The 140,585-nt window shown below is 45.1% G+C and overlaps 6 protein-coding genes across 22 annotated transcripts in view; 5 read left to right on the top strand and 1 right to left on the bottom strand.

Annotated features, from left to right (window-relative positions):
• The window catches only part of HS6ST1 (heparan sulfate 6-O-sulfotransferase 1), a 168,173-nt gene extending 147,370 nt beyond the window's left edge, over positions 1-20,803 (top strand). The window contains exon 2 of the mRNA XM_042820435.1: positions 14,496-20,803. Within this exon, the coding sequence (XP_042676369.1) occupies positions 14,496-15,204 (709 nt within the window). The 3' untranslated portion in view covers positions 15,205-20,803. The remainder of the gene's footprint in view (positions 1-14,495) is intronic.
• Positions 20,804-34,341: 13,538 nt separating this feature from the next.
• On the bottom strand, positions 34,342-79,343 carry UGGT1 (UDP-glucose glycoprotein glucosyltransferase 1). 4 transcript variants are annotated; one of them, XM_042820661.1, is made up of 41 exons: positions 79,190-79,343; positions 77,919-78,057; positions 75,797-75,879; positions 75,140-75,270; positions 74,214-74,326; positions 67,783-67,957; positions 66,888-66,984; positions 65,472-65,550; positions 65,174-65,274; positions 64,661-64,760; positions 63,428-63,488; positions 61,020-61,111; positions 60,213-60,363; positions 59,901-60,020; positions 59,083-59,168; positions 58,511-58,646; positions 57,647-57,778; positions 56,374-56,538; positions 56,065-56,185; positions 55,316-55,414; positions 54,052-54,075; positions 53,455-53,549; positions 52,705-52,911; positions 51,982-52,113; positions 50,959-51,089; positions 49,537-49,632; positions 49,088-49,190; positions 48,601-48,680; positions 47,655-47,844; positions 46,017-46,175; positions 44,609-44,694; positions 44,179-44,263; positions 43,120-43,208; positions 42,574-42,678; positions 41,924-42,008; positions 40,766-40,948; positions 39,423-39,583; positions 38,831-38,945; positions 38,032-38,148; positions 37,531-37,690; positions 34,342-37,080 (listed from the first exon to the last, which is right to left on the bottom strand). In XM_042820661.1, the coding sequence occupies exons 1-41, from the start codon at positions 79,341-79,343 to the stop codon at positions 37,055-37,057; spliced, it is 4,764 nt and encodes a 1,587-aa protein (XP_042676595.1). In that variant the 3' UTR covers positions 34,342-37,054. The 4 variants fall into 4 exon arrangements, with proteins under 4 accessions (XP_042676595.1, XP_042676593.1, XP_042676592.1 ...); XM_042820659.1 differs by lacking the exon at positions 79,190-79,343 and adding an exon at positions 78,530-78,594; XM_042820658.1 differs by lacking the exon at positions 79,190-79,343 and adding an exon at positions 78,460-78,559.
• A 480-nt stretch (positions 79,344-79,823) lies between these two features.
• On the top strand, positions 79,824-99,429 carry SAP130 (Sin3A associated protein 130). Of its 5 annotated transcripts, none has more exons than XM_042820917.1 (21): positions 79,824-79,883; positions 80,410-80,527; positions 80,654-80,892; positions 81,489-81,647; positions 82,429-82,540; positions 83,827-83,951; positions 84,703-84,827; positions 85,382-85,532; positions 86,101-86,191; positions 86,468-86,572; positions 87,747-87,888; positions 88,124-88,245; positions 90,774-91,076; positions 91,956-92,127; positions 93,376-93,480; positions 94,173-94,534; positions 95,898-96,143; positions 96,394-96,519; positions 97,420-97,523; positions 98,196-98,309; positions 98,545-99,429. In XM_042820917.1, exons 2-21 carry the CDS (start codon positions 80,416-80,418, stop codon positions 98,701-98,703), a joined length of 3,174 nt encoding a protein of 1,057 aa, XP_042676851.1. In that variant the 5' UTR covers positions 79,824-79,883; positions 80,410-80,415; the 3' UTR covers positions 98,704-99,429. The 5 variants fall into 5 exon arrangements, with proteins under 5 accessions (XP_042676851.1, XP_042676853.1, XP_042676852.1 ...); XM_042820919.1 differs by lacking the exon at positions 98,545-99,429 and adding an exon at positions 97,760-97,892 and having other exon boundaries at positions 95,895-96,143; positions 98,196-98,283; XM_042820916.1 differs by lacking the exon at positions 79,824-79,883 and having other exon boundaries at positions 91,959-92,127; positions 95,895-96,143.
• Positions 99,430-100,409: 980 nt separating this feature from the next.
• AMMECR1L (AMMECR1 like) lies at positions 100,410-114,527 on the top strand. 4 transcript variants are annotated; one of them, XM_042820854.1, is made up of 7 exons: positions 100,410-100,483; positions 102,282-102,727; positions 107,335-107,445; positions 107,916-108,030; positions 108,670-108,760; positions 109,758-109,854; positions 111,097-114,527. In XM_042820854.1, exons 2-7 carry the CDS (start codon positions 102,321-102,323, stop codon positions 111,206-111,208), a joined length of 933 nt encoding a protein of 310 aa, XP_042676788.1. In that variant the 5' UTR covers positions 100,410-100,483; positions 102,282-102,320; the 3' UTR covers positions 111,209-114,527. The 4 variants fall into 4 exon arrangements, 3 of the variants coding, with proteins under 3 accessions (XP_042676788.1, XP_042676790.1, XP_042676789.1); XM_042820856.1 differs by lacking the exon at positions 100,410-100,483 and adding an exon at positions 100,602-100,674; XR_006169193.1 differs by lacking the exon at positions 111,097-114,527 and having other exon boundaries at positions 108,670-109,310; positions 109,758-109,844.
• A 4,365-nt stretch (positions 114,528-118,892) lies between these two features.
• POLR2D (RNA polymerase II subunit D) lies at positions 118,893-122,328 on the top strand. Its single transcript, XM_042820778.1, has 4 exons — positions 118,893-118,985; positions 119,895-120,075; positions 120,508-120,603; positions 121,776-122,328. The coding sequence occupies exons 1-4, from the start codon at positions 118,913-118,915 to the stop codon at positions 121,852-121,854; spliced, it is 429 nt and encodes a 142-aa protein (XP_042676712.1). The 5' UTR covers positions 118,893-118,912; the 3' UTR covers positions 121,855-122,328.
• Positions 122,329-123,294: 966 nt separating this feature from the next.
• The window catches only part of WDR33 (WD repeat domain 33), a 62,359-nt gene continuing 45,068 nt past the window's right edge, over positions 123,295-140,585 (top strand). For 6 of the 7 annotated variants that reach the window (XM_042820794.1, XM_042820792.1, XM_042820796.1 and 3 more), the window contains exons 1-4: positions 123,295-123,373; positions 137,929-138,153; positions 139,455-139,523; positions 139,952-140,056. In XM_042820794.1, the coding sequence (XP_042676728.1) occupies positions 137,950-138,153; positions 139,455-139,523; positions 139,952-140,056 (378 nt within the window). In that variant the 5' untranslated portion in view covers positions 123,295-123,373; positions 137,929-137,949. Of the gene's footprint in view, positions 123,374-123,737; positions 123,985-137,928; positions 138,154-139,454; positions 139,524-139,951; positions 140,057-140,585 lie in introns of those variants that run through there. The other variant, XM_042820793.1, reaches the window with a different exon arrangement.

Below are 140,585 nucleotides of genomic sequence, written 5' to 3'. Positions count from 1 at the left end.
AAATTGAGTATTTTTCAACCGGTGCTACTTTCCATGTTCTTCCCTATTCTTTCTTATATTTTCCTCTTGCTTTTGGTCACAGTACAATTTCTCTGACTAATCCCATCACTCACCACTATGCCCTTGTTTGCTGGAAGGATGCCTGATGAGTCACGGAAGAGCATCTTCCTCCAGCCCCTGCAGGAGCTTCACTTCCATATCCTCAGCTGTGAGCTATTGACACACTGGTGCTTGAACAGGGAACGTTTTGAGGCTGTGATTGAATACCTGACTTATTCTTGGCTTTCAGTTTTTTGTCAGTGGAAGTCAGCTGTCTTGCATGACTTATAAAGCAAAACAAAATAGACCTCTCCAGTTATTCATCAGCAAAGGAGAAATAAAGTAGAGTGGAGCAGTGCTGTACCGGCATAGCATGTGCATGTCATCAAGGTTTCTTTGGTGGTGCAGGAAGAAACCGGGCACTTCAGTTACATCTGCAGACGGGGAGGAAATGCTCTTTGTGTGGCACTAACAGATGGAGTCTAAATCTGCTGGTCTTTGGTGGTTTTGAGCAGAACTGCAGCTTCTTGGGAGCAGTGCATCTTCTCAGGAGCTCAGAGGGAGAGCAGGTAGCTCCACATTGCAGAGCTCTGCTGCGTCTTGATAGCAGTGCACCAGAGTAAAACACAGGAAGGGGCCCTGAAAACATCTGTGTGACAGTTCAGGCACACTTGTAGCTGTCTGTCTTAAAGGTCAGCTGTGTCATTTGGTGTTTCTTGCACTTGATTGCTGGGGACTGTGCAAGAACAGGAAAGACCCAAGTTGACTCAAACTGTCAAAATTATTCCCCTTGAGAAGGAAAGCATCTGTATGGAGGGCACTGCCTTGCAGCACGGAGGAGACCAAAACCAGATACAGCATATGAAGATGAAGGCTTCTCTTGGATATGTCAGACCCAGCCAGAAATTCCCATTTCTCTTTAATTAAGCCTCTTCCTGTCCAGTCACTGGGAAGTAGATCCCACGGCAGTAATTGGAAGGGAAAAACTTGGTGCCTCTGCTGTTAATTTAATACCTTCCTGTGGATCATCCTGAGAAAACTGTTGAGCATCTGCCCTGCTGTCGAAGCCACAGAGAGGCTCTGGCTCTTCCAGGCACCTCCTGAAATTCCCCACCCACACCTTGCCCTGCAGCACTGGGCTCTGCCTGGCAGGGTGCGGGTTGGTGAGGGTCTGCCCAGCCCAGCTGCTACCCAGCAGCTGTCAAACACTGTATGAAGAACCCCTCCACGTCTGCTTTTGGAGGAGCGCTGTGCTAGCGAGCTGCAGCGTGCAGTGGTTACAATCTCTTGGTGAAAATAAGAGATGCAAGAAATGAGCAAAATCTAAAGTAAACTGTTTACACAGAGGTGATCATCTGCTGATTGCTGATACACACAGGCAAAATGAATCTCTGTTTGAAAATGGCCTCATTTTGCCCTTGACTGCTTTTTTCTTATAGGTGGAATAACTGGCTCTTTAGCAGAGCAGAAGGCTCCACTACTTGGGTTTCCACGGTGCGTTCTCTCTCCCAAACAATGTTTGCTGCCCCTAGAGCCTAATTATCACCTAAGAGATGTTAACAGCCAGATCATTGAAACTTTCAAAAGGTTTTGATCAAATACAAGCAAGATGTAGTTTGTATTTTGCTGCCCTGTATTCCAGGAGCAGCTGGTCTCCTGAGGTGCTGAAGTGTGGACTAAGTTAATGAATTTAAATATGCTTCTGTTAGATCTTTTAATCATGAATGTAATTGCATCTGGTAGTCTTTTTAATTTTTAAGTATAGAGTATGTGATTGGATTTCTTCTCTTTTTTTTTTTTTTTTTTTTTTTTTCCTATTTTATTCCGAATTTATTGCTGCTGTTCCTCCCTGCGGGGGTTTTCCAGTAGGAAGACCTTGTCTCCCGGGAGTGTGCACTGCAAATCTTTGCTGTACTGATTCTTTCAATATTCATTTTCAATGCTAGCAACCCCCTTCCTTGTCCCTCTCAACAATTGCTCCTGCTTCTGCTTTGTTAGATCTGGCGTAAGGCACACAAGCGTGTAGTAACAGGTACACCAAGCCCAAGCATGGAGTGGGAGGAATTTACCTTTGGTTTCTCTGTGCTTGCACTACATGCCTTTCATGCCAGCTCTGGCACTTGTCTCCAGGCTGACTGGAAGAACAGGATGCACAACAAGCATCAGCCTGGCTTCACAGAGAGAGGAACAGCGACAACTTGAACCCCAGCACCTGTGTCCCACAGTCGGCTGAGAGATGGAGCTTTTCTCTGTTTGAGCTAATTGATGATAAAAAACATCATCGGGCTAAATGGAGCAAACAAAGGAGGCATTGCTGGCAGTTGCTGTGATGCTAAACATTTCCCAGATCTTTTTCTTATGTACACACCCATCTCTTTGAGATGAAAAAATGAAATATGCCAGGCTGAGATTCCACAGGGGATTCAAAGGAATGGATTGCAATGACCCTGCTACCCCCCACCCAGCTCCTGTTGGCAAAGTACTCAGAGGAAAGATGAATTCTCATGTGAGGAGACAGTCGGGGGGCTGGATGGCTCTGGGCTGGAAACATAGCCTCTTAAAACGAGATCCCAGCTCTCATCCTTCCCTGGTTGGCGGTGAGTGAGAGCCTGTCCCTGCGCAGCAGTTTGAAGGAGCAGGTCCCAGCGGGCAGAGTCTTAGCCCTGCATGGGTTAGGGATCTCAGTTGCCACATTCCTGTTTCAGAATTTACCAAACACGAGAAACTTTTTCTCTGTGATGAATTGTTTTGACAGAGAGACTAAGGACATGCCTGCATTCAGAATGGGATTATTTCAGTGGAGCTGTGCTGATAAACGCCTTCTGGAAGAGAACTCACACTGGCAAGCTTTCCTCTGCCTCTGCAACTTACCCTGTTTCCCTGGACAGAATAAGCTGGGCCCACAGCTGTGTAGATAGCCACCCACAACTTGCTGGCGTGGCTCTTTGGCTGACAACGTTCTTCTGTTATTTACTTCTTCCAGCTATGGCTCTGCCAGCAGAACTTTCCTGTAATGAGTGAGGGTGAAATACCCTGTGTTCGTTTTTTGGAGGTGAGGTTTCTTAGTCAAGCCTGAGGGAGAGACTTTAGCAGGAGGCTCAGCAGGTACAGAATGGTAATCTCTCCACGCAAAACCCAGTGCCTCATGGTTATGTATGCAGCCTGACCTGCAGGCCGAGGGCACTTTGCATGCAGTGTTTCAGTAAGCAGTGAGTATGTACATCTGCACTGGAAATATAAACACCTGGGAGGAGAGCTGTGCGTGCAGCAACCTGCCTTGGGAGGATGCTCTCAGCCTGAGCTCATGCTCAGCAGCACTGAGCTGAATCTGTGGCTCTGTCGGCTGGCATTGCTGCCCCTCAAGGGAGGGGGGCACTCAGTCGTTGCTCCCCCACCCACCCAATGACATGAAACTGCACTTTTGTGGCCTTCAGATGTAGTGCTTACAACAGATCCCATAAGAAGGGAAGACAAGTGTTGCCCTGGGGAGGCTCCGTGGATGCTGCCAGCATCACCCGCCATTCTGCAGCAGGCAGCTGCCATCTAGTGGGAGCAGGGCCGCTCCATCCAAGCTTCACTTTCCCTTTGTGCTGGAGTGCTGGGTGCTCCCAGGCTGCAGGAGGTGCAGGAGGACTGCTCCTTCTCACTTGAAGGCAGTGCTTTGGGGAATTGCATCGTGCACATCCAGGCACATCGTTCCATCCATTTGCAGTGAAGCTGCAGGGGAGCTGGGAGCCTTCCAGAGTACTTCCTATGGAAGGGTAGGCAATAATCTTGATCTGTGTTTAAAAAAACCAAACAACCACACGAGGACTTTCGAATCAAAAGCAGCTTTTCAAAGTCATGTTCAGCACATTGCTGCTCTTCTGCTAGCTGTTAGTCCTGCAAGTTGCTGCGGGGCACACAGCCTCACTGATCACCATTGGAGGCTGGAGGAGCTGTGTTTGCCAGGCGTGACATCCCTCCCTTCCAGAGCAGGACACTCACAGTAGCGTAAACCTTAAGCTCTTTCTGATTTGCCAGCTCTTCGGCCTGTACTGATCTGAGGGATCACCCAGCAGAGAAAGCCTTTGGCTGCTGACGTGTTGAAGGCTCCCATGCCCCTGTGAGGAGCCAAGCCACCAGTTTGACTGTGTGATGCCTGCAGGTACAGGCAGGAGGAAGGCAGAGACTCCTGTCACCGCATCCTTGGTCGCTGATGTACCTGGAGCTGGTCACTGTCACCTCAGGGTGCTGGCCTGGCCACATGATGGATGTAGAGCAGTGCTTTCCGGCACTGCCCAGCTAATGGGTTTTGCAGTATTTGTTGGCTTCCTCAGCATGGTGATTCACTTAGGAGAGAAATTGTTGCTGTGACCTAGGCTGTAACTCTGACAGTTCCTGCTGGATATTTGTGTGCCTGCTTTCAATGAACTCTGGCTGCTGAGCCTGCAGGAACGTGCTGGTGCTGTGTGGTGTAAAATATCTGCACCTTGCACTGTGCACGTTAAAGATTTTCCACTTCTTTGGGAAGCAGCGTTAACTGTTAATTGCAAGCCAAGCTCATACTGTGTTGTTTTCAGACTCAAGCAGAAGAAGTTGAAATTAAGACTTAACCTACTGTTTTCAGTTCAGTAAGTTGTGGGAAAAAAAGGTAACGATGACCATGAAGTCCCCAGTTGTGCTTTCAGAAGTGCTGGTGTAGCATAAGGAGCAGCAGCATCTCCCTGCAGTTGCAGGCCCTTCTGCACTGCCTTCAGGAGCAGTGAGAGCACTTCCCAAGCTCTGGCTCTGCAGCGTGGCTGTCATGGGGCTGGCATGGCCCATGTGAGGTCAGCTGCTGTGTGCTGTGTGCCCATTCATGGGTGCTTCACATCTGGCTGTTAATAGTGCCTTGATTTCCTAGGAAATATTTCAGACAGAAGCGCAGGCATCTTGTTACTCCAGGAACAGCGGTGTGCGTGTGTGCGTACACAGACTTGGTGCTGAATAATTGAATGTGGACGTATCCAGGTTGCCAGCGCGCCTTCCAGCTTTAAAGGCAAGGCGCTGTTATAGGAAAATGGGATGTTTTACTGTCTGAAGACAGATTTTTTTTTCCCCAACTAATCCTGGTGTCTGCAGCTGCTGTCTAGATATCACCTCTTAAAAGGCAGGGAATGAACTTCTGAACATCTGTAGCAGCGACACGAAGTGGCGTGGTTTATTGTGGAATTACGGATGATGATGGCTGGATTACTAAATGTAAATCAATCAAAGGCATTCTGATGATATTTTAAACCATGGGAGAGACTCGTGCAGAAAGAGACAGTGATTTATTGCGCCAGCCGGCAACACATCCATCCCCAGTCATTTTTATTTATCATTATTTTGAAAAGATTTCAATCCTTCGTTAAAGTGAATAAAAAATAAATAAATCTGTAATGATGATAGAGTTTCGCTGCAATGCAAATTGACACTTCTGCATTATGATTTCTGGTGCTAGGAATGCAGAGAATAAGGAACTTAAGATATACAAACTACAACATGAATTAGTTCAACACTTGCCTTTGTTTAAAGTAAAAGACGAGAGCCTTTTCCTCTTTATTCTTAACTCTACTCCTTTGCAGGATTCTCGCACTATTTGTAGTTTTAAACCATTGGTACCATTGGATTTTGAATGCTTAGCAAGTCATCCATTTCCAAGGCATTAGCAGCAGACAGGATTTATTTCAATCTGTGCAGTTGATTCTTTGATCCAGGGCTTGCTTAAGTGCATTCCAGTGCAATTAATTAGAAAAACAGCATTAGGCAGTGGCAACTCCTAGTGATCTTAAATGTAAAAGCAACTGATTAGTACCTCTGCTTTTCTGAGGATTATCTGTTTGTTGCTTGACAGCATCTGCTATTCCTGTGCAAAGGAGAGGCAGTTAATTGAGATGAGGGAGCTTTGGTATTGCTTATAAGCCACTGACGTGGCTGTTCACAAGAAAAGCAGCAGTGTGGGGACCTCTCCCTGCACTGGGTTTAGAAGCTGAGCAAATGGAATTAGGGCCGGTCTCCTCTCTGCGCTGCTCGGGGCCCCACGTCGTGTAGCTGACATGGATGCAGTGGCTGTGCCTGCAGCCCTCCACAGCCCACTGGGATCTCTGGAAATGACTCCTTGCAGCTGCTTGCAGGAGTGGTTTCTGCTGCTCTTTGTGTCTTTCTTCTTTGGGATGCGTTGTTTCCTGACATGCTGTGGCCAGCTGAGAGTTACCGTGTTTACTTGGATGTCCAGGGCTTGCCAAGCTGGTTTCCAAATTCTGTGCATCTCCGTCCCTTTTCCTGAGCCTTCCCAACACGAGCCGATGTTTATCAAGTTTGTTTGGGACGAGATGGAGCCCCAGGCACCTGATGGCTGCGGGTTGTTGCAGTGTCCGACACACACCGCATCCCTTCTGGCCAAGGCAGGCCATTGCCGAGGGATTCAGTTCTCATGTGCAAAAGTGATCGGTATCTGCTCCTCTGCTGTTGCTTCCTTAGTCTCCCTGTATGGTGTCTCTATAATTTAATTATCTTCAAGGAGGCAGGCTTCCTATCTGTCAGGCTGTTAGCCTTTTCCTGAATCTTTCCTGAACCTCGCTGCCGGCAGAGCTGGTGTGATTCACAAGAGAAGCTGCCCTATGGTTCAAAAGAAAATGCAAATTCCAGCCTATCTGCTTTGTTTGCAGCTAATCCAGATAACACGCCTTTGCATTTTGCGTCAGTACTTCTGCTTTGTCCTTGCAGTATTTCACCTCGCTTCTGATTTTCTTTTTCCTGTGTGGCCGTATCCTGATCTGTCTTCTGCATCCTGAAGCGTGCAGGGATCAAGGCAGGAAGCTTTCTTCATTAGTTAAGATTGTTTGTCTCCACGTTGACGCTCGGGTGAACCCCTGGCACTCTGTTCTCCCAAGGCAAACGCAGCAAGGAGCTGTGCGGATTTCCTTTCTATATCAGCTCATTCCGGCCCTGAGGAGGACAACACCCAAGTTCAGCCTCCCTGGTAGCCCAGCAGCCAGCACTGCCATTGGTAAGGGAACAGCACTGATCCCCTACAGCTAGAATGGGACCTCCAGTGTTCTGCACTGAAACAATGTACTGGTAGGGAGAACCATCTTATGCTACCTGTCTGGTTCAAGTTGGTTTCCTACACAGAGATGGAAAGTGTAATGCCTCATTATGAATCTCTCATTTCTCTTCACCAGCTGTCAATTTGTTTCTTGCTTGATTTCAGTGCGTCTAACAGGAAGAGACTAAAACAAGGAATGGGTACAGTATCCTTCTAACACATTACTTCATAGTAAACAGGGCTGTAATCTGTTACTAGAATCTGTATTTTGTGTACTGCAAAACCAATAAAAATGAAGGTCTCTGCAGTAGACCCAGTAAGTGAATGGAAGGAAATTTTTCTTATGGAGAATAGCAGAGTTTTCTGGGTTTTTTTCCATCCTGAAATTTCCTACCTTGATGACAGGAGGGGTAATAATAAAAGCAAAAGAATGTGAAGAATAGGCACGGGCTTGCCATCCACATTTCTGCATCTGTCCTCTGCCAGCACTGATGTCATTCCTCTGGCAGTGAAACTTTCCATTGCAGTCAGTCAGCGTTCAGATGTGCTATTGATTAGTCAGTTTACGAAGGTCACTTAGGAATCGCAACAAACCTCCTGAAACTTGGGAAGGTAATAAATCAGTGGCATTTGATTTGTAACTTGCTGTCATTTTTGGTGCCTTGCTTCACTACAAGACAGCAGTCAACGCTTCCGAAGCGCTTGCTGTGAGGAAGGTTATGATGGCAAAAGAAAGCACTTGTTTATAGGCAGTGCAAGTAACATAAGCTTTTAATGGGCCCGGGAGGAGCAGGAGGCTCCAGGGGGCTCAGGAATGCCTTCCTCTCCGCCCCCGGCTGCTCCCCTCACCATGACCCCCATATTTTTTTCCTCAAGCCTTTGGCCAATTTTCATCACATCTGTCATTTTGAAAAATGAACTGGCAGTTTGCTCCTAAGGTTCCTAAGAAGTGATGTATCTTTTTTTAGATTAACTTGTTTGCAAGAGACAGTGCTACAGGAAAGTCTTGTGCTCACGGAACAGCTCAATTTCCTTGAAAAGCAGAGATGTTGTTAAAGCTCAGTCCGTGTCTGTTCTGCACATTGTGTGTGAAATAGTCACAAGGCACCAGGGTGGTAATAAGGCCAGATTTGTTTCCTGGGTAAACACCTGGTAGCAATAGCTATGTAACTAACTTGTATGAATCACAGAATGGCCTGGGTTGCAAAGGAGCACAGTGCTCATCCAGTTCCAACCCCCTGCTGTGTGCAGGTCGCCAACCAGCAGCCCAGGCTGCCCAGAGCCACATCCAGCCTGGCCTTGAATGCCTGCAGGGATGGGGCATCCACAGCCTCCTTGGGCAACCTGTGCCAGTGCCTCACCACCCTCTGGCTGAAAAACTTCCTCCTCATTTCCAACCTAAACCTCCCTGTCTCAGTTTAACACCATTCCCCCTTGTCCTATCACTAACCACCCTCGTAAACAGCCGTTCCCCCTCCTGTTCATACGCTCCCTTCAAGCACTGGAAGGCCACCATGAGGTCACCCCGCAGCCTTCTCTTCTCCAAGCTCAACAAGCCCAGTTCCCTCTACCTTTCCTCACAGCAGAGCTGCTCCAGCCCTCTGCTCATCTCAGTGCCTCCTCTGGACCCGCTCCCAGAGCTCCACGTCCTTCCTGTGCTGGGGGCTCCAGGCCTGGGTGCAGCACTGCAGATGGGGCCTCACAAGAGCCGAGCAGAGGGGCTGAGTGTGGGACAGTGTTATGAAATGCGCAGCATCAAAACTGTGCAGCACAGAGAGCTGAGGCAGAAGGGTCAGCTTCTCTTACCTTTTCCACCACTTCTGCAGGAAAGATGTGCTGAGTCCTGCACATACAGGTCCGTACCTGCACGAGCTTTGCACTCCCTGGCTGTGATGGAAGGCTGTGTCAGCCAGCATCACAAAGCCTCACAACATTAGGAAGTAAACAGGAAAAAGGAGAGGTGTGGCTTTCCATCTGTGCCTAATCACAGGTAAATTACTTTTTAACTCGATGTTAAATCAAACTGGTATTTTTAAGTGTGCCTATAATGAGTACAGCACATTTAATTCCTGCAGGATGACAGAAGCGTGTAATAGATTTTGGCTCCCCCACTATTTCAATCAAAAAAAGTTGGTGTGCATTCTGCAGCGTGGGATGGACTCTCCTAAGCTCTCAGCCATTGTGCTGTAGGTGCCAGAGTTCAGGCTGACTTATTTGTTTTGGGTATTCTTCTGTTTTGCAGGACTTCAAGGGGCTGGAGAGTTGATTGTGTGTGAAATGCAGGAAGAGGCTAAATGAACACCAGATGAGAGGAAATAGACGGAGGAAAATTAGGGCTATTTGCTACCAAAGGAAGTAATCATTGTACATATATTGAATTCCAATCTCTAGCGAGGGTGTGCTGTGTTACACCAGAAATCTGACCGTAGAACTGAGTAAGTTACTCTCGAGCCGCAGGTCGTGGCTGGGAGTGCTTCTTTAGGAGATGCTGTCTGGAGGTGAGAGCTAACTAGTGTCCTCCTCCAGCAGCCTTAGTGAGGGGACAACTGGCACGTGGCACGAAGGCATCTTGCAGAGATGCCTTCCACCCACCATAAGTTGGACATTGCTCCTTTTTTAAAAACAAAACGGAGTGTTTTTTGGTCCTGCAAGCTGGCAGACACCCTGTTCCATCCGCTTCGTTGAGCAAGGACATGGAACAATATATCTTTTTTTTGTTAAAGCATAGCCTGAGGGCACAGTGCTTTGACAGATTGGGGTTGTATGGTTGAAGCAGACCTATGCAGCTTCCTTCCCCTTCCCCCACCAGCATGGGAATGGAAGCACTATCATTATTTCGCTCTTAATCTGATGGAAGGCAGCTACAGGAAGGCCGTGTTAGGATTTTGCTCTTCCTTTGAGGAACAGCGGAAAGCTCAGAACCTGTAGGAATAAAAAAATGAGATGTTTTGGCTGTGTGGAAGAATTTAATCACAGCAAGGAATGGGGAACTGCACAGCTCTTAGCAGATGTCAGAGACCAGCGGTGGGAAGGAAGAAGGGGGTATCACATAGGAGTGTTGGAGAGAATTGATAGAAATGGGCCTAGAGACAATAGTATCATACTTAGAATCTGTCACAATCAGAAGTGTGCTGACTGGTTATAAGCAAAGGAATGTTGTGTTTTTTAGAGGAAGGAAGGTTTCATTTCCCCCTCATTTGCTGAGGAATTAGGGCAAAATACATGGAAGGCTTCAGCTGCTCCCTTGGATCTGCAAGAACACATTATTTTTCATGCACATCTATTCAGTGACTGTGTTTGCAACGTGGCCCTTCAAAAAAACAGTGCTGGCAAAACTGAGGCTGCTTTGTGCTGTGCTGTGAGATGGGAATGAGAGGTCCAGGGTGGGAAATGTGTAGGGCGGCACTGCTGCTGACACTGTGTCATGAAAATAGCCTTCAGTTAACCATTGTCATCTGACCTCAATCCCTGCTGAAGCGGGGGCTTTGCATAATCATTGAAGAGAGGGTCCCCGCTCCAAGAGATGTTATGTTTTGAAGTGCCAAAATAGACAAAGGAAACATTGTCAGCCCTTCACACATGGGAAATGGAGGCATGGAGAGAGAGCTTTGTCTGGGGCACACAGGGGAACTTTGACATAAGGGCTCCTTAAACTCAAGTTTCCTGAATGCATTTGTGTGCTGCAACCACAGGGCTGCTTCTGCTCTCTAATAATAGATTTTTTTTCTCTTCGAAACTTCAGTTCCACGACAGGTTTGTCTATCAAAAACACAACTATATTTTGCTCTATTTAATAAATATTTTAGTGCTTCTTTCTTCTGACAAAGCTGCATAGCTTGCATGCACAGCAGAGTTGCAGTACTGAAGTGGCGAATGCAAAAGCTTTGGGTGGGTTTTCACTTTGGGTGCAGCAAGGAGACTAATGCAAGGAAAGACAGAGATGTGACTTGAGCTTTTCCTTGCCCTTGTGGCAATTACAGCCTACTGGATAGAAAGGGAGCCTGCAAGAGTAGTGGTACTTTCCTGCCCAACTTCACATGGGAAGAAGAAGAAGGAAATATCTTATTAACTACAAGGCCCATTTTCTTTCTCAAGGTTTTTAACTCCAGGAAGGCCAGTGAGACTTGGTGTGGCACGACCAAGCTTGGGCTGTTGGGTTTTTTTTATGAGGCAGCACTGAGTGGAGCCATCTGGGCTGTGAGAAGACTGCACTTCTGCAATGAGCCCTTAGGAACACTGGAGTTAAGTAGCAGTCTGGGGCACCATGCTGAAAGGAAGGGCACCCCCAGCTCTGCGTATTTTATGAGCTCATTTTATCTCTGATGACAAAAGAGAACTTATTAGTCGCGCGGTTCCTCATAAATTTCAAGGCAGTGCTGTCAAGTGGCGCTGCCTGTGTTCTCCACCATGCTGGCAGAAAGTTCTCTCGACTTTCTGGCTCACAGCATTGATAGCAGTGCTGCTCGTGGACGAGATCTAACTTTTCTCTGAACTTAAATGCAATCCCCAGGTTTCTGTTTGAGAATGGAAACCTAATTATCTTGAGGAACTTCTTGGGTGAATACTTCCTTGGACGTTCATCTAAGAACAAAGCAGCTTATCTACCTCTGTAGTTCCTGATGCTCCGGTCTTCTAACAGATGTGCTCTTCACTTCCTTGAGAGCTGTGTGATCCTGCACCTCTGAGACCAGTAACATGGAAAGCTGAATACAGCTTTGGGAGCACAGCTCCCAGTGTGTCAGCGGTGCATCTCAACTTGGGCAGTTAAAACTATTCTTTTGCATTGCAGTCTTTGTTTTTTGGAGTCTTGTAAAAATTATTTTATACACTTTTGGGACAGCTTCTCAAAGAACCTCAGGGTGCCTGGTTCTGCTGCCTATACTCCAGCTGGCAAAGATGCATCTTGTTTCTGTTAGACAGCACAGTGCTTGAAGGGGGGGAGCTGGCTACCTAGCAGATCTGCAAAGGGGCACATCAAATTCAGTATGTAAGCTGTTTTACTGCATTCTCTGCTCTCTGAGATGGATATTAGAGATCACAGTGGCAACTCATCTACTGGTGCATCACATCAACTCAGGTGATAGCTTTTATAGTACAGATGTGAAGAAAAAAATTCTTGCGCATTCATATTTTTACACTCCGTGTCCTGCTGAAGCTGTCTCAGTTTCAGTGGATCCTAAAAGCTTTGCATGATGTTTGTTAAGCTGATGTACTTACAGACTCTTAAAGGGGAGGAGATGGCAAACTGGACTAAGGGTTACAGCAGTGAGTTTAATGCCAGTTCTGCCAATGCCACCCTTCAACTTCATGCGAATCATTTGATATTTCCCTTGTCTACCAGTCCTTTTTTTTTCCTCTATCCACACTTGTATTAAGCTGCAGGTCTGGGCAGGAATTAGTTCCTCTTGTGCCTTTGGATGCCTCACATGTGGGTCCCTGATCTGAGGTGAAACGTGACTGTTTGTGTAAGCCACACAATGATAATTGCCTTCAACCTGCTTGAGGAAAAGATGCAGCCTTTGGATTGCACTGGTGTAAATAAAAAGCCCACTATGGTTCATAATTTAAAAAATGCTGGTAGTGTTTAGCATCAGTGTCTGTCACTTGCACATCTGGCATTCATCATTGCTTCCATTTTCCTTCCACTGTCATATTTTATCCCCATCTGTTGAGCTTTTAGCAGTGTCTGTATAAATGTCTGCTTCACAGTCTGGGTAGCTGGGTTGCTGAATCCTTGCAGACTGCAGTGTAAATGAAGGAAAATGAGGTCAAGTTAAAGGGAGAGTTTCTCTTATGCACTCTGCTCCCCATGTCCCCTCTCCCCATACCCAAACATTGTATTGCACAGCACTGCTAGACAGCGTGATACCCTGGCTATGAAGGGAGGCTCAAAAAATAGCAAGTTTTTTTAGCAGCCCTAGTTATGAAAGCAGAAAACAAAGGAGAAGCTGGAGCCCAAGCTGACACCCGTGCTGTTGTTGGAAAGACCAAGATGCACTGCTTTAGGGCAGCTCTTCAGCAAATTAGTAATAACTTGGAAAAGCCAACATTCCTTAAAATCAGACTTCCCAGGCAATTGATGTATTTTCTTTAAATTACATTATTCTTATTGCAGTAATTTGGGTTGCTTCTAGGAAGAATAACACTGAAGGTGTTAGGAAAACATGGGTGTGCTAATATTAGCCAAAGGCTATTTTTTAAAAAAATCTTGAGTTTCTCATACGACTGTGCAGTGCCCTCATGGCAGCCACCACGTTCAGCTCTCCCGAGCCTTCCTGGCAGAGCAGTGAGCCATAGCAGCTTTACAAAGATGGGAAAAAACTCTGCTGCCGCCCCCAGTGCAAAGCATTTCCAGTAGCCCATAGGTGTGCATTACCCTGCCAAAGCCAGCTGTTCCTGTGTGTGCCATGTCACACAGCCCCACGCACCAGGAGCACATGTGGATTTAATTCCCTGCCAATTTCAGCAACTAGAGAAGGCATTTCCTTGTTCTAGAAACACTCTGGGACACTACGGTCCCAAGCCATTTAATGAAAAAAAGCCAACCCATTTCCCTCTGTCTGGACAGGGCCATTGCAAACTGCCATCGTTAGCAGTCCCATAACTTTAGCCAGGCTTGACGTGAGCCAGAGCCGGGGGCTCTCTCTGCAGGCAGTAGCTGTCATGCTTTCAGCTCTAGGGCTTCATTACGCACAGAGCTACAGGAGTTTCCACCTAGCTTTACACCCTTTACGCCCTTGATAGCCTCATGTATCCAGGTTTGTCTTAAGTTTGAACTGATAACAGCTTAGCTGAAATGAGAACAGACTATTTCTACTGTTGCTGGCTGTCAACTCATGCCTTCTTTTTCCACAAAGCATATCCCATTCCTGTTTCCCTTTATTTTTCACTTATGTTCCTGTGGCGTTATCCTGCTAAGCAGCACAGACTCCTGGCTTTCAGCTCAGCAGCAAGGTCAGCAGCTGCATGAAGTGGAAGTGATAGCCCAGCTCTTAAACAGAGCGGTTCCTGGGCATGTCCTGCAGAGCAGGCCTTGGCTTCTTCAGAGCCTGCGCGCTGGTAGGAAAGGCCAGGAGGCTTCTGAAGTTACGGCTGCTCTCTGGTTGGTGTATGAGTTGAATCCTGGTGATCTGTTCTGACATTGCGGTCTGTTTCTAGAAAGGGTTGCACCGGTGGAAGAGTTCCTGCTTGGCATGACTGAAATGGTGGGCGAGGTGGGTCTGATGTTGCACTGAGCACTTTGTGTGGGAGACTGCAGGAAGAAAATCGTCCAAGGGTACACTGCGGTGGATGCCATGATGCTGATTTACTCTGTCCTTTTTGATGTCTGCTCTAGATCTCGTATTTTCAACCATATTTCCTGTTAGTGGCAGAGAATTTATTTTGTTTTCTCTCCTTCTTGTAGAAAATTTTACTACATCACGCTGCTGAGAGACCCCGTGTCTCGTTACCTCAGCGAATGGCGGCACGTCCAGCGAGGAGCCACCTGGAAGACCTCCTTGCACATGTGTGATGGCAGGACACCGACCCCCGAAGAGCTGCCATCGTGCTACGAGGGCACGGACTGGTCAGGCTGCACGCTGCAGGAGTTCATGGATTGCCCCTATAACTTGGCCAACAACCGCCAGGTGAGGATGTTGGCCGACTTGAGCCTGGTGGGCTGCTACAACATGTCTTTCATCCCGGAGAACAAGCGAGCACAGATCCTGCTGGAGAGCGCAAAAAAGAACCTCAAAGACATGGCCTTCTTCGGCCTGACAGAATTCCAGAGAAAGACTCAGTACCTGTTTGAGAGAACTTTTAACCTGAAATTCATCCGGCCCTTTATGCAGTACAACAGCACCAGGGCAGGAGGGGTGGAGGTGGACAATGACACCATCCGCAGGATCGAGGAGCTCAATGACCTGGACATGCAGCTCTACGACTATGCAAAGGACCTCTTCCAGCAGCGCTACCAGTACAAACGGCAGCTAGAGAGGATGGAGCAGAGGATAAAGAATCGGGAAGAGAGGCTTCTTCACCGGTCCAATGAAGCGCTTCCCAAGGAAGAGACCGAAGAGCAAGGACGCTTGCCCACTGAGGACTACATGAGCCATATTATAGAGAAGTGGTAGCCTAGGCAGACTTTTATACGAATGAATGATACTCTAGGGTTTCCATTTAAAAGATCGTGGAAGTAAAATCACAAAAACGGCAGAAGAATATTTTATTTAAAAGCAAGTCTGTAAAACAGAAGGTAGATTGCTTCCTTAACCATAGGGTCTTTTTACTGTTTCTTACAAGACCAGTGAGATTCTTAAAAAAAAATAAAGAAATGCATAAAAATAAAAAAAGGGTCAACATTATAATGCAGAGGTAAAAAATGCACAGATGCAGTTACCCCCTCTTAAGGCCAGATGCAAAAGAATGTTTCTTATCCTCATAATTCAAACACGAATGGCAGAAGCAGGATTTTTTAAAATCTGTTTTTCCCCGAGCATAATGATATCAGAATTCTTAATTAAAAAAAAAAACAAACAAGGAAATGGAGGTGTTCTTTTGTGGGTGTTTTTAGAGGTGGGATGAGGATTGCATTGCTTGTAAGTAACTGATAACGGTGTCTGAGCTGAGCGTGCGCTGTGCTGGCAGGCTGTGAGCTGAGCACAAGGGCAGTTGCTTCGTTTCAGCTGGCAGCCCTGCCAGGAAGTAGAGCACCGTGAGTACGAAAGAAGCAAAGCATGGGAGGATAAGAAACATGAAAGCAAATTGGCTGTGGCCTAAGATACGTATGTAGCACAGTGGTTTTGATACGCTGCACTTGTATCACACATCTTCACCATAAAATGAATAGGGAACTCCTGCTCAGAGCTCCCAGATTTCACAGGCAGGTCCCAAACCAATGTAAAAGCCAACCAAATTCTGCATAGGCTCAAAGATGCAGCCCCGTGTCATAATGTCACCCTACACACTCATTCCTTCATCTGTATAATGTGTTAACAGCACATGAAAACCCTGTCCTACATGCTGAGACAGGGAGAACAAGTGGAATAGCAGTACTCCCTCGTAAATCTGCAGGACAAGTTCCTGGAAGATCCTGCAAATAATGGGTTATGGCAACAAGATGAGGGGGTGATTTTGTTTTGCTCATGCTATGTGAAATACTTAACTGCAACAAGCATACGGATGTACCCGTATCTGTGTTTTTTAAAGCTATTTTTACTTGCTTTTATCAAGAGATAATGGGCGTCATCCTGCTTCCAGCAAAGTCACTAGAACTGATTTAAGTGGGAACAGGATGGGGCTCTCTTCCAGAGCTGTAAAAATTTCTGACTGTGGCCTGAATTAATGATGAGATAGTGCACATTGTCTTTTGGCAGAGTGCCTGCGCTGCAGCTCTTGCTTTAAATGAACAAGCTGTGTTCAAAAAACTGGAAAGGAGGATCGTGGATGATGTTTTTTTTAGTCTCAGACCACTTTCAAAGCAGAACTCTCTCTTTTAATTCTGGTTTTCAGGGACTCATGTAAGTTTAATCCTCTGATGTGGTGACAGTCCAGCCAGGTTCAGCTTACTGACTTTTCAGTCAGAGAACAATGGCCTCCCTAATTCCTCTTCCCACTCAACAAATTGAAGTATGGCTTATTTTCTTGCTGTTGCAAGCACTTCTTTGTTTGTCTGGAAGCATGGAGATGATGCCATTTCTGCCTGCTTCATGTCTCATCCCGTTATTACTCAACTGGTAAGACCTGAACCAGCTATTGTCTGGGGTAAAATATGACTCAGATGGAACAGGATTTGATTTTCAAAGGCCGTGGTAACTGCAGATCGATTATGGCATTAAAATCACAAGGAGAGGCAGAGACCTGATACACTCAGCGTGTCATTTTTGCAGTCTCTCCCATCACACGAACCCACAGAACTTGCTGCTCCTTTTGTGCTTTGGTTCTCTCTGTGCCCCACACGCAGAGCACACTGTTCCCAGCCGTCTCAAATTCACACTGTGTTTTGCAAAGGAGGTTTACACCTGGCTGCTGGAGATGTTCTTCTCCAGAAGAGGGAAGATGACTAACAAATTGGGAATGGAACCTACAAGCAGCACGCTGGGGTCAGACAGCCCTGTTACAGACCAACCCCAAATCCACTGACATCGAAGGACGTATTGCCTGTCGGTTTAAGATGGGTGCTGGTCAGGTCTGCATCCTGGTGCTGCAGAGTGCTCACATGCTCATCTTAAAGCACTGTCACTGTGTGCTTGGCTGGTACCTGCGTGCTGGTGGAGTCACTGTATTCCAGGTTTCTCACGAAATGGCCCACCCTTCTGGAGATGTGTATTGGCCATCAGCACATGCTCCTGGCTGAAATGTGAGAGGCAAAATAAAGCAGTGTTCCGTTGTTGGCTTGGGGGCAGAAAGTATTTACAAATCTGACTTCCGAGACTGGGAGGAGCTGTGTTTGTTAGTTCCCAGCACTCTCATGTGTTGCTGTAACTAAGGAAAACATTTATGTTTTCAAAATGCCATTTTACAGGCTGTTTACCCAACAGAACCAGCACGCTAGGTATAAAAAGCAGCCATGTCATATGCACAGTTTGCAGCTCTGCCCGGAGGCTTTTTGTTGTGATCTGCCCTGCATTAGGGATCCATCGTGCACAAATGGGTACGGCAGCAAAGCCACACAGCCCCGGTGCTGCGAGCGCTCCAATCGATCTGCACTGATGGCCAGATTCTGCTCTTGTCTGCCAAAAGGTGATGGTCAATGGGACTGCAGATGATCGGGACCGGTACCGTAACCGGGTTCATTTTGCCTGAGTTGTTCCTGTATTATGGGCTCTGAGCAGCCAGCTGGATTTTAATGGTTCTGTCTTCAGCGTTCTGTGGGAGGCAGCCTCTGACCCCGGGAGCGTGTTGGTAGAGCTTGTTCCAGTGTTTGCTTTGTAATATATTACAGTAACAAGCAAAAGGAATGAAACTACAGAGTCTCATTAACGGTTTCACTTCAACCCACAAAAGGAGGGCCGACCTCAGCTCAGCACTGAGGCGGGAGTTTGCAGGTTCCAGTCCTGCACCTGGCAATTCCTCTGCTTCTCCACCTGTGCACTGGGATTAGAACATTTCGCCTTTGCAAAGAGGCATCCCAAAGTAGCAGATGTATAGCACACTGCAAAACAGATTTTAAGTCTGAGTATAGAAATGGAGAGAATGACCCAAAAGCCATCCCCCGCCCCGGCTGCCATGCCAGTCTGCTTAAGGCTGTCTGCCACACTTGGATTTGTTTAAGTGCTGTGTGCCACAGCATAGGCTGCAGGGTGCACCTGGCACTATTTTCTTCCTTTCGTGGGTTTAAGGGAACTTATTTTAACATAATGTGAATGTAGTTTTTGTGATTTCTATGTACTACAGTTCAAAGTGGTACAATTTTATTTTTAGGGCTGATGATTTGATGCTACAATAACATGAAAATTGTGTGTATAGTTTTAAAGTGATCAGAGAGCAATGGCTTGATGGGCCTGACGTAGTGGCCAGGTAGTATACATCCTCATTCAGTGTGTGCCCCTTCCTCCCAAAATGTTTTTCCCGTGACACGACGACACTTTCTGCACTACGTAAAGTGTTTCTCTTGGACCAGCCATGCCCTGTGACCTGCCTCCTGCAGGGGTCAGCAAGCTGGTTCCCCTCCAGTTCAGATTTCTCCTGGTCCTGAGACACTTGGATACACATCTATCCCCGTGGTGCACGTTCCAGGAGCACCCCGAGCGGAACGTTTGCAGGAGCTGGGGGTGTGTGAGGGCTTCCTGAGGGCTTGTCCAGCCAGCAGTATTTGTGTGAGGGAGCGTTTTGTACAGTGAGACAGTGGGTAAGGCTCTGCTGCCTTCCACTGCCCTGCATGCTTGCAAACGAGTGAAGACACAAAGGATTTGCCAGCAGACTCCATTCCTGCTTTGGGAAGGTGGGAAGGACAACACATGCTGCAGCACTAATAAGGAAGAGGTTTTTTTGCTTTTAGACACCTGAACGATGCACACTTCGCTGCTTGGTGGGCGTTGTTGCAGAAGAAACCTCGTGTTGCTCACTTGTCACAGCCCAGCTAGTTGTACTGAAGAAGCTGGCCTCCCACCCACAATTCCCAGGTGGGTGCCTCCCTGCACCACCCCAAGTCACACTTGAGGACTGATGCAGATTGCACGGGCTGCAGACCAAGGCTGTCACTGAGCTCAGAGTCACTGAAATGAAGACCTCCTTGCACGGGATCGGTGCAAACTTCTGCCTTGCTTCAGTTTCTCCTTTCATCCCCAACATCTTTGAGTAAATGGAAAACACTCCAGGTGGGTGGTTTTGCACCCTTCACCCTTCCATGGCTACAAAATGGGGGTGGCAGTGGAAACAGCAGACACCTGTCCCCCTTTCCAAGACTGCTCTACGGGAGCAGGAGGGGCAGTGCAGGGCTGAGGCAGGAGAGAGGCAGAGGGACCACAGGGACACCCTGCTGGGGAGTGAGTGCCACTGAGCTCATGATACCACTGTGCAGACTGCACTGCAGGCAGTGATGGGGGAGTGCAGAGCAGAGCAGGGCCTGGCCTGTGTTTATATCCCAGGGTTACCAGCTTCCCTAGCTTCTCATTCAAGCATTGAGCTACTCAGATCTCTTCCTAGCCTGTGGAATTTTGAGTATCACAAGAACAGCACTACAGCAATTTGCAAGGCAGACTACTCTGCTGGAAGTAGCAGATCACGTTCAGCTCAGAAGTGAGCTCAGGATTCAGTGTTGCAGGGACCAGGCCGGCCCAGCAGCAGGCAGTGAGCAGCACAGCAGCAGGGTTTGTGTCTGCACGGGCTGAGCTGCCTGCTTGTGTTGTCCATCCACTGTTCTGCCAAGATTAACACAGTCCTGATGAGCACATGGGTATAAGGCCCGTGTTGTCCCAGCTGCAGGTGATGGATTTCTCTCGTTTTGAGCCATGCAAGCTGAAAAACAAGCACGATTTGCAAATGAGTATCTTATTCCTCCAAGCCCCGCAGCTCCTCTTGCCCATTTTCCTGTTATGCAGACTGGATTGAGAGAGTTGTACAGTAATGAAGAATTTTATACTCATACGGCTTACTGAGCATGATTAGTTTTGTACATACCAAAATATGATTTAACTTATTGCCCCTTTCCATCTTTTTTTTCTTAAGGAAAAGACAGAAACCCCCACACTCTCTCAATGTGAAATCCCTCTGTTTATGCACAGTCTTCCAGGCAAACCTGCAACAGCCGCCAGCCTTTCCACTGGTTCCTTCTGCTGTCTGATTCTTCATACTTGTGGTTTTGTCACAGGCTTTCCCTGCATCGTCTCCTCTTTCCTCTGTGCTTCGTGATCTGCACAGGGAAGGGAAAGGCAATGCAGGAGCTCTTTTTTTTCCCCCTTCCCCTCTTTGTTGTGTGCTTTACCTCCCAAGGAACTCAGTTTTTATCTTTAGGGAATCGTGTGACTGAGGGTAAAACAAAAAGTGAAACGTGCCCCTTCCCACCTCAATCTTCCATCAGACAGATCTGCAGTGGTGGAGCCATCCCACTGCGCTCAGTCTGTATGCTTTGCTCTTTATTTCAGTGCTTTTTTTTCTCCTCGATCAGGAGCTTAAAAATAAGATAGAATGCAGCAGTTCAACTCGAACCACGTAACACCTACAGCTTTATCTATTTATTTAAAGCATCTTACAAAACAACATCAACAACAAAAGTGTTCAAGTTTGTTTTTTTTTTTTCCTTTTTTTCAAAAAAAAAAAAAAAAAAAAAGATTGGATTCTAAAAAAATTAGTCATCTGATTGTTTTTTTGTCTAGATGAAGAATGAATGTTAGCAGATGAAATAAACCCTAAATCCAAGCCTTGGTGTGTGTGTCGTCCTTGCTGACCTCCATCACGGCGCGGAGCTGCGTGCCGCAGTGCGCTCGGCGTGCTGCTGCAGCAACGGTTGCATCGCACCCATTTCTCTTCCCACCAGCAGGGAGGGTTGGCTGCTCTTCCCACAGCCCTGTGGCAGGAGCTCAGAGCCCACCGTGGGCTGGCTGCCACCTGCCTCGGGCACAGTGCTTCCCAGAGAACCCCACGTGCCACCCACTGCCCCCTCAGCTGCATACAGCCATGCTGCCTCTCAGCCACAAAATGGCGGCGGTGGCACCGCAGCTTCATCCCCTCTGTAGCACTGCCCACCCCAACCCTTTGGCATTGGGCAGAGCACTCTCATTCACACCCAGTCCTTCTACGCCATTTTTATGATGTCTCTTCCTCCTGGGAGCACCAGAAGGAAGGAGGGGCAGCAAGCAAGGGAGGGCACCTCAGTGTGCAAAGAGGGGAAAGTGGCAAAAAAGCACTGAGAGAGGATGAAAGTGAGCATGGAAATTGGTTACTAAGGAGGAACCACTGAGAGGGTTGGGGTTATTTTGGGGGGTAAGGGGGGATTGGTTGGTTGTTCTATTTGTTGCTATCCTGTTTGTTGATTGTAGCAGAAATGCTCAGTCACAGCCTGAAGCAGTGATTGAGCACCTGGTGGGAATGCAGGGCCAACCCAGGGGAGCTCAGGTGCATGCAGTGTACTGAGTGAGCAGAGGGGTGGAGCCAGGATGCACCCCTTCCCAGGCCTCATTTAAGGGCTGACAGTGGAGGTGAGGGTGTCTTGCTGGAGATCCCTGCCTACCTGAGGCCTTCTAAAGGTAAGCAGATTTTTCTCTTTTGTTTCTGTATCTATGGCTGCTGCCTTGGGCTTAGTTCTGATTTGTTGCCACCTCAGATTGTGCTACCCCTCTAGTGCTGCTGTACTTCCCATTGTATTGCAGTGATTCTTTTCAACCGTTGAACCACAGAGCATCCTGAAAAAATCAGAGCACCCAAAAATCAGACCCTGTGTCTGAGAGCAGCATCCCAGCAGTCCTTGAGCTACAGCACTGGAGCTGTGCCCACTGCCCTCTGGGGCAAAGTCTTTCCCTGACCTCCCACCCTCTTTCCCCCCCTTCCTGCCTTACACAGCCCCATGCAGTTCCCTGAGGCTGTTGCCATCACCAGAGAGTGGAGCTCAGCACTGCACCTCCACTCGCCCATTCTGCATTAATTGACCTCCAGGCAGCACAGGTTTTTTTTCCTTCTTAATGATTCACATGTGGGTCACGTCATGCTATACAGGCTCTCAGTCAAAGAGCAGAAAGGTTGGAGGTTCCCCATTAAATGTATGTCCAGCAGCAAGCGCATGCTTATAGATTAACTTTTTTTTTTTTTTTTGTGAGTGAGCAGAGCTTAGCAGAGCACTATGTGTATCATCTCAGCACTTTATGGCAAGTATTGCTGTAAGTAGCAATAACAGTAGGGGTGTAAATAAATTACACACAGATTATTTAAAATTCTGGGCATTCTGCATCTGGAGGCACTCTGTGCTGACCCAGGCCTGTGGGTTTGGGCTCTGCTGCAGGGGGAAGATGAGACATGGTCACACACTGACACAAAAACATCTATCACAGCCCTAACAGTAAAGCGGCATGGGCTTTACTGTAATCATTATTTCATATCCTTCAGATTATAGGAGAAGTCAGTGAAATAGTCATGATTGGAGTGGTATTTAATAGAGCATTGCTGTGTATCTGTTAGAGCAGGCAGAGGTTGCAGGCAAGGAGGTTGCTAGCAAAGCCCTGCATAATGTAGCTGCATTGAGAAGCAAGTGGCTTGGGAAAGAGATATACACATACCTACATGTTCATATTTTCTAAGAACTACCTATAAGCCTAATATTAATAAAACTAGCAGTCTTCATTAATCTCAAGCAGTCTGTGTCCTATCTGGAGTATATTCAGAGGATAGCGTCCAGAGGAGGGCCACGAAGATGATCCAAGGGCTGGAGCACCTCCTGTGAAGGCTGAGGGAGGTAGGGCTGTTCAGCCTGCAGAAGAGAAGGCTGCAGGGGGACCTCATTGCAGCCTTCCAGTGTTTAAAGGGAGCTTATAAACATAAAGGAAATTGATGCTTTACATGGATGGGTAGTGATAGGATAAGGGGAATGGTTTGAAATTAAAAGGAAGGGAGATTTAGGTTAGATGTGAGGGGAAAGTTTTTTGCTGTGAGAGTGGTGAGGCACTGGAAGAGGCTGCCCAGAGAGGCTGTGGATGCTTTGTCCCTGGGGGTGATTAAGGCCAGACTGGATGGGGCCTTGGGCAATGTGATCTGGTGCTTCATCTAACAGCTGGCAGGGGGCTGGAACTTGATGGTCCTTCCAAGCCATCTATGGTTGCATGATATTCAGGAGCTTTGGTGTGGGCTGTGGCTTCTTAGGCATTAGAAATTCTATCCTGCACACGATTTTACTGATTTCTTATTGATTGTGCCGATCTCAAAAGCTGTCTTTCGTCTGCTGAGAGCGCTCCTGTGCCTCTGTCCCACGGAGGGGCTGGCCTCCTCGTGCAGAGAGAGCAGCTGCCCCTGGTTCAAAACGGATGCCCAACCAACAGCAAAAGGAGCTGCATTGCTGTGCTCCCAGAGCTGGGTGTGGGTGAGTGATTGCAGCACTCTGCAAATGTTTAACAAGCTCTATGGCATTTACATAATTATTTTGCTCTCCTCACTAATAATATCGTTCCATCAGGCTGTAGCTATGGAATCCAGATGTTTGTGTTATAAACGAGTAGTAATGATAAATAACAAACATTTGATTCGTGCTGCTTTAGTATGTTCTAGTTCTTCCTGGATTCAGAACGAAAGCTCCTTCCCTGTATTGACTTAAACCAACTGTTACAGTCAGTTGTGCCATGAATAGAAACGAAATTTCATGTGGCCTAATCTGGTTAGCTTGGGCTGGATACCTGATTCTGAAATGAATAGGTGGTAATCGGTCATCAATTTTCTGGCACAGGCGGTGACAACATGTATAAATCACACGGCCCTTGTGAGAGTGAGTGACTTCCCCATGGAGCCCTTTCCTCAGGATTGTGTTATTATTGCCAGACACCGTTTTCAGAACAAGAGCTCAGAGCCAAATCGGTGAGTGCTGAGACGTTCTGCATGCTGTAGCAGCCCCCACCAGTACGTGGTACTGCTGATCTCCTCTTTGTTTCCTGAATCTCAAATGTTTTGATGCTATGCAGGAATTCAGAAGCTGTTGCCAATTAGCCACATCACCCTGTAGGCTGTTAAATTCCACCAAGCCAATGCACAACCAAACCTCTGTGCTGCTGGCACTGTTGATGCACAGACCTGCTGTTTGGTGCTGAGCTCTGGGGCCATTAGGAAGGCTCTGCTGCAGGACTGGTGGGCTTGGGGCCCATCCCCATGCAGGTGGGGAGATGCATGGGCTGCCAGCTCCCCTTCTGAAGTGACTAAAATCACTGACGCTGGGTTACTTTGGGAGTGGGAGCAGAGGCTGTAGGTTTGAGGAGCAATCCCTTGACAGCAGCCTACCTAATATCGGTATGGAATCCTTCAACCCAACCATTTTCATAGGTTTTCCTGCATTTTGTTCTGAGCCCCGCTGTGAGACAAATGAATGTTTTCCTCACTTGGAAGATGCCTGAAAGGAAGTGTGAAATTCAGGAGGCAGAGGGTGAGCGGCCTTCTGGCTCCAAGCATCCATTCTAGGGAGGACTGCAGCCCTTGGGAAGTGGCAGGCAATCCAAGCAAGGGTTCTTTCTGTATCTGTGAGGAAGTTGTATGCGGATTTTCTGAAACATTAGTCTTCATTTTGTGCTTCATCAGTTCTCCACTGCGGTAAAAGCAGCATGTTTCAGTTCATCCTTCACTCTAGGTGCGTATGAGGACTATGCAAGGAGCTTTTGTTCGGACTTTGTCACTTCCTTTTACATCTAAGCAATGCTTGTAGTTCTTTAAGAGCACAAGCTTTGAATTTTCATATGTACATATAAAGACATTCACACTGTGCATCTGCTGAGACAGTGTACTGACAGGAACAACCCCAGTGAGAACAGAAGCTCCGTGTTGCACGCTTACCTGCAGGCTGCACCACGCAGTGCACCTCCCTTGGTCAGCAGTCACTTGCTGGGCTTTTCCCCTCTTGGCTCATTCTTGGTTTGGGGTGGCTGTGTTTGTTCCTCTCTGTAGTATTCAGCAGTTCTGCCTATAGAGTCTGATGCTTTCTGCATTTCCACATATTCATATTTGTATGACTGAAACGCAGCTGCAGTTTTCAAGAAGCTGAAGGGAGAAGACTGGAGAGGACAAGCAGAAGAGGATGAAACGAGCCAGCTGGTGTTCTGCAGACTGTGCCATCACTGGGATCCCAGGCCTCCCCTTCTCTGTGTGCTGGCAGAGGCTGCTGTCACTGGAACCCAGAGCCACGCGCTGCCATTTGTGGACCCTGATGTCAAACAGCATGGAGAGCTCACCATGTGAAAACCAGTGCAAAAAGCACTCGCAGAACTCAGCCTTGAGCAACTTCCTGAAAATGCAACTGCTGCACACTAGCTTTGATAACTGCAGCAAGTTCATTAACTTTTCTTTCCACTGTGGCCTTGTAGGGAAGTGCACAGATTCTTCACGCTCTGAACCATACCCAGAAACAGGCTCCCACCTTCAGGACAGCAAGGCCAGGTGAGTGTGACTTTTTCCTTGCTCCTGCCAAGAAAGCTTCATCTCTCCTCGTGTTTCCTTCTCTTTGTGTGAGGAGGAGGGTGGCAGGAAAGCAGTGCCCTCCAGCCCCTCCGTAGAGGGGCACTGCTCACACATCAGTCCTTTGCTTTAGCTTCTCCTGTGCACTGCCTAAAGGAGATGCAATACAGGAGAGGCTTCAGCAGGGCATTGGGATAGTGGGGAAGAGCAGAGACCTGCAGGTGTCTGTATCTGCTGTGCTCTAGGCGCTCTGCAGCACCATTCACAAGCAGTAATAAGGAGAAACCTGTATCTACAGGTAATTGGAAACCTGCCAGAGCAGGCTGATACACAGACTGCCTGTAGAGATGGCTCCCTGTGATAACAAGGATGGAAAGGTCATCTTGATTAATTGCCTGCCTCTCCTCTGCCTGGATTGTCCTGCTGCAGACACAGTCAGCTTGGCAGCTGTGCCATGGGCTTCCATTTGGATGTGAGTGATGAGCACAAGCCTGGTTACTCTTCCTATTCTGCTTCCCAAAGTGCTCCATGCCATTATGTGGTGGTGTGTGACAATAAAGAATAGAAGGGAAACTTTCTTCCAGTGATGCAGCAGGAGAGATGCCTTTCTCCTCTAAGAACTCAGCTCTGTGTCTCTGCTTCACGCAGCTTCTGGTCTAAAAAGGAAGAGAATAAAAAAACAAAAAAGATCTGTCTTGTTTGGGTGTTCCATACATAACAAGCACTGTGGGTTTTCACATATCTCATTATTTGAAATGCTGTGGTGTTTGCATCCTCGTTCATAAAGTATGTCCTCACTGTGCTGTAAAAACAGGGAACAAAATGAGACCCTGCCTTGGGAAGCTGTAACCTAAATCAGAAGAGAGGAGAATTAGTTTTAGCTCACCCCTGGGCTATGGCATAATCAGTTATCTTTGCATTAGCAGGAAGGTGAGATTAGGAGCTTCTCGCTGTTAGCAGTGTGAGGATCTGCAACCTTGTCTCATTAAGAATAAAGGAAAGCTGGCACGACCGAGATTTACATTTAGTTCCCAAAAACTCTTACTAGCCTCAGAAGATTTTCCTTAGTGTTTTATAAAATGGCTGTAAAAATACAAAATTCCTCAGTAAGGATGCTACTGCTTGCTCAAATTCCCCATTTACCTGTCATGCTTTCCCCAACTGCAGAGCAGGGAAGGAGTGATGCCACTGAGGAAGACTGAAGCCTGCAACTCCACAAGGGTGTGTGAATCACGAGTTCCTCCTTGCAATTAGTCATTTCTCCCACTATAATGGTGTTCTGCCTTTGATTTTTGGGATTTCTTCCTTTTGTCAGATTCCATGTTATCTCCTGGTGGTCTGTTCTTTCTCCACCACCTGATTTTTCTTGTATTAAGATGCACGCCATGAATGTGCTATGACAGCATGCATAGCATTGGGGTACGGTGAGAGTGCAGGAAGACCTGGGGGAGAACAGCCAAGATTTCTGTTGGAAATTGACTGGAGAGCCTTACTTGGAGCATCAGAAGCCATTGCTGGCAGATCCCTGGCTGCAAGGCTTCTGTCTGTAGGGATGCATGCTGTTTGTTGTGATGATGTTGCTGAGGGCTTTCGTAGTTTTGAAGGAGTCTCTCACCCCGAGGTATATTTTGGGGGGCTGGGCAATGCCCAGGTTTTGAGCAGCAAATGAAGAAATAACAGTGAGAGCTCACTATGCCTGTATGGACTGCTCCTGCCATCTTCCTCTAGCAGCTGAAACCATTCCATCTCCTCACCTTTCTGCATGGGGATCCCTCATCAGTACAAGAGTAAGTGCTCCTGTGCTTAGGTGGTTTTTGTGAAAGCAGTGTATCCCAGGCCCATGCCACTGCTTCATGCATGGCTGAAGACTATCCAAAGTAATGGATAATTCAGGACTTCTCCCTCAGAGCTCAGAGTAGGCAGAGACACTTGCTAGATGTTGCCAGATGGAAAACGCAGGGGCTCACGTCCAGTCCTCATATTCTGCCCAAATGGGACATTGCAAATATATTTTAAAAAGGAAGAGAGCTGGGAAATTGCTCATGCTTCCTTGATTTGGAGTGTGCCTGCTGAGAAGGAAAGCGACCAGCTCCATTTGGAGCTCACAGGGATAAGCAGGGAATTTCCCACAGTGTTGTTACAGAGGAGCTGGCTGCTGGCCTGTTGCTGGGTTGTGTGCCTTGTGAGGGCACTGAGTGCTGTGCTTTGAAGCACGATTTAGATTTGTTGGAGATTTCCTCCAAGAATCCACTTGTGATCTTGTGGAAGACCGTGCCTTGGCCTGTTGCTATGGAGGGGACAAGAAGGAAGAGTGAAAAGAAAAGCAAAGGTTCTTGGTTTGTGATGAGTATTTCTTGGGTTTCAGCTTTGAAGGATCTCTGCACAGGTCTAAGAACTCTTCCCAGCCTGACATCTCACACCTAACATGTAACATTCACTGTGTGAACATTATGTCAGGTTCTATGGATGAGGTTTAAGCAGCCTCAAGTGGCTCTTCTTTCTCTTGGTTCGGAGACCTGCTTTCCTAAACAGCCTGAGACAAGTGCTAGTATTTTTTTTAGAAACTAAGGTCTAGATCCAGGATCCATTTAAGCTGGCAGGGATTATTTCCCTCTCTGCAGCACTGCCTCTCTGTTCTTCCTGGAGGGAACAGAACACCTCACCAATGGGACTTCCAGCCCCACAAAAGCAGCTGCTAGATGACTGGGTCAAGGCAGGCTGTTGACCTTCTGGCTTTTCCACAGTTCAAGATATGCCCGAAATCTTAACTCTTATGTTCATCTTTTCCGCTGCTGGAGCCAAACCCCGTGCCAGGTGGTTGAAATTGAAGCATTTGCTGGAAGGTTGGTGTGAGCCACCTTAAAGTGTTGGGCTTGGGCCAATGGGAGGGACTCCACAACCCCTGGCACTCAGGGTAAGGGAGGTTTGTATCCATGTGAGTCCAAGTGAACGTGTGGCCTTGGGCTGACCACACCATGTCTGAGGAGGCAATACAGGGTCATTGTGGAGGGACAAGGGAATTTCTCAGGGAATTTACCATGCATCTTTTTTTTTTTTTCCTCTGAATTTTCCATCCTGTTTTCAGATGCAAATGGAAGCAAAGCTACAACTTGGCTGTTACCTATGGTATAGAAAAGGTCCAGAGCCAGTTTCAGTTTATCACAGGCTGACAACTCTTGTTCTCCAAAGCAACAGTGTCCCACTGTTCTGCATCCTTAACTGCAAGTTACATCCCTTGTAAGTTTGCTTTGTGAACCTCAGATCCTGTGAACGTGCCTGTGGCATGAGGTACAAAGGGAGGTAGAGCAGGCTTTGTGTGTGCTGCAGCTGGACACACACCCCATTTTCAGGAGGTAGACTTGCACACATGTCCTGTACTAACAGCATGCACTCAGGCTGCTCCTACAGAGTGGTGTATCTCAGTGCCTGCAGAGTGAAAGCGACAATTCACAGCCCCTGAAGCCTATTCCTATGGCCCAGCTTGGGCTGGCATCTTTGCTGCAGAAGCTTGTTTAGAGCACAAATCATCCTTCCATTTGCTGCCTGATGAGCTGTGGAGTTCTGCATCAGCTGAGTGGTATGAAATTACGACCTTGGAACCGCTGATCAGGCCGAGCTCTGGTTTTCATTACAAGCTCTTGGATAACAGTGGAAATGGGCACCTCTTCTGGACCTGGACTCAGAAAACTCAATGCAGCACGCCTCTCCTTGCAGGTGAGTGACAGGGAACTCGGTCACAAATTGTTTCTCTGTTGACCTTAGATCAGCAGCAGCACCCTGGATTTCAGCTAAATTACTTTGCTTTTTAACAATCCAAGTAAATACAGATCCGGCACACTCGCGGAACTCTGTCATAATGGTGAAGTTTGAAGCTTGCTGGCAATCTTGTGCTTGATCATATCATTTGCTCCTCTCAATTAACTCCCAGCTCACTGGCAATTAGCTTAGGATCTTTCTCGCTGCATTTCCTGGCAGGGTGTTGATGCAGTTCTGGAATGTGATTATACTTTGCTGTGGTATATTCGAGTGTGTTTTAATAATAGGCAGGAATTGCTCCGTAAATACTACTAATGTGAGCATATCACACAGCCCCAGACTCGTATGTTGGAAATTTTTGTGGAGTGCTCCTTTACAGCTTTAATGGAGCTAACAGTAGTTAATGTGGTAACTCAGGCATTGAGAAGTTCATTTGTATTCTCACTAACATCTGCAGGCTTGCTGCATTTAAATGCTAACTTTTCTTTTAAATGCTCCCTTCTATATTGCATCTCATTTTAGGTAACTTTCAGCAGCTGCAGAAGAGAATGGCTTAGTTCTATCCCATCACCTCCTCCTTGCCCTTTCATAGCAAGTAGACATATTTTAGTTCCTGTGCTCTTCTGTTTGCGGTTGTGTTGGATGTAGTGATGCTGCAGCCTTAGGATCAGCCTGTTCAGTAACTTTCTGCAGCGTGGCAGCTTCTACTTTTTGTTCTTATTGTACTCAGATCTGCTTTTCTTTGGCGCCATACACACCGAGTGTAGATGCATGACCTGTTACCATCATGTTATACAAATGATTGTGGTATTCTGCACATTGGACTTCATATTCTGCACAAATGCTTGAGAGTCCTGAGGTGATCAGGAGTTAATTGCATCGTGTTAAAGGCTACTTTCTAATATAACCTTGGGCTCTGGTTTGTGTCACCTCACCATACCACGTTTCACCATGAAGTTGGATGGCACTGTGAGGAACAAGTCTTTAAACAAATGCCCTTCCTGTGTTCCCAAGAAGCTCTTGTATGGTTAGGGAGCTCCATCCCAAGCACAGGAGATGAATGGAAGTTGGTGGCTTGTATGGTTTGTATGGGCAATAAACTCAATGGTATCGTAATCAATTCAAACAGTTGATAATGTTCTCTCAAGCTCTGGCTCCAGGAGACGGCTTGGTTGACAGCAGATGTGTTCTGTGTGCAACCACCTCACTGAAATGCTGTCACTGGGATTTGTGCCCTGTGGCAGCTGTCACAACTGGGGTTGACAATTGACTGCTTTTGTGTTAGCTGTTTCTCCAGAAATGACTTTAAAACACTTCTTAAAATTGTTGTATAGGTTTGCATTGGATTTGTGTGCACAGATCTTAGCTACCATTCAGAAAAAAGCCCCCAGTGTAATAAATTTATGAATACTCACTGGGCCATATGGCCAAACACAATGCTCTTGGTGCAGCTGAATACATTATTCATGGCTATGCGTTATTAATAGCCTTGTAACTCACCAGTGACAGCAAATCAGAGCCAAAATGAATGAAAAGGGATGTAAATAGTTGAAATAAATAATGTATCTACTTTCAGGCCATGAGTCCATCGCTTAAAAAATACCTTTTCTTTGCCATTTAGCACTGCTTCTTTTCTTTGGTTTAGTTTGCCTCCTGCCGTGAAGTTACTTAGAGAATGTTGTGCAATGGTTTCTAATTGCAGGTTGAATTAATTCTTTCCCTTCCCTTCTTCTGCTTTGGATTTCTGTTACCAGAGTGGCCTAGCTACTGATTTCAGCAAGACTTTAATTATTTACCTCTTGTTCTCCTGTGACACATGGACTGAGAGGTCTGGAGGAAACATGGAGAAGTAGTCTGTGAACCCAGAGAGGCTGCGGATGCCCCATCCCTGGAGGCATTGAAGGCCAGGCTGGATGTGGCTCTGGGCAGCCTGGTCTGCTGGTTGGTGACACCACCTGCACGTAGCAGGGGTTTGGAACCAGATGGCCTTTCAGGTCCTTTTCAACCCAGGCTGTTCTATGATTCTCCACGGGTGTGCTTGGGTGTGTTCTAGCCAGGTTCAGCAGCTGATGTTTTGGAAAAATGCTTTGAATTGGAGGATCCTGTTGTGGTACCTCGCTCCCTCTCCCCTCATCCCAGGCAGCTGGAGATCCAAGCAAAAGGGATTTCAGATCCGAGTTGGAGTGTGGTGGTTTTTCTGGGAATTGCACAAAAGCCTCTAGCTTGAAAACAAAGAAAGTAAGGGGGAAAAAAGCTCAAGGAAATGAAACAGAAGTATTAATTTTCAGAACTGACTTTTGTGACTGCTCCAGGGAAGTGACTGTGACTTTAATTTATTTTAAAAAAATGCTTTAAAAAATTAATTTAATAAAATCTTTAATTTTTGTGGAGCATGGATAAGGCAGGATGTGCGCATTGCTCCTCTGGATGTATCGAAAAGAGCATCCAAAAGAGACAGAGCCTGAACATCTGCACCTTCTCTCTGTATTCTGCTGTGTGGGCACGAAGCTTAATAAGTGAAGGAATGATTTAGATACCTGCTAGATGGCTGCAAGGTGAGGCCCTTACAACAAGGCCTTTCTAATGTCTCGTTCCTCATCACCTGAAATATCTGAGCTGTGCTGAAGACCGTTAGAAATCGACTTCCAGATGTTAAAATATTCACTTTGTGCTTGATGAGCTTCAGATCACTTTGCTGCTTTTTGAATGCATTTCTTACTTTAATCAGCAACACAAAGTGATGGAGGAGGTTTATTATCCCACAGGCTCGGGCTGGCAGAAGGCTTCTCCTGCATTAGCTGTCTGGCAGGGGAAAGCAACAGAGGCAAGAACTTTGGAGATGATGAGGAGACGGATGGCATTTTGTTTCCCAATAGGTTTGTTCTAAGAAATAAGCAGAAAGGTACTGAGGAAAACAGGCAAAAAGATTTGCTTCCAGGAGCACAAACAGAGCGTATTTAGCCATGGTGTGCCACTGAGAGAGCAAGTCCTTTTTGATGGAGCTCAATCACAGCATACTTTTGGATTCTTTACCAAGAAAAAGGGAATGGGGAGGCATTCACAGTGCACTGCACTTCTGGTGCTCACAAATCCTTTCAAAAAGAAAGCAAAGTTATAGCAGTGAACAAAATCAAAGTCTTGAAAACATATCCTTGATTTATAGAGCCTTGGGGGAGTCTTTCGTTGCTTATGCTGCCCAGGAAAAGTGTATTTCTAAGAGGGATGTGAGACAGCAGCTGCCCTCAGAAGTACCAGCTGCTGCCCCTCCATCTGAGCTTGTTTCACCATGGTGGCAGGCAGGAAGATGCTGGGGTTTCTCTATTACTTCCTGCAGGTGGTTTTGCAGAATTTGATCAAAAAGCTTGTGAACATTGTGTGCAAAGATCTGTTTCCAGCCCATTTTATTCCCAAGAATCAATCAATTTCTGTGAGAGGTGCCCTGATTCCAGTGTGGAGCTGAAAAGGGATGGTCGTATCCATTTGAATTAACAGATGGGCTCTGAAGGTGCGCTAGGAAGTTGACGATAAATCAGATGGAAGTGGTTCTATGGGAGTTGGTGATTAATAATTTGTGTGCACTGGTTGGCTTCTGTTTTTTTAAAAATAAATAAATACCACCAGCCAACAACAGATCCAGAAGTGACTTTGTTTGTCTGTTCCTTTTCCTGGAAGCAGTTTGACCTTTTGAGGTAACTACCTTTGAACTTCACTGGAAAGCCCTTGGAACACCATGACAGAAAGTCTGCAGATGTATCTATATTTCACAGAGATGGCATTAAATGTGTGTCTTAATGTGCGTGCAACAAGCTGGTGCAGCTGCAGGGCATCACAGCATGCTCTTCCTGTTTGTGCTATGAAGTAGAGCTTGCCAAGCTCTGCTCTTCTGACTTGGAATTTTTTGGGTTTATTTTTTCGTTGTTGTGGTGGTCTTTTTTTTAGCTAAATGTCACAGTAGGGCCACATGGGACAAATATTTCCCGATTTAAAAATTGCTCTGAATTGCTGGGAACGGGTCGTGGTTCTTTCCAGCAGTGCAATTGCTCCATCTACAGGTCCAAGATCTGCAAGTGAGGTCATTACTGGGCCTGGCCGCATTGCACGGCTCCTCCAGCACCACTACTTTACCTCCATCGGTCTGACCCAACACACGTTTGGCACCTGATGATCTTCTCATGTTTGTTTTTTTTTTTTTCTTCTCAAAGGAAAACCTCAGCCACTGGTATGTAAGAAGAGTCTGAAGAGCAGACTGCAAAAATCAGCAGTCCCATGATGTTAGTTCTCTATGGGCTGTGAAGGAGGAGGCAGTGTTTCCAAGTAGTGGACCCAGGGGTCACTCGTCAGAGTGGATGCTCCTGGGAGAAAGAACAATATATTTCTATACAAAGAAATTTGTACAGACAGATTCAAAACTGCTTTCTCCAACCCAGCTCCCTCTTTGGCACAGAGGGCAGTCTGACTCTGATGTAAAACCATGTGTCTGTACAGTCACATGCATGAAAGTACTGTCAAAATTAAAACGGGGTGGTTGTTAGGGAGGCATATGGCAGCCATTCATTCTCCTTTCACTCATCTCCTTGCATTTGTTCTCTTTTTCTGAACCTGAGCAAGTTCAGACAACCAGCTGCAGGAAACCAAGTACAAATTTCCACTGCGTTCAACATCACTTTCTGTGTAAGACTGTCTACTCTTTAGTGCTGAGAAATAGAGACTGGGTTGGAGCCTTTCCTCAGCTTTCCAGAGGAGTTCTTAAGAGTGGACAATGAATTTGAGCCCCGCTTTGTAGCTGTAAGCACTGTGATTTGAGAAACACCAACTTCAACTTTCCCAATGTAGAATCCTTTGGAAAGTATTGCAATGCTAAGTAAAAAAGGCCACGCTCCAAGAAACTTCATTAAAACATCAGTTATCAGAACCAAAATAACCAACAGGAGAGGCACAGGGAAAGAACAGAAAGGCTTTATTATGAGACATCGTATTGTTGTCACCATACTGGGAAAATTGCTGTGGTCTCAGTTCAGGTAATATTATGCAGAGGTAACTCCCTGTATCCAGGGTCATTGAGTAGCAGTGCCGCAGAGTTGTGGCATATTCTTGGACAGATTTTGATTGCTAAAACCATGACTGGATTGTTGCTTCTCTTTTGTACACCCCCCTTTCATTTCCTTGTTTCACAGCGACTCTATGGCAGAGCATCTCCACAACATTCTTCAGCACTTCTGTGCTATTATTTGTTTCTTAGCCAGGCCAAAAAAAAAAATCTTCCTTTCAAAATAACATATTTTCTCTTTCAGCATCAACTTTTCATCAAAAGGACAAATATGTTACAGAGGAAGATGGGGAACAGCTGCCCTGCCTTGCCACAGAAGTGCCCTTTCTAGTCTGAGGATGCCAAATTACACTGTAACCACATTCATTCCAATTTTCTATTTTTCTTACCATTTTTCTCACTCATTTCTAGGAGCAGGCCTGGTCAGAAGCAGCCCTGTCTCAGTAATCATCTCAGCATAAGATGCTTTTTTACTAGCAAGCACCTGCACAGATCCAAACCACGAGTATTCTCCTCTCAGTGTCATTCTCATGTGCAAACTGTGCCTTCCCACAAACACCTGTAGTACCTCACATTCTGAATGCCTGGCGCTGTGAGGATTTTATTGTGTACTTGAGAATAGGTACAGGACTCTTAGGAGCACTGCAAAAGGTAGGAGATCTCACCATGTGTGTGCTTCTGGTGCTTCTCCCTTCCAAATGATATGGTTTTTTAGTAAGATCTGAACAGAAGAGCGTGGTCTGTGTTAAAGAGAAGGGAAAGAACAACCACCATTCTCCATAGCTTGGTCAATAATTAAAAAGAGAAAAACAAATAGTGGTGTGCATGTTCAAGTGCATACATTAATTAACAATGGAGGAGCATAATTAAAAAAAATAATTCTGTAACTTACACTGAATTAAAAAAAAAATATCCCTATTCTGGCACCCACTGGCAGTGTGTCATGGTGGTGCTGATTCATTTACTCACTTTGTCACCAGTGCCAGCACTGCGAATTAAAGGGAGTGTTGCTGTTCCTTTTTACCACGTTCTCTAAGAATCCTGGCTAGAGACTTGGGCACTGTCCTGTAGAACAGTCTGAATAACAGTTTGAATACAACTGATGTCTTTTAGAATTCCCCCAGGACATTTACATGATGTATAAAACAATATTTCTAGACAAATATCTCAAAGTCAGGATTCTCTTTAGGGGAAGTTCTTACAGCATAGAACATCTGCATAAAAAAACAGGAGGCAGAAACAATCCCAACTTGGATGTCTAAAGAAGCAGTGCACACAGACCTACTTCTCACTTCAGAAATACCAGTTGGGTGCCTGTATTTCAACTCTTCCAAGTCTCTGTGTTCCAGGGAGCAGACAATAATCCTACAGAATGAGGGAAGGAGGGTTTGAGGATTTTTAAGTTCGTATGACTACTGCAGCATCTTTAAAAATTAACACATGGATATGAATTATAAAAAAAAAAAAAGAAAGAAAACAACAAAACCAACCAGCTCAGAGTAACCCAGCTTTGGAGCAAAATGTTTTCCTGGCAGCGGGTTAAAGGAAAACAAATGCAACTCAAATATTGAAAAATTCCAAAATCAAATTTGGGGTAATATGTGAGAAAACAGGATGATGAGAAGACTGAGTGTGAACTAAAGCTCAAGATCGAAGAACTCCAAAGTTTTTTATTCATGTGACAACACCTGTGTTCGACGAAAAATAAAGTACATGAAATGTACGTGATGAAAAGCTTCCAAGCTTCCACAGATTCTTCCACAAACAAACAAAAATACATTCATGAATCAGTGAACCACAGCAGTGGTGAGGCCCTACCGGCTCTGCAGACGGACTTGAGCTCTGAGCAAAGAAGGCAGGAGGGTGCTTTTATTTCCAGTCAGATGGGCTGCGAGGAATGGAACAGTCAGAGCCAATGTTCTGCTCCCCTTGTAGGCATTTGTATTGGGACGGGCATCTTTTACACAGATTGTGGTAGATTTACATGAAGTCAAGCCCTCAAAAGCTGGGTGACAAATGAAGACAGGAAACGGATGAAGTAACGTTGGATTTGATTTAAAAAATTAAAAAATAAATCAAGGGCACAGGGAATCAACCCGAGGAGAACTATTGACTGAAAACTTGCTGATGAAACAGCATCCCAATTGAAAGCACAATTTGGAGCCTTCTGAAATCACCTGGCAAAATTAACTCTGCCAGTGGGGGCTAGGAGCCAACAGCTCACTGGGCTGCATTTTCCAGGCTCTCGAGTTAAGATCTGAGGCTAACACAGGATCTTCATCAGTGGTGCAGGCAGCAACAGCTGAAGGAGCAGGCTGGGGTTTTCCAGTGGATTCTGAAGTTTTGTTTCCAAAATGCTGAATTCCATCATGGGCTCTTTCATCTCCACCACAGGTGCAAAAGAACAGTAATGCTAATTCCAGCAATCCAGATCTTATTTCATATGCAGAAATTAACCCAAAGGCAAGTAATAAAAATGCATACATCATCCCATTCAATTATTCAGCAGTTTTGCAGACATACCGGAAAAAAAAACAACCAAAAAACCTAACTTTCAATATAAAAATTGTCTATGAAACAGTCTAACTTGAATTTTTCTCCATGGATCATAATTCCACATGTGCTGCTGCATCTGTAGAAGAGGAGAGAAGAATAAGTATTCCATTTCCAGCTTCCTCAGTCTGCAGATCAGTTTGAAACTTGACATTTACATCCCAGACTCTTGTTACTTGCAGGATTACCAGTGACTGAAGAACCACTCCTACTCCCTGTGTATAACTGCACTTTGTACAGGCTAAGGCAAGGCCTGTTTCGTGACACTGCATCACAGTGAGGATCTTTAGTGGAACTGAAAAAAGGGTGAAACATTTCTCTGTTCTCTAGGTCTCAGCATCAAGTTAAGTTACACCTGCTTCACTCAGCAAGGTGTTTCTGTCCCACTGAAATATGCAGGTTACTTAAAACATCCTCCATGCAAGCCCTTGCATGGTGCAGGCTTACAGCAAACACAAGTGAGGGTTTATTCCAGTTCAAACAGGTAGGAGGAAAGTCAGAGAATTAGGAAAACAGCCAGAAAAATTACCTTGTGTGTGTTGTCCTGACGTCTGAGCTGGTGTTCCTGTTTCTTTTTCTTTCTGGAAAAGATTATGGAGCTGTTTGATTTCTTGATCATAGTCCTGCCACTCTGGAACAATACGCATTGCTGCCTGCAGCTTGGGCTCTTTGGTCATTGGGTTATTACACTGCAAAGAAAGCATACAAACTGTTCAAACACCTAATGTATAAATAAGCTTCACTTACTGAATGGAGGATGCTTCCCCCTAGTGGAACTGATGGATTGTTGGTGAACACTTAACTACGTGCCAGTAGTTTAGCTAGACTAGAGTGCAAATTCACTTTTCAAGCTCATAATGCTCTAGGTAAGAAAAATATACATAAGAAAAAGGGGGAGAAAAATGAAGCATTGAAAATATTAAAGGAACAACAGAAGGTAAGGCACCTACATCTGGGGTGGGGAAGCGCCTCTGAGTTGGTCACAGCTTCTTACTGAGACATAGGAATGAAGGAGCCATTCTATGCTTACCAGATCAATGGTTTTTGCTCTCTTTTTTGAGGAATCATCACACCACGTTTCACACCAAAGCCACTCCTGCGGCAGCGATTTGATTGGCACCTGGTGGATCATGTTGTTGGGCAAATCCTGCAGTGAAGAATAAGACTGAGTAGCAGTTTCCACCACGCAGGGCAGGTGGTGAACAACTCTCCCACCAGGCAGCACTCAGAAGTTTTATAACTTCTGAAAACAGAGGGTTTTTTTCCCCAGAACAAATGAATAGTTACCTATCAACATTCATTCTAAACAAAGTCCTTTGGAAAAAAAGAAATAAATGGAATAATACAAAGGAAGCTAATCTTTCTTTGTTGAAAATGAGGCTGTTAGTAAAAGGGATTAAAGCTGTACTATGAATCCAGTGTCACACCTGTACTGGATCAGTTTGGAAGACTGTTCTCAAATGAATAAAAGCATTGTGTTACTTTTCCTCATGTGAAAGTACAAGCCTTATTTCCACATATCCAAGTCAGTACACAGCAAAGTGCTTGGGGCCAGACAGCTCAAGAGGCAAGTATTCAGCTGCGTTGTGTATTTGCCTTGGAGTATACCAGAGAAATGAACAGTCTGAAGGCATGTAAGAGGAAGGCATTGTTTCCACCCACCATTTGCAGTTGTCTTGCATGCTTATCCAACTCATTCGAAGGCAGGGAGTTACTGGGACTGCCACTGGAATTGGGCAGTGGCAGAAGTTTGGCCAGGAAAGGAGGGGTCCTAACCTGCTATCGGGTCGCAGTAAATTCGTACATACATACATGCAATAAACACACACCTGATCCAGGTTAGACAGACTGTTAGGATCCTGACTGAGACCCTGGTACTGTCCTCGGAGGCGGTCTCCAGCTGCTATCTTTCTGAACTTCTTCAGATCCACAACATACAGAGCACTGCACGGAGATAACACAATCAGCAGTGACATTTGACTGATGGGTAAATTACCAAAGCCTCAGACTCTGAGACTAAATACATCAAAACAATCTGATGTACTGCCACCAAGAATTATCTAACGCAAGGCAGGAAAGCAGTTCTAACTACATGGAACGCACATAAAATTACTCAACAAATCTATCTTAGCTTTGCTGTCATGTAGTCGCTTCTTCCAACATTGTTATTATCAAATGAAGACGTCTGTTTAGTTAACGCTTCAGTTCTTCGTCTCTAAAAGCTGAATCACACTGAAATTAACTTCAGTGCCCCTAGTGCTTCCAGCTGGACCAGAGGCAATGGAACCTTAAAGCAGTAGGGAGCAAAAAGTGGTTCAAAACAGCCTTGTGTACCTCAGCTAGCTCTCTGCTGACTCTAATTAGTAACAAAAGTTTTCCGCTTCCATTTTGAGGAGACAAAAATAAATAATGCTTCAGTACCTGATGTGGTATTTTCTTCCAGCTAAGTGACTTGCCCAGTATCCCGACTTCCAGAACCTGTAGCCATCCATCTCTCTTCTACTGTCACAGAAGGGAGTATATCCATAAGGAGCACCATCTAGATTGAAATCTCTTAATTCCTTGAGATCTGTGCGCACAATCTGAAGCAAAAGGATGTTTTATTTGTCAAAGCCTGTCGGGCTATTTTGATAAGCTACTCAGGATTTAATACTAACCAAGCAGCTCAAGGGAGAATTACCTCTTACTCTGACATCTGCATTACCACATATATAGTACAAAAACAAGACACCAGAGGTGTTCTGTCTCCCATTGGAGTTGGACCAACTGAACTGGAGCTTCAAGTACTCCAATAGGGGTTTGCTGGGAGCTGAGGTGCCACATTATTGCTTAGAAAGCAGCTGTAATTCTCACTGTAAATGAATTTTGCTATGATCCTTTGTTTCCTTTCCTCTTTAAAGTTTGAGAACCCTTCATGGATGAATGTTTTTAATGTCTCTCTGATGCAGATGCTGCAGCTGCAGTACTACTCTAAAAACTCTGGTTGAAACAAACTGTGTTAATATATCTTTTATAAACAGGAAAAAACCCAACAATACACTAAGAACAGCATAGCTTAGAATTTATCCTAGGTCATACTTATGCTAAAGCTACAATGGTTCTTAACTGACATGGGATCATACTGTCTGTATGCCAGAATGCCTAGGGCATTTTATAGTTATGTATTAATAATCTGTACTTCACAATTTCATGTAGGTTTAAAGGAGAGTTTTTGGCAGTTCTCACTGCACACGCATCCCCTGTGTTCAAAGTGTTTGGGCAGAAAGCACAGACAAAGCCACCCTGACACTGTTTGCTTTGCAGCACGGCACGGCTTCGTGCACGAGGGAACTGCCTTCTGGCTCCTCTGAAAGACATTCAGATCTGGCCAAGCTAAAATCCAGCAGGAGTGGGAGGAGGAAAGTGTCTGGGAACTGAGGAAAACACCGTGTGTGGTAAGCGACCTGCAGACTTGGGGAACAGGGCTGGTACTGCACAAGTGTCAGTATGAGATGGAATCTGTTTGGCAAACTAGCTGGAATCACAGCAGCAAGTCAGCAAGGAGCCAGCCAAAAGTAAGAGACAGGCCAACAAAACCAAGCTTTGTGGGAACATGCTAGAAAGCAAGCACTCACTGAAGCACACTAGAGTTACAGAATCAGCATTCAGTCATGCCTGCAAAGTGCTCAGACTTGCAACTTTGGTAATACAGAAATTGTATTCTAGAACATATTATTCCTAGAGGGGAAAAAAGAAAAAGATCAAGTAATTTCACCCTGAGTTACCTGATCAGCATCCACAAATAAGATTTTATCAACAGCTAACGGGAAGAGCACATCCAGAAAGAGGATCTTGTAGCCCCAGATGATTCGCTGTTTCTCTGTTTGCTGGTGAAGCCAGCGTGGCCATTTGTACTGGACAAGCTCGTACTGGAAGTTGTACTTCTTTGCCATATATGGGATGAACTCCTGCAGGGGGAGGGGGGAAAAAAAAGGAGCTTATCTCATTCTTTGCTCCTCTGCTGGAAAAAGAAAAGCATGTTGCAAGAGACAGACTCCCATCCCATAATAAAACATTAGGAAAGAACTGGGAGAAACGCTTTACTGGAACAGCGTGGCCCACTGTCAAATGAGGCAATGCTCTCATCTGTGAGGCTTCCTCCAACACCAGGACAGCACAGATGTTGCTGAGACCTTGCAGAACACAGCTGCTTGCAAGGACACTGCTGCACCTCCCAGGAGCAGTCACAGCACAGCCCACAGCTCCTGCAGCACCACAGGCACTGCTACTGATTTCCCCCTTGAGCTCATAAGCAGGTGAGTTTCTGTAACACCGCTACCTAGGATTAAGCTAATTTTTGAAACATAGTTTTGTTGTTCATTTACCTCTGCATTCTGTGTTGAATTCTGCCATTTGATTCATGAGGAATCACAGACAACTGATAAACATATCCAGGTGTATTCATCCAGAGCCCAAGGCACTCTGGCACGCACTGCTTATGTACTCTCATCCATCTGAAATACGCTTTTAACATCTCTCCTTAGGGAGCTCTCCCCATACCTAGTTAAAGCCCTTGTTTCCCTGCTAAGTATTTTCCTATGCTCTTTCATCCCTCATGTATCAGACACAAGTCCACAGCCCTGATTTTCATCTTAAACTCTGCACCTTTATCATACAAATCACAAAAAAAAAAAAAAAAAAAAAAAAGTTGAAACCCAAGCATCACTTTCCAATCCCATGCTGTTCTCTTAAATATTTATCTTTGGCACAAGTCCACTCTCAGCCAGACTTCCTTCTGAAAGACATTTTGATACTTTGTGAAAACAGAAGGTATACAGACAGGTAACTGCACACATGGTTAGATAATGGTAGGATGCACAACTGGAAACATTTTTCTTATTTAATTTTCCCACTACAGAAGACGTTTCTAATTAGTAACAAACCTTGAACATAGGTGACAAGTAGTTCTTCAGAAACCAAAACTTTAAGGGAGTCTTGGTGTGTTTCAGCACAGACAACATCATTATGCTATCAAGAGAAAAAGAGAAAACATTTGGAGCAATAGCTACCACATGCTAGAGATCAGCTGCAAACAGATCACAAATTGCCATTTCACATTATTGCATCAACTGTGGGATGTCAGATTGCTGAGCTCAGTGTGTGAAGAAGTGGGCAGCTTCAGTGGGCATACTGCTCAACTCTAGCAAGAATAAAAAGCTGCTGGCTTTCTGAATCTGCTGACAACACAATTTCAGATTCTTTTCCAGAATCAGAGACACTTAACTATGACTTACACATTCTTAACAAAACATTTCTATCCGATTTTTTTGGTAGTGAGAAATTCCTAGGATAGACTGAGTTTGCTAGATAGTGCACTGCTATTCTGAATCCGAATACCACGCAGACAGAAGTTCCTGTTTTCAAGGACTTGTGTGCTGCTGTGGTTATGGTTTGGGTTTTTTGACTGAATGCTTTTTGTTTGGGCTTTGATTTTGTTTGGTTTTAAATATTCTTGCAAATCCTGATCTTTTTACTTGTAAACAGCAGAACACATTCCCTATTTGAAGCTCCAGAATATAAATTCTGAACTGACCGTAGGAATCTTTCGTATAAATGTCCTGAAGCCACAGAGAATATGTTTAATACATCATCTTTATCCTGCTTCACATCTTCATTCTTTTGTCCTCCTGTAAATCCCCTGAAAGGACAAACGTATTCATGAAAGACAAGATAACAAGGCCTAGAAAGAGTGCAACAGACTATGAATTACTACAGTGCTGTTTGGCATCCCTCTCCCTGGTCTCTGCATCACGGTCCACAAAACAGAGCAGTGCAGACACAAACATGGAAGCCTACTGGATTGCAAGTGGAAGGTGCCTGGCTGAGATGCAGCTCCTGGAAACAAGCAATGCTTTCAGACTTCCCTTAGCACACGTGGTAAGGGAACACAAGCAGGACAAAGTGGTAATTCATCTCTCTAGAAACTAAAGGGTCTTATGAAAGCTCCAATGAGTCAAGCCCTAAGTTCAAGCTATTCTAATAGATGGCTATGGACTATCACAGACCATCTGTACCATCAGAAGAACAAACAGCTTTCCAGTTTAGCAGACTTGCAGGTGATTACTGAATTCATTTTTACCATTTGAGAGATTCCCAAAATCCAGATTCGTTCTCACTGGTGCCATCACTCAGTAGATCTTCGTTCATCATGTCTAGTTTTTTCTGAACCTGTGAAAGCATAACACTGCTTGAGAGAGCAGAATTAGATACTGAGCAAACAGCTCTGGAGCACTTTTAGCCTCAGTTTGAATTGTGTCCAATGAGCTGCTCTGTAACCTAAGCTGTATGGAGAAACAGCTCAGCAGGGAACTGACATCAGACACCGAGGGCATGCTAGTCTAAATGGTTAAAAACACTTTGCTCAGAGGTATGTAGGGATCATCCTTGATGAAGGAAACTGGCAAAGAAGCAGCTCAAACAAAGCAGCAACACAGTCCAAAAAAAAAAAAAAAAAAAAAAGCATCAAAACCAAACACAACACCTCAGTACTGCTTTGTGCATTTCTAAGAGGTCTTACTGGACACTGAGACTCCACAGCAGGTAAGCAAGGAAGGCAGGAAAAAACAAACCAACAGGAAAACGTCCCAGAATTACTCTAACATAAGTAAATCCTGCGGGTTACTATGAGCCAGAAGTGGCACAGCCATCATTTATCTGTCATCCTCATTAAATGTTCCAGCTATATGGAAAGGAATCCTGACAGAAGAGTAAATTTATAATTTTCCTTTGTTAAAAATATATATATATATATATATATATGTATTTGCACCTCTTACATCAGAAAACAGAAAAAATACTGGCTCAGTGGATACTCTGAGTGTTTACCACTGGTATAAAGGACTTAACAAGACTGACAGGTTTGTTTCTTATATCACAAGCACACCTGAGCCAGTAAAATGTGAGCGAAACTGTTTCTCATGTGCACACAAAGAGCACAGCAGCTGCACCATTCTCTCCTGTGTGAAAAGAAACAAACCCAAGTCTGTAGATAATTCCCTCCATTACAGATGCTCTAATGTGAACTTTGCCAACTGGCTCTAATTAAGCCTGCAGGAAGACATCATCAGGCCCTCAGTTTCTCCCCCAGTACAGCTCAAGCAGACTGTTTTTAAGAACAGCTCTACATTTTTAAACTCACCTTCACTTTAATAATTTTGCTCTTGAAGTTGTTGAGAACGACAGTAACTTCATCAGCTTCAGGTGGAGAGTCTGTGCCATCGTGGCTGAAAATACACTAAAACACTTCACTACAAAGTAGAAATAAGTTCTTTATGTCTTCTACATGTTTTTCTACACACTATTAAAGCTGAGCATTGCAGGACAGGTTTGAGCTGTGACAAAGTAGTAAGAAATACAGACATGTTCCAGTACATCCTTAAACACAACTGGGTTTGGTAAAGGAATTAATTTCTTTCATCTCACATGCCTTATGCACAGTGCAAAATCCAATCTGCCAACCAATTCACTGCATGTGGGCAAGTGAACTGTTAGATTCACATGTAATGGTGCCAGTATGATTTAGAAGTTTTCCCAAGAAAGAGACCAAAGCATTTCTTGTCCTGTCCCACCTGTAGATCCTGTAGATATCTTCAGATCTGCCCTTCCTGAGCCTTAGAGTCCAAGCACCAGGATTTGCCTTTAACTGGAAGTAACCCTGTAAAGAGAAAAGAATGTCTGTCCATTTCCACAAAACACAAACAAGTTTGTAAGTCATGTATTTTGTCCCACTGATTTGTATTTGGAAATAGTTACTTGTAACCCAGCTGATGAATATAAACACAAGGACCTGAAACCCTCTGAACTGGGAGAAACAAACCCTACATAACACAAAAACTTCCATCTTTTTTCATAAGAACCAAGCATTAAAACATCCACCGTTAGATGACAAAGTCTTCAAGACACCTTGATAGGAACAATCCCAAATTTGCTTCTGCAAAAGCTTGCCTTCGTGAAGGAGTGGGTGCATTTCTAAGCACTGGCTGGTAAGCACCCTGCAGCCTGTGAAAGGTTGCCCACAAAGCATGAGATTATCCATGGTGAAGCTAGAGAGAGGTGTTTCACAGCAGGAAGCAATAACACAGTTCCACAACACAAAATCTCTCCCCTGAAAAATTACAATAGGAGTTTACAATGCTGAATTCCCTAAGAGGAACATCTCTGCTTGGAACAAAGGCTGAGGGAGTTGGGCTTGTTCAGCCCAGAGAACAGAAGGCTCCAGGGAGACTGCAATGCAGCCTTCCAAAACTTAGAGGGAGCTCATAGGAAAACACAAGGCATGCTCCTGATCTCTCAGGTCCCTTCATACCCCTTCATAGTACAGACTGTGAGGAAGAGGATTAGTAGATACAGCACTGTGCACCATGATGCACACACTTCAGCTTATCTGATGAGAAAAAGCCCACTGTCATACACAAAATAAGGCTCACCTTCCCTTTTATACTTATCAATATCACATCACTATAGAATACAACTTGGCTATGAAAAGGCAAGGAGAAATACAAAACTAAGTGAAAGAATTTTAAAATAAACAGAGGAAGCATACATTTTTTCCTTACTTGCTCTATATGTTGTATAATGCATTAAAGATTAAAAAAATAGTTTATTTCAGTTTTTCACTAATATTATCTATAAAGAAGATATCCCAATGGCTAACTTCCCTTGCCATAATTTCAGTCCACAACCTCTCACAGACCGGTGTGGATTAAAGACAGCTGCAGGGAACCATCATGTATTTGGACTAACTCTTTTCCTCAACTACATTAAGAAATTCCTATTCTTCCTTGCTTCCTTTGTTTTCTACAACACTGACCAACTGAGGAACAACGTGGTTCTGATTCATCTGCCAGCAACTGTGGGATGTCAGCAATGTCATGTAGCCACAGCCCCCATACTTGGAGAGACTTAATGCTTTATGTAGGTGGTTGTGCTGACTGCAGAACCACAGTTCTGCACTGCCAAATGGAATCATTTGCTTACCAAGTTGGCCATAACAATGGTATCCACGATGACAGGATTGGTTGAGGTTCCCAGGGTAAACTGGAGGCCCCGAGGTGGCTGCCCAGTGGTGATATCATAGCAGTGTCCTTCCAGAAGCAGATACTCCAACTCATATTCCGCAGCAACAACGTTATCCACCTGTGAGGAGAAGATATTGCTGAACTCACCAGTAGCACAGAAGTGCAATTATTTTAGTGATCCAGTTAATCTACAAGATACAGTAGATATAGTAATTAATAGCACTTACTTTACTTCACCAGAGAAGTTCTTTTGGATGAATACCCACAAAACCTCAAAGATCACGACTCCATTGAGCATGCATTGTTAAGGCTGTTCCTGACCAAAAATCTCTGGCTCCCAACAGGTTGGATGTCAGGTTAAGAAAGGGAAGGACTGTTGCTCTATTTTACAGTTCTTCTCACATTTATTGTGGGTTTAATCAATAGGTTGGTACTCAGGATAGTGCTTTGAGCATGCCTGCAACATCCACTGCCCCTTTCTCAGGCTTTCAACTCATTTAAACAGAGGTGGGTGCTATCCAGAGGCCAGCTAAATAATGGCTTACTGCAAAGGAGGAGTATTTGGTCACATCCTTAAGTAATTCACTTCACACCCTGAAGCCCAGCATTTTCTACTTCTCATCACAAGTGGATTTCTAACTTTCACTATGTGTTTTCAGTGCACATCATTACATGCCAGTGCAGTGCACCTGTAACCACTTTGCAGCCCACTACCTATAGAGCTTCAAACAACCAGTAGAGACCAGATTGTTAACAGCAAGAAGTTAATAATTAGCACTACCTTATCTATCCTACTGAAGATGAAATGAGAATCATCCACTTGTACGTACAAATGCTCCTCCCTTGTTTTTAAAATCATTTCTGTACTAACCTCCAGCTCCTTGGTTTTTCTCAGAATTTTATCTTTCTGTACGTGGGGCAAAAGCCCAGATCAATATTCTAAAGGCCCAACTCATGCCCTGTTTTTTCAGCTCATAAAAGTTTTCAGCTCCTAAAAGTACTGCAGAGCACTTATCTCTGCACCACTTCTACTGTTCTGTTGATACCACAAATCCTTTTGTGGAGCAAGCATTTTCTGCTAACAAAAGCCATGAAATGCTAAAGCCTGCTTGGTCACAAGAAAAGTAAGTGGGATTGACTAGAAATGAGATGCAGACCTTATCTTCCATTACAATATTAGCTGTAGCTCTCATAGGAAATACTTTTAAAAATTCATAAATAAATATATTTAATGCCCAGAGTTTGTTTTTAACTCAGGACATTCTGAAATAACACACACACGCACTTGGAATGGACATACCCACATTCAAAGCAGCACTTCTGCAGGATCTGCTTCCAGCCCACAGCACTGCTCACCCTGTGGCACCCTGCAGGCATCCACGAGTATCTGAGGGCAGCAATCTGCTAGCGAGCTTTGGTTTATTTGCAGCCCTCCTACAGAGTTTCTAGAGGTCTGCAACCGTGACCAGTGTTAAGATCAACTCCTTTGTGTTTATTAGTATTTCGAAATTCTAAAGTTCTTTCCAATTAGAAAAATAACCCCTGGAAAACCAACAACATTTAAATGCAACAACTGTAACGTACTAATTTCATTTACCTCCTCTAAGTAAATATTATCAAGGTCATACGGGGTCCTGACAGATTCCACCATCCAGCTCTCAGGAGTATTTAGGTTCAAAGTGAATAGTGGAGACTGAGGCATATCCAAAAACTTGGCAATTGGTCCAGAAGCAAAGCTGTTATCTGCTGTGAAAGAAATTTCCGGCTCCAAAACGTAGCGATAAAAGCTGAAATTCCAGAAAGAAAAGATTTCAACGTACTTCTGCCAAATTTGGCTAATCCTTCATGCTTTGAACTTGCTGACAGCATCAGTTTTCCCAGAGCTCCAACATCTCCAAGAATCACTGCATGGGATTTTTATTCCCTACTGTGTACAGGAGGCTTTGCCCAAAGCAACATGCTTAGAACAAGCAGAATTTTCACCTCAGAGGACAAAGCAGAGTGTGCACGGATCAGCCATAAGGATCAGTACGTGATACAGTCCTACTCACATACATAAAACCCCACCTGACTTGTAAACCAGCACCACTATCTCACACCACCCACAGATTCATGGATCCTCTGTGGGAACTCATGTCATTGTACTAAAGCTGAAAGCAGTTATTGAGACCTTATGATATTTCAAGGAGTTTAACTTTCTCTCTGGGTTGACTGTGTTTTGTTGTCGTTGCTGTTGTTATTGTTAACATGAGGTACTGTTTTAGTTGGTTGGTTGAGTTTTGGTGTGGATGGAATTTTTTTTGGAGGGATGGAGAAGTGGGAGAATGGGAATTAAGGGCTTGAGAGATGCAGCCCAGCAGAGCTGTGGAACCTGGTGTAAGGGTGGTTTTCTCCACTAGGCTACATTCCAACTTGTGACAAGGCTCCCAGATGGCCGTTGCCAGCCTCACTACAACAAGCATATGCTTCTGCTTCCATACTGCTCTTTGTCAGGTATCAGGTAGGTTGTTGCTGTGTTTATACCCTGTAATGGCATTGCTTACCTTTTTAGAGGCATGTCAGAAAGTTTTGACTGGCAGTTCATAAACACCCTTAGGTTCATGTTTATCAGTTGGTTCAAAACCTACAGTAACAAGAAAGAGACACTCCTTAAAACTTTAACTGGAAAAGGAGACACACACCCTGCTCATTCTCAAGCCTCCCTTTACCACAATCATCTGGTTGTAATTAGATCAGCCACATGCTCCCTCATTTGCAGGCATTCTTTTTGGGATGGAGAGACTTTCTTCCTCAATAATAATGATTGCAAGCTAAGGTGTCAAAGTGGTAAAACTAAAAGCTAGATGCATGATTTTGTTAGTGTGTAGTACACTGTTTGATTTTGCAGAAATGTGTATTTCAGCTGCATCGTTAGAAGGCCAGTGGTCACTACAGAGTCAAGGAAGAAGAGAAACTTTTCAAAATTACAGAATTGGAAAAGAAACACTGTTAAAAATTGTTATAAAGCATATGACAACACTGTATACATACCAAAAGTAACGGAGCAAGTCTTTGAGCATCTCTGGTAACAGGATCAACAATGGCCACGACATCAAAATATGTCTCTCCCTCTTTTGGTCTCAGTTTAACTGCACTAAACAGAAGGAAAAAAAAAGAATTTTAAACTACCAAGTGAATTGAATAAACAAAGGAAAAACACAGTCCATCTCCTCCAAAGTCAAAGTACTTCCTAAACGCTGTGCACATTCCAAAACTGGACAAATAGGGACAAATACAAATATGCATACACATGCATACAGATAAGTAGACAAAGATGTATTCACCATGAAAACCGACCCCATTCTGAAAAGTGTTAGGGATTACTATTACTTCCTATTGCTGCCTGTATTATTTTTTTAATGTTAGTGTGATTTAAACACGTGACAATGTTAGAAAACAAGGAAGAGCACATTGCATAGCAAGCAGCAGCAATCCCGTACCTGTATCGTTCTTCAAAAAATTGGTATTCAATTCTTGCCTCTCCTTTTGGTTGAGCAGAAAGAAGAGCATCCACTTTCATTACCAAGTCACTAGCACTGAAGGAAAAAAGAAAAAAAAAAAAGAGGTTTACAGGTATTCAGAAAAATGCACGCATATGTCATGTTTCTGTCAAATAGCAGCAAAAGAGAAAAGGCTGAACTGAATTGAGAGATGCAAGCTAACAGTCCTACTACCTCCACACACAAAAATTCTCCGTATTTATAATATATTGGCTTGAGAAACAGAAGCATAGAAAGATAACTGGTGCTTCCAAAGCCAGAAATTGTGCCCAGAACACAGTGTCCTTACTGCCCTCACAGAATTCTCTGAAGTAATTCTGAAGATTTAAACAAGTTTAAGGGTTAATCTAGCACTGAGAATTTAAATGGCTTGCAGCCTTATCACTGAGAGGACCAAAGAGTTTGGCTGACACCAAAACTGCTCTCACTTTAGTGCTGCAGGCACTGCATCCCTCAGCCTCACTAACCTCTCTCAGGCCTATAAGAGATTCAGATCAAACCCTTCTTTCACAGCAGCCTTTTAAAACCATGGCTGTTAAGTACTAGTACTAGCAACAGAGAAACTTCCAAGAGAAGGGGGTCCTATCATTAAGCCATCGTTACCCCAGACAACTTCTTCCTCATTATTATTCCCATAGTTTTTCAGTCTGGTATTATGAGAATACCATATCTAACCTTAAAATGTAAAAGCTCTTGAAACTTCAATGAATACTGGTACATACACAATAGCTCTACTGAAAAGCAATACTGTGTCAGAGGACTTTCACAGACAAGCACCACCACAGAAAGATGTAATGCTAACTAGGATGGAAATTATCTTCTTAGTGATAACCTCCATCCCCCAGCTCCCCTCCAGCACCCCATGCCCATGGACTTTGGATCCACAGACACTGGCATCCTTGATCCTGAAGACATCTTTCTTTTGAAGAGCTCCTCTATTGCAAGAATTATCAACAACTATGATTTTCATTATCACATCTCTTCCTCTTCTTTGGTTATTTCTCTTTAAGAAGTTAAAAACACGTTTCTGTAGCACTGGCAGTGAAATGGGTAATTATGTTTGATACTGATAGGCCAGCAGCAGTTAGCTGAACTGCAGGTATACTCAGAAAGCATCTCCTTCCTTCTTTATCTTCTTTTAAACCGGTAACAGTAATCCCACACAAGAATTATGAAACCCTGGCATGTTGGAGGAAGATGATTTTAAAACAGTGTGTCAGCTGAGACTTAGCTACAGGAAAAACTCACTAGAAGTCTGAAGGCTTTAATATTAAGGAGCAATAAGCAAGCTTTCTCCAGGCTGCAGAAAGCCACGTTATCAGGATAGCACCGCTGTTTACCAGCCTCTTCATGTTTACTTACAGATCTTCTTCAAATCCCAGCTGCTGAATCTGTGATTTGATTTTCTGTCCTGATGTCTTTAGGATGATGTTCTCAAGGAGGTGGAAGTCATCCTGATTGAACATCTCGCCATCCTCTAATGGACCAATTATCTTTTATACAGGGGGAAAAAAAAGTGAGTTCAGCATTACTAGGTAAGAGCTGCAGTGAAAAAAATTCAGAGATGTATTAAATAAATGCTACAACTCAATCTTTATGGTATCAGCTGCTCAGGTGAATATTGCTGTCAAAGGCAGCAAAGTTTAACAGATCATTCTATTTACAGTCATGAACAAAATACCCCAGATAAAGCCATAAAACATGTTTAGAATTTTCAATGAATACTTGATTTGCATAAACATAGCATATTAAATTATATATGCAATATGTCCTGAAAGGTTAACAGAATGCCAGGCCAATGGCAGTAGTCCAGCAAATCTCACTGCTGGGGCCTTCAAAAGCCTTGGCTACTGAGAGAAAAAGAATGCCACAACTCATCACTTGCATTTTTTAACCCATTAAAGTATACAGCAGCCATGGAACCTGCCTTCTCCTCCCTGCCCTGAGTGAGCAAGCACGTGACAGAAAAAAACCAAAACTGATTACTGGCAGTGAAATACTGCTGTTAAATAATTTGCCTAAATCTAACTGGCTCTTGTAAAAAGAGCCACTGAAAGAAATTAAGGCACCAATATTCAGTTCAATGTCCAGTGAACTGAAGCAACACAATTAAATTTATCATCCTTTCTGGCTCCTGGACTCAATTCAGTGACAGCAGGAGCTCAACTGCTACCGACAGATCTGAATTTGTATGCAACACCAACAACTAATGGCTCACAGCACCAAGAAAAGGTCACTGCACATCTGAACAAATAACTGGGAAGCAAGCCAGTGACCTGAGGGAGGCCCACATCCCATCCCTAGGTCTGAATGTGTATCTGATCCCTGCTGCTCAAGGCCTGCATCTTTCCCACGAGTGGAATCTCTTTCACCATCTGATCTCACCCTTCCGTTGCTGATCACAGCCCTCTGTCCCTTCTTCAGCTTGAGAACGTCTCTGCAATATATAGCATGGGACAGAATGAAATCCACTTTGGGAGATTCAAAGGCTTCCTTAAAAATATTGGTATCCATACCCTGAAAGAAAAAAAATACTTGTCACTGAAACGTGAAATAAAAATACACCTCTGAACACGTTTTAAAATGTCTTAATAAGAAGATATAATCTTTTTTTTTCTTTCTTTGTTTCCATGTAAGAACAGGTTAAAATCCTGCTAAAATTTACCCCCGGGCTCCTTGTCCTGGTGGTCTTAAACCTGTTCTTGCCAGTCAGTGAAGGGCCCCAGCCCTACTCACTGTTGCTATTCAGACCACTTGTTCCATTCATTTGTTCTGAAGTGATTCCTGCCTAACCTCTTAAACCTAGTTTGAGAAATGTATTTTTCCTTTGCTGTTTAAAGAGCTCATGAGATTGAAGTTCGCCCCAAAATCTCAATAACCAACCCACTCAAATAGATCCCTTAAACTGCATCCCTTTGACTTTTTAATGTTGTGTAGCTTTGACGTGTATGAGGATTCACTTCATTTTCAGATGATATTTTGGGTGAGTCACACCTTGGGAGAACACTCCATTGTTACTTCATCTTTTGTAGTTCCAATATGCTACATTAAGAAATTCATGGTAAGAACAAATACCCTACCTTTGTAAACACAAACAGCCATGCTTACCCCAACTGCAAATTCTAAGATGTCAGCTCCTGCCTCCAGTGCCTTTGCAATTTCTTCTTTTGCCATTTTGGTGATGAAATTCTTGGCATTATTTGATGTCTGTGTCTGCAGAGCTGCCCATATGGCCTTAGCGACAATGGTGTTGCTGCTGTTTGGCTCTTCACTAGGATTATTAATCATGCTGATTCGAACATTATTGCTGGATTTCTGTATTTAACCAAATATGAATTAGGAAAGTTTCAGGTTTTGCTTTAAATGAGAAGAAAAAAAAAATCTGTAATACAATGAACTCACTGTTTAACTTCAAGTTACCTACAGGCACCACTGTGCCAAGAATCTTCTACATAATACTGTCCTGCCTAAGAGAGATTGGAGCACAGCCAGCACTCAGAGAGCTGGCAAAAGAGTGATTTAGCAGTTAGCTATGGATTTGTATGATTCAGTTACCTTCCTGGAACAAATGGGACAGGGCAGAGAACAGTGCTCACTTTAATCTCCAAATAAAAACAGAGAGATTTTCAATTTAGAACCAGGAGCTTAAAAAGAACATCTTTTCTTTACTGTATTAGAGTAAGACCGAGAAGAGAAGGTCAGGGATGTGCCAGCTCTCACAAACAAGATGAAGCTGGAAAATGAAGAACTGATCTCTTCAGGGTCACACAACAGAAAAAAGCACAACTTGTGTTTTTCAAGCCTCTGTCTACTGCTTGATTATTGCTGCTAAGTGGTGCGAGTGAAAATACCACCTACCTGATGTTTAATGGCATCATACAACAACTGTCTTCCTGAAGGTTTATCAAAATCACCAACAATCCAAAAAGTCACCGGTCTAACAAAAGAATCATCTGCAGGAGAAAAAAGGGGGCAGGAATAGTTGAAGGCAAAATTTGAGAGGAAAGCTTCAGTTTTTCTTCATTTGGAGGAAAAACAAGGTCAACATGCAAAGACTCGAAACAAAGTAGAACAATATATGAAAGACCCAGATAAAGCTATGCCAAGCCTGGCAAGAGAAGAACAGTAGTACTGATGTAATATCAGAGTTCATTTACCTCATTCAGTAAGCCCACTTTGTGCATGCACTTGTGTTTCTAAATTGGATTACTTATTTCTTTATACCTAATTTAGAATTTTTTAAAAGAGCCTATAAATAACTTATTGATTCCAACCAGAGCACAGCATACTGCTTCTACATGCTGAAGCTGTTAGTTCACAAAACCAGTTGTGCAGGAAGATAAGGAGTGACAAAGCAAACATGCATTTAGAACCTGCTGGTTCTAAGGCCAAAGTTAGAAAGGAACCAGGAAATTCCCAGAACAATAACAGATGGAAAGCCAAAGCATGATTTACCATAGATCTCCTTGGAAGACATTCCTGGTCAAACAGCAGAAAGGAAAGAGGGAAAGGAAAAAGACATTACTAACTTGATAGTGATTCTAATATGTACCAAGAAGCTGCAGGACTGTGCTGGGCATAACTGAATCACGGAAGCTCGGCTCCAGCAAGCAGCACATTTGTATTAATTCTATCAGAATGAGCTTTGACTTTCCCCCCCCCCATCAAATAGACAGATGCTTTATTTCTATACTTCAGCAGTAGTTATATATTACCAATAGCATGAAGATACCATTCTTAAGACCATTTGCAAGAACTGCCATGCCATTATGACTGAAATGTTAAGAGTTTATCCTCCCCCTTCAAAAACCAGCAAGACAGCACTATGCTGAGCCAGCAGTACCTGCACAAATAAACGTGACACAGATTATATGAGCAGATACCAGTTACTAAGTATCTTAAGTGACAAAAGGGGCAGCGACCCAAAACTGTTACGCTGCAGGACCACAAATACATGTTTAAATGAGGTGCAGGTTTAATTAATAATCTACAAAGGGAAAGTGAGAAACTCTTGCCAAGATTAACACAAACCAAAGGAAAATATAAGAGGGAAGGAGTGGCAGCAGGCAATATCTGGGAAATGTGTGAGAGCCCAGTAAAGGCAACAAACAGGAACAAGAGGAACTGGTTCAAATGACAGCAGCTCATCAATGATTCCTAACAGAGATGAGTACAGGAAAGGCCTGATTAAGTCTGTGCATGCAATTCTTACAATGAGCTGAGTTTGAACACTAACAGGGGACTTCATCTATACTGCAATTAAGCCATCCTATCACTGAAAAAGCAGTGCATGTACCAGAGAGATATGAATAGCACAGACCAGGTTATCAGCTGTCTTATATAAGGAACAATAACATTTTTTAACGAACCCATACAACCTTTCAAAATTTCAAATTAGGATAGAAGGCCAGAACCCCTCTATATTTTTCTAGTCAGTGTAATTGCAGCATCTGAGCTTACACTGCTGCATTTCTGATGGCACCATCCACCTCAGCAAGAGCAGGCTGGGTGGGACTCCCATCCCTAACAGAAGGCAAGGTTTACAGAGCAAAACATTTTTGCTCCATGTAGATGTCAAACCCTATAAAAATGTTAGTTTTTAACACCTGGATTGCAGCATTGCCCACAGGCTTGGACAAGACTCAAGTGCTGTGTACTGTATGTATGCTTGGAAACACACAAGAGTGAAGTGCAGTTCATAATCCATGGTAGATGTTACCTCTCTTTGTCAAGTAGGTCATGCTGTTTGCCACAGCAGCTGTCTTATCTTTGGAATCCAACGTGCTGAATCTAGCAAAGTCATCCACATAAAAGTTATCTGAGAAAGAGAAAAAGTATCTAGATGTCAAAGCAAACAATTTCCATGTAAAATGAATAAAAATTCACCCTTCTTACCAAAACATTATGAATACTTCCCACCATTTTTTCCTCATGATACTGCTTTTTAGACTTGATTTCCATTGTTAATATATAATAAACTGAGGAAGTTAATTGAAATAATTATTCAAGTTAATTTATATAAAGATACATTCTAAAGCCCAGTTACTCTTTTTCAAGCAACTCGAGAAAGCGTTTGCAGTCCTTGCCATTATTCTGCAGTCTTGAGAAGTTCTGCTAAAATACATGTCACAGCAAATCCTAAGTAATTCAGAGATGTCTGTCCTTCTCAGCTTAAAAAGAGGCTAGAAATAAGAAACAAACTGATGCTTTATACATATTACATGAACGTGCTGTCGTTGGCTTTTGCTCTCAGTTTCACAAGCCATATTCCCTTGAGGATTTGTATAAAAACAAAACAAACTCCTGGTGTGATAAATCTGTACCTATTCATGCTGTAAGTAATACATCTGCCAGCACTAGGGCTACAGTGTTACTTGGGGCAATGCTTTGCCACTAGAGCTTTCCATTGGGACAGCAACTCTTTGAATCAGATACTTCAGGTTTAATGCAATGAAAAGCATCCCTTACTCATTGCTGTCAGATCTAGGTACTCTCTGTCTGACATTAAGATCCTCGAGTTAATTCTTGGAACAACATTAGGCTGGTTCATGATATACTCAACCACATCTTGGTCATTAGATAATTCACCCTGAAGGAGAGGAGAAAAAAGAGTAAGGCATTATTTATTATATCACACCTCTGTGCTTTAGACAACTTAAAAAATATAAGAAAATACACAAGTTAATTTGCTTTGTGTATCACATATCTGGGGACTTTTGAGTCAGTTTTCAAAATACTCCTTTCCCTCCAGAGACCCCAGCTGCACTCAGCACCTACCAGGTACACAGCTCGCTGGAAGATGCTCGTGGTTTCCAGGATTTTGTGCATTGTCACCGTTTCCAGGTCATCAGGATCCAGCTGGTCCTTTTGGAAAGGCATCCCATTGAACAACACCACAGGGAGAGGGCCTACACCCGTCTGCTCGTAGTAACTTTTTGCTGCCTAAATCCAGGGACAGAGGTAGCTTTACTGTGTCAGCCCATTACCACAAGGATTCAGAATATTTCTATATAATATCAAAAAACCATCTGTTCTAAAACACACTAAGATGTCCTTTCAGCAGCACATAGAACACTTCCTGCATCTTACACACCCCATATGCCCTCATCTTTCAGCCTCCAAGCAAAAAGAGCTGCCTTATCACACAGAAATGCATTAGTGTTGGGTTGCTGCTTTGTTTTGTTTGGGCTCAATGTGGTGCCTAGCACATTAACTGAGAAGACTTCTATCATTCAAAACTGCCCCTGGTGGGTTCCAGCTCCAGAGAGAGTGCTCTTCCTTCCGCTCTCCTACACACAAAGATGGAATGCTTCTGTGCATACAATTCTATTTATGTAACTCTGTCTGCCTAGTTTTTAACATGTAGGCTGTTTTGCAAGTGTTAGAGTTATTGTAGATGGTATTTTCATTCATCCTTCTAGAAGATTCAAGAAAAACAAATATCTATTCCTTTCCATACAATCCCAAATAGGATCTGTCTCATCTCACAGAAAAGTAACCAAATACTGATTTGCTCTCAGTTTTCCCCATACAGGAAAGAATCAAGCCTAAAAATAACTAAGAAATTCTTTGAGGAAGGTTGCTGAATGCCTTGCTACAGGAAAGCCATCATGAATTCAGGACCATAGCATAATCTCATCCAGCATTCAGACGCTGATAATAGGAAAGAAAATCTACACCAATCCCTCCTAAGCATTAAGCTCCGTGGTTTTCTTAGGAACCATTCCCTCACCTCCATTTTTGAAAGCAGTTTTAAACTACTAAGCTCTCCACACCAGAACGAGAAGAGTATCCATGAGTCACAGGAAAGTTATTTTCATTCCTGTACTACACAGAAGATTTCAGCAATATTAGATCACAACATGTGATGCACACTAGTAAGATAAAGCTCTGTGCTGAACATAAATTCCTACAGCATTATGAGGTCACTTTAACGTGATAATAGACACGTGCTGAGCAAGAAAGTTGCATCAAGAAACTGTATGTAATCATATATTTCAACTGTGTTGAAGCAGAAATGTGACAAATGCTTTAATTGATGAATTCTTACCTTCCTGTTTCGATCATAGGCAGAATCAATTCCCAGAACACTGTTCACTTCCACATAAGGATACTGTTTCTCAAGAACACTAACCACATGCTCCACCTTCAGCTGATCTCCTGTTTTTACTTTGTTATATATCTGGAAGGGGAATATAAATACAAGTTTGCAGACCAAATGAAAAGCACTTCTAGAAAGGTAAACTGACCTGTCACCTGTATTCCAGTAATTACATAAGAAATATACATATACAAAGCTTTAAGAGCAATACTGCAAAATATATTTTCATAGTTATTCACTGAAATAAAAACTCCTAAGTATGAAGTTATAAAGCACTCATAGCTCTGCAAATCATCCTGCTTTGCCTAACAGTCATCACAGTAAGACTGGAAGTAGATACATATGGATTTCTTTAAACATCTTGCACCTCTGATTACAAAATAGTCCTCAGAGAAAAAAAGGCTTATTGAAGACATCTCATAAACAATAGAGTAAATCTCACACGTAAAATAGATAATGATCATTTCCTTCCTGAAGGCAAAAGATTTTGCTTTTGTGACTTAAAATTATATATTTTAAAAAAATAATAATAACAGTCATAGTCTTCAAGTTACCTGCATGACCCAGCTTGTAGGTTTACATAAAGGTGTCAAACCATAAGTGAAAATGGATTAACTAATGCCTAAAATACTTATTTACATGGCAAAACTACGCAGCAGGAACTATTCAAGGGAAAAAATAGATATATTGAGGGGATATACCCATTTAGAACTCATTGGCAGAATAAGGAAAGAGGTAGGAAAACTACACACGAATCTTACATACATAAAAGCACATAAAAAATATTCATTTTCATTTTAAATGAATACTCACAGACATGACTGTCTGGAAAGCATAATTATTGTCCATTTCTTGTGCCACATAATTGTACACTCTAAGAAGGGCAACGCCAGGATCCTGAAGGCCATCAACATCGTCACCGTCATCAACCACAAAGACTAGTCCTATCCTGCAATCAAACAAACCCCATATCTTGAAGCTATCACACTAACAAATAATCAGCTCTTCATACAGTGGTGGAGCACAGTCATCGTAGGCAAAGGCCTTTTCCTAAGCAGATCAAATGAAATGGCTTTGAGCAGAGTGGCCTTATAATATACAGCCTCTAAAGGTGGGTTCATCAGAATCTTGCTTCTCATCTCTTTCACCCATAGTATTTCGTTTTAGGATTCTTCTGGACTATTGGAGTAACTTTTACTCAGCTCTGGTTGGTAGTAGCAAAAGTTATACTCAAAAATTTTTGAAGGAACAAGGTTCAGTAAATGCCCTTCCCAGCCACCAATCCAAGTTACGTGATGTTGGTGCAGTGTCCCAGCACTTGCAATTGCAAAATCACAAAAATACAGCTGATGTAAAATAAATTCTAATAAAAATACAATAATTACCTCAGTGGGATGTGGTTACTGAAGAACATCTCTGCCACATTCAATAATTCTGCCGTGGTCTCATGAGTAGGATCTACTATCAGCACCTGTCCACGAGAAGGCAAGATACTGGGCTTTTTAATTCATTTTTCATTGCAGAATTATCATCAATGCCATTTTATGCATTGCCAGAGAGATGAGAGCCACTAAGTCATAGTTTCTACTACAATCTTGAAGTCCAAAATCATAACCAAAAGTACCTCATCTGAGCTGCTGAAGTGTTACCTTACAGATTTCACAAACTTTATGCTGGACCTGACAACAAGCTGCAGCTAAAGACTGGGCAACCCCCAGACTGAAGGGGCACCCATGAGTAATGCAAGGACTGATGATCATCTTTTGAACTTCTGGTGCAAGAATGCTTTCTAACTAAGACAACTGAAGCTGCTCTTAACCCTGTTAAGGAAATATTAAGAAAGAAATGTGATTTCATTAACCAACTCCAGCTATTATCACAAAGCAGAAATGCACACAAATTCTCACTTGTCAAATGATAAGTTTGTTCCCCCAGTGGAGCAATCCATAGATGTGCAAGCAGCACACACAAGACCAGTCTAACATAGAGAATCATGCTCAGTAATCTCTGAACCTCAGTTGTAGCTCTCACTACTACAAGAAAAACAAAACCTTTGAGAGGAGCACACTATCCCAAGGTATTTAAACAGCAAGGAATCCAGCATTGCCAAAGCTAATGGCCCTGATGTTTATAAGCGTACACACAAGTAACAGAAGAACAACAAACACCAACACATTTAATTCCCAGTCAGATTGCTACTTACCAAGTTATGGAAGTTTTTTCTGATCTGTCTGATCACCCCTGGGAACGTGGGACGCAGCAGTTCCTGCACACTGGAAGGCCAGGAGTTATACCGGCTGTCAACTTCCAGATTGTTGATCCACTAAGAGAAAATACCTGCATTTTAACGACTGCCAGTCATTCTGCTCAAGTCTGAGGTTGTACAATATTTTAAAATCAAAAACTACACAGCATAGCACGAAAAAAAACTAAAACAAACAAAAAATCCTCCTAAGAGCTTAAGAACACACAGCTGAAGGGCACATAAGTTATCCCTTGTATGAAACCCACGCACCGTAATAGCAGGGCTTCTGATGTCCACTGCGTAGTCTGAATCTGATGGCTGGATGTTCAACTTCAGGACGTTGTGCAAGGACAGCCCTTCAATCCCCAAGCTGTGCAGACCTTCCATAACACGAGCTTCATTGCGTAGCACATCAAACAAGCTGGAAGGAAAAGAAAATCTGTAAATTTTAAAGACAACAAATAACTGTTTGTATCCTAAGAGTTAACAGATAAAAGGTATGGACAAGTCTGCCATATCTATGCATTACTTCTTGTTTCTCACTTACTCCTAACTCTCCCAAGGAATCTGAGATAACGTAAACCTATTCAGTTATATTTCTAGGAAACACCACATTAAATAAAGAGAAGTAAGGCATGATATACATGTGTAATTTCAATTGCACACTGCTGAAACAGATCTTGACAAAGATAAAGGTGGCTTTCAGATAAAAGACTTACAGGGACTTCTCTTTTGAGAATCAAATGTTCTACTTCAGAATAAAATCTGAAGGCAGCCCTTGGAAACCAAAGTCTTGTGTGTTCACAGGACAGACCACACAAAGGTGATTTCCCACTCTGACATCCCAGCATACTGCAGTTTTCACAGCAGTTTTTTTGCTTTGTTTTGTTGAGCAAGTATTTGCATAAGGGAAGGAAACACAATTTGCTTTTTGCAGAAGTTAACAATTAAACCTAGTCTAAATACAGACACTGGGAAGGAGGCTCACACTGTCTAAATGATTTCTCTATCCACACACAAGCAGGATGCATGATTCTAAGCAGGATACAATTTTTCTGAAAAAGAAAACATTCCCACCTAAATATGTCCTGAGTGTCCAAATCAATATGCAGCCCATTGATGAAGAGAGCAGAATCCCCCGGCTGTAATCCTAACGTTCCTTTGAAATACTGGAAGAAAGCAGAAGGCCATTAGAAGAATGCTGTGGACAGAACACAAATACTAGAGAGTTCAGTGTGCCAAAACTGGATTTTACCTCCATTACTACTCCAAAATGCATGACATGACTTCTCAACTACAGCCTCTGTTGACTTGATGCATATACCCATGGCAGAGGAAGGCAAGTGAAGCTAGCTAGTGCATAGACACACATGTGGGACTTCTGTTTGTGTGACTCAGTGACTCAGCAGTAGCTTTGGAAAGTCGCTCAGTGGATTTTTAAAATATACCTGATTAAATTATCAGAAATGCTTGAGAGAAGTCATTTAGTGCTATGACGAACAGTGACGGAGAAGCACAGTGTTTAGACATTAAAAAAGCCTGACATCATGGAGATGAGCAAAGTAATGGAAGAATAGCTAAGTACCACGTGAAGTACCAAGAACAGGAAAGCATCTAGTCAGGAGGAATTTAGGTATTTGATTAAATAATGGTGCTCTCAAAGAAGAGCTGAGCACATGCAGTGTTAACTTGTACTTTTTTGTGGATAATTATCTCCTAACCTTTACCTTGCTAAAACCACTGAACTTCGCCACCAGACAATACTCACAGACTGACCATCATGCAAAGAACAGCTTACAGGGTTGGTCTAGCTTGGTTTGGATCTAGCAGCCTAGATGTACTTGGAATGAAACTGCACCCACCAAGTCACAGGCCTATGGACCAGACTGCTCTAGCACAAAACAGAGAAGCCACCAGGCAGCTCTAACTTGCATTTACATTCTAGACTTTGTCCCTCCCAGAACCACACTGGAGAGCAGTGTCAAACCACATCCCTTCTGTTCACATTTTATCACTACTGAACAACAAGGGATTTCTCTTTCGGAGCAGGAATCTCAGGGTATCCTTAATTAGCCTTCAGGTAAGTGTTCATTTAATAATGGACTAGCTAAATGTCATCAATCAGATTTTAAAACAAGGACATAACTGCCTACCTTTCACTTTTCCTACTAATGTCAAGTTAGACCAAAATGCATGAAGAGATCAGCATAAACCACATGCTGAAAGCTATTGTTTGGCTCTGTTTTTATTACAATCTTAAACTTTCATTTTGTATTCTATCCAGATGGCACAACCAGGTGCATTTTAATTGTACTGCACAGAATTCCCATGTGTCTATTGTTTTTTCAGTGCTTTGCTAATGCCAAGGATACAACAGAGCTGCTAAGACATATTTCTCCAACCACTTGAGCTTACTCAAGGGTCACAAACTTGCCAGGGGCCCTGGGCCCTCATCAACTTCATTTATGTATTATTTAATTTCAAAGCACACGAAGGCTGAACAAGCAGATGTTAAATTTTATTTCTTTGCACTCAGAATTGTAGCACTGGAATAATGTCCTCCTCAGTGTGGTTCCTCATAAGCCAAAGCAGAAGGTTTTGTGTTTCTTCAGCTGCTTCACCGTGAGCACTGCTGAGTTCTGATACCTAAGCACTGCCACAAACCAGGGGATGAGAACTAAATTTATTCTGCATCCTTAAAGGCTGTTAAAAGGTGCTTAAAACTCTTCAGGCAACAACCTTCTAACAAGCTACATTCTATGCAGCACAGATACTTTAAAATAATCCCAAAGTGTAACTACCTTTTAACTCTACTTTGACTAAAAAAAAAAACCACAAACACTCTTATTTAATAGTCAGTTGATTTTGAGAAGTTCAAAATAGAACCAAAACCTACAGTCATGGACCTGAAATCAGTGTCAGCCTCTTTGTCACGGCTGACCAGGGCTGTGACATGCAGACTTCACACACCTGCTGTATCACTCAAGCAAGAACAAAGTCAGACACATGAAAGGCCATCCAGCAGGTGCAGTTCCTCCCAAAACAGTGACCACATCTCTGCAGCTCAAGCCAACCAGCCATCACCACACAGAGCTCCAACTTGGCTGGACTGATTTGAACACAGACATCCAAATTTCTACTACTTCGTTTTTGATGCATTGCTCACATTAGAACAGTCTACATGGAAAGCCTAAGAATATCTTAGCTTAATGTTTTCTGCAAATAACTTTCCATTGCTATTAAAGCTCATTTTATAAAGGTAAATAAATGCAGGCAACAGATTGAATGTTCAAATACTGAGCAGTATTTCATATACTGCTTCTACCCTGTACATTTTCATATACCACGACAAAGTTGTGAGTGAAATTACTGGCTCAATATTTTGAGCCAAATGTGAAGTTTTTAATAGAATCATTACTATTAAAGCTTAAGCTTTTATTAAAACATAAGTGAGATAGCACTACATGACTTTCTTGAAGTGTTACCTTTTGATTCTCCTCAATTTCTGTTCTGAGGTCCATGGAAACAACTGTTTTTGTTATGGCTCTGCAGAAATAAAAACATGATGCTGTGAATCATCATTCTGCTTACGTAGTGAATAGATTACTTATCTAACTAACCCATTTTTTGTAACTTAATTATCAATACATTTAGTTCCTTAGTATGAAAAGCTACAATCAGAAGAACTTGCATTTCGTGGTACCATTAAACAGTTGGATGCACATTTTTTCATATATATGCTCTTTAATATATACAAGAAATATATATAGTTTTCATATATCTTATTCTTTAATATATATTTAATTCAAGAGAACATAAAAACATTATCCACGTGCAAACTGCACCAAGAAAGACAAGCTTTTGGCTCTCAGTATCTAGTTTCACATTAACCCATAATAAAAGTGGGCAGCTTCTACAACAGTAGAATCTGACAGCACAAGACATGGGGATTTCACTCCTTGTGGGCTCTTGTTCCTTTCCCTTCACTGGATCTAGTGATTGCACCATCATGGAATGGGCAAATTCAGCTCACATATCTGACCAGAAACCAGATGACAGAAAAAAGCACACCTCAAGAAACTATAAGCAACTAAATCTTTACATCAGGTATTAGAGATGAGACCAGAACTCAACTTCTTTTTACTCTTCAGTGTATCTCCACCTGCTCAAAAAGGAGTAACTCCTACATACTCATCTTCACACCCCAGGTCATTAAACCTATCAAAAGGAATCTATTTCTCTACTGGTTGGGCAGGCCAAATTATGACCGAAATTCTTTGAGTATGCTCATGTAATTGATGAAGCACAAAAAGCAGTGGAATGGCACATCAATGTCTGGCACGAGGCTGAGTGAGCAGTTTGCCAGAGGGGATCTCAAAAGAGTCATTCAGAGAAAAGGTTAAGCCTAAAGCCTCCAAACAGGAACACTATGCAATAAATTCTTGAGGACTTGAAGCAAAAGGGTCAGAAGCGTTTCACAATAACAGCAGAGCTGGTTCTGTTGAATTTACCACCAGTTCACACCAAGTGCCACCAAAGAGAAATGCTGTGAGACCCTCTTTCAGCCATAAGCTGAAGAATGGTGCACAAACATTCCCCAGTGGTTGCTTCCAGCTAAACAGAAACACAGATGTTAATTAACCCAACCACTGTTGCCCATCTCGTGCTGTGCTGAGAAAAAAACAGACAATATCCAAAGCATTCATCATCAGAATCACCTGGCCTTTGTAGGGAAGTTCTGACTCAGATCTTTCATGACCATCAAAGCATCCACAGGAGGAGCAGCCAAAATGCGTGCAGCAGATTGAAAACTTAAATCTGCAAGTGAACCAACAGTAAGATGAAAGAAGCCAATGCACCCATCTTACATTTGACTTGCAACTTTTTTGCTTATTAGTTACACATAAAATTCATTTTCTGTCTTTACATTTCCTTTGCTTTTCTGCATCTAGCAGGTGATACAAGAAGTCAGTTTCAGAGCAAGTGGGTTTAATACACTTCACAATACAGAAAGTAAACCTCACTTCAGTCCCATGAAAGAAACTTTCTGAAAGCCATTTCAGCAGGACTCAGCAAAGAAGCTTTAGAAAGCCCATACTTTCCACTGCAGGAACTTACAGTCAAACTCTCCAACTGAATACAGTTGCTGCTGCTTCATTTGCACAGAGCACAGGGAGATAGGTTTACTTTAAGTTCTGACAGTGCAATATTGAAAGTCTTACACAGCTTACCTTGTAACTGCCACACTTTCAAGGGTGCCATCTCGTTGGTACTTTCCACGAGGTGTTTTCTAAGCTCTTTCAGCTCTTCATTCAAGTCAGGATACAACTGCCTAAAAGGGAACGAGGGTCAAGCAATTCTATAGCTTCCTGTAATTAGGTCTGCCAGTAATTCAAATACACTAATATACAAAAAAGCATGCTGCTAACACGTGTGGATCACCCAGATATTTAAATAGCAACAAAGCAGATCAGCACCTATGCATCAAGTTACTCAATATGACAAAGACAAAATGCAACTGAGCTTTACCTTAATTTCCCAAAAAGAAATCCTTGCACCTCATCAATAGGATCATCTTCATCTATTACTGTAGCATTCACATCAGTGCCTATGGACACACAGAGAAGAAAAACACTGCTGAATTATTCAGAAACAGCTCTCATGTGCTTTGATAAGCTTACCAAAACGCACTGCAGTAACTGAAGAGGAAAGAAAGGACGCTTGTCAACCTGTACCCAACTGTCCTAACTGTACAAATGGACACAGTAACTGCTGAAATAAGATCAGGGTGGATTGTTTACAAAGAAAAGCTTAAGCTGAGTAGAAACCTCAGGGATGTAGGCACTGCAAACTCAGGAGGACCTAGGAGCTCTCAGGACACACAAGCTTTGTAGAGAAAACGACAAACTCCAACCATGAATGCAATCCTGATCATATAATCCTGAGCATAATGACCTAATTGCTGGACACAGACCAGCTCTAATCTGTGTTTCATGCTCAAATCCAATCAAAGTCCTGACCTTTTGAAAGAATGATTGCTTCTGGACAGGCAGAAAGAGCACAGACATGCACGGAAGGCTGCATGCAGAATACATCCAGAATCAGACAGCAGCTGCACGAAAGCCATTCACCTCTAATTTGCAACACAATATCAGTGCAGCTCATTTTGCAGCTCATAGCAATGCAAGCAATTTGTCCATTTTACAAATGAGGAACCAATAGTTTCTTTTGTCAGTACTCCATACCACTGCAAGAGCTCTGATCTGTAAGCAGAATCTGATTGAACTGCAAAACCCTGAAGAACTCCATTTAAAATATGAATCCTATTCTTCACAGCTGTTATCTGTTACTGAAAGAAGTGGAGGGGGGAAAACACCAAAAATCCACAGCCAAAAAAAAAAAAAAATGGTTTTTTTTTTTTTTTTACTTTATTTATGAGTTCAGTTAAAAAAAAATAAAGCAGAGATTTCCATTTATCTCCATATACACATATGTGTGTGTATACTTGTACATGTACACAGTCACACAAATTACCCCACTAAAATAAATTTGGCAGGTGCACAACTGTTCAAGACACAGAGGTCAGTACTCTACAGAAAGAAAAAAAAACAACCAAAAAACAAATGCACAGTGCTTTGTACCTGCAAGCAATCTGCTTACCTGGTGAAAAACTGGCCATATTAATTGTGCTCTTACTAAGATCTAGTCCAGAGTCATGACACCATTGTGCAAACCACAGATAAGCAAGAGAAGTGCCTTACTGAATATATGATTGAATCAACATAGAGAGGAGGAGGTGATGATTTTGGAGATGTCAGATCAGAAAGAAAAGTATCTGCACTTCAGTCAAACAGCCATTTGTTTAAAAAAAAAACCAACAAAAAAAGCCAACAAAACATATATAAAATTGAAGCACCCACATTAGTTATTAAAACAAGAATTCACCTTTCACCTTTGTATCATCCTTGGCCTTATATTCGGTACTTTTAATAGCCAGTTCCACACCATAGCCAGAGAGGTAGACTTTTTCCTTACTGGGATTCTGCAAGGAAAAGCAAACGTTGCAATATTGCTACTTATTGTTTTGATCTAAATTAAAAGCTGCCATTTCCCAAAGCTTCGAAATCCCAAGCTGGTGCTTTACATCTAACTGGTCAGTGATGAACACAGTGAGTGAACTTCCAGTACTGTGTTGTAATAGCACAGCCATGCCAAGACCAATCGTGCAATACAACTTCATTTCTTGCTTCAGTACCTCTCCCACTGATAATAAACAGATAATTGTTAAAAATGAAAGCAGCACATGCAGTGCAGGACTACATTAGGTTTAGTACCATTAAATGATATTCAGAAAAATGTCATCTCTCTCCAATTTCTCTGAGTTGTTAAAATCAGTTCTATGGTTGTGGGTTAAGGGAGGAAGATGGCAAAAGGAGAAGTCACACTAGGAGCAGTAAGTGGTTCTGTAACAAAACTGCCTTTTATTTGAAATGGTATCCTAAGGTTAATCTCTGCTCTTCATACCAAGTGACTCAGTTGGCCAAGCTGTGGAAAGATCCAGTTCTGATTTCCTAGAGCAACATTTTCTAGGTTAAACTCTGTAGTTTCTCTGGAGATCAGCTCTGCATTAGGAAAAACTAAATGAGCCTCTTATTTAAACAGTCAGGAGATAAGAGTCTGTATTGCAACGAAGCAATAAACAGTGAGTATGCCAAATAATGATGAAGCAGCAATGCATTATGCAAGTGTCAATTTGAAGGGAGCTAACTGAGATCACTTTTCCTTTTGGCCTCTCCTGGACAGTTACTCTTTCCTGCTTTACCTGAGCATACATACTTACAGCAATATAGTGTCTGAGGACATAAGTGATTTCTCCTGCCTCAGCCTTTGCAACAAGCAGCTTATGGAACCTGTAGAAATCCTCTGTGCCAATCTCAGCATACAGTATGACAACGGGACTTTCGGGGTTGGATGCTGGGTATGTGTGGTCTCCTTTGAACAAAAAGGGCTTTGGTCTAAGAGCAAACATCGAAGATGATCACAACGTGATTCGTACCATTTCCTTACTCAGTGCAAAGTTCACAATTTCTTTTTCTCATGTTTAAACATCTTTTCTGCCTTCACAGCACACGTATGCAATACCAGGGTTGGCAGCACTAGATGCAGTGCTGATAAGACTTTGTTAAAAATGGACACATGGAAACACAACAAATAGCTAACTGATATTTTGAAGCTCATACAACACCCGGAATGCGAACTGTTGAGTCCCAGCCTGACCCATTGATTGAGCACCTGGGCAGCCCTAGGAGCACAGGTGAAGGCAATTCAGCTGTGATACAGGAAGGGGTGCAACCTGGCTGCACCTCTCTTAGATCTCATTGAAGGGCTGACTGCCATTGGGAAGGATCTCTTTCTGGAGATCCAGCCTTGGTGAAGCTTTCCCTGCAAACCTGAAGTCAAATTTTTGCTGTGGAGACTTGCTTCTGAGCAGGTAAGTCTGTGCGGGCAAGGGATCGGAGTAAGAAAAGGCCAAACAAAAAGCTCTTTTTTAAGGCTTTTTTAGGACTTTTTTTGAGGCTAACATCAGCACTGCGCTTGAGCTAGGAGCTGACAGCTTGTGGGTGGGCTCCTGAGTCACCAGAGGTGGACTGGCACATTAGCGGCACGGTTTAAACACCCACTCACATCTTCACACCTGATAATAAGCCTTAAATAGCTCCTGGGAGTTCCTGGGAGCTCCACAAGTCACATCAGGTGAGAAACCACTGTTTCTGTTCATTGGGAAAGGAGAGGTCCCTCCTTGCTCAGGAGATCAGATTTCCTTGACAGTCTCTGAGACCACCAGCTGAAACATGGTCTCCACTAGACAGTGGGCTCATTCCAAGAAGGCTGTTGCAACCTAGACTGAAACCTTAGTAAGAAATGTTGCTGTTCAGGCCTCTGGCTGCAGGGAGTGCCTGAGCCTACTTCTGCCTGGGGAGCGTTGCAGGGACTTAACCTGTGCGAGGTGTGAGCAGGTGGACGAGCTTCTCAGCCTGGCAGTGGAGCTCGAGGATGAGGTGCAGAGACTTAGGACCATCAGGGAGTGTGAGCAGGAGATCGACTGGTGGAGTGACTCACTGGCCTACCTGAGGGAAGGGCCATGGAAAAAAAAAACCAGACAGTTGGTGGACCCCCTACCCTATCACAGTCAGACAGACCTCACTGATGAGGAAGGTTGGAAAAGAGTCCCGACTTGGTGTCACAAGAGACACCCCCACCTGCCCAGCCCACCTCCACAACTCCCTTTAAGCAACAGGTTCCAGATGCTGGAAGTTGAAGAGGAAGTGACTGGAGGGGTGATGCAGGATCAGCCTAGGAGAGAGCCCAGGGTGAGGTGGTCACCCCGTGCCTTGAGACTGCCTCTGATAGTAAAGAAAGAAGGGTGGTTGTGGTGGGTGACTCCCTTCTCAGAGGAACGGAGGGCCCCATATGCAGACCTGACCCGAGCCGCCCAGAAGTGTGCTGCCTTCCTGGGGCTCGGGTCAGGGGCATAACCAGGCAACTCCCAAAGCTGGTTAGGTCAACTGACTATTTTCTGCTACTCGTAGTTCAGGTGGGCAGTGATAAAATCACTCAGATGAGCCTACACACAATGAAAAAAGATTTCAGGGGTTTAAGGCGTTTAGTCCACGGAGTGGGAGCTCAAGTGATCTTCATGACCACATGAGGGATGGGCATGTCATCCATGACAGTCAGTACAGCTTCATCAGAGGAAGGTGGCCTTCTATGATGGAGTGACGGCATTGGTGGATAAGGGAAAGGCGACCGATGTCATTTACCTGGACTTGAGCAAGGCTTTTGACATGGTCCCCCACCACATCCTCATCTCCAAATTGGAGGGATGTGGATTTGATGGGTGGACCACTTGATGGATAAGAAACTGGTTGAAAGGCCGCAGGCAGACAGTGGTCATCAATGGCTCTATGTCCAGGTGGAGGCCAGTAACGAGCAGCATCTCCCAGGGCTCTGTCTTGGGACCGGTGCTCTTCAACATCTTTATCAATGACAGCGATGTAGGAATCGAGTGCACCCTCAGCAAGTTCGCTGATGACATCAAGCTGAGCGGTGCGGTCAACACAGTAGAAGGAAGGGATGCCATGCAGAGGGACCTCTAGAGGCTAGAAAGGTGGGCAGGGTGAACCTGATGAGGTTGAGGAATCCCAGGCATCTGTACAGGCTGGATGGAGTGGTCCTTGAAAGCAGCCCTGTGGAGAAGGACCTGGGGGTCCTGATGGATGAAAAGCTGAACATGAGCCAACAGTGTGCTCTTGCAGCTCGGAGGGCAAATGGTATCCTGGGGTCCATCAAAAGAGGGGTGGCCAGCAGGGACAGAGAGGTGATTGTCCCCCTCTACTCTGCTCTTGTGAGGCCCCATATGGAATACTGCATCCAAGTGTGGAGCCTGCAGTACAAAAAAGACAGGGAGCTGTTGGAGAGGGTCCAGAGGAGGGCCACTAGGATGATCAGGGGACTGGAGCACCTCCCCTGTGAGGATAGGCTGAGGGAGCTGGACTTGTTCAGCCTGGAGAAAAGAAGGCTGCGGGGTGACCTCATTGCAGCCTTTCAGTACCTAAAGGGAGCCTACAGAGGGGCGGGGAATCAACTCTTTGAAAGGGTTGATACGTGTAGGATGAGGGGAAACGGTTTTAAGTTGAGGGAGGGGAGATTTAGGTCGGACATCAGGGGGAAGTTCTTTAACCAGAGAGTGGTGAAGTACTGGAACAGGCTGCCCAGAGAGGTTGTGGATGCCCCGTCCTTGGAGGTGTTCAAGGCCAGGTTGGATGGGGCCCTGGGCAGCCTGGTTTAGCATTTAACGTGGAGGTTGGTGGCCCTGCATGTGGCAGGGGGATTGGAGATTCATGATCCTTGAGGTCCCTTCCAACCCTGGCCATTCTGTGATTCTGCTCTATACCTTCAGGGCCAATGAGGGACTCCAAGTGTGATAGAAAAGCACAAGTGATGAATAATTGGCTCGGAGGCTGGTGTCAAACCAGAAACTTTGGCTTCTTTGATCATGGGGCAGTTTACTCGGCCCCTGGCCTGCTGTCTGCCTCTGGAACCCACCTATCTGGAAGGGGGTGGCGAATACTAGCGTAGGAACTAGCGGGGCTTATTGAAAGAGCTTTAAACTAGCTATGAAGGGGGAAGGGGACAAAACAGGCCTCTCAACAGATGAGCCTAGGGGAAAGATGCTCGAGCAGGGGATGAGGCAGATGGCTTGTCTGAAATGTGTCTATACCAATGCACGCAGCATGAGCAACAAGCAGGAAGAGTTGGAAATGACTGTGAGTCAGGCCAATTATGATCTTGTTGCCATTTCCGAAACATGGTGGGACCACTGCCACGACTGGAGTGCTGAGATAGATGGCTACAAGCTCTTCAGAAGGGATAGATGAGGAAAGAAGGGTGGTGGTGTGGCCCTTTATATTAAAGACTGTTTTGATATAGAAGAGCTTGGGGTTGGGAATAATAGAGTGGAGTGTCTATGGGTAAGGATCAGGGGGAAGGCCTGTAGAGGCGGCATCTTGGTGGGGGTCTGTTATAGACCGCCTAATCAGGACAGGGAGTTGGATGAGGCATTCTATGAGCAGCTCGCAGAAGTCAACGCTATCGCCAGCACTTGTTCTGATGGGAGACTTGAACTTCCCTGACATATGTTGGAAATACAATATAGCGCAGAGGAAGCAGTCCAGGAGGTTTCTAGACTGTGTGGAAGATTGCCTCCTTACGCAACTGGCAGGAGAGCCAACCAGGGGCTGTGCCCTGCTGCACCTGGTCTTCGCTAACAGAGAAGGACTGGTGGGAGAAGTGAAGGTTGGGGACTGTCTTGGGCAGAGTGACCACAGAATTGTAGAATTCTCCACTCTTGGGGATGTCAAAAGAGTGACCAGCAAAACTACCTTCTTGAACTTCCACAGGGCGGACTTTGACCTGTTCAGGGAGATTGTAGCGTGGGTCCCTTGGGAGTCGCTTCTCAAGGGTAAAGGGGCCCAGGAAGCCTGGATGCTCCTCAAGACCGAAATCTTAAAGGCACAAGAACAGGCTGTGCTGAGTGCCGTAAGGTGAGCCGCAGGGGAAGACGACCGGTGTGGATGAGCCGGGAACTACTGTTGAGACTCAAGGAGAAAAAGAGAGCCTACATCCTCTGGAAGAAGGGACAGGCTGCTCGGGGAGATTACAAAGAAGTAGCTAAGGTATGCAGGGAGGAAGTTAGGAAGGCAAAAGCCCAACTTGAGTCTGGGACACTGCACAGAATATGCCCCCAGCAATTCCGGTGGAGACAGTCAGAGAGCTCCTCCTCCATCTGGACTGTCACAAGTCCATGGGACCAAATGGGCTGCACCCTCGAGTGCTGAGGGAGCTAGCAGGGGTGATTGCTGAGCCCCTCTCGGCCATCTATCAACGCTCCTGGTTAACTGGTGAGGTCCCAGAGGATTGGAGGCTTGCTGATGTGACTCCCATCTTCAAGAAGGGCAGTAAGGAGGATCTGGGGAACTATAGGCCTGTTAGCCTGACCTCGGTACCAGGGAAGGTTATGGAGCAAATCATCTTGGATGAGATTGCACAGCATGTACGCAGTGTCCAGGGGATCAGGCCCAGCCAGCACGGGTTGGTGAAAGGCAGGTCGTGCTTGACCAACCTCATCTCCTTCTATGACTGGGTGATTAGTCTGGTAGATGAGGGAAGGGCTGTTGATGTAGTCTTCCTAGACTTCACCAAAGCCTTTGACACGGTCTCTCACAGGCTTCTTCTAGGGAAACTGGCTCCCTGTGGTCTGAACAGATATACGCTTCTTTGGGTAAGGAACTGGCTACAGGGCCGTGCCCAGCGGCTCGTGGTGAATGGAGTGAAGTCCAGCTGTGACCCGTTTCAAGTGGTGTTCCCCAGGGGTCGGTACTGGGGCCCATCCTGTTTAATATCTTTATTGATGACCTAGATGAGGGCATTGAGTGCACCCTCAGTAAGTTTGCAGATGACACCAAGCTGGGAGGTGGTGTGGATCTATCTGAGGGTAGGGCGGCCCTTCAGAAGGATTCAGACAGGCTGGACCACTGGGCCAAGGTGAATGGGATGAGGTTCAACAAGGCCGAGTGCCGGGTCCTGCACTTTGGCCACAACAACCCCATGCAGCATTACAGGCTTGGGGATGAGTGGCTGGATGAGTGTGAAGAAGAGAAGGACCTGGGGGTGTTGGTTGGTGCTCGGCTGAACGTGAGCCCACAGTGTGCCCAGGTGGCCAAGAGGGCCAACGGCATTCTGGCCTGCATTAGAAATGGTGTGGCCAGCAGGAGCAGGGAGGTGAGCATCCCCTGGTACTCAGCACTGGTGAGGCCGCACCTCGAGTGCTGTGTTCAGTTTTGGGCTCCTCACTACAGGAAAGATGTTGAGGTCCTGGAGCGTGTGCAGAGAAGGGCAACGAAATGGTGAGGGGTCTGGAGCACAAACCTTATGAGGAGCGGCTGAGGGAGCTGGGATTGTTCAGTGTGGAGAAGAGGAGGCTCAGGGGAGACCTCATTGCACTGTACAACCTCCTGAAGGGAGGCTGTGGTGAAGAGGGATTTGGCCTCTTCTCCCAGGCAATGAACAGGACGCAGGGTGATGGCCGCAAGTTGTACCAGAGGAGGTTTAGGTTGGACATGAGGAAGAACTTTTTCTCTCAGAGGGTGGTCAGGCACTGGCATGGCTGCCCAGGGAGGTGGTGGAGTCACCGTCCCTGGCAGTGTTCGAGAGGCGCCTGGATGACGTGCTGTGTGATGTGGTTTAGTGCTGGTGGTGGCAGTGGTGATGAGGAGACGGTTGGACTGGATGATCTTGCAGGTCGATTCCAACCTTGTGATTCCATGATTCAGGGACGAGCCTCCTCTTCCCTTCCTTTACAGCTCCTTTCTATCATGTTGATCCTTAGTCATTACACCTCTGGTGAAATCCCTTTTCCCATCGCTGTAATACCTTTTCTTAAAAGTTATCTGTGTCCTTTAAAATTTCAGTTACTTTCATTTTGTGATTCAGAAGTTTTGTATAAAAATAAAAGGCTACTAGACCAAAGGATCAGTAAAAGCTAATTCCAATCAGAATTAGTACTAAATAATAGACTACCACTTCTACGCAAGAGATGGATACATCAAAACTGAAGAACCAGAAACTACTGACTCATGACAGTCTCCCTGCAGCAGTACAGCTAGAATGTCTTTTAAGATCTAATGTAGCAACTGGAAAAGAAGCAAATACCTTTCTGAAGCAGTCTTTAGAAGTGTTCCAAGAGAGTTGTATTCGCATGTCTTCTCCCCATGCACAGCAAAAAAAAGGGCACAACCCTTCAGTGGAGGCTCATCTGCTGCTATCTGTATTGAAATATTTGCAATAATAGGTTGAATGTTTACCCTGCGAACAAGGGAAACTGAAACAGCACAGCTCTATAGTAATTGGTCTCCTTTCCTATTTATTATATAAATTAAACATGAGGTAAAAGTCACAAGACTGATTAATAGGTCTTAAATTTTTATAGTTATTTTGTCAGCTTATTACTCTCAGCTGATAGCAGTTCCAAGAACAGGAATTGGGACCCACAATTGCGAAGGGTTGGTATTCTTTGTATTATATGCTAGTTGTTATTATATGCTATTATATGTAGTGAATACACTACATGTATTCAACAGAAATGATAAAATGATTCAAGACAAAAAAGGAAGATGCCACCTTCTGCCTGCTTCAAAAAAGCACATCATAATGAATGGCTTGCAACAAACTGCATGTCCACCACGGTTAACAAGGAAGACAGAACACAACAAACTGCCCGTTACAGGTTCTAATCACTACAAATACACACTTGTGGATGTACAACTGAATAATGGGAGCATCACTAGCACCATATGCATCAACAGAGCCGTAACGATGTTCTTCAGAAGTCTCTGCACATTTATGAGTGCAGTGGGTGTGCAAACATTTCAAAATCCCAATTCTTTAGGCTGCTGTAGACAGATGGGCTCCAGTCTGGCACACAGTGAAATCAGCACACGCCTGTGCACCTGAGCTCAGCTGTATGAAGCACCAGTCAGTTTAACAGTCTGTTATCTGTGACACAGATGGCTCCTTCCCAGACGCCTTGCCTTAATGCTTTAGAAAACAGTGGAGGATTTCTCCCGTGCTGTACTGACCTGCTGAAAAGCTTGAACTGTTGCAGAGTAAGAACGCAAGGACAAGGAAAACTTCAACAGATTCTGCTGTAAAGGTGACAAGCTCTGGGAGGCTACCTTCAGAATTTCGTGGTAAGCAGAATAATCACTGCCTGCAAAGCCAGAGTACAAGCAGTTATCCTCCTATATCACATCCCCACTAATTGAGATTTGTATCAACAGAATCCCACTGGTATTAATTGAAAATACGCATACCACCTTTCCTCCTTAATTTTCATTACAAGTGCCACAAATGGATGGGAGTTAACTTCATTAACTTTGTCCATGAGAGAACATGAACACTCATATACATTCCTAAGCATGCAAACAGGAGCAGGGAAACAGTTAAGAGCTTTAATTTAACTTCAGTTCAGAAATAAAAATACCAATAATATTTTATGCTTAATGTCATAACAAAACTTGGAAGCAAAACAGCTGTCTGCCACTGCTTTGGTCAAATGGACATCAAACATCTCGATCAAACATCATCAAACATCACTTCCACAGCAAAAACAATACCAAAGTCAGCCCTCCCTGATTTTTACAATATTGTACAATGGAAGAGGAAAAAAAAAAAGGTTTATTTTTCAACCACAGCCATTTCCAGTGATGATTAAAAAAATCATTACGAGAACTTACCATCATGTTCAGGTGTCCTAATATGCTGACTGGCTTCAACAAAATTCCAGAACTTTTCTTGACTTTCTTCTGACAGAAATTCACTGCAGAAGAGAGGACACAGATAAGTCCATGAGTTCTGTCACCATACTGACACCTTGCAAAGCTCCACAGAAGGTCAGCTCCCACCATACCTTCACCCTCTGCAGAAAGCTGTATATTACTACCAAAAAAAAAAGCAGACCTGGAAAGCTAACAACAAACAAAGCAGTGAATAGCAATGAATACACAAAAGAAGCTGATCAGCATTTTGTTCATCTCTCAAAGACTGAAGTGCACGTTCTGGGACCCCTTCTCCCTCCTCCATTTCTTTTAAGCAGACATTTTTGTTTACTTTATTGCAACAAACTACAGCTGGTTAGAGCTACTGGCTTAAGTGGTGTGGGTTTTTTTTAAGTGAGCAAATAGAGAAGTCACAGACAGCTTCAAACCATGACATTGTAATCCCCCCTGTATTAAGTACATGGTTATAGGGGCACAGAGAGCAAAAATAGCTCCCTTGTACCATTTCATATGCCAAAGGATGACATAACACGAGATGTGAAGCCCACCAGGCACTGCAGCAGCATATGTGCCTGTCCCAAGCCCTTCTGACCTACTGCAATAGGCACTATTGAGATGTTTAGGTACTGAATGGCAGTGCTGGGTATGCCAAGCAGCAGGAACGACTTGGCTCTGCAGTGCTGCATCACTGCGGAGTTCACCTAAGATGAACAGAGTTGCCCAAAGTCTTGGAATGTAACGGTCAGGTTACAAACCAAGCCTTGGCACATAATTACTACTGGATTCCTATTTGCTGGTCTTCTAGGTGAGCTTTCCTACTAAGCTCCCTCTAAAATCCCTCTAAGTTTCCCCCCCCAGAAATGGTTGACATTGTCAGGATCTTCAAATCCCAGCACCAGCACCTGAGCTTTGCACTTTACAGCTTGAGGCCTTTTCAGTCTTGAAACTGAAGGTCTACAGAGAAGGTTACAGAAGAGCAGTCAGTTTCACCCAAGGCACACCTGTCCTACTGCTCAATGTCAAGCCCAGCAAAATGCCCAATGCCTGAATATTTGCACATGAACCAACCGTGCCAACACAGGCAGAATTCCACATATGGCAACACCTCTACACAATACCAAATTCATCACACACACAATTGCACAAGCACCACGAAGTCCTGCTTTGCCCTGACATCATCAGATGCTTACACCATGCAATGAAATGACTGGGACCTGTGAAATGCCAAGCAGACGGGCAGGGGGAGGCCAGCATTTAGCACACAGGCCTGTGTACCATTCCCTTGTAACTGATTACACAACATATCTGTTCAAAACATTGTCTTATAAATAAAATACAGTATAATCTGTGACTTCAGCTTGCCCATATTCACTGACAGCGTGATACAATTATTTCCCTAACTTAAACAACACCTTTAAAAAAGGATACAAATCTTTAATTGGAATAGATCTCTGCAGGTACACCTGCACAACTCACAAGAACAAAGTTAAACTCGAGCTAAACCCATGCAAGGAACAGATACACATCAAAACCAGCAGTCATCACCAGAGTTAAGAATGCAGGCAGAGGGCACCTCCTGCCCAAGCCTGTATGTCAAATGCATCTGACAGGAGAGAAATAGAAGCAACTGCCCCAAAATCTGCAGCTCCCCAGGGATACAGCTGTGTGTGAATGCACTTGGATGGGAGCAAATGGGTTTTTTTCTGACTGATGCTCAAGGCTTAATGTATTAAGAGAGCGCTGCCTCTACAGAGACACAGGATGCAGGAGCAGGGCTGTGTCACCAGAAACAGAAGACCAATACCTCCAGGTCAAACTGGACACTAAGACACCATGCAGGACTGCTTACAACAAAGCTGATACATCACAGAATCTTTAAGAGTTGGAAGGGACCTCTCAAGGCCATCTAGTGCCCTGCAATGAACAGAGACATCCACAACAAGAACAGGTTGCCCAGGGCCTTACCCAGCCTCACCTTGAAAATAGTAACCATGTACTCTTACATATTGCTTTATACTCTGTGTATTCTCAGTATACTCAGTACATTCTGATTTACGATTGAAAATCACAGTGCACTGACCTTGTCTCAAGGAGCAGAGGAGTTGAAGACCACTTTGTAGTTAGAGATGTTGTCACAGCCTTAGAACCTCCTTTTACAAATGAGCAGCTGAACCAGACCCCCAGAACTGCAGTAAGAATTCCCATTTTATAGCGGAAGTCTAAAAAAGATGAAGAAAACAAGTCAGCTTTGTGCTGCCTCTTTTTCTAAGTACAGAATTTCACATATCCAAATATATTACGACATTTTAAAATTGGGTGGCCTGTAATAATTCAGTTAATCATAGTCCCACCTGCATTTACAAAATTAAAAACACTATGGGGCCAGGAAAAGAGAAAAATTATTTTAAAATCCGACTCCTGAACTACAATCCAACCTAAATCAATTCCTGCCTCTTTGATGTTCATGCTTTTAAATAAAAGTGCTTCTCTTCTGGAACACCCACACCACATGTAACTTGCTTTACAGTGTACTACAAACAGGGAGCCTTTGAAAAAGCTACTTTCTGGGGAAGTAAAATCGCATCCTCCATTCACACAGACACCCCCATGGCCACACAAACCGATGTCAAAGGAGTCGGGCGAGGTCAGGGTCCCCAGTCAGCCCCTTATGCTCTGCTGCATACAGCACACCTCTGCTCCAGGGAGTGAGGAAATGCCCATTGCCTGCAGGCACTACACGCCACTGGGATCTGAAGCTGGAACAGGAACAAAGTGACACAACTTACTGTGAGAAATGAGACAACCAACTGCCAGCACCAGCACCCTCACCTCAAAGTGACACAGTGCATAGGCATATACACACACACACACACATCATTTCTTTGCCACTCACACTAATTCCATGGCTGTGTTCTATGACCACTCATCACAAGGCAACTATGGGGGATTTCCTTGCCCACAGCTTCCACAAACCTATGGAAGATGGCAGGTCTCATGGCAGCTTTCTACTACAGCCAGTCAAAATACAGGCCTCTCTCCTGACTGCAGTGCATTTACTGCACAACCCCATACACCCTTACTTTGTAATCCCTATTTTTCTGGATAACGCCGTTCACAGTTCCACAGGGTGCTTCTGAGAATCACAGAAACCGAATACAGAAAGGACCCCAAGGGCCATCGAGCCCAACTCCCGACTCCACAAAGGACCAACTTAATCCCAACTCCGCGTTTGAGGCGCTGTCCAAGCGCTCCTTGCCCAGCCCTAGCGGCATACAGACACACGTCACCCCACCCCAAGTACCGAGACCCCCGGCAATCCCCACCCATCCCCAGGCCTGCCTGCCTGCCTGCCTGCCTGCCAAGGGATCGCGGCCCCGTCCGCCGCGCGGGTCGCCCCGGTAACCTCACCTGCCGCCGGCCGCCACGCACCCTTCCGGCTCGCGCCGCTCCTGCCGCTTCCGGGCACCGCGCTTCCGCTTCCTAGCGAGAGGCACCTCTCCGCCATAGAGTTGTGAAGGGCGGAGCAGAGCGTCACCGCGCCGCCATCTTGGGGCGGGGCGCTCCGCTCCACCCTCCTGCCGCGAGCAGCCCAGCTGGGAGCGGAACTCGGTCGCTCTGGGAGGGGCTTTAGGCAGGGCGCGGGGCGGACTGATGTGCCGGCGGTGTTACCGCGCCGAGTGGAAACAGCTCCCGTTGTGCCGCTCTCACAGCCGCCCCTGAACCCGCGGCCCCCGGGGACAGACATCGCTCGGCCCCGCCCCGCCGCGTTGCCCGGGAAACCCCGCGGGCTCCAGCCAATAGCGCGCCGCGGCCGGGTGCCGCCTCCCCGACATCTCGCGAGATCTTCGCCGCAAAAGCGCGTTCTCGGACTACACCCGCCAGAAGCCCCCACGAGCTGCGGTCACAGCCAATAGTGTGCGGGAACGAAGCGGGGGGCGGGACGAAGCAGAGCCAATCCGCCGTGGGCAGCGGCGGCGGCGGAAGCGCAGCTCGGTTCTGGGCGCCGGCGGCGCGCAGCGAGAGTCGGGGCCTCGCCCCGGGGCAGGTACGGCAGCGGGTGGCGGGCTGTCAGAAGCCGAGGGCAGCGATGGGGCCGGCGGCGGGTGGGGAGCGGCGGTGGAGTTTGCGGCAGGCGCAGCGCTGCGGACGCAGGGCGAAGCGACGGTGGGGCGGGGCGGGGCGGACCCGGGACACCGCATCGGGCTTAGGACGGGCAGAGCGGGGCAGGGCTGTGCCGGGCGGGTAGCGCCGCGCTCCCGAACACATCCGGGCCCCTCCGGGCGGCTCGGCGGGGCGGGGCGGGGCCTGGCGGCAGGGCGGCCCCCATTGGGCAGCGTCCCAACCCCCCCCCCATTGGTTCGGCGCCTCCTGAGGGCGCTGCTGCGGCCGCTCCTGAGTGGCCGCGCGGCACCGCAACCCATTGGCTGCCGCGGAGGGGGCGGGGCGAGGAGGGGGCGGGGCTTCTGGCGCCGCGCCCAATGAGCGGGGCGGAACCCTCGGGGCGCGGGCGGCGTGGGCGGCGTGATGCGCGCGGCGCGACGTAACGGCTGTTCTGTCGGCTCTGTCTGCAGGCGGAGATGAGCTCTCAGCAGTTTCCCCGCTCGGGCGCGCCTCCCGCTGCTTTGGGAGCCAACCCGCCCACCGGACCCGCCGGCGGTACTGCCGGACTCATCGCCCCCGCGGCCACGAGTAAGTGGGATGGGGCGGGGCTGTGTGCAGCCCCGGTGGGGGGAGGGGGAGCGGGAGCGGCGGGGAGCTTCGGCTCCGCTCGGCTCTGCGTCGCTTCGGCTCTCGACGCCTCTCTCCTCTCTGCAGCGAGCGATGAGTCAGTCCGTGACCCCGAGGTGGCCCCCAGGGAGCAGCACCTGGGCCCTGGCGCTCCTGCACCGCCCCGCGAGGAGAAGCAGGAGCCCGTGGTGGTGCGGCCCTACCCGCAGGTGCAGATGTTGGCCCCGCACCACCCGGTGCCTCCCGGAGCACCCGTGACGGTGGCAGCCCCACCTGCACACCTGGCACCGGCTGTGCCCCTCTCCTTCTCAGATGGGCTCATGAAGGTAAGGAGGGGTCGTGGATGAATGCATCTAGATGAGAAAGGCAAGTTGATTACTGATGAGGTTTTTTTCCCCTCAAGAAATTCTAGGGTAGCTGTAGGTGCGTTTCTTCTTTTAACCTGTATTAAAACTTGAAGTGCTGAACACGAGTCAAGGAGTTCCCTGTTTTTATTGTTTGATTTTTGTTTCTGTGCTCTGATGGCTCTGGATGGAGCTGTTCCATGTGCCACGCTGAGGCCTTTGTGGCATCACAGTGTTATCCTGGAGGGGTGGATTTCTTGCACTCCTTAGAGTGACTTCAGGGAAGTCTGAAAATGTTCTCTATGTGAGAGTGGATGAGAACATGAAACAAACTGCCGATGCACAGTGTGTAGAGAAATGCTACAGCCCCAACAGATCCATGCTTTGTGTTAGAAGCTGCCTGATTCCAGCACAAAACACACTCTCTTTGTCCCAGATGAAAATGGAATGGCTTTTCAGGCTCCTGGCCCTACTTACTTTTGGGCAAAGCTAGCTTTCCCCTCCACTTCCGGCATGGTTTCTCCAACCCTGCGTTGCCCCTGGCAGTTGGCAGCACTCCTGACACTTCTTTCTTGCAGCCGCCGCTGAAGCCCACCATGCCCAGCCGGCCCATCGCCCCTGCACCACCCTCGACCCTCTCAGCTCCTACAAAGGTTCCTGGACAAGTCACAGTCACCATGGAGAGCAGCATCCCGCAGGCTCCAACCATCCCCGTGGCCACCATCAGTGGACAGCAGGTCTGTGCTTTCTGCTGCAATCACTGTAAGGTCAGAGCAGTGTAGCACTGGCACAGCAGGTCAAGCTCTTGAAGCAGGGGGGGAGGCAGAGAGCAGGCTTCCCTGTCCAGTGGCCACTCTGTTGGTCAGTTCTGCTTGGAGCAATATGCTTTAGTTACTGCTGGCTCTGTAGAAAGCTCCTGAGTTGGTGTAATCATCCAACTGGCAGTGAGACTGCAATAGGAGAAACATATCCAAAGCTGTTACGTTCTTTAAATAATTAAATTTGAAGCCGGTGTGCCAGGGCACTCGTTGCAAACCCTCTGAAGTCTCAGGGCTTCTGTGTAGTGTCCTTAGGAGGATTTGAGTTTGGATGTGCTGTTAATTTCATGACTACTCATAAAAAGTCTAGCACTGTTAGAAAATGGAATTCATTTGTTACAGTGTTTGTCAGAGTGCTGCTGTTCATTTGACCTGAATGGCAAGGTGCTAGAGATCTGTGCCTTTAAGGTCACTGGTAGCAGAAGGGACATGTCTCAGGTTGGTGTCTGAGTGGCTGCTGAGAGTCTGCTGTGTGCCAAACAGAAAAACAGATCTCTCAAATGTTGACATCCTTCCTGTATGGTGTCAGCTGGCTCTGACTTCTCCCTTCTTTGCTTGCTTGTGATGCTCTTTGTAGCATGTATTTCTGCAAAGTCTTTTCTGTCTTTAGAAGTCTTGAGGTAATGCTGTCAGGATGGCTGTTAATTCTTATCCACAGAGCTCCCTGTTTATTTTTTGATATAAGTCTTTAATTCTGCAGGGCCACCCTAGCAACCTGCACCATATTATGGCTACTAATGTGCAGATGTCAATCATCAGAAGTAGTGCTCCTGGGCCTCCTCTACACATTGGAGCTTCCCACCTTCCTCGAGGTAAGCACTGAGCAGTGTGTGGCTGCCTGTTGTGCTTGCCTGCTGGGGCAACGCACCCTGTCTCTGAAACTCTCCTTACTACTGATATATGTGGTGTAGCGACCTCAATTGTTGTACTTTTGTGCTGTTAGCAGTGAATGTTTTCAAAGAGGGGAAAAAAAAAAAAAAGCCAAAAAACCAAAATCATACTGGTGTAGATTGGCCTGTTGTGCAGAATGTGATGTTCTTGGTAGTAAGCATCTCTCAGTGAACCACAGTGATGTCTGAGCCCTGTAGCTATCTGATAGAGGATCATTCCAGTATGCACTTATAGGTGCTAATATATCATGTGCATTTGCATTTGCCCTTGTGTGAAATGCTGATGCTAACTCCAAGCTCCTGTCTCTCAGGACTTCAGTTGCTGCGGCTTAAAAAACAGCAGGGCAGCCCTTTGCAAGAAGCTCAGTGCAGTGATTTCTGATAAGCTGCACTTTCCAAACGTTTATGAGTTGGGTCTCCAAGTTTCAGTTGGTCTGAATTTCAAAGCACCATTTGCATTTCTGTTGCTGTTGAGATCTGATATTATGCCACTGCTCAAGGGAAACAGAAGTGTTGTGTGCAAAGATCTGACTTCATGCTAGAATAGCTGGAGGGGCTGCAGCATTATTTGCAGCTGAAGTCAATGTATTTTTGGTCGCCTGAGTCCTGTAGGACAACCAGCATAAACCTGGGGTTTTCACTTAGTGTATTTTCTCTCCTATCTCTTTCTCTCAGCTTGCATACCGCTTTCCAACATAGTTTCAGTCAGGAATGTTTATGCAGTCCATCAAATGATTTCAAGGCTATTTGCCTTTCAGAGCAGTTTCACGTGATCAGGAGTCAGCAAACTGTGGACACAAAAAACCCCACAGCTCTCTGCTGCTTCAGTCTTACAAATTGTTGGTGACTTTTTCTCCATTTTTATTTATTGCAGGGATATTCCTGGTATCAGATAACTTGTTTCCCCATTAGCTCAGTGGTCAAGCTGTTTGAATTATTTCTTCTGATTTCTCTAGCTAGGAATAGAAAACTATCGGGTTTATAACATCGGGTTACTGTTGGGAATGAGAAGCATCAGTAAACCCAAGTCACTTAAAAGGGGAAAGGCAGACACATTTTATGAATATAAAGTACTTTTGCTCCTAGCCTTGCTTTTAAACCATTGTTATCTAAACAGAAATACATCCCAGTTAACACGAGGGCCTGTCTCTGCAGTGCTAGTGGAGCCGTTTGTATGCACTATTTAACATGCTTGGTTTGCTTCCCAGGTGCTGCAGCTGCTGCAGTGATGTCCAGTTCAAAAGTAACTACAGTCCTGAGACCAGCATCCCAGCTGCCCAATGCAGCCACTGCTCAGCCAGCAGTTCAGCACATCATTCATCAGCCAATCCAGGCAGGTAGCAGCCAGGCAGCTCTGCAGAACCACCTGCTCCAAGTTCCTCCTGGCATCTCCTTGCAGTCCATAATGTTTGTTGGGCTGAAGCTGTCAGCAGCTCTCTTCTAATTCAGTTTGTTGGGTATCCATGTCTGAGAGCAAGCTGTGAAGTGGTCCTGTTAGTCCCATGCTTACAAGTTGGGAGCAGGGCATACTAATAGTGGAGTTTTAGTCTGAAAGCCCTAGCATGTTGTGCAGATGGGTGTTTATTCTTAACTGTATTGATGTAGAATTTAAAAAAATAATAATAATAAATGTAGCATGCTGCCAAAAAGATCTCAGCTTCTACATTCGTGTTAAAGAAAGACTGTGGGTATCTGCTCTCTGTAAAGGTTCAAGGTTAGGGTAAAGGCTCCAATAACTTCATGCTTCGAGGTCCCAACATAATTACCTTTGCCTTCCTATATGTGTAGTAGTATGGGGTTTCAACCTGTTCTGAAGGAGCCTTTGTTGTTTCTCCTAAAATCCTTCAGAAGCACTGCAGTAATTCCTGTTAACCTTCCTGGTCGTTGGTGCCCTCTGTATGTCCTTTAAAAATCAGAGTAGATTTCTGCAGGAGCTTGCAGATCAAATCAGAAAGATTGAAGACATCATAGAATGCTGAAGCTTAGTGATAAGATCTTAAAAAAGGTGATTCTAGGCAAATAATTCCTACTTATTCTCTAAAGTGCAGAATTTCTTTTCTGAATGCCTGTCTCTGTTCTTGCAGTCTCGTCCACCCGTGACAACTTCAAGCACTATTCCTCCTGCTGTGGTGGCAACTGTCTCAGCCACGAGAGCTCAGTCTCCTGTTATAACCACAACAGCAGCACATGCCACAGAGTCAACCCTCAGGTAAAGATGATTAAGGCAATTTTTTTGCAGTCTGCAGTGCTCTGACTGCACAGAGGCTGTGGGAGGAGGAAACATGTTAGTCATCCTGAGCCGATTGTCCTCTGGATGTGGGATGGTACAGTACAAAAACAGGAGTGCTTGCACACTACGGAAGCTTTCAGTTCTGTGAATAGAAGTTACTATGAAGGTGAACTGTTGCACTGTGTTACAAAAATGGGCACAACAAATCAGTTCTGAACTGCTGCTTCCTGGAAAGCAGTTTCCTTTCTAGGAGCCTGTAGATAGTTCAGCCCATCTTTTTTTCCGAAGACACAGTGAAGAGTGACAAGTGAATGTTGTAAAGCATCCCTGACAAGAAGAGCTTTTATACAGAGCTACTTAGAGCAGACACCTGCTGAGGACAGAACAGTGCAGTTTGAGTTCCTGATGTTGCCTCACCATGTTTTTGATAGCAGTGCTGTTTTGAGAGAGGAAGAAAACAGAGCCAGACGCATCACTTTGTCTTTCAGATTTAGCATCCACAGAATTATCTTCATGATTGTTTTTCTCTCCAGCCGGCCCACCCTGTCTATCCAGCAGCACCCACCTTCTGCAGCCATCAGCATCCAGCGGCCAGCACAGCCCCGCGATGCGGCCACGCGGATCACACTGCCATCCCACCCAGCCATAGGAGCACAGAAGCCACAGCTCCACACCATGGCCCAGGTAGGCTGCTGAGGGGAAACCCTTCTGCTGCTTTCGGGCATCGTTTGAATTCACATTTGGGTGGATAAGATGAAATTTGGGAAAGGAACGTCAGGTTAGAAATTGATGTTCTTTACAGTCCATGCGGCATGAATCCAAGCTGAGTAAATATCAAAAATCCCTTCAGTATCTATCCTTTAAGTACCTAAAGGGAGCCTATAAACAGGAGGGGAGTCAACTCTTTGACAGGGTTGATAACAGCAGGACAAGGGGAAATGGTTTTAAGTTGAGGGAGGGAAGATTGAGGTTGGATGTCAGGGGGAAGTTCTTTACTATGAGAGTGGTGAGGTGCTGGAACAGCTGCCCAGAGAGGCTGTGGATGCCCCGTCCATCCCTGGAGGTGTTCAAGGCCAGGTTGGATGGGGCCCTGGGCAGCCTGGGCTGCTATGAAATGGGGAGGTTGGTGGCCCTGTGTGTGGCGGGGGGTTGGAGCTTTGTGATTCTTGAGGTCCCTTCCAACCCTGTCCGTTCTGTGATTCTTTGAAACATGTGGTAGTATTTTAACTTGAAGCTTTTCTGCTTTTAATAGAAAACCATTTTCAGTACTGGTACTCCAGTGGCAGCAGCAACAGTGGCACCTATTTTAGCAACAAATACCATTGCTTCAGCAACCACAGCTGGTGAGTGTTCATAATGCTATTGTGAGAGGGCTGTGGGTTGTTGAGGTTTTCTTGTTGTTTCTCTACGCTGAAGTTGGAACCTAATTCGATCTGAGGGAACCTTCCTTTCTGCTAAAGATTGCTTTTGGAAGTGTGTAATTAGAATCTAGGAGAGAAGTTGCTGAGCTCACCAAGGGGTTGTCTGGGCTGGGTTTTTTTGCTCTTCATTTGGATGTAGATATACTTCTGTGTGATTGAGCTCTGCACAAATATCTCGTATGCTCCTTTTTTTCTTAGGTTCTGTTTCTCACACCCAAGCGCCTACAAGCACCATTGTCACCATGACAATGCCCTCCCATTCTTCCCATGCTACAGCTGTCACGACCTCAAACATCCCAGTTGGTGAGTGATTTCAGTTCCAGGAGAAATGTGCACTGGGTGCTTTGGTTATACTGTTTATGCTAGCAATTTTTGTGTGCGTTGGCACATCAGGGATGGGAAGCAAATCAATTCAAGCTGGGAGAAATCAGCTAAAGGTCTGCAATGGCACAGCTTATTTCAGTGCCAGGAAGAAATAGATGTTGTAGGAGGAATAAGTAATAAAATGGCTCATTAACTTCCTCAATTGAATTTTCAGACAAACGTAGGCTTTTGGGCATTGCAGAACCTGCACTGTATGCACTAGGAGTTGTCACTGCTCAGTGATAAGGCTTTCTTAGCTGGTTTTTGTACAAGAATCCCAGATTCTTGAGGCATTGGGTGCAGCTCAGTGTGTTCATCTGAAGGTGAAACAGCTGAAGCCTAAAAATGGCGAGCTTATATGCAGACATCCTGGAAGTGCAGTCTGCGTGAGATGTTTCCAACACATCTACTTAAGTTTCCTTTGTTCATCTCCTCTGTTCTGCCCACTTCCTTTTGTTGCTCCCTTGAAACTTTTTAATATCTTTCCTGCTATGAATTTGTCTCTGTGTGTATTTGCCTACCATGTATTTCATTTCCCTTGGTGTCTGTCAAGTTTTGCTTTGAAAATATTGATAAATAAATTATTGACAGCAGGAAGGATTGAGCTGATCATTGGAAGGAAAAAATAAGCAACTTCACTAAAGTTCTGGAGTTACTTCACCTCTTAATAGTTAGAAGTTACAAAAACATTTATGTCTTAGAATTCTGGTACAAGTGGAATGGAGAAAGTGTAAGATGGATTTGTTTAGTTTTCTATGTTTCTTCTTAGCCTGATCTGGTGGTTGGTGACCTGCACATAGCAGGGGGTTGAAACTAGGTGAGCATTGTGGTCCTTTTCAACCCAGGCCTTCCTATGATTCTTCCTGTTGAAGTAATGTATCATCACTGGATAGGAAATGATTGGAGGTTGGGGGCACCTTGGCAGTGGGGTTGGGGGTTTGTGGTTTGGGGTGGGTTTTTTTTGTTTGTTTTTGTGTAGTTTTTTTCAGTGTGGTTTGTTTCTGCTATTTGTTTTGATTTTTGTTTGGGTTGTTTTGTGTTTGGTTTTTTTTTGAGAACTAATTGTGACTTTACAACTTTTTCTCTGACTGATGACACGTTTGTCTTTCTGCAGCTAAAGTGGTTCCTCAGCAGATCACACACACTTCTCCCCGGATTCAGTCTGACTATACAGCAGAGAGGAGTAACCTCATACCCCTCTCCAGTCACCGGGCATCTCCAAATCCAGTAGCAATGGAAACCAGGAATGACAACAGGTGGGGAAATAATATCTCTATGAATAAGAGAGTGCGAGTAGCTTCTGTGTGTTTGCTGCTTGTCTGGTCTCAGGGCACGAGTCTTGAGAGAGTTTTGGTAGTTCTGAATTAATCACAAGAGCTAATGAATGCGATAGCTTATGACAGATGACAAAAATTGGGCAGCTGCCCGAAGACAGGAGTTGGAGGTAAGCAGATGAAGCGCTGTGACGCTTGTTGTTCTTGCTGCCTGCAGGCAGTCGGTGCCTGTCCAGTTCCAGTACTTCCTACCGACCTACCCGCCCTCTGCCTACCCGCTGACTGCGCACACCTACACCCCCATCACCAGCTCGGTGTCCACCATCCGCCAGTACCCAGGTGAGGAGCTGTGGGCTGAGCTGGCCGAAGCTTTGCTTGCTTGTTTGTGTACCAGCTTCAGCGTTGGGAGCAGCTGAGAGGCTTGCGTGCTCCTTTCTGGTAACAGAGCACAGGGTCTGTCTTCTGCTTTCCCCTAAGCCTACAAGGAGCACTGAGTGGCTTCAGAGGCCTGCTACACACAGCTGATAACCATTTTGTTGTGAGTTCCAAACCTGATATCCAGAAGTTTGTCTCTTTTAAAGTATCAGATTTCACAAATCAAAAAACGAGGGAATTCCTCCAAAACAGATGAGCTCATTATGCATCTTCATTCTCTGACATTCTGAGAAGCCTGCTTTTGGTATCTTTTCATTTGAATATACACTTTATGAGAGAAGCGTGAGTTGAAAACAGGAAGCAAGTTGCATTGCAAGCTCTTGGTGTTCTGTTTACCAGAATCAGGCAATAACCAGTTTGAATTGTTGCAGTAGTTTGCAGAGAAGCAAAAAACAAAACAAAACAAAACAAAACAAAAAACCAAAAAACCAATCACATATCATGTGAGCAAATGCTGTCATCCCAAACTAAGGTCATTTTCTTGAGACAAAAACTTGGAGCACTTCACCTTGCTGAGTAGCTTAGGATAGATGTGGTGATTTCCACAATCCAAACTCTAAGGAGATGCCTGATTTGGGTTTTCATAGTGTGTCTCCTGGTGGTGTGTTACTCCTGACCAGTACAGTGGCCTTGGAAGGACGTGGAGGTTGCAGAGTCCATTTGCTGACTGGGAAAATATGCGTAGGGAATTGATGTGTTACAGGGGTCTGTTCTTCATTAACAACACTGAAACTTTAATTTCACTGTCAACTTTCAGATCTTGACTGTAAGTCATGGGCTTTGGGGTGATTGGATGAGTTGGGATAGGGACAGAGGGGCTTCCTTCTGTACCTTCCTGCATTTTGAGCAGTGTTACTGGGCACTGACAGCTGTGGTTGAATGGTTCCAGAGCCCTGGATAGAAATGCTTTGTTTGTTTGTCCTGCCCTCGGTTGGTGGGGGGGAGAACAGCAGTGTGCTGCTGGGCAGCAAGGACAGATGTCACAGCAGTCGTTCATGCTGCCACTGGAACATCGTGCGAGTCCACAAAGCAGACCATTAGGAGTTGCAGTATTGGTGGCATATGGGGCCAACGATAGGCTAACACTAATCTTTAAGAAAGATGACCTTTCTTCATTGCCGGAGGTATTTTGCTTGTTACATTGATTTGAAGCGTCAATTAAAGGTGTTAATTAGGGCAGTAACTGGTGATACTTCAAAGCAGAGAACACGGTACAAGGAGGGATGCAAACCTATGCTGAGGGCAGCCGTGGAGGACTTAGCTAAAAGTACAGAGGAAGCTTCTTAAAAGATCACTGATATGAGAGGTGCCCGTGTGTTTTGAGGAAGGATGTTAGCTTTGGCTTTCTGAGAGCCAGTTGTGTTTACACAGCCTCCAAAATGACTTTGTTGGATGGACAGTTCCACCACGAGTGTTTCACCTAGAGTACCCCTGGCAGAAGTGGTAAGCAGAAGCCATTTCCGTGGACCTGGTGCTGTATCTTAGTTTTTAGAGGGTCTGGTCAGCACAAGAACTTGATGGAAATCCTGTGACAAAACCAGCTCATTCAATTGAGAAGGCTCTCAATTGTTAGTGGACAAACTGAGCGTTGCAAGTTAGCACTTCATTCTGTGCACGGCTGCAGAAACGATGTTGCTGTTCTGTGACATTTGGAGCTCTGGAGAGCCACAGGTAGTCCAGCGTGGCTGCTAAATGCTCCCTGTGAGAAGTGCAGCACACCTTGTGGGAGACCTGGAAAGATACAACCACAGTTGCATAGAGCTGTACATTCAAATGAACTGGTTGAACTTTTAACTGTAGGTGCCTTACTGGGAACACCACATAGATTATGTGTTCATTCTAGCTGTGGGACCCAGTCTGTAATTGCCTGTTCTGAGTCAGATAAGATTGCATTCTGGGTTAGAACACTTTGTCCAGCTGTGTGAAGGGGAGCTGTTTTGCTGATGTGGGAAGTGAGTTGTGTTTTAAGGTGCTTACACTTGGGTCTGTCTTCTCCACGTGCTTTTGTACAGCCAAAGATGTTAATTTTATTAATTGATGTAATGAGTTCTGTGGAAGACTGTATTTTGAAAAGAATTCCTTTAGGCTTCTAGTGTATTTAAGCAGGAAAAGTGCCAACTATTGGTGCTTGGAGACTTTGTGTAAAAATAAGCAATGAAAAAAATACTGTAGTGAGCAAAAATAGCACACAGGTTTCTGAGACTGGGTATAGAAACATAACGTTAGCGTGACTTCAAGGCAGACCTCGATCTTCGTTGTTGCAATGTGGGGTGGGGAGAAAAAAAGTTCAAGCAAAGTGGAGACAACGTGGCCTCTCTACTCTCAAACTCATTCCTGCTTCAAACTAACTTTGGGAGTACCTATGGGGTGAGAGGTGGTGGGGCTGAAGTGCCAGGCCAGGCCTGACAAGCTGTCCGTGTTGCTGCCCGCAGTTTCAGCCCAGGCGCCCAACTCTGCCATCACGGCGCAGACGGGTGTGGGGGTGGCATCCACCGTGCACCTCAACCCCATGCAGCTGATGACTGTGGATGCATCCCACGCCCGCCACATCCAGGGCATCCAGCCAGCGCCCATCAGTGCCCAGGGCATCCAGCCAGCGCCCATCGGTGCCCAGGGCATCCAGCCAGCACCAATTGGGACTCAAGGCCTGCACCCAGCTGCACCCATTGGCACGCAGGGGCTGCAGCCGGCGCCCATCAGCGCTCAGCAGCCCCAGGCTGACACCAAGACCTCAGGTGAGTGGTCAGAACCCGTAACTCCTGTGCAGTGCTCTGCCTCAAGGGCTTCCTTTAACTCTGGGTTATGACTTTGTGTGGTGGATCTCGAGCGGTGCCAATGCTCAACACCAAATACACCCCTGTGTGTGTTCTCTTTCACTAAATACTCAGTGAATGCAATTCATTAGTGTTCTTCAGGCACACTGGGTAGAACGTATGGGTAGCATTGGATGGGTTATATGAGCAGGAGAAACTTGACAATGCGTTCAGCAGTTCAGTATGGCCTTGTGGGAAGAGCCATTTACAAGCAGATCCTCACTGAACTGTTGCAGCTGTGCGTTGGGTCACTGCAGCAGTAAAACACAGCAAGGTACCTCCAGTTTAGATTGGTGTGATCAAATCCCAGTGATGGACTGAAGGAAGGGGAAAATAGCAGCCAAGAGCATCCACTCTTTGCAGTGCTGGCAGATACCAGTGTGACTCCCTGCCTTGTTGTTCTGCATGTTTGTTTTCCTAGCAGGGCTTGGCAAGAAGCTCAGAATATGAGCTGCCAGCTCTAAGTTGCCACGTGGCCTCCACCAGCAGACCCGTTGTGTTGGTGACCTCCCTAGCAATTTTTGTGTCTTCCCCTTCTTCTGGTAAAAGTATTTCTGTAGCCAGCAGTTGTTAGACAAGGGGCAGTTACCATCTGCCCTGCAGCAGGCCTAGACAGCAGAGTGCTAGTAGTTAAGGTGTTAGTTATGAAGTAGTCTGAAAGTGCTACAGCTGAATATTGAGCGAGTCAAAGGAGCAGAGGGACAGCATGTGTTCTGCAAACACCTGCTTTGTTGTCAAACCTCCTTCAGTAACTGCTCCTTCTTCTGTTCTCTCTGCTCTGCCAACATCCATCCTTCCCAGCAGTAGTCCTGGCAGATGGAGCCACCATTGTAGCCAACCCTATTAGCAACACCTTCAACACTGCTTCTGCAGCGACTACAGTTGTACAGACCCACAGCCAGAGTGCCAGTGCCCCAGCACAGGGCTCTTCCCCGCGCCCGAGCATCCTCCGCAAGAAGCCAACCACAGATGGGTGAGTAAGGTTGAAGGGGGGACACAGAAATGACACCTCTGTTCAATCTAGCCCAGCTACATGGAAGTACCTTAATGTGAGTAGGAAAAGTCCAGGCAGGTTATGTGGTCAGCAGTGGATGCAAGTGATCTGCAGATCTGTGAAACCCATTTTCTTCTCCTCCAGGACAGATCATAGTTGCTTCTTCCTCTCTGTAATAAGATGTCTCTAGCTTCAAAAGTGACCTTTTAAGGGAAAGTGGGTTTTGTTAATCTAAGCAAGAAAACCTCAAATCCAAAGAGGTCAATTACTAAAATTAGAAATCCGTGCTTTGATTTCAGTGCTTTCCTTGGAAGAGTCTGTGGATGAATAGTAAGGATGGATTAGTACCCTGCTGTGAAAACTGATTAGGAAAAGGGGAGGGAATCACTTAAAATACTTCATGTTCTCTGGCTTAATTTTAAATGCCTGAATAAAAGAGGCAGGAGAAAGCATTAGAATTAACAATCTACTTCCTCCTTACTGAAGACTGAAAATGTTTGGAGCTGATATGTTCTATGAGGCTAAAATTGGTTTTGTTTTTTTTCGTTTGGGTGGAAACCTTTAAGGCAGAGAAGTTGCAAGCAGTAAAAATGAAGCATAAATTAAAGAAGCAGATGTAGATCACTGAAAAATGTTTCCATTTGAGAGGCTGATTATTTGGAAGACAGTCTCTCTTTCAGCCTCACGGGGGACTGAAAAGTCTCTTAAATGTTTTTCTGAATGCAGGACTGAGCTGTCTAACATCCACATGCAGGGTTTGGAGATCCTGGAGCCAGCCTTTGACACAGTCTACTCCAACTAAGTAAAGCAGTTGCCTGTCTTAGTGCTGTGCTGCCTAATTCCAGGTAGTTTGCTCTGTCCTGGGGTTGTGCAGGACATTGGTGTGGCCGGATCTCCCTTCCCCTCCAGCCACCACATCTAGAGCCTGGCGGTCTCAATAAGATGCCCTGACTGGCAAGGTGAAAGTAAGGCTGGTATTTCTTGGAGAAACCCCAAACGTGAGGGAGTCTCAGCCAGAGCAACCAATCTCTTATCTTTAAAGAAAATAAAACTTAGAGGGTTGGTTAAAAACGAGACTTTCCGTAGCAGATCAGTTAGAGTGAGTGCGTGCAGAGACACATTTGACTTCTAACCTGGGTTTGGCAGGAGAGGATTGATTCCTTTACTTTCAGTGGTATTTATCTTTGTGTCAGAGGTGGGAGTTTTAGATCTGCCCTTGTCTTGCAGCCTGGCAGTCCGTAAAAGCTTAATTCCACCTCAGCCACCTGAAGTAGCGAGCACACGTGTTGAGAACACAATGCGGAGCACGTCTGGATCACCGAGGCCTGCTGGGTAAGGCAGAAAACCAACTGCATTGCACTGGCTTCCTTTGGTGTGTCTGATCTGTGGTGTTTGGGCTTTTTTTTGGTTAAAGGTGCTTTATATTTGTCAGTGTGATGATTTTGAATGGACGTGATTCTGTTACGAAGCTGAGGCAGTAGGCCTTTAAAGGATATGGTTATGAGCTTGGGTGAGGATAGTGACAAGAAAATAACCATGCTGTGTTAAAGGCTGCGCTGTGGAACTTTATAATTCTTTGACATTAATGCTAAAGGAAGTTGAATGGATCTTCTACCTGCTTCGGTTGTATCCAATGGCTTTCTAAGTCACTGTTTTAAAACTACAGTTTTAAAACTGTAGCCCACAGTGTGAGCTCTCGCAGAGAGGATGAGGGACAGTACAGCTTTGGTAAACATTCTGCTTGTTTGCATTGTGAAACCGTATCGCTCCTTTTGCGAGTGTTTTGAAGCCATCTGGAGTCTGTCATGAGATTTGCTTGTACATCAGAAGAGAAGAGCACCTTACACAAAGGGGTTAGAAGAGAGCACAGCTGAGATGATACACTCTCCAGCTACTACAGCCAGGTGTTACTGTACAGGAAAAAACTGATCGGAGTCCACTGGGCTCATTTACTTTGTGCTAGAAGGTCGTGACTGAAATGCAGTTGACATCAGCTTGTTTTACTTTCCTTTTCAATGTCACAGTGCCAAGCCAAAACCTGAGATTCACGTGTCCATGGCCACTCCTGTCACAGTGTCTATGGAGGCAGTGTCCAACCAAGGCAGCGAGCAGCCCACCATTGCAGTCCCTCCTTCCTCCCAGCAGCCCCCTTCTGCCATTCCAACCATCATTGCCGCAGCCAGCCCCACCTCGCAGCCTGCAGCAGCTCTGTCCACCATTCCAGGAGCCGTCCCAGCTGCTCCACCGACTTCTACCACAATTGTAGCTGCACCTGCTCCTCCAGCAACCATGAGCGGGGCCCTTTCAGCAGTGCTGGGACCTGTGGTGCCAGAGATAAAAATCAAAGAGGAGGTGGAGCCTATGGACATAATGCGACCGGTATCTGGTAGGTTGTTTTTAAGCACTGAGGTGTTTCTCTCGTTGAAATCCTAATTTCTCCACTGTCTCAATACCAGCAACCTGACAGTGGAATGACATCTCTTCCATGATGGCACAGAACACAAGTCGAGGGGTTCCTTCATGCCTTCTTTTTACAGTCCTCTTCCCTGCCTACTGCTTTTACTGTATAGAACATGGGATTTGGTTTTGGTGGTGTGACTAAGGTATGACATGCTGTGTGAGCAGAGTATGAGGTCTTAATGGCCCAGTAAATAAAATGGAAAGCAAAGGCTTAGGTTAAGCTGCCAGTTGACACAAGTTAGTAACTCCTAGGAGGAAAGGGCTTGCAGTGTCTGAGAGGGTTCCTGTCTCAAGTACTAAGAACTGCAGAATAGCAACTAAGCAAGCATCTCTTGAGTTCTTATTTGCCATCACACAGAATCACAGATCACAGAATCACAGAATCACCCGGGTTGGAAGGGACCTCAAGGATCATGTAGTTCCAACCCCCCCTGCCTAGCAGGGCCACCAAACACACACATTCAGATCAGGTTGCCCAGGACCCCGTCCAACCTGGCCTTGAACACGTCCAAGGAAAAATGTTCACGTTCCTGTGAAAACCACTCGGGGTTGGGACTGCTTTCTTCATTTTCAAACAATCCAGTTGCAAAGAGTCTGTATGAATTGCGTGCTTAGAACACTGTCAGCAGCAGTGCTGGTATAATACAAATCAGTACAGTTAATCTCAGTTGAGATTTCATCCCAGAAATTCTGCTGCGTATCACCTGGCACACTTGCTTCAGTCATGGCTGGTTGAGCTCTTCCCTGCAAATGTGAAGGATTATTATTCCTTCAAGCTCCTGCTGCTATGCCACCATGCTCCAGAAGTGTGTTAATTTGTACAGTAGCCTGCTGACATAGGCTGTTGGCCTGGCAGTACAAGCACACTTGCAAGGCACTGCAGTTGTGCTTTGACTACATCTGACTCTACCTGCATTTCCAAGGGGACTTGCCTGTTTTTGACTGTGATCCATGGTGAAAGATCAATTCAAAGATGTTTACTTACCACGTGGGAGATATTAGCACGGACTCCTTTTCAATAGCATTCAGTTGCTGCAAGCCTTGAAAATGAAGGAACTGAGTGAGATCAGTCTCTTGTCATTTTTTGTTCTGGGGATGTTAGAGTAAAGGCATTGTCCTGGTGATGGGCCCTGGCTTAGTACCTGGCCTCATATACACAGAGGTGAACTGCATCTGTGGTGGAATCCACACTTCTCACAGTGCCCTGAAAGAGATGGTGTTAAAGCATGGTACTGTTACCTCTTTGCTACTGATAGTTGAGGTTCTTCTCCTTTCTCTCCTCCCAGCAGTCCCTCCATTGACTACAAGCACTGTCTCTCCATCTCTGGCATTGCTGGCCAACAACCTTTCGATGCCTCCAAGCGATTTGCCACCTGGTGCCTCCCCAAGGAAAAAACCCCGTAAGCAGCAGCACGTCATCTCCACAGAGGAAGGGGACATGATGGAAACAAACAGCACTGATGATGAGAAATCTACTGCCAAAAGCTTGCTGGTGAAGGCAGAGAAGCGCAAGTCTCCTCCCAAGGAATATATAGGTAATGTCATCTCTGGCATTCCTCTCCTCTCTGAATGCCTGTATTTACTTGTTCTCCTAATGAAGGCAGGCTGTAATTCTCCTGCTTACAAAATAATACAGACTCCAAATACCTGCTCCTCTGTATGGTGACGCTGGGGACTTTGTACAACACAGGGCTCATCCATTTGCTGTCACAATGGCTGCCGTGCTGATCTCCCACTTCCACCTGCTCCAGGTAGTGACGCAGCTCTCTGTGAATCCTTTTGCAGATGAAGAAGGTGTGAGGTATGTCCCTGTGCGTCCGAGGCCGCCCATCACGCTGCTCCGCCACTACCGCAACCCCTGGAAAGCCGCCTACCACCACTTCCAGAGATACAGCGACGTGCGAGTGAAAGGTCGGTGTGCTGCCTGAGCCCGGGCACTCGGCACACGGCTGGTGCCTCAGAAACAGTCTTGGCTGGCTGATGTTGATAAGCAGCCCTACAGGAAGGCTTTGCTCACAGTTTGGAGAACAAGCGTCGGTCATGTGAGCTAATGACTTGGTTAGCTAGGTGGTGCTTCAATCTTTTTCTCTCTCGAGGCTGAGAAGAAAAGGGAAGGATTTTCCCTTTTATAGAATCAGACACAACCGTCTATCTGTCTAATTAGTGTAAAGTCTTACGTTACTGAGAAATGTATTTATGTACAAGGATAGAAACTGCCTAGAGAAATTCTTAAGCAGACTCTATGGTGATATGTTATGGCTTAGCATGCAGGCTTTCGTACTGCCTAACAATCCTGCCAATGTAATCAAAACGTTCCCAATTTAGAGTAGCGAGTCTTACGAGCTAACAGATGGATCTGGTGGGTTTCTATGGAATGTTTTTTCTAGTAAGACAAAAATTGAGATCAGATTCTGTCCTTCGGGCTTTTTGGCTTATGTCGGAATCTATAAGCAGATTGGGTTTTTCAACTGTGTGAAGACGTGAAGGAAGGAGCAGATATGTATGTCAGCAGTGTGAGGTGGACTGCTGGCTGCTTCGTGTACAGTGTTTGAAACAGCACTACATTTTAGAAAAAGGAAAAAAAGTAGTTGAAAACAAAATCTGAAAATACAGATAACCCACTGATGAGTGAGAGCAGCCCTCGGGTAACATGGCAGACGAGTAGTTATTTTCCTGTCCCAGTCAAAGGGTTGCTGACTCTTACTTATTCGGATGTGTGGAAAGCAGGAGCTAGGTTGAAGTTTTTGTTTGAGAACAGAGGTCTGATGGACTCCTGAAACTTGAACATGTGTTTGTGTTTTTTGGTGACAGAAGAGAAGAAAGCTATGCTCCAGGAGATTGCCAATCAGAAGGGTGTATCCTGCCGTGCACAAGGGTGGAAGGTCCATCTCTGTGCGGCACAGCTGCTGCAGCTGGTAGGTGCATGGGACGTGCCAGCTGTCTGTACCACGGGGAACATGGAGCTCTGTAAGGCAGGATGTTTTCACAAGCTCAGTACATGCTCAACCTGACACAGGGATGCCATAAGCTGGTGTGTAGTGCCCAAAGGGAGTGGGACACGCTTTCCCCTTTCTCAGGAATGTGGCGTAAGTGGCTTGGAAACTTAGTGTTGATTTTGATCCAGACATAAGAGCTGATGTATTTTGTACAGATGATCAAAATTGGCAACTCCCTCCTGCTGATGCACAGGTCTGAAGAAGCGTCTGTTTGGGATGGTGCGGCTGATCTGAGGAGGCAGCACTGATCCACATTCCTGGATGCTTCTGTTTCAGGTTGGGGGTGAGGTAGGTGCTCTGCATTCTAGCACCAAACTCCCCAAAACCTCTGCATTCCTGGAATAGTATTGTGAGAGACAGGGGAAACAGTTCTGGTTAGGTTCCATGTTTGTTCAGAAGTGGAGCAATCCTGTAAACAGGATGTTTAGTAAGAACAATAGTGCCACACTCAACATCAGAGGCTCCATCTTCTGAATTACTAACATGAGCAGCTGAGAGGGATTTTTGTCTTCTCTGCGTAGATTTCTTAATGTGGGCAGATGTTTTCTGGCCTGGTGGTGAACCTTCTCATGAAGTGCTGTTGTCTTTTAGACAAACCTGGAGCGTGATGTGTACGAGAGACTGACTGCCTTACAGGAGGGGCTCATACCTAAGAAAAAGGCAGCAACTGATGATGACCTGCATCGAATCAATGAGCTGATACAGGTAGGCTCCTATGGCCTCTAAGCTCAGAAGAATTGTTCTACCTTTAGTAATTGCAGCAGGATATTTTCTGATGAAGTGCTAAGTCTGGCTTAAAAACAAACAAACAAAAAAAAAAACAAACAAACAACAAAAAAAAAAACAACACTTCTGTGTCATCATTGAATGGTGACTTTATAAAAGGTAGTTTGCGTTGACTATTTAGTCTGCTGTTAGTGATGATAGTATTTCATTTCAGGGGAATATGCAGAGGTGTAAACTTGTGATGGATCAAATTAACGAGGCTCGGGACTCGATGCTGAAGGTCTTGGATCACAAGGATCGTGTTCTGAAGCTTCTGAACAAGAATGGAACTGTCAAGAAAGTATCCAAATTAAAGCGAAAGGAGAAGGTCTAAAGCCAGAATAATGACTCTGGAACTGGAGAACATGTACAGAACGGAGTTGAGACCTTTTGTAGTTTGAGTTTATTTTTAAGCAGAGCATCTGAATAAAAAGGATGAGTTTAGAGAGCAGATGGCAACAGATGGACATGTAAAGCCTGGTGACCCGAAGGGATTGTCAGTGATCTGTCATAACGAACAACGCTTTCTCTCAGGCTCATTCCTTTTTCAAGTCTTTGCAGTCTCACTTGTTTAACCCTCCTGATGTGTCAGTGCCTACTAATTGGAACTAGCGATGCAGTGTGGTGGGCAGTGCTCTCCTGTAACACAGAGTAAGGGTGAACGGGGTGAGGTAGGTGTGTGAGCACAGATGGCCATGCTTTAAAGCACTGAACACAACACTGCTTTCCGTTGCCCCGTTCAGTTCTTCTGACCTTCCAGTGTCTGAAGGAGCCTTTTAAAACCAGTGCCACTGCACCGCGATCAGAGCCTTCAGTGGGTCAGAGGTCCCAGCTGTCAATTTTAAAAAGGAAACAAAAAACAAAAGGGGGGGAAGTGCCGGGGGGGTGGGAAATAATTTCCAAGTGGTTTTTGTAGTGTCTGTGTGTGTCTCTGTGGGTGCTCCGAGATGCTTGTTTTGAAGTACCTCCTGCAGCAGGGTGCTTCCTGTAGCTGGTGTAACGTTAATTTTATGTACCACATACATCCCAAATATGAATAAAGGACTTGGAGGTTTTTGTATGTGAGCTGTTCGTGTACCTTTGTGCCAGCGGAACTATTCTACCTTTAAATTCAAAATCGGATTAAGGCTTTGAAAGGAGCCAGCGGGAGGGAATACGCATGCGGGAATGGCCGCTTGTGCCGAAGAGGAAAGTGATCGCATCGCCGCTCCTTTCCTGGGCTCGCAGGAGGCCAACATGGCAGCCCGCTCCCGCTGCGACGGGCGGCTTGGGGAAGGCGGGATTCCCTCCCTCAGCGGGCTGCCCGCCAGTTTCGACCGTTCCCACGCAGCTCGGCGGGCTCCGAGCGGCCCAGCCCCGCCGGGAGCCCACTCAGCGTTTCCCCGCCCGCGGGCTCATGAAGCAGAGCGCACGGCTCCCCGCGCGCAGCCGCGGAATGGGCTTCCCACAGCCCCGCATCCCTCCTCCGCGGTGCCGTCACGCCGGCCGCTAACCAATGGGAGAGCGGTATCCCCGCCACGTGACTGGAGTCTTTTCCCCCCCCCCCCACCGCCCCACGGGGGGGGCGGACGGGCGGGGGGGGGCGTAGGAGCTCCCTCCCGCTGCGGCCCCGCCCTCCGGCGGTCCCTCCCACCCCCGACGCTGTTTGTTCTCGCACGTGCGGCCCGTCACGTGACGCGGAAGGAGGCCGTCCCCGGCGCGGAGCGGAAGTCGGCGTATCTATGGTTATGAGGCGGGCAGAGCGCCCTCTGTTCTCTATGGTTGCTCCGCTGCCGCGGGGCCGACGGGAAGCTGGCGGACTATGTGCATTTTTCCCTCATTACCTCACAGGCGGGGAGGAGGCTGCCGGGAGCGCGGAGGACCTTCCCTCGGCCTCGCTCCAGTCCTCCAGCTCCCCTCGCTGCCGCCGGCCCCGGGAAGCGCGGCTCCCGGCGGGTCCTGCCCGCCCTCACGCCCGCCGGGCCCGCTTCTCTGGGGAGCCTCGCCAGGGCCCATGGCTCCATGAGGCGGCAGCCGGGGCAGGCGGCGGCGGCGGCGGCGGGGCAGCAGCGGCGGCGGCGATTGGGCTGAGGAGGGGAGAGGCGGAGCGCGCCCGGCCCGGGACGGGGCAGGAGGTGGGCAGCCGCCGCCGCCGCCGCTGCCGCGAGGTTGGGGAGGGCCGCCCGGCACCGGGGCCGCGTCCCACAGCGCCCCGCAGCGGCCGGGCTGGAGCCGGGAGCTCCGCAGGCCGGCGTCCGCCGCGCCGTGGGCCCGGCGAGGTCCGGCGGTCCGTCTGTGTGCGGCTCCGTGCCGCCCTCCGGGAGGGGTGAGGCGGGGCCGGGGGGCTGGCTCGGGTCGAGCCCGCTGCCGGGACAGCGCCGGTGCTCGACGAGGAGCGAGCGAGCGAAGGGCGGGCGCGGCGCTTTGCCGTGTGCGGACCGGCTGAGCCGCTCTGCCTTGGCTGCGGCGGCACAACTTTTCTTCTTCCTGTTTGTTGTCTTCGGTCCCCGAGGCAGAGCTCGGAGGAAGCGGGGTGGCTCCTTTAGGTCGCCGTGCCCTATGCGGGTTATCCTTGGAAAAGGTCGGGTCGAGGGTTTTTTAGGCAGAGCGAACATCTGTCGCTCCGCGCGTCCCGTTGCCGCCGTGCCGGGGAGCTGCCGGGTGCAGCCGGCGATGTGGCAGCGGCACAGAAGGGAGCTGCCGGGGCAGGGACTGCTGTGCGTCTGTGTGGGTTTGGGGTTTCCCCTGTAAGGGCTCTGGGTTCGCAAATGAGTTATTTGGAACAGCTGAGAGATGGGCGATGCGGTGCTTGAGGCAGCAGCCTGGTGCTCCAGGAGCTGGATGTGACTTCCAGGTCTTCGTGGTACTCTGTGTGACTTTGACGTCGGCTCTTTTAGCCCTGTTTGATAAATAGGGGTCTGTTTTTCCCTTTGTGCGCCCAGATCTCACAGTGATGGCGGCATTACAGTCAATAAATTCCTCCGCTGGATGTGTGGTCCTTGAGAATCTGCATATGCTTTCCTCCCTCTGTCCCATCCCTTCTCGTGCTGTCTGAGTTGGTGTTCTCTATCAGTTCTGCTTTTTCTATGCACGTATCTGCTTTCTGCACTTACCACTTCCCTCCTTTCAGGCTGTGCTTATCTTCAGCTCTTCCTCTCCTGTGTATCTTGACCTCGTCTGTCTGCTTCTGGGCGCTGCCGATTTCATTACTCCTAGAAAGCTAACGCAGGTGCTGGCTCCTGGGGTCTGGGCAGCAGTCTGTTCTTCACAGAGCAGTTGTTCAGAGCTCGTAGTTTTCCCTGTGCCCTGCTTGGGCTGCTTTGTAGTGAGGGCAGCAGCCCTGGGAGCCCAAACCCTGGGGTGTAGGCCAAAGGAGTTGTCACCCTGCTGCTGAAGGAGGAAGGGAGGTGCAGCCGTGGCTGTGGAGCAGTTTGCCATTGGTGTAGCCATTATCTGGAGGGAATGGGTGATCTGCAAGATTATTGAATGAGATGTATAGTCTCAAGTCTCTCTTTTTTTTTTTTTTTCCTTTTCTTTTTTTTTTTTTTTTCCTTCCCCTTTCACTCTTCCCAGCTTCCCTCCCTTTATGGGAAGGCTGGTTCTGGTGGTGTGGTTGTTTTTTGTTGCGGTGTTTGTTTTTGTGATGAGCTGCCTATTTTCAAAGTGTTTGGCAAACTGTCCCAACAGCTCAGAAGCACAATTTCCTCCTGTCTATTACTCTTGATTCACATGTAGATGTACTTATTCTGCTTGCTTGGATTGGTTTTCCCTCTGTGTTAGAGGCATGGGGCAAGTTGCACATTGGAGGGATTTTCTTCTGCTTTTTGTTGGAAAAGCAAAGCTGACAACTTTGATAGGCAAAGAAGCAGCTGTTGGTTTTCCACTAGAAACTATTTTGTGTAGTGCTTATTTTATTTCCCTCCTCCTTTCCAGGGTTCTGCAAGTGCTTCAGGCAGCAAGTTTTGAAGCAGGATGGGAAAAAGACGCTGTGTTCCTCCCCTTGAGCCCAAGCTGGCAGCTGGCTGTTGTGGGGTAAAGAAGCCCAAGTTGTCTGGGAGCGGAACGCACAGTCATGGGAATCAGGCCACAACTGTACCAGGCTCCAGTTCAGGTCCTCTTCAGAACCACCAGCACACAGATGGGAATAATGGAAGGGAGAACGTATCTGACTTGACTTTGGGCCCAGGAAATTCCCCAATTACTCGAATGAATCCCACTTCAGGAGCTCTGAGCCCGCTTACTCGGCCCAATGGAACTGCCAATAGCACCAAGAACCTGGTGGTGACAGCGGAGATGTGCTGCTACTGCTTCGATGTACTCTACTGTCATCTCTACGGTTTCCCTCAGCCACGACTTCCTCGATTTACCAATGACCCCTAGTGAGTAAATTGTGTGCGGGAGGAAAGTGGAGGAAGCAGCGCTCAGAGCTGTGATGGGGTCGGGGTGCCGGGGGGGGCGGCTGGGTTTCCTCTGGGGAGAGGGAGGAAGGGGACGTTCTGCTCAGCCTACCAGGCGCAGGAAGGATGCCCTGTAGCTGGGTGAGAGAGTAAAGATACTCCGTTGAAGTTGGTGGATTTGAGTGGAGCTCTGGCATGGTGTTCACGTGAGAATAGGACTAGTCTTAGAGGCAAGCTGGGCAGGGATGTGAGGAGTTACGGTGCTGCTTTGGCTCGTGGTCTGACGCACTGCATGAGGCCATCCGTGCTTTTATTGAGGAGTGCAGGTCCACCTCGTGATAACACTGCTGCTGTTGGCTCTCTTTGTTATAAGGCTTCTTGCTCTGCAAGTAATTAACCACACCATGCCTTAATAAAATTCTACTGAAACAACTGAAGCTGAAATTAAACAGTTGACAGAAAGCAACGAAATAAAGTAATTAATTTGAAGAGTGTTCTGCCTCTGATACCAGGCACTGAGGATGAGGGAAGGGACTTTCTTCTGCTGACGGATTGGGAAAGGAGTGAAGTAAGCAGTTGAAGCAAGTTTCTGGCTGATCCCAAAACAGCAGCTGAGCTAGAGAGAATTGGACAAGGACACACACAAGGGTGTGTTCTGTTACCCAAGCTAATGGATTTAGTAGGGAGGGGAAGCGAACATTTTCAAGCTGTGGAACTGAAATCTGACAATTATTGAGATGGTGCTGGCTGGACAATATGGGGAAAAATTGGGAGTTCACTTTCAAGGATGATAGCAAGGTTAAGAAGAAAGGAGATGGGTATGAGAAGAAGCAAGGAGCAGGATTTCTGAAAGTTACATGGCATTTCTCTTTGGTGCAATTTACCTAATGCTTATCTGAAGGTTGAATGTGTGGGTGTGGAAATGTTAATGTCATTAAAATGTTTGGATGAAGAATTATGTGGAAAACATCAATGGCAAATAGAACTTCTGATGCCCCTCAAGGGGCCGCCTCCAGAACAACAGATCAAATAGGAAGGTGTTGCCACCCTTAATTTAAATGAGTGAATTTTAAACTGATGTAAAGGAACAGCAGCTTAAAGAGGTCAAGGACTTTTCCTTGCAGTGAGCATCTCCCCACCTCACTGGCTGTCACCGTGGATGTAGGTTGTGTATCCATGCAGTTATTATCCCAGCAGGATTATCGGTACATGCTCTGAATGCTACTGCAGGCTAAGCTGTTTAATGTTGTAAGAACAAGTGAATGGAGACAGACTCTGGATTGGAGTACAGAATAGCTGCAGGGCATCCCCAGACTGAAATCTGTCTGCTGATGTTTCTCATACCTGAACTAATTGTTGTTTTCTAAAAGGAGCATGATTTGTTCATTTTGTTGCTTGAAATGCAAAGGTGGTGGCATTCTGTTCCGTAATCAGTAAGAGATTATTTTTATATGGCTTCATTTTTTTGGCATTAGATCACTTTTCTGTTGATGAGTTTCACAAGGGGCCTTGTTTCAGAAATGTTGGCTGTTTGAATTGTGAGCCCCCATTTGAGAAGTTAAAATTCACTGAGCGTTCCAGCGCTGATAAATTTGAAGGCCTTTAAATCATCGCTCCAGCAAAACCAAAGATATATCCAGCAGAAGTCTCTCGGGAGAGACAAGAAGCAGAATGCTGATGGAAGGAACAGAGAGCTGCCCAGCTTTCTCCTGAGCTGTTTCTCAGACAGCAGATCTTTCGGAGCTGAACCCCCAAGGCAGTGCTTGTGATGGTTGGGATCCTGAATAAGGAGTGTGATGTCGTAACTGTAACTGTTATGGTCTGAAATCAGCTGGAAATGCTGGTCATCCAGGGAGGGTAGGTGCACACGTGGGTGGTTGTGGTGGTGCTGATGGGTTCCTGTGGGGCACAGCACCTTGTACACACACTAACAGACATTTGCAGATGGGTGTAGAAAAGGTGGCTTGCAAGAATCGGTCAGCTCTGCATTAACTCGGCAAACAAAGAAAATACTGCCTTTGTTATTCAACTTACTGAGAAAATGATGGTTTTGAAATAGTTAATTGCTTCCTTCTTTGACTTCAGGACTTTTGTTTTGTTTTCAGAACAAAACCGTGCGAGTTCCTAGTTGCCATGCAGGAAAAATAACATACATGCATTGTGACGTCTGTACTACAACAGTTCTTTCTGTAATGGGAGCTCCATACTGCTTCCAACATCCCACGTTTTGCTACTTTAACTCCCATTGTAGCTGCCCTGCACTCAGCACAGCCTGCTCAGAGCACAGTGCATGGATAGGGAGCTGTGGCCAGAGGGAAGTGGCTGCCCTGATCTCATGGGGGTATGGCTGCAGAGGATCAGAAAATACTCTTGGGTGACTGTGGGTGAAAGATTATTGAGATTTCTCTGAAGATGTAAAGGAAAGGCACTTTTCTGGAATGGGCTGTAGAACAATTCCTGTCGTCAGTGCCTGTAATTTGCTAAAAGCATTTATTCCTCACATTAAGAAATGTCTTTTATACGGTGAAGAACTAAAACAGTGCAATTTTATCAACTTGTTTGAAACGAGACACGTTGTTTATGCCTCGGTTGTTATGACCACGGTCAAAACCTGTTAAAAATGAGATTTTTTTAAAAATATGATGGCCTCCTGGATGTAATTATCTTGTCCTTCTTGGTAATATCTCTTCTATTATAGTTGTAGAAAGCCGTGTCGCAGCTCAGTGGAAACTTTTTTAAAGTGGAAAGAGGTGAATTGGAAATGTGAACCTGTGATGTGAATCCAAGAAGAGAAGGAATTTACATTTGTATTCTGTCAGCAGTGCTTTTCATCTTCTCCCTTCCTTTTCTTCTGTTTGGGCGAAGTAATTGTTCCAAAAGTTTAATTAGATTAAGCTAAATTCTCACCGAGCTTGTGACAATAATGAGTCTCAGAAATCTCCTCTGTAAGCTCACTGCCTTTTTTTTTTTAACTGTAAGCTTTGTCATGTATTTCCTTAGCTCTGTGTCTGTTTTCTGTTTCAACATATGGTGGTTGGATGAAAATAGAGAGGAATGATATCCTGAAAATACCTTGAAGTGTCGTTGGAAAATGAGAGCAGTAACTCCCCTCCTCGATCACAGAGCCACGAGGTGGCTGATGGTTGCTGGAGAATGTTTCCATTTCCTCTGTGGGCAAAGTACTTCCTAAAGCCTGTTTGCTCTTTAGGGTGGCATTTCTGCTGTTGGTCACAGCTGGTAATTAGATCCTGAATGCTGGGTCTGTGCTGTGATCTGGTTTTGTGGTTCTGTTGTTGCTCCAGGTAACAGCGCTGGACATTGCTTTGTCACTGCGAGTCGTAAAAGGTTCTGATTTTTTTATCTGTTTGCCTGTGTTTGAGAAATCATCCCCTCTCCATGCTGATTTTGCTATCCAAACAGAATCCCTCCGTATTTTTTGTGTCATTTACTGCAAAAATGCGTTGCTTCAAGAGTTTGAGGAAACGTAATGCGTCTGCTTGGATGTAGAATCAGTCCTGTCTTCAGGAGCTCTACCTGAGTTCTGGAACTCTTGGTAATACCTCTTTGATTTCAGAAGAAGCTTTTCTTAACATTGTGCATTTTCCTGTCGTATCATCATGAAGTCCAGTAGGAATCCACACGTTTGGTATCACTGATGACCAACTTTCTCCCTTACGTTTGGGTTCGTTTGAATTCTGGGTGACCACTTCTTGCATTCGATACTCTGTAATATAACAAGTAAGCTCAGTTACCCTGTTTTTACCATTAGATCAGCATCATCAGTTGCCTTGCACGATTTTCCAGCTGTTCCAACATTTTTGTAGAGCTTCAGCCACCATTATCCTTTCTTTCCTGTTTCTCTCTCCAGCTGTCTGCAATTTCACTCCCTTCTGTACAAGTGAACTTTTTGCCCCTGGTATTCACCATCTTTATCTGTTTACGTCTTTGCAGAGCTCTTTTGAATATTGTTGTTAAAAATTCCATGTTTTCTGAGGGTTTTATTGTGGCTGTTGGCTTAATAGATTGAAATGAGCCTGCTGACTTCGAGAATCTACTGTTACGCCTGTAAATCTATGAGTAGATGGGGAAAATGCATTTTGGGGTTGGAACAATGCAGTGGTTTTATTCTTCTCTTGCAAACCTGAATTACTGATGGTCTGTGGAATGCAAACCATTCAAGGTCTTTCATTTTCAGAGGTGCTACAAATGAGTAATCTAATTTTCATCTCCTGTATGAGTTTTGGTTGTCATGTAGGCTACCAGATGCTGGTAAGTGAGGTTGTTCCTCATAGAGCTTAGTGAGTGGGGTCAAATCTTACTCATCAGAAAATTGTGTAGTCTAGAAAGGAAGGTGCTGGTGGAGATAAGGAAGTGTGCTGGAAAGGAGTGCGGAGAAAAGTATTTTGCATTTGGAAATGTCTTTTTCATTTATATTGCTAGGCGGCTGGTTGAGAAGGCATGCCTGATAGGATTTATTGCAGAGAGGATGAGAAAGGAAGCGTGTGCATACATGCTCTTCTGTACCTGTTGTTTCCCCTGAAAGGTCTGTCCCTGGAGAGTGAAGTATTTCTTGTTTCTTGCCTTTCCAGTCCACTCTTTGTGACGTGGAAGACGGGGCGAGACAAGCGGCTTCGTGGCTGTATTGGGACCTTTTCAGCCATGAACCTTCACTCAGGACTCAGGGAATACACATTAACCAGGTAACTATGTTGAAAATCAAATAGACCTGAAAGTAGTTTAACTTGCTGAGGATCTATGAGGATTCAAAGTTAAGTCATTTTATTAGGTTAACATAGTTAATTTTAATACACTTCACGGCAAATTCGACATGAGAATTGTGTGATATTTAGGGGGAGGTAATGCATCAGGATGTAGGGGAACAGATTTGCACCAGGTGAATTCTGGTCAACAGTTTAAAGCTAACGTTGAATCTGTCTTACATACTAGGAGTTTTGATGTGTCATGTGGCCCCTGACTTCTCTCCACTGGCAGTAAGTGGAAGACAGCATCAGGAGGCTTGTAACTAGTCATGAATAGGTGCAAATCACTTTATCTGCAGTGGCAAATTAAAAAAGTAGATTTCACAGAGGTATAATCTACAAGGCACAGCTGAGCATCTGAGGGTTTCACTGAGCGTTCAGATTAGTCAGTATATCTTCTCTTCCCTTAGTGCACTTAAGGACAGCCGATTTCCACCCCTGACCCGCGAGGAGCTGCCCAAACTCTTCTGCTCTGTCTCCCTCCTCACTAACTTTGAGGATGCCAGTGACTACTTGGACTGGGAGGTGAGAACAGGTGCATTTGGAACTCTGCATCACTCGTTCCGTTCGGGTTCGGGTTAGTACATAGTGATGTGTCTCCTTCGTTACAGGGGTGTATGGGGAACCAAACTGGGCATAGAAACGTGGGGCTGGGAAACTAGAAGGGAGGAGGATGATGGGCTGATAGTATGATATTGGTTGGGAGGGGATCTGAATGGCAGTACAAGTGGCAAAGAAAGTATTTTATGGATTTGGTCCAATAGGAAGTAGGTTTAGGTGTGTGCATATATATATATATGTAAAAGCCTGGGAAGTGCTTGGATGCTGTAAACAGAAATCAGGAATAAAAGATAGTTAAAACCTGACATATAAGAAACATGTTTGTGACATTTTATATAGAAGTATGCTTAGCTCAAGGAATATTTTTATGAATAGACTTTGTGGTTGGGCTAGCTTAGATACGAGTCTTTGTTAGATTCTTGTCTTGCTGGACCAGTGTGAGAGATGGCAAACAGCCAGACTTCTGAGAAGACTTTCTTTTGGAGAGGTGGCAGGGAGGCCAGTGGTAGAGAAATGCACAGTGTTGCATGAATGAAAAATCAATCATTAACTGTGGTCATAGTAGCAAACACCTCTTATTTGGCTATTCATTTCCATCTATAGGTTGGGATCCATGGGATCAGAATAGAGTTCATCAATGAGAAAGGTGTCAAACGCACAGCCACGTATTTACCTGAGGTTGCTAAGGAACAAGGTGGGTTTGAGATGACAGCTAAAGATGTCAGTATGCTGTGTCACAGAATTGGGTAACATAGATCTGTGGATTTTGGGTTTGGATTGCAATGGTCTCCTCGTAGTGGTGCCTTGGATCCACCAGGCTTAATCTGGATAACTGACACCTGATACAGCTGCTGTTGGGCTTTCATCTGGCCTTTCTCTCATCCCACATCTGTGCACAGTTTTATCTTAGTGTAAAAAAAATGTTTTAGGGCTTAAGAAATAGAGGATCTCAAAATATGGAACTTCCAGCTTCATTTAGCATTGCATCTTTCCTCTTCTATGTTTCTTCCACCAACTAGGATAACTGCAGACTGCACAGTACCAACAGGAGAGTTCCTTTCCTCCTCATTGTTGCTAAAGTAGCATCCTCCAGATGAGGGCAGGAAACAGGGCCCCTCTGGAGCACACTTCCCACTCAAATATAGTAGTGGTCACCATGGTAACTGCTCAAAATATTGCCTCCTTTCCTCCACCTAGCAGAGTGGAGTGGTCGCATCCTCCTGGCTCTGGGGCAAAAGACTAAGGTAGGAATTTTAACTCTGATCTCTCACATAGCAGTGCACTGTGCTATCACTAGAGCATCAGGCTGATCCCAATTTGTCTGTGTAAAGCTAAGTATTACCTTACTTTAAGTCTTAAGAGCTAAAACTGAGTGGCACGTGATAAAACAGTCTGGCGTCTCTGCAACAGAGGCAAGGCACGGACCTTTGTAAGAAGAGAGGTCATATGGAAAAAATGGGATTACTGTTTTTATAGACCACTGCAGTTCAAATATGAGTTAAAAGGGATTGGCATGTGCAGGTAATGTGCATGCATAAGATCGTGTATGCCCAGTTTGGCACTGGCATTTCTAAAGTTCAGAATTTCCTGTTTAGTTGTTTGCTTCTCTAGCGGCCTTTTAATGCATCTCCTCTTTTCTTCAGACGTCATTTTTATGTTGAAAAGTATCCCTTGTGTTTCTTTTTCATCAGACTGGGATCAGATCCAGACCATAGACTCCTTACTCAGGAAAGGTGGCTTTAAGGCTCCGATTACCAATGACTTTAGGAAAACGATTAAGCTCACCAGGTAAGGTGATGTATTTGTTGCCTTTAAGTTTTATTTCATGGCGTTTTGTGGATGATTCAATTTATTTGGGCCAGGTGTATGTATGTCTTCAGGCTTCTATCGGGAGATAGGTAGAGGCTGAAAGACAAAATCAATTCTACATGTTAGGCAGATGATGCGTATGGAATGAAGTGCAACGTCTTCAGTCTGCAGGATTGAGGTTAGAACTGTGAGAAAGCTCTCGCTACTTTTCAGTGCAGTCATGAGATCAAAGGAAGCAGAACGCTGCAGGTTTATTAAAAGGTTGATTCTTCAGTATTTTCACAACAGACTTCCTTTTCTCAACACACTGATCAGTGGAGGGTGTAGCTGTTTGGAGGTGATAAATGGAGGTGATTTGTCTTCCAGCCAAACCATGCTCACATCTGGCTGATTTTTAGAGTTTGCTTGTTTTCCTACACTCCCAGCTGTTGTTTTCAACTCCCCTTGTTAATAAAAATTTGGACATTCGGGTTTTGTGTGGAAACACAGTAATTTGTCTCGTTCCTCACCTCTGGAGGAAAAGAGGTGGGTAGGTTTCAGGCTCTTTTGTTTTGTCTTTTAATGAGAGGATAGGATGAAGTTTTTCATTAGAAGGTGGTATAGGCAGTAGGAGATGTATCCAGGAGGAAGCGACTCAGTGTAATTCACAGCTGCTCTGAAGTTCTTTCGTGCAGTGTGTTACAAGTGCCTCTGGGTCTCTCAGAAGGGACTTCACGTTTTGTGAATTCTGTTTGTACAACATGGACTGAGTGACACGTACTCTGTAATACATCTCCTTTCACCCAGCTCTGCTTTCACTAGCTTTTCAAGTATGAACGTCAACCAACAAGTAAATAATACTTGAACGCTGCTAGTTTAGTCTCTGAAACTTTGAGTCTTTGCTTCCAGCAAATTCTTCATGCCCCCATTTTTTTTTCTCTGCAGGAAGTAGATAAGAAAGAATACAAGTTGATCATTTGTTTCCTGTATGCCACTTCAGGAGTCCTCTTTGTTATGATTATCTTGAACGGAGCTCAACTTTTGGCACAGTAAAGCTAAATAAAGCTTGTAAAGTTTATCCAGGCTATTGCATAAGGTGACGGAAAGCAAAGTAGCTGTTGAAGCTAGGGGTGTCTCCTCACTGTTGGGGATGATCCAGAAGGTGACATGGGATGAACGTATTTAATCCAGTGCATGCGGCGTGATCTCTTGCCATTTTTTATTCTGATGCTGTGTCCACAGGTACCGCAGTGAGAAGGTGACAATCAGTTACGCGGAATACATGGCCTCTCGTCAGCATTGTTTCCAGAATGGCACTCTTCATGCCCCTCCCCTCTACAATCATTACTCCTGACACACGGCTGCATGACCAGTCCCACCCCCCAGTTGCTGCCAATGGCTACGACATCATCGGGGCAGACGCCTCTTCTTCCTGGTCCAGTTACTTCTATTACTGCACCATTTTATGATGCTAGCTTCCGTTGCCAAGTCTGCCTTCCAGCTGACCTGGGGGGAGGATGAGAGCGTGACAGAACTTCAGGGGCCCAAGCCTTATCTCAGCCTTCCCTCCAAGTGGGGATTTAGTTGGATTGGAGCTCCATGCCTACGAACTGTCGTGAGGTGCAGAAGACCTCTAGGAGTGAAAGCGCCACTTCAGAGCGACCTGTTTGCGTTTGTTACCGACACTCTGGAAGCTTGAGTTGTTCCTTATGGAAGCCCCCCAGATCAAGTAGGAGCATTCCCCTGGCAGCCTGGGCAACGGAGTCCAATAAAACATTTTTTAGGTTCTTTTTAATTTTTTTTAACCTCTGGTATCTGTTGTGCACCAAGAGCTGATTGCTGTCCCCGCGCATCACAGGTGGACGTTACAATACAGAGAGGGTTGAACAGCTGGATAGCACCCCATCCTCACAGACAGAAAGCATTTAAAGATGTGAAAATCCTGTGGGTGGTATTGCGGATGAATCTGTTATTTAAGTAAGCCCTGGAAGGCTCTAATTCTCAGATCCCGCTGTAGATGGATTCCCTAGAACTCCTTTTGGTTTACAGTTCGCTGGGTTTTTTAGGTGGTGCTTTGTAATGTAGCCTGCTATGAAATAGAATGCAGTTTTGCCTGTAGGAGTGCAAATTGTCATGCTGCGTACATGAAGGACAAGGTAACCTGAGTGTACCCTGGACAGTCTTTGCTGTTACTGCCCTGTTTTGTGTCAAGAATTTTTAAGAGAGCCTGACTGGGGATGGGGAGGGGTTGGCAGGGAATAGACTGTAGTCATACAAAGGGAGACAAGTGACTGAAATTTCTTTAGAAAACTGTCTTGGGGACCTTCCTTTTCATAGGACAGCCACTTTCTCTAGTGTGACTATCAATCTTGAGATTTGTCAGTATTCTGATCTATGGTGGGCCTGCTGTATGAAGCTGTGTAGTTTCGCTGGTCATATATTGTACAGCTCTTTCATTACCACATCAAGGCAATGAGTGGGGAAACCCTAAACTGTATGACACTCACGTGCACTTTGTATTTCTTCTCCTGTCATTGACTGCAAGAAATACTCTGTTCTAAGAGGAAGATGTGTTCTCCAGTTGTCTGGCAGTGTTGTTAAGGGACACTGTCAATGAAGTTACTGGAGTTCCAACAATTCGAAAACATTTCTGGAGGGTCAGCAATGATCAGGAAAGAAAATACAAGTGTATAACAGAGTGGTGGCTATTTGGTCACACGTACCTTTAGAGTTTGCTTGTGTGTGGTAATAATGGCTTTTAAAATTGGCTGCTGTTCTGAGCCTGAAATTCACCCCTGGCGAGGCAGGGAAAAGGCTGGTAGGAAGCTCAGGACTGCGTGCTGCTGCTCTTTCTGGTCCTAGAGAAGAAAACAAGCCTGGGTGGTTTTGCTTCACGGTGGTGTCCTGTCCTCCTGCTGCCGGGGGGGAGAGAGACGTGAGGGAAAGGAGGGAGCCCTGTTCTGGATAACTGTGCAATACTGACCCAGCTTTCCTCCTGTACTGGGTCGTTTTTATAAATTGCCGCTTTTCCCTTGCGATGCTGTTGAAGAGCAATTGAAGATGAAGGGATTGTTTTGCCATTTCCTGCAGCTGAGAATAAATCGGTCTTGTTACGAACTCGAGGAGTTTGTAATTACTCTCCCAGGTGCCCTGGAGTGATGAGGGAGGACGGGGTCAGCTCTGGACAATACCATTCACCACCGTTCAGCTGTCAAACAGTACGATACATAGGGCTACACTCATTACTGTTCAAGTGTTCTATGTTAGAATTTAATTTCATAAAGGTTTAAAAAGAGCAAAAAAAATGGTGCTAAAACTTCACCCCTGAGCACGCTCAGTGAGACTGGTCATGCAGGCATATAGTGCCAGGCTTCTCAACTCTTCTTTTCTTTTTCAAGCATTTGCCCTGTTCTGCGTCTTCACCAGTGTACAGTGTTTTCCTGATTTCATTTTATTGGAGTAGGGGATGACGAAGGGGTGGAATGGGGAAGGTCAGCTGTCCTTTTTAAAGAACAGAATTCTCGGGTTGAGTGACATGGTTGAATAAGCTTGAGGTGGGCTGGGTGGTTTGGCACTGGGGAAGCCTTATCCTCTCCCACTTCCATTTCCCTGTTCAGTCTGGATTAAAAAAACAGCAACAAAAAAGCCTCTAAATACGTACTGTGTTCTTGTCTTGCTGCAGTGAGAAGAGAAGCTAGCAAATCAGAACCACTGGTCTGCTGTGTTAGAAACAGGCCCTCTCAGCTTTAGTCCCATAAGGGTCCAGCTATGAAATCAGTTGAAAAGTGTGTCGACTTAGTGAAATTAGCTCAGAAAAATGTATGACAAGGACAGGTGGTCTCGGGAAATAATCCCATTTCTAGATCATTACGTGGCAGCTATGCGTAAGGATGAAAGGAGAGAACTAGAAACAAAATGCACTTTGATTTGCCTCCAGATGGAGGTAACAAAAATCAGTGACTCAACATTTTTTCTGTGGTTACTTTTTGGGGACAGCAGTTTAGAACTACTCCCTGTAAAGCAATTGTCACCTGGTTTGATGTGGATTTAACTCATCCTTAGAAGCAAGTGCCTTTTGGTCTAGAAGGGCTTATTCTCATGACAGCCACAGCTGAGAAATAATCTCACTGCAAGTACGAATTGTCTTTGTTTTACAGCAAATGCAGGAGAATGTCTTTGATCACTGGAGTCTGTCAGTGTTGGAATGTTTCCGCTGTGAGGTTCTTAAACTACTTCTTTTCATGTTTAATAGTCAATCTCAACTGAGATCACTTCAGTCTGGGAAGGTTTTATGGTCAAAATATCACATATCTACAATTTATAAGAAATAAAGACAAATTCTGTAAGAAATCTAAGAGATCGTTTTAACCTTTGCACAGGATAATTTGTTTTCATAGTACATTAACCTACATCTGCAATCTTCACTGACTATTAGTGCTGTTTTCTGTTTGTATTCTGGAAACTACATGTCATTTTGTTTTGAGTTATTTTGGGGTTAATTTATTTCCTTAAAGCAGGAGACCTCTTTTGACCTTCAGTGCAGATGTCAGACCAATTCTTTGTATTACACTTGGTTGCCTCCTACCTATATAATAACTTCTGAGTGTAAATAATTGAACTCTATCCTCTAATGAAGTATTGTAGAGAATAAATCATAATGGGAAAAAAAAAAATGTTGGTATTGTCCTCTTTATACAGTTTCTTGCAGCATTTATGGGATATGATAACATCTTTCTCATCTACAAAGCACTGTGTGTATAAATACCAAGCCTGTTACATGGTCAGAACCAGGGGAGTCGCCAAACTGCTATCATAGCTGTCTGGAAACATAAGGACAGGCTTGCTAGGAGAAGCGAGGAGAAATGGCAGGAAAATTAACCACAAGTACTAGAATTATTCTGCTAATAGCAATACAGCAAAGAGTGCATTCCAAAATAACACTGACTCGATGACAGCTCCATTAGTTGTCCTGAGGGTGGAACACAGAGCCCATGGATGCTGAATTCTGTAGCACGCTAGAAATCATGGATTGTGGTACCCTAAGTGTTCTTTGGGTTTGGTCTTTTAAAATGATTTAAAGAAAAAAGAGATGATATGTACTTTACAGGTCCTGGAGTGATCTTAAATATAAACAAACTTTATTTTGGGAAAAAGGAGAATGTATTTCTAGATTCTTACAAAATATTGAAATGACCCTTTGGGACAGGATAGTACAAACAAAGACATCTGGCTTTTTGCTTACCTCTGGTTTAGATATTTTTCTGTACGTTGACAGGCTGTCACTGCTGACTGACATGGGGCAGATACAGTGTAGTTCAAGGTCCTGTGTTTCACACTGGTGGTTCTCAGGAGCTGCAGCCCTGGTATCAGGGAGGAATGAGTGTAAGAGGAAAAAAGAAATCAATAAACTATGTACCTGAAGAGGGAGAGCAGTTCTGAGTTGAATATGCCCAAGAAGCTTGCTTGCTTTAGGGCAACTCCAAAGTATGCACTTTAGCAATTACGTTTCCTGGGAAGATTTAAGATAATGCAAGAATTTATTTTTTGCAAGTCCCTTATGCTCTGTGAGGAGTGAGTTAAGGAGTCTGCAGCTACAGTGAACTACAAGTGATTTGTACGTCCTGAAGTCAAGCACAAAGCCAGCAACTGCTGCTGTTCGTGCCCCGATAAGCTATCGGTGGTACTTTCTCAGCTGCTTTTTTAAACCAGAGTACACTGATCTATTTTTGTATCATTTTATGGCATATATGTTTTTCCTTACTTAATTTTTCTTCTGGTTTCACAGTGAAGCAGTTGTGAAAGTCTTTGGCCAGTGTCTGCCATCAATGATTCTTGTCTGCACTTTGCTTCCACGGCTGCAGGAACCCTCAGTGAGGTGAGCTCAGGCAGAAGGAAGTGCTGAAATAGTTCCACCCGAGCTCAGCACTGGAATACCAGGATTGCTCTCCAAAAAGCACTTCCTTCTGGTTTTACTTCTGCTTGAAAAAAAAAAAAAAAAGAAGAGACAATTAATGAGGCATTTAGATAAAAACTCTAAAAACAAATGACAGAACGCCTGGGGGAAATCTCTACAAGATATTTCAGCTGAATAACACTTGAGCCTTTTTATTCCTAGCAGAAAACACAAATTTATTTTTGAACTGAGTTCATATGAAGTATTGAATTATGATTGAGAAATGCTGTGTCTCAAAGACAGCAATTAAAGCCAGAGCACATTACTCAATGCCATTCATGTGCACACTGACCCATACGTGTGGTGAGTGTTGCTCTCACACTGAATTACAGACAGCACAACCAGGTCAGAGCATGGTGGGGTATCGTGTATGTATTTAAAAATCGACCTTGTGTCAAAGCCACTTTTGCACCCAGATGGTTATCATTTGGGGGTATGAAGGTAATTTTGTATCACTCTTACGTTCATTCACTGTATTTTTATTAAATGATTTTAAAAGGAATCGATAAATGGAAGTGAGATTATATGAAAACTTTGGATATTTATACTTCAAGAACACATTAAAAAAACATGTCAATCTTGTGCAATAATGGCTATTTTGATAGCAATTTTTCTAAGCGTGGATTTTGCTCATGGATTTTGATGTAGCATGTTAGAAATGTTGCTGACAATGAGAAGAGATTAAGGTCTCAGTGTTCTATCTTACTACCTCCAGTCAAAACCTGCTTTCTAAAAAAAAAAGTCAGTCACTGCCATGCACACAGGGTAAATAATCACTGCCACAAAGCTTCAGAGCTGCTAGGAAGAAAAGGCCTGCTGTGCCGGTGAGTTGGAAGGAAAGACATCACAAAAGACATTGACACTGATAATGGAACGTATTTGTTATTAGGTGTCCCTATAATTTACACACACAGAGATGTTTAGCTAAAGGTGTTTGGGTTTTTTTGTTGTTTTGCTTTGTGTGTGTGAATAGCTGTGTTCATGCAGTCGGTTGTTAGTGGGTCTGTTTTCAAACTGAAGGAAGGAAGAAATTGCTGTAGTGGGTCTATCTAACAAACCACCAGTGTCCCAAACCCTGCAGTGGTCAATACTTTCTGCCCTACGCTATGCAACAATAGGCTCATGTCTAAAACCTGAGACCAAAACCAAACAGCAGTGACAGTGAGCCATTACCCACCACCACAGCCTCCTTCACACTCTTGCATGCACGTGGCTTTCCCTGAATCGTTTCAGTTTTCATGTACTTAAGAAGGCCAGATCACTGGTGGACAACAAAAGTTAAATTTGTAACTGAGACTGCAAGCTGAGACTGTTTGAAGATCATGATGTTTTGAGGAGACAGGTCATGTGAGAAGCCACTGGGATGCCAAACGATTTTAAAAGGCTTCTCTTGTCAATCTGGCATGGATTTCCTTGTTTTCTTGTAAACATAATTGAAATAGCCTCATTCACTACGTGTTCTGAGATATTTCCACGCTATCTTCCTGAATATCTTTCTGTTTGTACCTTAGCTAATTAGTTTTGTTAGCTTCTCTCCAATGCTCATGCAGAGCTAACAACCGTTAAGGAGCTAAGATCTGATCCTGGAGCTCCCTGTTGAGCTCACACTGGCTGTGCCCCTCCCCCAGGGCAGAGGAAGCACTGCAGCTGGCACAGATGTGAGTTCAGGAGGGCAGGAGTGGCATCCCAGTAAATCCTCCAGCCATCTATTTCTGCATTTCTTTAAGAGCACGGGATGACACTGTACAGTCTGCTAAGATGATTACTGTAAGTCTTAAGCTGGTTGAGCACTTTCATGTGCATTCTCTAGGGAAAGTACTACTGCAAACATTACTTTGCTGGCTTTCCTCCAACAGCGTCAGGAAGAACCCAGACATTTCTAGCCTGCCTGAAACTTTTAGGGATCTACTACTCCTGGGTAGCCCAAAGAAGGCAAATCCCCTTCCAGAGTGTGCTGCTATTGCTATCTACGCTCCTTCCCACCAAACTTCCATGTATTTACCACGGTGAGACAGATGTCATGTTGGCATGGGTAGTTTCCTGGAGACATCGTTTGCTGCCTTCATTCTAAGGCAGCAAAACGGAGGTGCATAGAGTTCACAGCGCACTTTGCTGTGCAGCCAGGTTAAGGTGGAGAATCACAGAATCATAGAATCGCAAGGTTGGAAGCGACCTGCAAGATCATTTGGTCCAACCTTCCTCCCATTACTGCTACCACTAGCACTAATCCATATCTTGTAGCTCCTCATCCAGACGCCTCCTGAACACTGCCAGGGACGGCGACTCCACCACCTCCCTGCACAGCCATTCCAGTGCCTGACCACTGTCTGAGAGAAAAAGGTCTTCCTTATGTCTAACCTAAACCTCCTTTGCTACAACTTGTGGCCACTTCCTTGGGTCCTCTTTGTTGCCTGGGAGAAGAGGCCAAACCCCTCCTCAGCACAGCCTCCCTTCAGGAAGTTGTAGAATGCAGTGAGGTCTCCCCTGAGCCTCCTTTTCTCCAGACTGAACAATCCCAGCTCCCTCAGCCGCTACTCGTAAGACTTGTGCTCCAGACCCCTCACCAGTTTCGTTGCACTTCTCTGGACACAGCAGGGCCTTGATGTCCTTCTTGTGGTGAGGGGCCTAAAACTGAACACAGTATTCCAGGTGTGGCCTCGCCAGTGCTGAGTACAGAGAGATGATCACCTCCCTGCTCCTGCTGGCCGCACTATTTCTAACGCAGGCCAGGATGCTGTCGGCCCTCTTGTCCACCTAGGAGGTGGACCTGCAGCTCCCGCTTACTGCCTGTGTGACTGTGTGAGCACAGCAACTCTTCCTCTGGCTTTGTCTGTGTGAAAGAGCAGCGTGCTTTCCCTCAGCGGTCCCCTGGAGGGAGCAGATGCTCTCGTGGATCGCGGTTCATCGCTTTGTGCATTTGTAAGACTGCGGGCCTAAAATCTCCTTCTTCCACAACCGGCTGCCCTCCCACACACGCAGCGTTCACGCCCGCCTGCTCCTGTTAGCGCAGCTCCCCCTGGCGGCCGCCGGGTCTCAATGCACTGCACTTCCGGGTGCCGGGACTTCCCCTTCCGGGCGCCGCGTCTTTCCCTTCCGGGTGAGGCAATGGCGGCGGGTGGCAGCGACCCGAGGACTGCAGATGTGGAGGAGGACGCCTCGCAGCTCGTCTTCCCCAAAGGTGCGCGGAGGGAGCGGCAGGGCCCAATTCTAAGCGGCCGGGTACAGCTGCAGGTTCTTGGCGTTGATGTAGCTTGTAGTTTTTGATCTACGTTTTTTTTACCACATTACAATATCTCCGGCTGCCTGGAGCCTGAGTGAGAACTCAGCACGCTAACGGGCTGAATAATTATTTTGCAGAAAACAAAACAAAACCGGAGCTTTATAAACAAGTGCTGAAGGGCCGCTGGGTTTCTGATAGCGCCCAGTTCCAGCAGTCTGCTGCTATTTTGTGCGCACGAGGACTGTCTTAGCATGTTCAGTTTGCTTTAAGAACACGTTGGAGGTCTTCCAATACTGTGGGTGTCACCAGTGGATGGATGCTGCATGGCTAAATATTTTCTTCTTAAAACAAATCATGCATTGCTGAAGTTCTGACAAAACTATGCGAAGAAAGCATTGCAAAAATATAGGATCATAGAATCGCAAGGTTGGAAACAACCTGCAAGATCATCCAGTCCAACCGCCCTCCCATTACCTTTGCTCCCACGAGCACTAAACCATATTTCCTAGCTCCTCATCCAGACTCCTCTTGAACACTGCCAGGGCCAGGCACCACCACCTCCCTGGGCAGCCGCTCCAGTGCCTGTCCACTGTCTGAGAGAAAAATACGTCAGAAAAGCAGAAATTTGGGTCTGCAAATGTCAAAAGCGTGGTCAAGCAGACAAGTGGGCAGGGTGGTTGCTCAGAATGGTGTAATTTTTATCTGTTTTCAGTGTGGAATTCTGCCCAGTCCTTGGTGAAAGGGCAGTGAACCACACTGTGCTGTTGTTGTTTCCCAAAGCACAGTCACACACACATCACCTATAAGTGGACTTTTTTATCCATGCTTTACTTCTTTCAATGCTGACATTTGCTTGTTCAAACGTAGAATTCGAAACCGCAGAAACCCTGCTGAATTCAGAAGTCCACATGCTTCTGGAGCATCGGAAGCAACAGAACGAGAGCGCGGAAGATGAGCAGGAGCTGTCAGAAGTGTTCATGAAAACTCTGAATTACACAGCGCGCTTCAGCCGCTTCAAAAACCGCGAAACCATCGCCAGTGTTCGTAGGTGGGTGGAATCAATGTGATGTGTAACACCAGTGTTGTTTTATGGAAGTGAGGCTTCATGATGTTTCCCGATTTGGATGGCTGTAGCTCTGAATCTTGTCTTTCTGGAGAGGCAAGAAGTTTGTTCGTTGTGTTTTGAGGAGCGTTGTGCCCCGTCTCATTTGGGCCTGCTGAGCCTTCCTTGTTTAAAAGACAACGTATTTCAGTGAGCAGGAGGGTTTTCTAGGCTATTTGTAGTGTAATTCTGGGGTCTTCCCACAGCTGTGACTTTGTTTTTTACCTAATCAGTTATGTAATAGACATTTCTTCAAAAAACTTGAATGCAGTGTCAAGAAGCGGAGTAAAAGAGAGAGTTGGATGTTATCTGTTTGGTTTGTTGTTCCTCTGCTTATCCATCTTGCTTCTAATTTCACCAAGTTGTCTTTCCTTACAGCTTGCTGCTCCAAAAAAAGCTCCATAAATTTGAATTGGCGTGTTTGGCCAACTTGTGTCCTGAGACTGCTGAGGAAGCCAAAGCTTTGATTCCTAGGTGAGCATTTCTGTGTACCAAAAGGAGTGTTGTGTACTTCCCAGTGATCTAAAGCTAGCTATGAACAGACACCTTCTCCACAATCCAACTCTGTTGATGAGAAAACTTTCCATCTCAGTTTTTCTATACTTACCCATTGCTCTGAAAGTGAAGCAATCTTAAGTATCCCTAATGCACTTCAGATAATATTTACTAGATTAAGAGTGATAGAACTGTAAAGTTGGAAGGGACCTTTGGAGTTGGAAGGGATCTTTAAAGGCCATCTGCTCCAACTCCCCTGCAGTGAACAGGTACATCCACAGCTGGACCAGGTTGCTCGGAGCCTGGCCCAGCCTGGTCTTGAATGTCTCCAGAAGTGGGACTTCCACCACATCTCTGGGCAATGGCTTAAACTGGGGTTCTCAGCCCACCCAGCTGTGTTTGTTGTTGGTTTTTTTTTTTGCTGTTCTTGTTGGCATAAACAACAGAGTGTCCCTATGAACCTCTGGGTGGACAAGTACACATGGGCAGAGAGATCTTCCAGTATCATTTCTTCATTTGTTACCTCATGCCCTGAGATAGAGGAGGAATGAGACACCCATCTGAAGTACAGGTTTTTCTTTGTATGCTAAGGTTTCACAGAATCATAGAATCTTGTAAGTTGTACACACGTTTCTTGAATACCTCCACAAAAAATCCACCACCCCTCCCCTGGGCAGCCTGTTCCAATACCTAACCACCCTTTCTATGAAGAAATTCTGTCTAACCTAAATCTCCATTGGTGCAACTTGAGGCAGTTTCCTCACATTCTTCACAGCAAGTTTGGACTGGCTTATGAGCATGAGGCCAAGGGGTCTGGTTAAGCCTACACCTGGGTTGCCCTTTTGATTGTTCCCTGATTGCTCAGGGCCATGATTTTGCTCAGGGCCATGATTCAGCAGATGGTTGTTAGAGTTAGGGTAGTATGGTTAGGTCGTGGTTGGACTCAATGATCTTTAAGGTCTTTTCCAACCTGAGTGATTCTATGATTCTATGATTACAGTGACTTGAAATCATTCTGCAGAAAGTTCTGGGAAAGATGGAGTTCTGTCACTTACAGGAGGCTCTGCATGGGTGTCTGAAACGAATTCAGAAGGGAGCAGGGAGACTGTTTCTAAATACTTTAATGCACCCTCATTGTTCTTACCTTGCAGCCTGGAGGGCCGATTTGAAGATGAGGAATTACAGCAAATTCTTGACGACATTCAGACCAAACGCAGCTTCCAGTACTAAAGGTGACCCTCAACTCCTCCAAATGAGTGGAAAAATCTGAGAACTTTGTTTCTCTGCCCTCTGTACCAATCCAGCTCCTGGGCTGAGCAGTGGATAAAGGGAGCTCCAGCACTGTCATACACTCCAGCGTACTGGAGTTTTGCAGTCCTCTCGGGTTTGATAAAGGACGCCTGCATTGTGAGGGCACAAGAACTTGAAAAATCTTTTCTTGGTGGCTCAAATATAGGTTTCTTCCAGATTCTTCTCCCCGATTTGGGAATTCCGTACACGTTTCTGCTTTTTAGCAGAAATGTTGACCTGCTTTGTTTTTGTTTGTTTGTTTGTTTTCAAAAAGAGTGGGGACACTTACTCTTGACTCCTGGGCGGAATCAAGTCCCGCTGTCTTTCAAATGGTTTCGTCAGCAAGGTGGACTTTCACAAGCTCAATTATTTTGTATTATTGCTTAGCTTAAATTAAAATATATTTCTAATTAAGGCCCTGTGTTTTGTAAACATTACGTGCATATTCTGATTTACAAAGACCTTCTCAATAAACTGATTGGCCTGGAAGAAGGAAAACACAGGAAGAAGAGCTGGGACAAACACCAGCATGGGTGCCAGGTGACTGTTCTGCTGATGTGTGGAGTTCCTGCAGTACGCAGTGTACACTGTGGAGTTCCATTGATGCAAAAGGGAAAGAAATAGGATTACTCTGTTATTTCAGTTCTTACTGAGCCAGCAAACCAGATTAACCACCACAACTCTTGCTGGATCCAGATAATTATAACTAAGGTAGCACAAAGCCAGGCAGCGGAGTGAGCTTTCCTTTGGCAGATCCCAGCAGCCCCTTTTGGCACTGGAAACGCTCCCCAGGTGCTGCTCCTGCTGTAACTCAGAATACCCTGCAGCATATTTCCGGCATTTCAAGGCACTTTCATCTCTGAAACACGAGTTCTCGTACTTTCATGAGAACTTCTGTTGCTCAGAAGGAGAAACCCCACGCCACCAACGCTTTGGAGCAGAAGGGAGCGGGGGGGACCGAGACTCCACGCTGAGGCTCCGCGGGACGCAGCGCTTCGCCCCTCAGCTCGGCTCCTTCAGGGGGGCGCCCGGGAAGAGATGCGGGCAGCCCTCACGCATGCGCACCCCGCTTCGCGCTTGCAGCAGCGCGGGTCGGCAGTGAGGGTCACCCGACTTCCGGCCGCGCATGCGCACATAGCTTCGCGCGTCTAGGTGCGTGGGTCGGCCGTGGGGGGTCTCCCGACTTCCGGCCGCGCATGCGCAGGCTGCGGAGCGGCGGGAGGCTTGCGGAAGCGGCGCGCGCATTCCTCCTTGCGCCTGCGCAGTGCCCGCGGCCTGCCCGCCGCCGAGCGTCTCGACGTGGGGCGCGTGCGCCGCCCCTGGCGCTGGTGGGGGCAGGAAGATGGCGGCCGGCCGCGGCGGGGGATCGTGAGGCGGCGACGGCTGCTTCCGGGGCCGGGGGGACGAGGCGAGACGAGCGGCGGGGCGCGAGGGCGCGGTGTGAGACGCCGGCTGGACGGTGAGCACGGCCGGGCGCGGAGCGGGGCGGGCGAGGGGAGCGCGGTTCCCTCCGCCATTTTTAGGCCGCGGCCCAGGAGCGGGGCGGGAGGCCGAGCGGGAGGGAACGGCGGGACCCGGCCTCATCTGCCTGCGGGGTTCGGGCTTCGCTGGGCGGCGGGCAGCGCTCCGCTGCTGTGTGCGGCTGCTCGGGGCCCGCCTGGAGCGCGCGTCCGGCTCCGATCGGAATCGAGCTGTTCCTCCTTGGGCCTGCGGGGTGCCGGGCGGGCACCGCTAGGAGGTGGGGCTCTGCGGGGCAGTGCGGGGCAATGCGGGGCTCTGCGGGCCGGCACGGCCACGTGCAGCAGGCGCCCACTTGCCCTGGGAGGTGGGTGCGATAGTGGTGATTTCTTAGTACAAATTAGTAGCGATGATCTCTTAAAGTGTCTTTTTTTTTTTTTTTTCTTTTTCCGCTGGAGGCAACTCGCTAAACTTGGTGAAAGTGGGCATTGTTTCTCCCTTGCTGACTCTTAGCTGTTTCTTTATGATTAGATAACTGTATACCTTGAAATACAGTATTTTGCAGCAGTGGTAACTCATGTGAGCGTTTCTGTCTTACAAAAGCTGCCGTAGGTAAGTAGTTCTGTACCCCTGGCTCTGTGCCTCCTTATGTCTTCAGTTGCAGTTTGTGGGTAGTGGGTGGGAATGCGTTTGTGAGCTTCAGTCCTTCATCCTTCTTGCAGCAGATTTCTATCCTTTTGTACCTGCCTTAACTCAAAACTGTTATTCCTTTGAAAAAGGCATTTCCACATGCCTATTTACCAGAGAGTTTACAGTATGCAGGCAGGAGTGTGTCAGAGTACTTGGGGTTTCTTCCTCCTCAATTTGTCTGCAGAATTGAATTCTGAACGTTTTGTTAAAGTAGATCATCTTTAATGTATCAGTGCATAGTAATAAAATCTCTATTTACACTCAACTTCTTGGCATCTTGTTCAGTTGTGCTGTTGTATTTCTAATGGGTAGCTGTGAAATTCTGGTGGAAAAACACTTTATTTAAACAGCTTCAGCATGGTAAGACCCATTTGGTATGTCTTTGATTTGCTGTTGGCATTTTTGGAGTTCTCTGCCCAGCTGCTCTAGAACTTGAAAGTTGAGCTTGACTTGACCTGCCTCCATGGGACCATTTCAGAAGCTGATGGAATTACCATATTGAGTCAGTTTTGATAAATAAGTACTGAAAAATAGGGGATGTGTGAAAAATGTTTGAGCTACAGAGAATTGATTGATATTATCTAGTTTGTATTTACCATAGGATCACAGGATGGCTTGGGTTGGAAGGGAACTAACTGAAAGCCCAGCCAGTCCCAGCCTCTGCCGTGGTCAGAGACTCCTTTCCATGGCTCAGGCTGCCTGGCCCAGAGCACCTCCAGGGATGGGGCAGCCATACTTCTGTGGGCAGCAGTGCCAGTATCTAAATGTCCTCTAATCTAATGAACGAGTCCAGAGGAGAACCTCAAAGATGATCAGAGGGCTGGAGCAGCTCTCCTATGAGGAAAGGTTCCTATGAGGGAACTGGAGTTGTTCAGCTTGGAGAAGAGAAGGCTGTGGGGAGACCTCATTGTGGCCTTCCAGTGCTTGAAGGGAGCGTATAAGCAGGAGGGGGAACGGCTGTTTGTGAGGGTGGACAGTGATGGGACAAGGGAGAATGGTTTTAAACTGAGACAGGGGAGGTTTAGGTTGGGTATTAAGAGAAAGCCTGTGCTGAGCACGAGACGTAATAATGTGGGCATTGTAATTGAGCTTGAGACAGAGGTAGTTTGCTGTACCAGAAAGAAGCCTTGGTCAGGGCAGGGAGTGAGAGAGCTTCTGGCTTGTTCCCATCCCTCACAGGTGCTTCACTCTTCTGAGTGACTTAAAAAATATACTGGAGAAGACTTTTAGTTGTGTAGGGAGGTGGAAAAGTGCAGTTAAACTTCTTAGCGAGGTAGTTCAGTGTGAAATATTTCACTTCTTGTGGCTGCCAGCTGCAGCATTGTTATCTAGGGAATTTCTGCAGTTTGTTTGTTAAAAGTGGAAAAAAAAATTCCAACCTTGCCCAGATGCTGCTGTAGCTGATACTTTAGGAAACTGATATCTGAATGTTCTGAAAACAAGGTGAAAACTTCAGCTGTACTGCGTCTGTGAGTTTTATATTCTTGATTTGTTGTGTTTTCCTCCATTATATCATTTTGTTATTTGAAAATTTAATGCAGAGTGGAAGTAACAGAAGCACAGTTTTTGCTGATGTAGTTAATGGAAAAAAAATCACTCACAACTGAACTTCAGGTAAACTGAATGATTTTGGAGCTTGATAGTGGGGTGAGGAAATGGGGAAGCCTTCAAAACAATTAAAGCTGTGATATGATTTGAGGTTTCCTCCCTTATAGAGAATCTCTGAAAGTAAGAGCAGAAAAGTAGACACAGCTGCTTGCTGAACACTTGTGGGTTGTATTTTATTGTCTGTTTTGCTTCATTTTTGAGAATTCGTGACCCCAGGACCATGTAAAACTTAAGGCTGTTTGTTCTTAGAATCACAGAGTCGTAGAGTGGCCTGGGTTGCAAAGGAGCACAGTGCTCATCCAGTTCCAACCCCCTGCTGTGTGCAGGTCACCAACCAGCAGCCCAGGCTGCCCAGAGCCACATCCAGCCTGGCCTTGAATGCCTGCAGGGATGGGGCATCCACAGCCTCCTTGGGCAGCCTGGTCCTTGCTTCCTAGTGCTTAAAAACAAGTTGGTGTGTGATGGAATTTCATTTCTGGTTCAACCTGCTCCCACAGCCTGCCTGGGTGAGCCAGGTGTTCTCTTGTGAAACTCAAAATGTGACGTGAAGTGTATATTTACACCATTACTTTTGATAGCAATCTCAGTGTAGACAATGCATCACTGCGGTATGAAGTGCTGGTTAAAATTGTTTCTCAATTTGTGGTAGGGTAATAAAAATTAGAGTTTATAGTGGGAAAAGGCAAGGCCTCAGTGTGTTATGGCAGGGGGAAGCTTGCACTTGTGTGAAGGATGTGATCAGAGAACAGTCATGAGTTCCCGCTCTTCATTGTTTTGCATTGCATTTTTTTTTTTTTTTTAAGTGTTTACTTCAGGTTTCTTTCTGTTGTCTGAAGGGGATTTGGTTTAGTGAAAACGTAAATCCAATTCCCAATAACTCAACACAGAATTTAAAAGTAACCACGAAGCCCAAACAGTCATGCTTTCAAATACTTGAAGCCCAAGTGTAGATGTACGAGTGTAAACCTACTGAGCTTGATCCTATGATTTTTTTTGTATGCTTTCCTTGTGGCTTGCACTAGAGTGATCACAGCTGTGAATGCTCTGAATTATTTTACACATGGAAACAAGCTACTGGTAGTGGTTGTTGTTTTCTGATAGTGCTACTCTGCACCAAAGAATAAAAAGAAATAGGATTCTGTGTAGTGAGAATGGCCAGAGCAGATCCTTCTGTACCAAGCTGCAGACCTGTTTTTTGCTAAAAAATCAACTAAAAATCTTATATTCATAAAGATGTCCTGTTTGTCAGGAAGGGTAAGTGCCACTTCCATAGTATGGGATAGCCTATTCATGAATTGGGTTGAGTAAGATACAAAGAAATGTGGTCAGGAACTGGGGCTGTCCTGCTCTAGGCCTTTATTTCTGTATTATTTCTATCACGATTTCTCTCTTCTGTAGGAAGAAAGGCTTACTGCACAGCATCAGACCTTACTGTCAAATAACCCTGGTAAAACTTGCTGCACTCAAGTGCTTCAGAAAGTTACGTGGGAGTGTTCACACACGTGAATAGAATAGAGAAAGTGTGAGCAATGTTTTTGTATTCCTCAATCATAAATGAAATAATCTCTTCCTCCTTGTGTGTTTGCATGCTGTGACAAATGACCTATCAAACATCTGCAACTTTATTTTTTTCATTTAAACGTGGTGTTTTTTTTCCATCCCGCTCTGGAATCGAAGCACTTCTCATTTTCTGTGCGCTTCTAATTAGTGAGCTCATTTTGATATGAAGAGCAGTGTTTGTTGTGACCTCATTGCTGTTATTTTATTAATTTCTGCTATAATGAAATGCGCTGTTTACCAAGGGAAAAAAGAAAAATCAACTGTTGGATGTTTGTAATCTGTGGAGTTACGAATTTGGTGTAACCTACAACTTTATTTAATTCTAAAATTAAAAGCCAATCAAAGAGGGTGTTCTCATGCCTCTGTTCTCTTGGTTCTGGAGTCCTTGCCCTCTCCAAGCAACTGCATAGGGAGAGCCTTTCTCTGAGCAAAACGAAGGCCTTTTTGGTGACTTCTAATAATCTGTCAGTTCTGTTCTGCTCTGCATCTCACAAACGTTGGTTTTGGAAGGGCTGAGGTGGTGGGGAAGGAAGTGGTGGTGCCAGTCAGCCGCCTCTGCAAGAGCCGCAGCGCTGCGCTCCGTGAACGCTGTGTGCCTTGAGAATTCTTGTCTCAGTTTACACAGCAGCAAAAGTCACTCTTAGGAAAGAGCATCTCGAAATGCTTGAGATCGTGGATGTTGAGTGCCAATTTTAGTTTAAGGTAGTTGGTCATAAAACATGGATTTTGAGCTGCCTGTAGTCGCTCCCCTGCAGCTTTACCTGGAAGCAGCTGCCTGAGGCGAGCAGTAGGGCAGAGTGGTTTCGCAGCTAACAGCAGTGATGTGTTGAAACTGAGGGGTTCTTTTACTGAGGCTGCTCTGTGTGCTTCCACGTGGCCACACAGGTGCTTGAATTAATCCCCGTTTCTTTGGTTTGAATAGTTGAGGTTTCTTTTAAATCGTTTCCTCTATTCAAAAAGAAACATGATATGAAAGCAAATATGAATGTGTTGCTGCTTAAAGGGAGGCCAGAAACTGGATTGCAAGCCGTGCTGTAGTATGTTATGTGTTTGGTGTAATTTTGGCATTCATTATGAGGCTTTGGCATCTCAGCGATTTGAATTCTGCCGTGTGTGAGTGTTCATCCACAACTCTGAATCTGGCAGGAGCTGTGATGTGAAATGCTGCAGCTCCAGCTGATGCAAGGGCTGCACCGGGAGCCCTCAGGTGTGTGCTGTCCTGCCTCTGCCCTGCCATCCTCCTGCTGGATGTGGGCAGCCATATAGCAGCTGCTGTAGCCTGGCAGGGTGCTCCCTCCTGCTTCTGCTCCATTCTCTGCCTGGAACTCCTTACTAAGTTAGCTGCGATGCTGCTCTGCAGTTTGACCAATATTGGCAACAAAGATCTCCTGATGGATTCGTTCTGAGCGAGTGGCCAGCCTGGTCCAGCTGTGTTTGTACTGCTGTAACAGAAGGGTGACACAGGACATTGATGGTTGTGGGCAAGGCTGGACTTCAGTTGGTGTCAGCAGTTTTAGGTTGGGGTCATGTTGTGACAACTTCATCTCAGCAGTCTTTGAGCATCTTCCCACTGTGCTGAGTCTCGCCGAGTTGTGTTTAAATGGTGTGATCAGGTCACATGTTCCATCGTTGTCCCCCTTCCCTCAGGCCAAACCTGCTGACTTTGCAAAAGCCTTTCTTTCTGTTGGGGCATCTTTGTAAGCAAACCTGCACTTCTTTGCAGAGACTTCTTTAACACAAGGAAGATCACAAATGGACCAAATCTGCAAGTAGGACTGCAGGCTGTTTAGGTGTTAATATAGAATACTTATTTTCAAATGTTTGTGTAGTTCCTAAATTATAGAGCTGGGAGTTAAACCCATGCTTGAGTCAGCCATCACACCCTGTTTTGCAATTTCTTCCTACTGGTGGATGTAAATGTTTTTCTCTCAGCAGATCTAGGGCTAATAAATAAGCCTGATCTTTTTCTAAGAATACCTTCTGTGGAGCCTTGAATGCTATCACTGCCAAGCATTCTGTACAGCAGGTTGAAAATATTGGCCTTAGCAGCTGGCTGGAGTGCTGCTTTTGCTGATGCTCTCAAGGTAGGTGACAGGAGGGAGAGAAAGGCCAAGGGATTTCAGGCCTTGGGAGGTGGTGCTTTTAGAACTGCACCTCTGGTGACGGGCCCTGCTGCTGGGCTGTCCCTGTCACAGGGAGCCTGGCTGTTCTGTAACAGGGGAGGTATTACACTGCAACCCTTGCACTTTAGAAATCTATTGAGAACTGCTGTGTGTGGATTTGAATTTTCTTTACTGAGGAATGTGTTGGTAGAGAACAAGTGCACGTGCTTTTCTTGAACACTACGAAATAGTAACATGCAAAGGCTACTTACTAGAGAAGTTGAAATGTGGTTGTGGAGCAGTGTACATCAATTAGATACAGTCTGCAATCATTTGTCTGTATTCACAATGAAAGGCCACAGAATTTATTCCTGGAGGAGATGGCTGTGTAATTTTAGTTAAAAAAGCAAGCATATTTCTAATTCATGTTTGTTAACACTGTTCTGACTTCTGAACTTGGTGTTGAGTAAAAATGAAGCAATGCTCTTCTGTTAGTGATTATCACGTAACCTCATGAACCAGGCCTGGCTCGTCTGGTGCTGAGCTAGCAACACAGAGGGCCTCAGGAAAGTAAGAAATCGATCGCTGTGCAGGGCTGACTTTTCCAGTGCAGCCAGAATCTTAAATTCATCTTTGAAGATTGTGCTCTCGTTTTCTTCCTTTGAGAAACAGTGAGCATGGAAAATGAGTGACCTAAGAGATGTCGATTCTTTATTCTGTATGAAAGTCATACCATCTCAACAATATGGTTTGAGAGAGAACTTCTTCAAAAAGTGGAATGTCTTAAAAATCTGGAATTAGTTACGTAGGGGATCAGCTGTGCAAGCATGTGGCATGTAGTTCTTCCATCAGTACAGAAAGTGTTCCAGTGTTTAATGTCCATTTGTACAGGGGGGTCTCTACTCTGGCTGTGTTTTGAAGCACATTTCAAACAAAACTTTCAGAACTGCTCAAGAAATACGACGCAGACTTTCAAACATGGAATATATAAATTGTAAAATGATTGTCATTTTTGTTGCTACTGCAGGGTTGTTCCTCAGAAGGCAACTTGAGCACAGGTAGCAGCAAGCAGTGCTTACCTCTTGGTTTTCTACAGCAAACTGATGCAAAAGCTGAATTTCCATGTATGCTTGACTTAATCTTCGCCGAAGCAGATATCATGAAATCGTAGAATGGGTTGAAAAGGACCACAATGCTCATCTGCTTTCAACCCCCTGCGATGTGCAGGGTTGCCAGCCAGCAGACCAGGCTGCCCGGAGCCACATCCAGCCTGGCCTTGAATGCCTGCAGGGATGGCTGCCTCACGAGAGCAGAGTAGAGGGGGACAATCACCTCTCTGTCCCTGCTGGCCACCCCTCTTTTTGTGTAATAATTCAGAAGTCTTCTCTTTCACTGTTTCTGTAATTATTTTGTGTGTTTGATTGCTGGGGTTTTCTGAAAGTGTGTGTTTTATATTGTTGGCTTTTTGTTCTTTTTTTTATTTTATTTTTTCAAGTGCTGTGACCCAGCAGTGTCAGCAGTCCTGCAGGGAAGCGTGGGGTTGGAATTGCCGAAGCAGGGCCCTTAAGAGGTTTTTTTAGCAGCACTGTGTGATTTGGTTAAGTTTGAGCTGTAGTGTGTCCCTTCAATGGGTGTGTTGGAAAAATACCTCCTCAGGTGCTGTTACAACGATAGCATGAGGCAAACTGTCACAGGGCATTTATTCTGGAGTGTGGCTGCAGCAGTGCCCAGCATCTTGTCCCGTCCTGACTTCGTGCTCTGTATGTAGCCTGGGTGTGCTGGGCTGCAGCTCTGGTTCACAAAGCTGCCCTGCACAGAGCCTCTGCTCCTGCCTGTAACTTGGCTAGGCTACAGATGGGTGTTTTAACATTCGAGCACATTCCCCAGCCACAATTAAATAAGTCTTTTTAAGCCTTCTTACAGTTCTTCACGTGATCTCAGGTGATAGCGGTGCTCTACTTCCTGCTGCTGCTCCTTCTGGACTTCGGTTTCTTACTCCTGGAAATGTAATAGCTTTTCTTCTCTGTTTATTTAAAAAGAAACTGGTGTGGCAAGCAGTGCTACTTTGTCAGCATTAACACTAAGAGATGGTTCCTTAGGTTTTGTAGTAGGTTTTTGCAACGCTTTTTCTTTGCATTCAACATTGGTTTTCATGTAAAAGCTGTAAGAGTTACAGAGAAGTGTGTCAAGCACTCTGTGGAGAGGCTGTGAAAGGCCAATCCTCCCAGCAAGTTACAGTTTATTCATTTCCAAGTCGTAGTGAAAAGGCTTTGATGTTTTCAACATTGTGAAGGACTCGGACACTCAACTTTAATGCATTAAACGTGCACGTTTCTGTTTCCTATTGCAAACAGTATCAAGCTGGTATTAGATTGCGTAGACTTCATCAAAATCTGGGCAGATAGATTCAGAATCAGATCCCAGTTGCTGTGTGTCCCTGGTTCTGTTTCACCCTGTAAACTGAAGGCCTTTTGGTCCTTCTTCCTTCCACTGATCATAAAGTTCTCCAGGGTGATAGGATTTCTGTGACTTTATTTCCCATTCTCTGCTGTTTGTTTGTCTTTTAAATCAAGGATTTGAGTCTGTTATTAAGTTGTCTCTTGCCAGGAGCAGAGTATGAACAAATGGAAGCGAAATGGCAGATTCTTCCATCTGTTGCATACACTGTAATTTCTCTCAAGAATCCAGCTTCCAGTCCAGTCTTCTGGGAGATGAGAAGGAAAGATAATAACCTGGTGGTTCTGTGATTTAAAAGTCAGATTTTGTTTCCTGACAAGTTGGTAGCTTCAAATTGAGGCCATAGGTATTCAGCATGAGAAAAAACTGGGTGGTACTTTGGTCCGTCGTGGTGCTGTTGTATTGGTGACTCACAGTAGGAAAGCCTGGGTTGTAAGATAAATGCAGCTTTTGTCAGATGCCAAGCAGGAGTCAGGACAAAGGAATTAATTAGTACTTCAGAGAGGAAAAATACTGTCTTTCTTTTAAATAGTGATTAAAATACTGGAAGTACACAGAACTGTCAGAATAGCAGCACGGAAATACAGCAGCACAGCAGATCTCGTGCATCTTGTAGCTGAGCTGTGGCAGCATGGCAAACATCGAAGGTGCTCAGAGCTTGCATTGCGAGAATCCCTTCTGTGGGGTGCAGGGAGGCAGTTGTTGTGGGACTCCTTACTTGTCAAAACAGTTTTCTCTTCTGTGGTCAAGGTGGTGAAGCAAGATGTGTCCCTGAGTCCTGTGAACTGAAGCATTTTGGTTTTTAAAGATGTATTCAAACACTGCTGTGTGTGTATCTGTTTTGAAATGGATCTAAGGGTTTAGTTTGAGCATAAAATGAGCTGTGCTCAATATACTAGATAATGTACTTATCACCAGAAGAACAAAGTTTGAAGAAAGTGTTAATTGTATGTGTAACTTACATGCACCTAAACCGACTCAACTCTTCAAGGATCTCAGGTTGCAAACCCTGGGGAGGTCTTTCAGTCTGTTTCCTTCCTCATAGCCCATTCTCCCTTGGGCTTTCGGATGTCTTCATTTCAAATTGTCTGCATGGTCTCTCTAATATCCTAGGAGGTCACAGGCTTACTGTTTGCATGTAGAACTTGTCAAGTGTGGGGCTGCTTTTGTCACCTGTATTGACACCTGCTGTTCCTCCTGCAGAAAATAAACCTCTGGAGTCAAAACCTGGATCAAAATAATCATGTTTTTCTAGGTCTTGCTCACTGTACAGTGGCTTTTTTGGATTGGTGTGTTTAAAATGTTAGTCTGTCTTTCAGACGTATCATTTGCACGTGTGTGTTTGGGCTGTGTTAGAAGCACAGAGGCTTTAACATCGTGGTGAAATGAGTTGTGAGAGTACAGAGCTGAAATGAAGGGGAAAGAAAACTTAGCAATGTCATAACAAAATGAAACCAAAATATTTCAGGCCTCTCCAAATAGGAAGAGGTGGTTGTGCCCTTTGGGCAGAGTGTTCACTTTGGTGTGACCAGTGATTACTTCATCAACTTCTCTATTTCTTTGCGAAGAGTAGGAGATGTTTTTGTTTTATGTCTCCTGTTGGGATTCAAAAGCCTGCCATATGCCTCCCTCTCATTTAACGTGTTTGGAATCTAAATCCCATTTTAGAAAAGTACTTTTCTCAAATGAGATACAGTGGTGAATGAATGCTAATGTGTATTAGGAGTACCTTTAAAGGTACCTGGAGAACTCTTGGGAAAAAGTTGCTTGATAAGGGTGTTGTATAATGTAGGTGAGTATTTTTGTCTTTAGTTTTGTATTTTAGAGGCCTATGGTAATTGAAGAGTGTATTCTCCAGTGAAAGAAGGGTCATAATGCTCTCAAACATCAGCTAGGCACAGACCTGTAAATTCATATATCAAAGTCATGAGATGATTTGGGTTGGAAAGGTCCTTAAAGCCCTTCAGTTTCCAGCCCCTGCCATGGGCAGGAAATACGGCTCTATACCTCTTTCCAGGCCAGGCTGCACAGGGTCTCATCCAGCCTGGCAGGAATCAGATAGGATAACAGTTTCTATCACTGCATTCCCTGACAAAGAATCTCTTCTCACCATTCCTGAAACCTCGGTACCTAAAGTACCAGAAGGCTGCTACAAGGTCTCCCCAAAACTGCTCTTTCTAAGCCCAGCTCTCAGCCTGTCTCCATAGGAGGAGTGCTCTTACTGAAGCAGTTTTATCTGTCCAAAGTCTATGATCTATAAAAATACTGTTCAAAAAGTCACGGAAAGTGTTGACAGAATTGAGATTCCCGAGAACCTCAAACGCAAACAATTTTCAGACTTAAGGTTGTAAATCTGCTTAAATGTTTTCCCAAGTAAATAGGAAATTGATCAATCCCTTGAACTACTTGGTGTTTCAAATTAGCGTATTCCTTGCTAGATCTGTAAGCTGGCATTCTTTTTTCTCCTTTGTATTTTTCCTGTTTTCACAGTGGAATTTCCTTCTGTACTATGAAAGGAGAATGTTTGGCAGTGTCTTTCCTTCTTCCGTAAAGCTTAATGGCACTGTATTATACTTGGTCTGATTTTTTTGTCTCAAGTGTTCATCTAGATGTGCTTACAGAGTTGTTAATCCAGAAGTGAAATGCAGAGCATGTTTTATCAGAGATGGCTACTTGGCGCTGGGTTTTTGCAGTCAGGAAAACATTACTGAAAGGAAATAAAGCAGTATCTGTACCTTGTGCATGTTACAGTTGTGCTTGTCTCATGGAAGGAAATAGGTGTTGCTGGGGCATTGAGCAACAACCTCGTTATGCTGACTTTGCACTGTTGTTCTTGTCTTGTACTTTCTGCCTGGGAAAGCTGACGTAGCTCTTCTGTTAGTGATGTTTCCATTCAATCTCCTGATCCACATTTCAGACTCCAGTGTGCTGTTGCCATGCAAATAATTACTCTTAATCTTCATTGTATAACAGTGAGAGTGTTTGCTGTAAAACTTGCTAGTGCAGACTTGAAGAAACAGAACGTGGATTCATTCAGGAAATGTTCAGTGCTTGCTTTCCCTTGTCTCTGAGCCATTTCAGCAGGTAGTGTTTCAAGCTGCAGCACGTTGTAGTGGAGAGAGAAGGGCAGCAGAAGCTTTGGTTACCTTCTTCCCAAGAATGCAGGTAGCTTTCTTAGCAGCTGACTCCTCTTCAACTTGGTGTCTGCCAGGACTCCAGGCCCATTTCTGCAGTGCTGCTTCCCAGCTGGATACCCCAGCATGTCCTGGTGTTGGGCATGTTTACCCTCCAGTGCAGGGCTCTGTGCTGCCTATTGGGCTCAGCTCCCTCTGTGCAATCACCCACACTCTGCCCTGCTGTTAAGGAGGGTTGTTAAGGAAGATGTCAAACAACCTGCATCCGGTGTTGGAAAGTTGTGCTCTTGGTGCTGATGCTGTGTACACCTACCTCACAAGAACAGGCTGAGAGAGCTGGAGGTCTTCAGGCTGGAGAACAGAAGGCTCCTGGGGCCTTCCAGTACCTGTGGGGGGCCAAGGAAAGCTGGGAAAGGACTTTTTGTAAGGACAGGTAATGACAGGATGAGGAAAAATAGCTTTAAGCTGAAAGAGGGTAGATTTAGACTAGATATTAGGAAGAAGTTCTTTCCTGTGAGGGTGGTGAGACCCTGGAACAGGTTGCCCAGGGAGGCTGTGGCTCCTCCCTGGGAGCACTCCAGGCCAGGCTGGATGGGGCTGTGAGCAACCTGGGCTATGGGAGGTGTCCCTGCCTACAGCAGGGGTTGGAACCAGGAGATCTGAAAGGTCCTTCCAACCCAAACCATCCTATGATCCTGTGATTCCATATTAAGGAAATAAATGGAGTCTTCCATCTGAACACCTGTTGATGGACTGTGAAGTAAAAACCAAGTGTGATTAGTTTTTAAAATGGGAAATAGAGCGCTGCTACTCTGGATTGCACTTCTAATAACCTTTTTTTCTACGTGGTCGTTCTGAGTAGAGCAGGAACTTCAGATTTCTGAAGTCCAACCGTTTTTGAGCAGATACAATAGAGGTAAAGGAGAGCCTGCTGAGACTCCCGTTTGTCCTGGCAAAAGACAAAGAGTCTGATAACTTAACATTGAACTGGGATATTCATGTGGCTGGACTAGCAGTTCTTGGAGATAAATGTTAGTTTCATCTGATAAAACCTTTCTGTATGCTCACAGTTTGGAGAAAGCAGCTAAAAGCATAACAAGAACATAAAGCCTTTGTTTTCTTCATCCCATATCGTCTCCCTTATTTTGTCCCATATTGTCTTAGTGTGAACTCAGTGAGAAGGGTCTGTAGTTGTGAGGAGGTGTTATTAACACACACATGCCTTTGGAAATGCTTTTAAACTTTCCACTGACCTGGGGCTGTTTACACTGGTGTAAGCTGGTGGGTGTCTGCTTGCAGTAGTTATGGGGGCATCCCATCTAAATTGACTCACGTAACCAACAGCTGATCTACGTGTGAAACTGCAGTTATTTCTTGGAGAATGGATCTGTTTTTCTGAAGGATCAACTTGTTGCTTTGGAGCTTTTCCCCAAAATGGCATTTTTATGTCATGTTTCCTTGTAAATGGCTTATCAAAATGTTCTTGGAAGCCCCAGCGTGTTTATCAGTGTTCTTGCTTCTTGAACTTTATTTCTGCATTACCTACAGGGGAATATGGATACTATATGGACTTGAAAGTGTACTTTTTTCCCTCCTGATTAAAGATACCCTCTAGACTTGAGAGATTACAGCTGCATTTTTTTTCTGCCTGTCTTTTCCTGAGAGTTATAAGAGACTCTGGGATAATGTTAGGGTGCTCATCATGCTCTCTGTTTGAGGAAGTTCTGCCACCTTTTTCTTCAGGTGAGCTTAATATTGTACTCATTGTGTGCTTAGAGATGTTACTTGGTCTGCCTCCAAACAATGTCTGTATCCTCTTATGCTGCCTGATACTGAGCAGCTGCCCTGCACAAATTTGAGGACTGGAAGGGGCTCCCCAGGAAGGTGGTTGAGTCACCATTTCTGGATGTGTTTAAAAACCACTTGGATGTGGTGCTCAGGGCCATGATTGAGCAGAGGGCTGTTAGAGGTAGGGTAGGATGGTTAGGTTGTGGTTGGACTTGATGATCTTTCAGTCTTTTCCAACCTGAGCAGTTCTATCATTCTTGAACACCTCCAGGGACGGTGACATCACCACCTCCCTGTGCAGCCCCTGCCAGTGTCTGACCACTCTTTCACAGATGGTATGGAAGAAATGTTTCCTAATATCCAACCCGAACCTCCCCGGCACAACTTGAGGCTGTTCACAGAGTAAGGAAATACCTTCATGGTTTTAAAAGCAGATTTTAGCTGCTTGTTTTAAATTCTACCCATTCTTTTTTTGATCCTTTCTTAAGTGTGGTCTTACTCAGGGCAAACACTTCAGCCTTTGTGCAGAGGAAGACTTTTCAGCATTGATGTGTTTTCTTTTTGCTTTCATCAGTTTGTTGTGGTTAAAATTCTTGCCCAGCTCCAATTCAGGCAGAGGAGTAGCAGCTGAAAATGGAGGTTGGAGTTCACTGGTTCACAGTGTGAGTGCAAAGTCTGAAGTTCATGCTTATGTTAAAGGCAGTGTGTTGTAGTTCTCGGCTGTGAGGAGCTTACTGTTGATGTCACTGAATGAAGTTACAAAATGAAAACTCAGATTGATTTCCCTTTGTCATCATCCCTTTGGCACTCATATTCGTTTCTTTTCGGTTTTGTTGATCTTAGGAAATGTTAGAAATTGTGTAATTCACTTTTTTTACAGTAATGAAATTGAAAGTGTATCCTAAGGCAAACCATGATCTGTGCTGTATTTACTGTACGTTATGTGAAGGACATTTTTGTTTTCAGATCCTGGAGTAAGGATTTGGAGCAGCCCTTTAAAGCATTTTTCCTTGTTAGCAGCTTAAGCTGGACATCAAATCTGAAGGGGCTCACTGTGGCTGGGCTGTATCAGCGTTACTGAAAGCAAATGTAACTTCATAAAGTGCTGTTTATTGGGAAGAAACGTTATTTATCCTCGTGGACTCCAGTTACTGAGGGTACGAACGCTGCCTTTTTGTCACCATTCTGTAGTAACCAATTATTTCACTCTTTTGCAGCACTTCAGAAAGAAGAGAGCCATGGCCACAGAAATCGGCTCCCCGCCCCGATTCTTCCACATGCCGAGATTCCAGCACCAGGCGCCTCGGCAGCTCTTCTACAAAAGACCTGATTTTGCACAGCAGCAAGCAATGCAACAGCTTACTTTCGATGGGAAACGTATGAGAAAAGCTGTGAACCGAAAGACTATTGATTACAATCCCTCTGTAATTAAATATTTGGAGGTTAGTTGATTTTTGTGTTCTTTGGAAAACTTCCTTCCTTCCTGAAATTCAGGATCCTGATTTCCAGATGTCTGTGGAATAGTCTGGAATACTGAGAGATCCACTGCCAATGTAAAGCTGACTGACAGATGTCTGTAAATTTGACATGGGATGAATTCAAAAGTCTTTGGTGCTCATAATGAAACGGCACATGTACACAACTGAATTTATAGCTAGATTGTAAGCAGCACTGTTAACTTCATCTGTGTTGGAATTCCAAGCTGGGAGTTCATCCGAATGTCTTCCATGATGTTTTGACTTCTTGATAGACGTAAACTCGGTGTGAACAATGTAATTGTCCTTGTTTTGGTTTTGAAATAGGGATTTCTCCTTCTCCTCCAAACCAGGGCACCATAAATTGTATTCTCACTGTACTAAATAACGCTGCACTCTGAGCTGTGGTCTCTGCAAATCCTTTTCTGTGTGCTCAGTGGGCAAATGCAGAATAACTTAAATAGGTTTTGTTGCAGAAATGTTCCAGTGAAAAGTGCTTCTTTAGCTCTCCTTTTGGGGGTGGTATTCATTTCTTCATAAATACAGTTTTTTGATCAAGACGTGCAAATGCTGACTCTTGGCTCAGAAGACAGCAAATCTGCAGAGAAAGGAATCATTGAAACAGCTACATTGCAAAGGCATGATGAACTGAATTCAGTCTGCTGTAGACTGTGTGACTTTGGTTTGTAGATTTGTTTATGAGAATATTCTTTAAATATTCGTGTTTATTGTAGGAATGCCTCCCCTCCACCCCAATTCAAAAGATAGTGGACAAAATTGGCTTAAAATCGGACAAGCAAAAACCCTGTGATGTTTTGAAAGCTGGCATAAGATTGGGATATGGCAAAACTCCACTTCCATCTCCACTTGTACCACAGTTGATTTGATGTGATCCTATGAAAATGAAGATAACAGCTCATATGCAATTCCCTCTTGGCTTAACAAATTCTAGCACGTTAATAGTGTGTGTCAGATGTTTTAACTGCAATTCTAGCTCATGTTTCTAATATGCACACAGATACAAGTTGAAGTCTGCAATATGAAGCTAAAATGTACTTAATTTCTATTTTATATGAACTGCTTTTTACAAGTTGGTCTTTGACATCTCACAAAATGTAAAGCATCCAAGTTGTTTTTATCATTGAGTCGTCTTGGTTTGATGCATTTAAATGTATTGTTATCTTAATGCTCATACCAGCCTGGCTATCAGCATGTTCCTCATTTGCTGTAGTTGTGATATAAACCAGAAGTTTTCCTCTTCTTTCCAGAATAGAGTCTGGCAAAGAGACCAGAGAGATATGCGAGCAATCCAGCCTGATGCAGGATATTATAATGATGTAAGTAAAATCTTTCTACTTCCTGTGGAAGTTTTGTGGATAAAATTGGTCCATAAAATTAGAGGGCCTCTGCCTGTCAGCTGGGATTAGCTTTTCCTCCACAGGGGTCTTAACTACATGAAAGGTCTTTACCCTATGTTAAATGTTGGTATTGACGTCTACGCCCATGAAAAAAAGCTGAAATTGAATAGGCTTTTAAAGATGGAGATAAGAACTTCCATAGTGCAAGGAGCTTAGATCTTCCTCTTGAAGGTGCTGATTCTGCATGTTTGAGATCGTGAGCCACACCAGTTTCTGAATGCAAATGTATTCCCTAACCCTGCAAATGGGAGCTTGGTTTTCTAGACACGAGTGTTCAGAATGCATGCTTTCCTTGCAGTTTCTGATTAGAAGCGTCATTTCTAAACCTTTTGTTTCTTCTTTCTTAGTTGGTCCCTCCTATAGGAATGCTGAACAACCCTATGAATGCTGTAACAACAAAATTTGTTCGGACTTCTACTAATAAAGTAAAATGCCCAGTATTTGTTGTCAGGGTGAGTACAGCGTTGGATTTATGTAGGTGCACTGCCTTATTTTAGAGTATTGACATTTTAAACTGAAGAGAGAAACAGAGGATCATTTGAAACACTTTCAAATAAACCCACCATGTAGAATGTCTGCGCTACTTCTGTGTTTGTTTGTGGAGACTTAGGAAATTAAACAGTTGGGTCTAAGTACAAAGAGCTACTTTTGGAGTTTGGGGTACATTTAATCTTTTTCAAAGATTTGTTGAGGAGGTAATGTATTTTGACTCAGATAAAAGACTGATAAAGGTCAACACTCCTTAGTTCTTGTAGCATCTTTCAACAACTTTTCATTGATTTCAGCTGGGTTGCTTCATATGGCATGTTAGAGTTCTGTTGGTGCCAATAAACTTTCTTCTTTGTGATTAGATTTTGTTGTTGTTGCTTTAACAGTGCTATAACTTTGTTCTGTTGTTAACAAAAGTCAAAAGCCCTCTGGCATGCTTCTGCATTTTTGTCTGTTTTGCACTGGCTATCAAATGGCTTATAAATACCATTG

Source organism: Centrocercus urophasianus, unplaced genomic scaffold (genome assembly GCF_019232065.1).
Source record: "Centrocercus urophasianus isolate 14NV4802_14NV808 unplaced genomic scaffold, USGS_Curo_1.0 seq_19, whole genome shotgun sequence".
NCBI classification, from domain to species: Eukaryota; Metazoa; Chordata; class Aves; order Galliformes; family Phasianidae; genus Centrocercus; species Centrocercus urophasianus.
The sequence above is the reverse complement of the archived record's forward strand: the minus strand, read 5'-3'. Positions and strand labels throughout refer to the sequence as shown.

What these genes read in the sequence shown, in the direction of transcription:
- SAP130 (XM_042820915.1), top strand. Translation starts at nt 80,416, where the DNA reads ATGAGCTCTCAGCAGTTTCCCCGCTCGGGCGCGCCTCCCGCTGCTTTG. An exon ending in GGATCACCGAGGCCTGCTGG is followed by an intron (nt 93,481 to 94,172) that starts GTAAGGCAGAAA and finishes TCAATGTCACAG; the next exon opens with TGCCAAGCCAAAACCTGAGA. An exon ending in CGGCACAGCTGCTGCAGCTG is followed by an intron (nt 97,524 to 98,195) that starts GTAGGTGCATGG and finishes GTTGTCTTTTAG; the next exon opens with ACAAACCTGGAGCGTGATGT.
- POLR2D (XM_042820778.1), top strand. Translation starts at nt 118,913, where the DNA reads ATGGCGGCGGGTGGCAGCGACCCGAGGACTGCAGATGTGGAGGAGGAC. An exon ending in GCAGCTCGTCTTCCCCAAAG is followed by an intron (nt 118,986 to 119,894) that starts GTGCGCGGAGGG and finishes GTTCAAACGTAG; the next exon opens with AATTCGAAACCGCAGAAACC. An exon ending in GCCAAAGCTTTGATTCCTAG is followed by an intron (nt 120,604 to 121,775) that starts GTGAGCATTTCT and finishes CTTACCTTGCAG; the next exon opens with CCTGGAGGGCCGATTTGAAG.
- AMMECR1L (XM_042820854.1), top strand. Translation starts at nt 102,321, where the DNA reads ATGGGAAAAAGACGCTGTGTTCCTCCCCTTGAGCCCAAGCTGGCAGCT. An exon ending in GTGACTACTTGGACTGGGAG is followed by an intron (nt 108,031 to 108,669) that starts GTGAGAACAGGT and finishes TTCCATCTATAG; the next exon opens with GTTGGGATCCATGGGATCAG. An exon ending in AAAACGATTAAGCTCACCAG is followed by an intron (nt 109,855 to 111,096) that starts GTAAGGTGATGT and finishes CTGTGTCCACAG; the next exon opens with GTACCGCAGTGAGAAGGTGA.
- UGGT1 (XM_042820661.1), bottom strand. Translation starts at nt 79,343, where the DNA reads ATGGCGGAGAGGTGCCTCTCGCTAGGAAGCGGAAGCGCGGTGCCCGGA. An exon ending in GGATGATACAAAGGTGAAAG is followed by an intron (nt 65,551 to 66,887) that starts GTGAATTCTTGT and finishes GTGTGTCCATAG; the next exon opens with GCACTGATGTGAATGCTACA. An exon ending in CTGTGATCAGCAACGGAAGG is followed by an intron (nt 51,090 to 51,981) that starts GTGAGATCAGAT and finishes CCTGTATAAAAG; the next exon opens with ATAATTGGTCCATTAGAGGA.